A 138,293-nucleotide genomic window follows, 5' to 3' on the forward strand; every position below is an offset into this window, starting at 1 on the left:
GATAACAAGCCCTTGCATTTGTAGTATCGTGAAAATAACCAGCTGGGTGACGGTGGTGACAGCGTTCCTATATCTGGGAATAATGGCCGCTAATTGGGAAAGAGAATAAAATGGAAATCTTCAAGATCACCACTTTAATGGCAGGTAATACAAATATTATAAAGGACTTCATTTGATTTTATAATTAATAACTTGATACAAACACTTAGCCCTTGTGGTATCATTTTTTTTAACAATGTCAATATTTGGAAAATACTGAAGAAAATAATGATTGGGATATAATCCCTGGCAGAACCAAGTTGCACTGACCCCAGAAACACAGCGAAGTCGCATCGTGATCTGTCTCTTCAAAATCACAAAAATGCTTGAAAGTCATTCGCTGGTGTAATTGTGTCCCTATAGTTACCCTGCAGTTGGCAGTTAGCCTTTGAAGCAATTTTTATTCAATCAACGGATTACCAGACCTATCTTACCCAGAGTTGTGCTAGCTTATCCAGAGTTATGCAAGCTTACTTGGAGTTGCGTCTTCTTTAATATGATGCCAGGAAGCAATTTAAAATAAACAAACAATAGCAGAATAGGCTTTTCCTACAAATATAAGTACAAGGAGACGTGTTGAGGCAGTTCATCGTGTATAAATCTTATTTTTGCTCTGTGGAGATCAGTTCATGCGAATACACTCGTTTGCTGAAACATTTGTACCTGGTGAGATATACTCTTTATATTTGTGGTCAGAGGAATGTGATTTTTATAAAAAATATTTCCAAATAATTTGGTAAATTGGCTTATTTATACAGTAATATACAAGGAGGTTGTGAAACATAAGAGTATAAAGTAACATTCCTTTAAAAATGTAAATCGTCAAGAGTTGAATAGGTATAAACTTACATGCTCAACGTTTTCCTAACTCTTTCAAGTGACAACAGCACCTTTCAACGCAACTGCCCCTACATACCATGAAGTACCTTGTTGGTACCACTGGTTAGTACCACTAGCCAGGAAGTACCTGGTAGGTGGTACTAACTTAGAAGTACCTGGTTAATTCACTAGCCTAGCATTACCATGGCTCTCAGAGGGAACAAAATCCTATATTGTGACTTGTTGGAAACGCTTACTAATTAGCAACTAAGACGTATAGTATTAAACTCTTACATTAACCTACTCTTACATTTTTTCTGATTGTCAACTTTTAAAAAAGTTATTTTAACTTGTGTGTATATCCAGTTCCCTCCCCCAGTCACAAAGTACTGGAAATCCACACCAAACATCAAACTAACATCTTAGATGATTTGTCAGAGATAATTCTCAAGTGCCAAATCTTATCATAGTATCAGAGTTGTTTTGTATTTTGTCAGTGGTTGGCAACAGCCACCCGACGGATTACATACAGAATTATCTATAAATATTAAGAATGTATAAATATGACTGGTTTGGAGTGGATGGGGGATTGGCAGCGGCAACACACACAAGAACTGTATAAAAGAAAATAGATGAAACTAAAATGAAGAGGGCTGTGTCCAGAATCCCCCTGAGAGAAGTGTCAGAAAGTCCGTCCAACACCTTCTCCTCAGACGTCTTCAAACCCCACAGCTCTCACTTGCATTGCATCAGACATTTAACAGATATTCAAACAGCCGATCGTTGTGGTTCCCTCAGAGTTGAGCGATGGGAAAGTGTGGCCGGTCGTATCCTCGGCGTTCTTGAAGTAAGAAACATACTTCTTCTATTAGTAGCTATAATCCGTGAAGGGCTACTCTCCTCCAATATATGTAAAGTCAATCTTGCTATCTTTTCCCTCTGGCTGTTAATTCCTTCTCTTCCTTCGCATCAACCCCTCGATCATAAATCCCAGAAGTAATGTTGCAAAAGTCTGGTTATCCTCAGGGATAAATGATGTTGATATTCTTTCTGTAATGGGGGACGTGTATTCTTATAGAAGTTTCCATATATAGTTTGCCCAAGACAAACTTAAGTCTCTGCCTCTGACTGGCGTGGGACAAAGTGCCGGGCCCTGAAAACACAACGGGTCTACTGTATGTTCCAGGACCTGAGCAGGGTTTACAGCCATGGTCATACGCCCCCCTCCCACCCTAAGCAGGGAGAAACCACGGCTGGGCAAGGCACATCTGCTGGTACCCTTCATCACTACTCAAGACCACCTCACCCCCCTTCAGTCCCAGATCGGGGTCTCAACTCCTACGTTTAACTGGTGATTGTCGGACCAGGCCGAGACCCTCTCATTGTGTGGTCTAATGGCAAGGAACCCTTTCTATGACCTCACCTTCACAACAACGTCTTTAAAGTCATACCTCGCGTGCAAATTCTTGTTGAAACGGTGAGAATCGAGTGCTTGAACTCTATTGGTTGGTACTGCTATGAAACACTAGTGCTACAGAGTGGAGTGATAAGGCAGAAGAGGGGGTTGTCAGACCACCGGTGTGGGACCCATCAGAGCACATGAACAGAGTTGAGAGCTGTATTCTAGTTTTGTTGAAAGAGGAGGGCGGCGGCAATAGGACTCATTCGCCTTTCGGCCATCTTGGTTCTAAGTGCTGGGTGGGGGAACCGGACACTAAAGCCTGATTTCCACCGGGGACGTAAGCGCCGCGGAACGGCTGCGCCGTGGTCACCGCTGCTGCTCGTTGCCACTCTACTCTCTAACTCCACCGGGCGCGCTATGGAACGTCTCAGCAGCGTCCCAGGAGCGGCACGCCGCATCGCAGCACTATCATTCCGCAGCACTTCTATTTGATGGGAAGGGTAGAGTTCACAGCCGTTCCGCGGCGCGTACGTCCCCGGTGGAAATCAGGCGTAACGGTACGAACAAGGCAAAGGAACACAGAGAACCCCAGTTACTGCTCTTCTGGGGGCGGGGAGGAAACCAGCTCATCTTCTCTTCCTGTATAACGGTTACTAACGGACGAATGGATGCAAACAAGGACCCTAGCAACAGCCACTAGTGACCCCACCTAGCAACAGCCCATAGTGACCCCACCTAAAAACAGGGCCCCTAGTGATCGGCTTGTTGCAGCCCTGATGAGGGCCCCCTAGCAATGGGCCGCAAACAATGGGGCCCCATCAACCTTAGTGAGGGCCCCTAGCAACAGTCTCCAAGCAACGGACCCCATAGCAACGACTTGGCTCTTCAGTCCGACAGACTCTATCTCCAACGCCAGCGCAGAAAAACAGCCCGGATCCGAACGGCCAGCTCCGTGCCAATATGAGGCGCCTCCTTGTGGCAGCGAGCGATCCCCCTCAGTCAGGTCCAGCTCAGGTCCAGCTCAGGTCCAGATCTTCTGAAGACCTCAGTGAAGACCGCAGGGCCTCGGTTCACACGTCCAGCGGGACTCTGCTTCCTCCTCGTCCCCAACACCACCTCAGGCCGCCCGGCGTCTGGTCATCGTCCCTCCGCCCGGGGGAGGTGGAGCTACCGTGTCAGCATGTTCTGGAAGTCCGACACGCCGCCCGGCTGGTTCTGGGAGTGCTGCTGCTGCTGTCTCTGTTGTTGTTGTTGTTGTTGTTGCGGCTGCTGCTGAATGTATCCCAGAGTGCTTTGCTGCGGTATGTTGGTGGCTTGCAGGAAGGCTGACGTGGAGCCGCTGTGCAGCAGACCCTGGGTCTGCATCTGGAGGACGTAGGAGGAGCAGAGTCAGGACTCTGTTCACATCAGATATAGGACAGTAGAGTCACTCTGTTCACATCAGATATAGGACAGTAGAGTCACATTGTTCACATCAGATATAGGACAGTAGAGTCACATTGTTCACATCAGATATAGAACAGTAGAGTCACATTGTTCACATCAGATATAGGACAGTAGAGTCACATTGTTCACATCAGATATAGGACAGTAGAGTCACATTGTTCACATCAGATATAGGACAGTAGAGTCACTGTTCACATCAGATATAGGACAGTAGAGTCACATTGTTCACATCAGATATAGGACAGTAGAGTCACTCTATTCACATCAGATATAGGACAGTAGAGTCACTCTGTTCACATCAGATATAGGACAGTAGAGTCACTCTGTTCACATCAGATATAGGACAGTAGAGTCACATTGTTCACATCAGATATAGGACAGTAGAGTCACATTGTTCACATCAGATATAGGACAGTAGAGTCACTCTGTTCACATCAGATATAGGACAGTAGAGTCACTCTGTTCACATCAGATATAGGACAGTAGAGTCACATTGTTCACATCAGATATAGGACAGTAGAGTCACTCTGTTCACATCAGATATAGGACAGTAGAGTCACATTGTTCACATCAGATATAGGACAGTAGAGTCACATTGTTCACATCAGATATAGGACAGTAGAGTCACTCTGTTCACATCAGATATAGGACAGTAGAGTCACATTGTTCACATCAGATATAGGACAGTAGAGTCACTCTGTTCAGTGTTGGGAAAGTTCACTTTCTACGTGAACTAGTTCAAAGTTCAGTTCTCAAATTTTAAAATGAACTAGTTCAGTTAAACGTTCATAATTCAAAATGTTGAACTAAGTTCACAGTTCCAAAAAATTGAACTAGTTCATAGTTAATTTTTTCAATATGTTGCTGTGAGTGTCACGTTCTTTAAAAAAGTAGTCCAATCCGGATTGCTTTTAACTCACTTTATTTGTTATTTGTTGGCTATGTATGGTAATTACGGCTTATGTGTTCGATCCTACTTCCTAGTGGCTATGTGTGGGCAGTTTAGTTGTTCGATCCTACTTCCTAGTGACTATGTATGGTAGCCCATGTGCTTAAAATACGTAACATGAGCTATTCATTTTTTCGGGTATTTTGAACATTGATCCCCCTTTGTGGTTTGTCTAGGATGAAATAGAGTGGTTGAATCAAGTATCGTAGCGAAATACAGTTTATATCATGTTGTATTGCACATTTAGCGCACTTTGTAAATCCCATTGATTCTGTTGGAAGACTCATTGCTTGTTGGCCGGAAACGGAAAGGGGGGGGGGGGGGGGGTGTTCACGTTTGGTTGTAGTCTTTACGCTCGGTTCTAGCCCTACTGATGAGACGGGGAACCGAGCGAAAAGACTACAACCAAACGTGAACAGCCCCCCTTTCCGTTTCCGGCCAACAAGCAATGATTCTAGGAGGTATTCTAGTCCGCTAAGCTATGAGCCAGAGAGCTAACGTTATGGATTGTACATATTTATAATTCGAAATACGTCTCAGCCTCTAAGCACAGATACTATAGGGTCTATAGCATATAACCGCGTCGTCTGATTACAGTTTAATGTAACAGTAAGCTGGCAACACGGCAACTGCGCGGAGATTACCATGGCAACCGGTTAAACAACACGGCGATCTGCGCGCGCATCCGCCGTGTTGATAAACAAATAACCCCCATATTGAACGAAGTTAAACCAAGTGAGCGTGCCGTTCACAGACACCAGAATGAACGAGTTCACGGTAACGTTCATCAGGCAGTAATACAGTACGTTCAGTTCACGTTCGCCCAAAATATGAACGAATTCATGAACGATCGTTCAATGAACGCGTTCAGGCACAACACTGACTCTGTTCATATCAGATATAGGACAGTAGAGTCACTCTGTTCATATCAGATATAGGACAGTATTATCACTATTTTCATATCAGATATAGTACAGAAGAGTCACGACTCTGTTCATAAAATAACATGTCCAATAGTGAATTCCAACATCCAAAACAGTTTTGTCAGTAGCTGTAAACTACTGCTAGTCCAGCCATCCAAACAACACTGTTGTACTCTCTTCTCCGCCTCTGAGTATCTCTGACTCACCCAATCCGTGTTTGTGTCATGTTTCATATTTGTGTCGTGCTCATGTTGTGTAGTCATTCTGTATTCTTGCGTTCATTCGTGTCGTGTTCATGTTGTGCATTCGTGTTGTTTGTCTCCGTTGGGCAGCCTTTTATAGTGCTGTTTTGTAAAAAAGTATGTTACCAATAAAGTTTGATGGGACCACAGACCTGAAAGAACTGCTGGGGCTGCTGCAGCTGGAGCGGTGCATGCTGGGTAGGCTGCTGGTAGGCGGCCTGTGGCTGGTGGGTGATGAAGCTGTTGTGGGGGATGACGAAGGGCGAGGTGAAGACGGGGGAGGGGACCAGCACGGCGTTACAGTTGACCTGCTGCATGGTGAAGGACTGGCCCATCAGCTGCTGCTCCACCGTGTACCTGGAGGTCAGATGTCAGGTTAGGGTCAGAGGTCAGAGGTCAAGGTGTTCTAGGATCAGCAGCTGCTCCACATGTACCTGGAGGTCAAGAGGTCAGGTTAGGGTCAGAGGTCAAGGTTTCTTAGGATCAGCTGCGGTATAACATGGTCATTCTGGGTACAAAGATTCATCACAAGGCGATGGTCATCTGAGTTTGACTAAAGAACAAGAAGTGATGATAAGTCACTCCTTCGTAGCGATGGTTCAACGAAAGTGTTAAGAGTCAAATTTAGCAAGAGACACAAAAGTTATACAAAGAAAAAAATAGTTTAATAAAAAGTGTGAGAGAGAGAGAGAGGTACTCACTTGGTCTGAGAGAGTCCGGGGTTACACTGGGAGGTCTGGGGGGTCACACTGTTGTTGGGGACCAGAGTCTGCATGGGCTGGTTCAGCAGCATCCTGCAGAGGACATGGACATTAGAACCCCCTTTACCCAGCTCTCACAATACAGAGACAGGTCATTAAGGAACAGGTAGGGGTTAGACAGTACAGAGACAGGTCGTTAAGGAGCAGGTAGGGGTTAGACAGTACAGAGACAGGTCATTAAGGAGCAGGGAGGGGTTAGACAGTACAGAGACAGGTCATTAAGGAGCAGGTAGGGGTTAGACAGTACAGAGACAGGTCATTAAGGAACAGGTAGGGGTTAGACAGTACAGAGACAGGTCGTTAAGGAGCAGGTAGGGGTTAGACAGTACAGAGACAGGTCGTTAAGGAGCAGGGAGGGGTTAGACAGTACAGAGACAGGTCATTAAGGAGCAGGTAGGGGTTAGACAGTACAGAGACAGGTCATTAAGGAACAGGTAGGGGTTAGACAGTACAGAGACAGGTCGTTAAGGAGCAGGTAGGGGTTAGACAGTACAGAGACAGGTCATTAAGGAGCAGGGAGGGGTTAGACAGTACAGAGACAGGTCATTAAGGAGCAGGTAGGGGTTAGACAGTACAGAGACAGGTCGTTAAGGAGCAGGTAGGGGTTAGACAGTACAGAGACAGGTCATTAAGGAGCAGGTAGGGGTTAGACAGTACAGAGACAGGTCGTCAAGGAGCAGGTAGGGGTTAGACAGTACAGAGACAGGTCGTCAAGGAGCAGGTAGGGGTTAGACAGTACAGAGACAGGTCATTAAGGAGCAGGTAGGGGTTAGACAGTACAGAGACAGGTCGTTAAGGAGCAGGTAGGGGTTAGACAGTACAGAGACAGGTCATTAAGGAGCAGGGAGGGGTTAGACAGTACAGAGACAGGTCGTTAAGGAGCAGGTAGGGGTTAGACAGTACAGAGACAGGTCCAACCCTTACCTGCTCCTTAATGACCTGTCTCTGACTCACTGTGAGGAGCTCTGGATGAAGTTGGCCTCACAGTGGGTCGTATAAGATGGGGTCTGTGAAGCCCTACTCAGTAGAACCCTAGCAGTCAGGTGGTGGGGTCTCACCGTAGCTGTCCATCCTGGCTGAAGTCGGCGGGGTCCGGGTGGGCGTGGCGGGCGTCCTGCAGCGGCCGGGCGCTGGAGGAGAACATCAGGGGGTTGGTGTAGAGCGGCAGGCCCAGGCTACTGCTGCCGCCGCCCTGCACCGGGAGGCTCAGGGTCCGCACCGGGTCCCGCCGGACCAGCCTCTGGTGCACCTGCTGGGGACACAGCAGGACCAGGACCAGAGACCAGGACCAGGGTCAGAGACCAGGACCAGAGACCAGGACCAGGGGCAGAGACCAGGACCAGGGTCAGAGACCAGGACCAGGGTCAGAGACCAGGACCAGAGACCAGGACCAGGATCAGAGACCAGGACCAGGGTCAGAGACCAGGACCAGGACCAGGGTCAGAGACCAGGGTCAGAGACCAGGACCAGGGTTAGAGACCAGGGTCAGAGACCAGGGGCAGAGACCAGGACCAGAGACCAGGACCAGGGTTAGAGACCAGGGTCAGAGACCAGGATCAGAGACCAGGACCAGGGTCAGAGACCAGGACCAGAGACCAGGGGCAGAGACCAGGACCAGAGACCAGGGTCAGAGACCAGGACCAGGGTCAGAGACCAGGACCAGGACCAGGGTTAGAGACCAGGGTCAGAGACCAGGGGCAGAGACCAGGACCAGAGACCAGGACCAGGGTTAGAGACCAGGGTCAGAGACCAGGGGCAGAGACCAGGACCAGGGTCAGAGACCAGGACCAGGGTCAGAGACCAGGACCAGAGACCAGGACCAGGATCAGGGTCAGGTAGTTCTCTACCTGGTACCCTGGTGGTGGTTCTCTACCTGGTACCCTGGTGGTGGTTCTCTACCTGGTACCCTAGTGGTGGTTCCCTACCTGGTACCCTGGTGGTGGTTCTCTACCTGGTACCCTAGTGGTGGTTCTCTACCTGGTACCCTAGTGGTGGATCTCTACCTGGTACCCTAGTGGTGGTTCCCTACCTGGTACCCTGGTGGTGGTTCTCTACCTGGTACCCTAGTGGTGGTTCTCTACCTGGTACCCTAGTGGTGGTTCTCTACCTGGTACCCTAGTGGTGGTTCTCTACCTGGTACCCTAGTGGTGGTTCTCTATCTGGTACCCTGGTGGTGGTTCTCTACCTGGTACCCTGGTGGTGGTTCTCTAGCTGGTACCCTGGTGGTGGTTCTGTACCTGGTACCCTAGTGGTGGTTCTGTATCTAACTGTTCTACCTGGTACCCTAGTGAGAGGGGGTATAGGGGCTGAGGAAGTGTGGGGGTTCCCTCACCAGGGGGTGGGCCGAGGGGGCATGGCAGGCCTGCTGCTTGGCCGGCGGGCCGGAGTTCTGACGTATGACCCCTGACCCCTGGGCCAGGGGTCGCCCGGGTCGCTGCAGCTGGGGTGGCTGGACCTGGCCAAAGTCAGTGTGGATAGGTGGCTGTAAAAACATCTGCCAAGACAGGCAGAGAGGCAGACCGACAGACAGGCAGACGGAAAGGCACACAGGCAGGCAGACGAAAGGCAGGCAGACAGTCAGACAGACAGACAGGCAGACAGGAAGGAAGGCAGGCAGGCGGGCAGACAGACAGGCAGATGCACATTGAAAAGCAACCGAATATAAATTAATTTCCTTTCATAGCTGCAGTTTGTTTTGCTGCCAAAGAAAGAAACTATTCAGATGACCATAGTGCGACCATGACCCTGTCAATGACTATAGTTTGACCCTGTGTCTGTCTATGACCATAGTTTGACCTTGTCTCTGTCTATGACCATAGTTTGATCATGGTCTGTCTAAGAGCATAGTTTGACCATGACCCTGTAGATGACCAAGTATATGTAGGTCTGGGCCCAATACAGCACAATCTAGCACCAAACTATCCCTAAGGATTTAAGATACATAGTGAAACCTGGTTTGGTTTTTTCCTTATTCTGTTCAGTTTCGTATTTTTGGTGAGAAATTAGGAACTGAAGCCACAGTTGTGTCAGTATCCTAATGCAACAGGTATCCCATCATTTGTGATGGGATACCTGTTGCATTAGGATAGCAACAGACATGATCATGTGTAACTTTGCATTACATTAATGTTAGCTGATAAAGTTGTTCTTATCTAATCCTATCTCTTCATGGCATGTATCTCAACACATTCACTGCAGGCCGCTTTGATAAGGGTCAGGGTTTAGCGTCTGCTAACTGGCTAAATGGTAACAAAAGATGAATCTCTGAGCTACAGATGGCTTAAGCTGCATATTTTGGCCTCTTGGTGGTGCTGTTGGGCGGTGTATAAGATGCTCTATACTGTACTGACTTTTGGAAACATTTCAAGTAAGTCTAATCCATCTGTTGTTTTGTTACATTCTGGATTTTCTGTTATATTCTTTGACTTAAACCAGCCCTATTTGAGTTTCCCATTAACAACCCCTAGTGGCTTGAGGTGGAGCTACAACTGTCGTCTGAAAATGTTGATGCTTATGAATGACGTTATTTTAAGGAAACACAGGGAACTGAAGTAGCAGAGCACTATTCAGAGGTTAGCTAGCTTTAGTTGAGTCAGTTGGAGGTAAGCATGCTGTAGCGAGCTCTGCAGCGCTACCTCTGTGTGAGCAGGCGGTCATAGCGTGTTTCCTGGAGGTTAGCTAGCTGTAGTTGACTAAGCTGGAGGTTGACATGCTTTAGTTGAGCACCACCTCGAGGTTATCATTCTGTAGTTGAGTCAGCTGGAGGTAAGCTAGCAGTGGCGAGCCCTGCAGTGGTACCTGTGTGTGAGCATGCGGTCGTATGGTGTTACCTGGAAGTTGGCTAGCTGTAGCTTCTCCTTGATGTCGTGGAGCTCCTGCTGCTGGGTCTTGATGTCCGCCTGCAGGATCCGGGTCCTCTCCTCCAGCTGCTCCTTCAGGTGGTTCATCATGCCCAGCTGAGGCTGCGCCACCAGGGGGAGCTGCTGCTGCTGCTGCACTGGTGGTCTGGGATGCTGATGTTGTTGTGGCTGTTGTGGTTGATGATGTTGTTGTGGTGGTTGAGGTTGTTGTTGTGTTGGTTGTGGTTGTGGTTGTGGTTGTTGATGTTGTTCTTGCGGTGGTTGCTGCTGCTGTTAACAAAGAGTTAACACATGCATGATTATCAATCAATCAACTAATTAAGTCGACTTTATCAAGTGAGTGAGCTTTGAATTAAGTCTGTGATGTGCTTTACATTGTTAAAAGAAAACAAGGATATCTGAGTCATAGACATTCATTTGAGAGCCGGATTTTAACTGAAAACATAACTTGATTGGAAGGAAGCTGAACTGAAGAGTTTATAAGTAGGATTATAAACCATGACAACATCCTGTTGCATTTCTGCTGCTGCAGGAATTTGTACCGAAGCTAAATCCTTTGATTTAGTTTCCCTGCGAGCAACGCTCAAACAAGCTAATTGCTGTTAGAGCCTGTTAGCGAGGCAGAATATCAGATGCCTAACGACAGATGTTTACTGTCGGCCGGTCTGGCGTCCTGTTTGGAACAGTAAGTGGTTCCAAACTGCCGATATGTTTGCCATGGGAATAGCAGCCACAGAACTGTGTATGATCTGCCGTCTGGCATCGTCTTAACATCAAGGATTTTGTCCGGGACTGTGTATTATTATCCAGCACTTTTACACTTGGCAATGGCGGCTATTCTGTGCTAAAGAAACCTTTTTCCAAACTGATCCTATCATCCAACTCGGTGAATGGATTGGTCTTTCAATCATATTTCTCTTTTGACTTAGCAAGGGGATCATATTCTACTCCTTGACTCACTGAGAAAGTCAGGGAACACAATAGCGGCGCCTTGTTGGGACACAGAACCAAAACACACTCTGGGTAACGAGGCGTTGTGGGGACACAGGACGTAAACACACACTCTGGATAACGTCAGACATGGGGACACACAACAGTGGGAATCACTGCACTTTTTTGGGACACAGAACCTCAACAAACACACTCTGGAACCATTTCATTGTGGAGACATAGAACCTCAACAAAGACACTCTGGATATCACCACATCGCGGGGACACACTGGGGCAGGGGAAGGAGGCTGAGCTGGGGGTTGAAGGAGTTCTGTCTGAGCCAATGTCTACGAGGGCATTAAGAACAAAGCTGCGTCCCCTGAACCATAAAGCCGGCGTTGGTACAGACCTTGGAACTGCTGGGCTGCAGCCTGGCGGTGGAGTTATCCGTCCCGATGGATGTGGACTGCCACGACGGTGTGCAGGGCTCTGTGTACGAGTTGGCGGCTGCAGCAGGGACAGGTTAGCTGGTTAGACACACAAGCTGGTTCATGAAGGGTTGTGTATAGTTAAAATAAGAGTATGATTCTATTAGTCGACCGGCTTTTGAGCTAGGGCTGAACAACATCAATATCATTCCATTGTTAAACTCCGAACTTCAGTCAAGAGAAAAGGAAATAGAAATTCAGATGAGGGTTTAGAGCTGGGTGGTCCTCAGCCATGTGACCCCTGGATCAGGTGACCCCAGGATCATGTGACTCACAGGCGGAGTCGGACAGCCCCAGGTGGGAGGACTTCCTGGAGCCGCGGGAGGAGACGGACCGGGCCGCACTGGTCCGCTCCTTCGGAGGGTCCAGGGTGGAGCAGAAGTCCAGGTACAGCTCCTGGGCCTGGGGAGGAGGAGGAGGAGGAGGAGGAGCAGGAGGAGGAGAGACGATGAAAGGGAGGAGATGAGATGGAGGGGAGAGACAACAGTGGGCATGAAAGAGGAGAAATTATACAGGAGATGAGACGAAAGAATGAGGAGGAGGAGAAGATAAGAGGCAGTAGAGGAGATGATAATGAGAGGAGAAACATCAGGGGAGATGAGAGAGGAGAACATTTAGAGTTGAGGAGAGGAGAATGGAAGAGACAAAACAGGAGAAAGGGACGCGAGTGTCAGAGAGGCTAAAGGAGGAGAGATGAGAAGAAGCTTTGCAACCGGAATTCAGAACAGAGTGTGGTTCTCTCCTCCTTCAGATCTGTTCTCATGGTTCATAGGTCCCTACCTTCACAGAGGAGGGGGCCAGCTCCACGGGGGACATCTCCTCCAGACCCATGGCTCGCCTCCTCTCCGCCCGCACCTCCGCATAGCTGCCCCCACAAACACAACACACACAGCACACACAACACACACTCGTCAGCTTTGCCGCTCTGAAGAGGGACAGATGGGGAGGAGCCAGACAGATGGTTGCTCCTACGAGTGTGAAGATGACTCAGAAACCACTCCTTTGTCAACACGTTTGGTTACACACCGTTTATTTTTAATCTTTGTGATCGGTGAGCAGAGCTGCCTCTATAATGTCTGTTAGACTGCCTCTCTTAACACATATCATCAAGATGATGATATCAATCGTAGCAGGAATTTCAATGGATATTTTTGACCAGCAGTGCGCTAAGTAACAATGATAACCATTGGACGCTCGCATCCTGACCCTGATCAGCTGACTGATATGTGATTCACCCCGACGCCAATCAGCGGAAGCATGTGACGCCTGTCAGCCAATCAGCTGAGGCTCACCCGACTGAGAGGCTGGACCCTCTGTCAACGTTTGGCACTTTGTTTTTCAAGCTAGCGAGCAAGAGAGCAGGTTGACAGAATGTGTGACCCAGCTCTGCTGGGTCACACACTATGACTAAACAAATACCAGCCTCAGCACCTATGCATCAGTAGCTTTGACTGGTTATGTTGGCCTTCAGAGATATTCTACAAAGACTGTACTGGATGGTGACCAGTTAGAGGGTCGAATTTTATTATCCATCAGCTTAGCATTTTCCCCTGAAGATAATCGTAGTAACAGTTCAGCTTTGGATTTATTTATCGGATGTTTTTGTAGTCATCGATTGTAAATTTAGAAGTTGATTGGACGTATCCCTGGTTCTATTGATCCATCGCTTTCGATCATTGTCCGCTAAAAACTCAACTCAAAAACCTTAACTAATGACTAAACCCCCAAAACCAACCCCCAGAGCAAAACCACGAGCGACGCTGACCCCGACGACCTCTTGACCTCTCAAGAGCCTGAAGGACTCCCGCTGACCCCTGACCCCTCACCCCTGACTTAGCCCTGACGGAGAGCACCCACCTGACGACGGTGTGCGTGCAGACAATGAACTCGGGCTTGGAGTTCCACTGGTGGTAGGTGATGTAGTAGTGCGTCTGCAGCCAGATCCACTGCTGGCCTTTGGTCAGGAAGCGGTAGTAGCAGGACTTCCCCTTCCCCAGCTGCATGACTGAGGGAGGGAGGGGTCAGGTACAGGGGGGGAGGGTGTGTGCTTGTGTGAGAGTCAGAGTGAGAGAGTGTATGTGAGGTGTCTTTGACACGGGGCTATGAGCGTGTGTATTGTGAGTGAGTGAGTGAGTCAGTGTGTGTGTGTGTGCGTCTCACGGTGTTTTTGACACGGTGCTATGAGCGTGTGTATTGTTAGTGTGAGTGAGTGGGTGGGTGAGTGAGTGGGTGATAGAGTGAGTGAGTCTTACAGTGTTTTAGCATGTGTACTGTGAGTGAGTGAGTGAGTGAGGCTCACGGTGCTTGTGACACTGGGCTATGAGCTCTAGGTCATCCACGTGGTAGTAGTCGTAGCCGGACGTCCCCAACACCTCGAAGGGGAGGTAGCCGATGATGGGAGACGCTCTGTGAACACACACACACACATGCACAACACAACACGCGCACACCCACACGCACACACACACAGAAGTCATCAGCGGAGCATAACATGATTAAAATACTGTAAATTATTAAATAGTAATATACTCTGTAACCATTGATTTTAAATACATTGTAGAATAAGAAGCATTTCCAGAAATTATTAGAAACAGAACAACCAAAAGTATTGTTTTTAAGAAATACATCTTTTCACAATAACAGGCTACAAAATGACCAAACACAATGACTCCAATAATTATAAAGTTATGTAGTTATAGAGCACAAGCTGTATGTACTTTACATTCGGCTTTTCTCAGCCTTTTTTTTTGTGTCAGCGAGTACATTGATTAAAAAGGACTCAACAGAGGAGGAATCTTAGCGCCGTCTTCTGCTTGGCTCTGCCCTATGAACTCTGTCCTCAGGACAGAACATCTACAGATATCTGCGTATCGGCGTATCCTGGGTACCATGGCAACCGTTCTGTGCTTTGATCAGCGATGGATAAGCTGTCGAGTGGGTGTTTGTTTCTGTGCGTCCAGGAGGTCGTGACCTGGATATGAAAGCTCTCTCAGCTGTGCTTGTTGTGCAAGCAGTTGGTAGTCTGAGTCTCTATCCCCCCCCCCATGGATCTCTACGTCACCTCGTAGCCGTCTCCGTCGGTTACGTGCGCATCGTGCTTGTAATGTTAATATTATGAAGACCAGAAGATGTGTTTGATTAGTGACTACAACGTTTGTTGACTACTACTCTCAGAATCACAGACGCACCATGGACGCCACAGAGACCCAGAGGTCCAACACTCGGACGGGGTCGCTGAAGGCGAGACACCGGGGCCCAGTGTGTCACCACCTGTGCGAGGTGTGCTTCTGTATGTTCTAGTTCTACGTAAAAAGTAAACCCAGCTTGATCTCCACCTGTGATCCAGGAACAGGAACTTCCACTCCAGGCTGTGTCTGGAGGTGAACTCGTCACAGGGGTCTTGGGCGTTGCACAGGTCCTGAAAACAAAGAGACAGACTGTAACTGCAGCTGATCAGAAGCCAGCCGGTCAGGGGTCAAAGTTGAAACCTAGGAAAGAATTGAGCGGTCAAACCCAGTGACCTGAGCTGGAGAACCGGGAGCACCAATCTTCTGCTGCTCACCGTGGGAGAACTCACATTTAGAATAAAGGTTGAAAAAACTCGCCATGGATGTTTTTCAACGATTGCTATCTTAATACATTAACTAGATTAAAGGGTAAGTCATTAAACCCTGTTCCAGCCAAACTCCGCCTACAAGTTAAAAATTATCTGATGACAATCTGAGCGGTCCTGAAGGTTTTAGACAAAACGCGCAAACGTTGCATAAAACCAGCGTCACACAGCTTGAGCTACAGTGCACAGCCAATAGAAAACTTCCATTTTGGAAAAGGGGTTTCAGCCAGGAGAAGCAGACCCTTTGTAATTTCCCCCTTTAACAATGTTCCAATAACACCGAAATGTTCGCAGATTCTGTGAGACCCAGATAGATTTATTGAGTTAAGAGATATGGAGGTTCACCTCCCCTTTAATGCTAATGGAGGTGAAGATACAACAAAAAGACAGACCAGGAACTAGGAGAACTGTTGTAGGAACCAGGAGAACTGTTGTAGGAACCAGGAGACCTGTTGTAGGAACTAGGAGACCTGATGTAGGAACTAGGAGACCTGTTGTAGGAACTAGGAGACCTGTTGTAGGACCTGTTGTAGGAACTAGGAGACCTGTTGTAGGAACTAGGAGACCTGTTGTAGGAACCAGGAGACCTGTTGTAGGAACTAGGAGACCTGTTGTAGGAACTAGGAGACCTGTTGTAGGACCTGTTGTAGGAACTAGGAGACCTGTTGTAGGAACCAGGAGACCTGTTGTAGGACCTGTTGTAGGAACTAGGAGACCTGTTGTAGGACCTGTTGTAGGAACTAGGAGACCTGTTGTAGGAACTAGGAGACCTTATGTAGGAACTAGGAGACCTGATGTAGGAACTAGTAGACCTGTTGTAGGAACCAGGAGACCTGTTGTAGGACCTGTTGTAGGAACTAGGAGACCTGTTGTAGGACCTGTTGTAGGAACTAGGAGACCTGTTGTAGGAACTAGGAGACCTGATGTAGGAACTAGGAGACCTGTTGTAGGACCTGTTGTAGGAACTAGGAGACCTGTTGTAGGAACTAGGAGACCTGTTGTAGGAACCAGGAGACCTGTTGTAGGAACCAGGAGACCTGTTGTAGGAACCAGGAGACCTGTTGTAGGAACTAGGAGACCTGTTGTAGGAACTAGGAGACCTGTTGTAGGACCTGTTGTAGGAACTAGGAGACCTGTTGTAGGAACCAGGAGACCTGTTGTAGGAACCAGGAGACCTGTTGTAGGAACCAGGAGACCTGTTGTAGGAACCAGGAGCCTCACCTTGAGGAACTGAGGGGTGACCAGGCGCACCGTGGCGATGAGATACACCTGCTCCTCCAGGGAGCACTGGAGGGATCTGGGTAAGGCCACCTCCAGGCCGTTACAGGAGGACGTAGGCACTGGGGAGGACAGGACACCTTCAGGACACCTTCAGGACACCTTCAGGTGCGCACAGCACGGGGCACCGAGGCCAACACTAGACGTTCTACTGAGGTCATACTGAGGTCCTAGAAGATCCCAGGGCACTTATCGCAAAGAGTAGGGGTTTCCCCGGGGCCCTGGTTAAAACTGCCCGCCCAGGCTCATTCAATCCGGCCCCCTAATCATCCCCCTGTATGATTGGCTGACTCATTAATTCCCTCACTCTCCACCTCAAGCGGGTATGTGGTGAGCGTTCTGGCGCCGATTGGCTGCCGTGCATCACCCAAAGTGGGTGTTACGCACCCAATTGGTGGTGGTTAGTGAGGTCCCCCCCTTCACTGTAAAGCGCTTTGGGGACTTGAAAAGCACTATTTAAATTCTATTATTATTATTATTATTATTATTATTATTATTATTATTAATATTATTACTGGCAGCTTAAGCGCCTCACAGTGAAACGTTGTTAGAGGGACATTAAGATGGACATGGTAGATGGTTTCTTATAGCCGTACAGATCTTTTAGTCACATTGATATTCAAAAGTGGAGATAGGTATAATTTAATTTAGACTTATTCTGGTCCACAGGTAGAATAAATCCATTTGGCTTAGTGACACAAGGTGTACTAAGTCTGGTACTAAGCTAGGTCTTGTGATACCAGGTGTTCTAAGTCTGGTACTAAGCTAGGTCTTGTGATACCAGGTGTGCTAAGTCTGGTACTAAGCTAGGTCTTGTGATACCAGGTGTGCTAAGTCTGGTACTAAGATAGGTCTTGTGATACCAGGTGTGCTAAGTCTGGTACTAAGTTAGGTCTTGTGATACCAGGTGTTCTAAGTCTGGTACTAAGCTAGGTCTTGTGATACCAGGTGTGCTAAGTCTGGTACTAAGCTAGGTCTTGTGATACCAGGTGTTCTGCACAGTGAATAACTGGATATTTACCATTGTTGTGGAACTTGAAGTCTCCTATGAACTTGACGTACTCGTAGACCGGAGGCTCCTTCAGGTCCATGTTGCCTCTCGCCAGGTGACAGCAGAACTCCACATGAGACTCACCTGGAGGAGGAGGGGGGGAGGAGGAGGAGGAGGAGGAGAGGGGAGGAGGAGGAAAGGTGAGGAGGAGGGGAGGGGAGGATGAGAGGGGTGGAAGAGGAGGGGAGGAGGAGGAGGGGGAGGGGGGGGAGAGGAGCGGGGAGGAGGAGGAGTCGGGAGGAGGGGGGGGAAGAGGAGGAGGAGGAGGTTGTGGAAGAAGAGCAGGTGAGGGAAGGAGGAGAGGGGAGGAGGAGGAGGAGAAACAGAAGGAAGGAGGAGGTGGTGGAAGAGGAGCGGGGAGGAGAAGGAGGAAGAGGAAGAGAGGGGAAGGAGGAGGTGGAGGAGGAAGGGATGAGGAGGTGGTAGAAGAGAAGCAGGTGAGGGCATGAGGAGAGGGGAGGAAGGGGGGGAGGAGCAAGAGGAGGAGGAGGAGATAGTCATTAGAACATGGAAGCACTCCTCATCCTCTGCGCCGTGACTTAACCCTGGCGGATCGTTCCAGGATTAAGGTCAGAGTCTGGGGCCCTTTGCCCTGGGGCATCACTCAAGGTTACCGTGGCAACACGCGATGATTAGCCGCCCGTCCCCCTAACTATAGCAGCACCAGCAGGCTAGCTGCCTATTATTAGCTAAAGTGTTTCCCAACGTCGCGCGGTGAAGGGTAATCCAATAGAGTGAGATCATATTAACACAGGGAGACGTTAAAACGGTCAGAAGAGTCCGTTAGAGTAAGAGTGAGGTGAGGAGGTTAACGCGTCCACCGGGGAGACGCTGTCTCTCTGACAGAGAGCCAACGCGTGCTTTAAAGAAGTTCTGTGGCAAGCTAATTATTGAGACTGATTCATGATGTCGGTGGGGGAATACAAAGTAAAAGCTTTTAAATGAAATGCAATTAATTTATGTGAATTTGACATTTAAATTGAATGAATTTAAATGGATTTGACATTTAAATTGAATGAATAGAATGGAGTTTAACATTTAAATTGAATCAATTTTTAATGAGTTTGACATTTAAACTGAATGAATTCTTCTCTGAATGGGATGAGTAAAGCACTATCTCTGACACTACAACGATAAAGAAGTCCGGCAGAGGTAGAAAACTAAATCAAATCACTGGTTCTTGGGGACAGGGAGGGATGGAGGGGGGGGGGGGGGGGGGGGGGTGCTGTCGGCATGGCAACAGGGCAGGGCACTCACTGTCGAGGAAGTCCGAGCTGGCGGGGTCGGAGCTCAGCATGTGGGAGGACAGCAGCTTGTAGACGTCACTGTGCTCGCGCTCCGGCAGGAAGTTCAGGATGTTCTGGTCCACCATGTCAGGCTGAGACCAGCAGGAGAAACACACTGGGGTGAGGGTCTTAATGTTCTGGTCCACCATGAGGAACACACTGGGGTGAGGGTCTCAATGTTCTGAGACCACTATGTCAAACTGAGACCACCAGGAGGAACACAATGGAGTTAAGGTCTCACTGTTCTGAGACGACCAGGAGGAACACACTGGAGTTAAGGTCTCACTGTTCTGGGACCACCAGGAGGGACACACTGGAGTTAAGGTCTCACTGTTCTGAGACCACCAGGAGGAACACACTGGAGTTAAGGTCTCACTGTTCTGAGACCACCAGGAGGAACACACTGGAGTTAAGGTCTCACTGTTCTGAGACCACCAGGAGGAACCAGCTAGGGGTGAGGGTCTCAATGTTCTGAGACCACCAGGAGGAACCAGCTAGGGGTGAGGGTCTCAATGTTCTGAGACCACCAGGAGGAACTAGCTAGGGGTAAGGGTCTAAATGTTCTGAGACCACGTGTGGGAGTGTGTGTGGATGATGGCTGGCTTAAGCAGCCTCACCTCGCCCGTGTCAGGCTGATTGGACTCTGATTTGAGTTTGGGTTGGGTGCGGCTGCACACCTGTTGCACATTGAGCAATCAATGTGCAACAGGTTGAAGCAGCCATTACTGCACACACTAGAGAGAGATCTCCTGCATGGCAACATGGAGCACCAGGTCATGTATCATCTACAATAAACCGGTTTTCCAACATCACCACCCTGTGTCCTCGTCTGGAGGAGCCCACTCTCCTAGGTGGAGTGTGGCAGTCAATGTGGCGATTGTTACAGTGCGATTATATATTGTCTTTGTTGTCATGAGGACATCTTACCGGTAGGTGTCCAATCAGAGAGGAGACGCTGTCTGACACGTAGATGATATTTCCGTCCGTCGTCAAGGCAACCAGGAAGCCATCCAAAGCCTGGAACCAAACATGACCGAGGTCAGCGGCAGCGTGGTGCGAGTTCTGGGTCGTAGAACGGTCACTCCTTGTTGTTTGATGGTCGGATCGATGGTGTGCCGTGTCTGTTTGTTGTGTATCCAAATTGCCTGGCCTAGCTTTGACCAGCCTGTGGGTCTGGTCTGCAGACGGGGTCATAGGACCTGATGACATCGCTATTGATATGTGCTGGTGCATTGTAAATGGCTGTGGAGCGAGGCCTCGACAGAGGGCTGAGGGGTTTTCAGTTGGATCCTTTCAAAATCCTGCTCACTATGGCTGGTTTCTCCACATTGCTACCCAGCGTTGACAAGCCTGTGGGTCTGATACGCATACCGGGTCACAAGAGATCGTTGACATAGCTTTTGATATTTGATGGTGGGTTTTTAATGGTACGATGATGTCAAAGGTTCAAAAGTTGTCATAAAGGTCCTGTTCAAAACAGTTCCGTGCCCAATTGGCAAAATTGTAAAATATGTTGAACCAGTGACAGACCGATGCAAGCGGCTAGAGGCTAGGGTTGGGTGGCCTACAGAAGTGATCTTACATTCAGCCCTGGTTTAATAGTCTGGCTTACTGCTGAAGTATCTCACCTTTACTGTCAGATAGCAGTTGGTTTAACCTATACTGCTAACCTCAAACATAAGTTTAATATTCTGGCTTATCCTTCAAGTATCTCACCTCTACTGTCAGATAGCAGTACGTTTGAACCTCTGTTGACCTATACTGCTAACCTTCTTTTTTTAGTTCAATAGTTTGGCTTGCTCAGCATCTCACCTCTACTGTCATCAGGTAGCAGTTAGTTTGAACCTCTCTTGACCTACTCTACCACTGCTGAGCTCCAGAGTAGTTTGGCGGTGTGGACTCACCTCCAGCATGAGCTGAGTGAACTCCTCGTTGCTCAGGAAGGACGGCTTCCAGTCCTGCCTCACGTCACAGCTGTCGTTCTGGGCCGACATGTCTGGAGGAGAGACGGCCAACAGTTAGCCATTAGCATTAGCAGCCCGCGCTCGGCTCAGACTGAACCCCAGACGCTGAATCAGACAGATTAGCGGCCCAGCCGCCACACTCCCCCAGAAGACTTTGGAACGGCTCCCTGAAACCTTTGAATTAACACAAGGGTTTCTGCCAAGTGGCAGTATAGGCGTTTATCTAATAACGTAAGACTTGTACGGTTCATATAAACGCTAACTCCTCCATCTAACCCAGCAGCAGTGAACTAATTATAAACACTGATGATCAAACCTCAAAACAAACATCAACACCGTTCTCTAGGCGCTAACTATTTAGTCATGTAGCGTAGCAGACGCTTTTAACCAAAGCAACTACCACCCAGCGCAGGTAGGGGTTAGACAGTCCAGAGACAGGTCATTAAGGAGCAGGTACGGGTTAGACAGTCCAGAGACAGGTCATTAAGGAGCAGGTAGGGGTTAGACAGTACAGAGACAGGTCATTAAGGAGCAGGTAGGGGTTAGGGGACATCAAGCTCTAAAAGGCCTACAGGTAGACCGAGGACATTGGGAATTACACCAAGGACCTCTCGGCTGGGAGTCCCACACCCTAACCAGTGCGCTACCCCCCCTCCAGACTGATCCCTAGAGAGGACAAGACGGCACCTTTCTGCTTCTGCAGGAAGCCGATGGTCCTCTGCAGGATGGTGGACTTGTCCATCTTGCAGGGCAGGCCCTGGACCTGCAGCATGGTGCACAGCTCCTTGATGAGCACGTTGAACTGATCCCGCCGCTTCTTCTCTGACTTGTTCCGGGACGCCCTGTCCCCGAAAAACACAGAGAGGAACCAGAGGTCAGGTAGAGCACGGGGGGAGGTGGAGAGACAGGGGGAGGTGGAGACACAAGGGGAGGTGGAGAGACAAGGGGGGGTGGAGAGACAAGGGGGGGTGGAGAGACAAGGGGAGGTGGAGAGACAAGGGGAGGTGGAGACACAAGGGGAGGTGGGGAGACAAGGGGAGGTGGAGACACAAGGGGAGGGGGAGAGACAAGGGGAGGGGGAGACACAAGGGGAGGTGGAGACACAAGGGGAGGTGGGGAGACAAGGGGAGGTGGAGAGACAAGGGGAGGTGGAGAGACAAGGGGAGGTGGGTAGACAAGGGGAGGTGGAGAGACAAGGGGAGGTGGAGAGACAAGGGGAGGTGGAGACACAAGGGGAGGTGGAGAGACAAGGGGAGGTGGAGAGACAAGGGGAGGGGGAGAGACAAGGGGAGGTGGAGAGACAAGGGGAGGTGGAGAGACAAGGGGTGGTGGAGACACAAGGGGAGGTGGAGACACAAGGGGAGGTGGAGACACAAGGGGAGGTGGAGAGACAAGGGGAGGGGGAGAGACAAGGGGAGCTGGAGACACAAGGGGAGGTGGAGACACAAGGGGAGGTGGAGAGACAAGGGGAGGTGGAGAGACAAGGGGAGGTGGAGAGACAAGGGGAGGGGGAGAGACAAGGGGTGGTGGAGACAGAAGGGGAGGTGGGGAGACAAGGGGAGGTGGAGAGACAAGGGGAGGTGGAGAGACAAGGGGAGGTGGGTAGACAAGGGGAGGTGGAGAGACAAGGGGAGGTGGAGACACAAGGGGAGGTGGAGAGACAAGGGGAGGTGGAGAGACAAGGGGAGGTGGAGAGACAAGGGGTGGTGGAGACACAAGGGGAGGTGGAGACACAAGGGGAGGTGGAGACACAAGGGGAGGTGGAGAGACAAGGGGAGGGGGAGAGACAAGGGGAGCTGGAGACACAAGGGGAGGTGGAGACACAAGGGGAGGTGGAGAGACAAGGGGAGGTGGAGAGACAAGGGGAGGTGGAGAGACAAGGGGAGGGGGAGAGACAAGGGGAGGTGGAGACACAAGGGGAGGTGGAGAGACAAGGGGAGGTGGAGAGACAAGGGGAGGGGGAGAGACAAGGGGAGGTGGAGACACAAGGGGAGGTGGAGACACAAGGGGAGGTGGGGAGACAAGGGGAGGTGGAGAGACAAGGGGAGGTGGAGAGACAAGGGGGGGTGGAGAGACAAGGGGAGGGGGAGAGACAAGGGGAGGTGGAGAGACAAGGGGTGGTGGAGACACAAGGGGAGGTGGAGACACAAGGGGAGGTGGAGAGACAAGGGGAGGTGGAGACACAAGGGGAGGTGGGGAGACAAGGGGAGGTGGAGACACAAGGGGAGGGGGAGAGACAAGGGGAGGGGGAGACACAAGGGGAGGTGGAGACACAAGGGGAGGTGGGGAGACAAGGGGAGGGGGAGACACAAGGGGAGGTGGAGAGACAAGGGGAGGTGGAGAGACAAGGGGAGGTGGAGAGACAAGGGGAGGTGGGTAGACAAGGGGAGGTGGAGAGACAAGGGGAGGTGGAGAGACAAGGGGAGGTGGAGACACAAGGGGAGGTGGAGAGACAAGGGGAGGTGGAGAGACAAGGGGAGGGGGAGAGACAAGGGGTGGTGGAGACACAAGGGGAGGTGGGGAGACAAGGGGAGGTGGAGAGACAAGGGGAGGTGGAGAGACAAGGGGAGGTGGGAAGACAAGGGGAGGTGGAGAGACAAGGGGAGGTGGAGAGACAAGGGGAGGTGGAGACACAAGGGGAGGTGGAGAGACAAGGGGAGGTGGAGAGACAAGGGGAGGGGGAGAGACAAGGGGAGGTGGAGACACAAGGGGAGTTGGAGACACAAGGGGAGGTGGAGAGACAAGGGGAGGTGGAGAGACAAGGGGAGGTGGAGAGACAAGGGGAGGGGGAGAGACAAGGGGAGGTGGAGACACAAGGGGAGGTGGAGACACAAGGGGAGGTGGGGAGACAAGGGGAGGTGGAGAGACAAGGGGAGGTGGAGAGACAAGGGGAGGTGGAGAGACAAGGGGAGGGGGAGAGACAAGGGGAGGTGGAGAGACAAGGGGTGGTGGAGACACAAGGGGAGGTGGAGACACAACGGGAGTTGGAGAGACAAGGGGAGGTGGAGAGACAAGGGGAGGGGGAGAGACAAGGGGAGGTGGAGACACAAGGGGAGGTGGAGACACAAGGGGAGGTGGAGAGACAAGGGGAGGTGGAGACACAAGGGGAGGTGGAGACACAAGGGGAGGTGGAGAGACAAGGGGAGGTGGAGACACAAGGGGAGGTGGAGAGACAAGGGGAGGTGGAGACACAAGGGGAGGTGGGTAGACAAGGGGAGGTGGAGAGACAAGGGGAGGGGGAGAGACAAGGGGAGGTGGAGAGACAAGGGGTGGTGGAGACACAAGGGGAGGTGGAGACACAACGGGAGTTGGAGAGACAAGGGGAGGTGGAGAGACAAGGGGAGGGGGAGAGACAAGGGGAGGTGGAGACACAAGGGGAGGTGGAGACACAAGGGGAGGTGGAGAGACAAGGGGAGGTGGAGACACAAGGGGAGGTGGAGACACAAGGGGAGGTGGAGAGACAAGGGGAGGTGGAGACACAAGGGGAGGTGGAGAGACAAGGGGAGGTGGAGACACAAGGGGAGGTGGGTAGACAAGGGGAGGTGGAGAGACAAGGGGAGGGGGAGAGACAAGGGGAGGTGGAGACACAAGGGGAGGTGGAGACACAAGGGGAGGTGGGGAGACAAGGGGAGGTGGAGACACAAGGGGAGGTGGGGAGACAAGGGGAGGTGGAGACACAAGGGGAGGTGGAGAGACAAGGGGAGGTGGAGACACAAGGGGAGGTGGGTAGACAAGGGGAGGTGGAGAGACAAGGGGAGGGGGAGAGACAAGGGGAGGTGGAGACACAAGGGGAGGTGGAGACACAAGGGGAGGTGGAGAGACAAGGGGAGGGGGAGGGACAAGGGGAGGTGGAGACACAAGGGGAGGGGGAGAGACAAGGGGAGGTGGAGAGACAAGGGGAGGTGGGGAGACAAGGGGAGGTGGAGACACAAGGGGAGGGGGAAAGACAAGGGGAGGTGGAAAAACAAGGTGAGGTGGAGAGACAAGGTGAGGGGGAGAGACAAGGTGAGGGGGAGAGACAAGGTGAGGGGGAGAGACAAGATGAGGTGGAGAGACAAGGTGAGGTGGAGAGACAAGATGAGGTGGTGAGGTGGAGAGACAAGGGGAGGTGGAGAGACAAGATGAGGTGGAGAGACAAGGTGAGGTGGAGAGACAAGGTGGAGAGACAAGGTGAGGTGGGGACCAGCTTGAAGACCAACTCAAACAATGTATGAAAGGGAAAGAAGATGGAACCGCCAACAGGAACATAAATATATAAACGGTTCATGTTTTAGTCCCTTTGTGTGACTTTTCAGTACCTTTTAGCTCGGTCTTTTTCATCTTCTTCTAGTAAATCGTCGACACAGCTGCTGGTGCTGAAGGCCGGGAACAAAACAGGACAAAATGATTGCTTGAAATGAGTTCCCTCAGTGGTCATTTATAGAGGTACATGTAAACCTAAAGATCTTTAACCATGAACCCTTAGAGAAGAACATCGCCTGCGTCACAGCATGGACGTCATGGTTCGGTTACTCTTGTTAAAGCTGGGGCAGGCAATTAATTTTAGAATTTTTTCATATTTTTTTAAATTCTCTTTCATTCATCCGGGCAGCGATCAATAAATCAAATACTCGGGGTCACATGCCTGTAATAAGCCTGTCCGATCATTTAAATCGCACTACTCTAGTATCAGGTGAGTTCGACTCACTCCCATTCCCTGGTGACTTCCATGGACACTAGATGCTGAGTGTATGTTTTATTGTGTAGTATACTACAGTATATACTGCCCTTTAGATACTCTAGCTTCAGATGTGCTCTACTCACTCCCATTCCCTGCGACTGGAGGCGCAGGGTCCGCTGAAGTCTGACAGGCTGTCCATCACTCACTCCCTCCGGCCGCCCTGCTGGCCTGTGTGACCGCCGCCCATCCAGTCCGGACCTACTGCCCCTGGAAACCTGGCTGGGAAACCCTGTCACTGGTGTCTGGAGGGAGGGAAGGAAGGAAGGAAGGAAGGAAGGAAGGAAGGAGGGAGGGAGGGAGGGAAGGAAGGAAGAAGTGACAGAAGTGACAACCATTCAATTAAATTATTCTTGTGGCATTTGCCAACATGCCAACATTTAACACCTTTCACACAAATGTAAATATAGGCTGAACCAGAGTGTCGCTATAGTGTGATACAATGTGGTGAGGAAGCGGAGGAGGAGGAGGAGGAGGAGGAGGAGGAGGAGGAGGAGGCTGTGACCTAGAAACAGGGGAGCAGCACTTTGTCTGTGCAGAGCGTATGAGACGACTCTGGGCAGGGTTCCCTTCCCGTCCTGGGACACAACAGGGGAGCGCAGTCTACTGCGATGGAGGCGACGGATCGTAGCGCGTCGCTACACGCTGACGGGAGGAAAACCGCGTTTTCACGACCCACTGACGTTCTGCTGACGGGAATGAGGAACCCGCTGCACGACAAATGAGTTCCCTGCGAAGAGTAGACCAGATATGATGGGGTTGAAGGTCATGTCTCTTATCGTTCTGAGTCTCACACCTCTAATTACTATGTCATCATTATAGACACTTTCATCCAAAGCTTTTACACAGAGTGAATTCAGACCCATGTCTTTCAGGAGCAGGTAGCGGTTGGGGGGGGCATCTTGCTCTACGATGCCTACAGGTGGGCTGCGGACATCGGGCATCGAACCCAGAACCTTTCAGCAGGGAGTCAACACCCTAGACACCCACTAGACTCTCCTCTATGAGACAATGTGCATTTGGTTGTACTGTATCAAATGCGTCCCCTTTCTCTGACAGACCATTGAGGGAGACTCAAAACAATAACACCTCTTCATAATTGCGGTCATCGTCCCAGTGACCCAGAGCAATAACAGACAGATTTTATTATTAGTTTTCCTGCTCAGGTGCCTTTCCGGAGCCTGAGTTTGGTTCCTGTGCCTTCATTTCCTTTTGGCTGTCTTCATCGAGTGACGACTGAATACCGTGACACTGTCACACAGATACTTACGGACCTATCTGTAGGATCTACTACAGCTTCTTGTTTTATATTCAGTATTTGGCTCACAATACATACCCTCGAGGAATATATTGGATTGGGTTGTGTTTTTGTACACGTTTATATTTTCCTATAATTTTATTCCCTTACTCTTCTATTGTGTTTTATATTTATGTTATTTTCTATATATATGTATTTTTTTCTTTACAAATGATTGCCCCCATGATTAATCAAGTATACGCACTATACGTATAGTAACGCCAAGAAAAAGCCACAGTTAAGGAATAAGTAGAGAAGCATGTTCATTAAATAACCCAGTGAGGAGTACATCACAACATGAACTGAAAGCACAAGGGTTTGGAATAGAGAACCTGACATCATCAGATATCATTCAGATCAGAAACACCCTCAGGAACCAAGAAAACTTGGCACACATGGAGGTGCTGTATTACATCTGTCAGCCCCCGCAGTTAACACTGAATCACACTCCACTGGTTCTAGGTCAGTGATTCTGAGCACAGCCTGCCAAAAAGTCCCCAATAGACCCTGATACAGTGACGTCTGGTGATGTTTTTAATGTGAAGAAGATGAGCCGTACTAATTAACACATGAAGCTGCCTTCATGGAGGAGAGGGGTCGTAACCTAGGCGACGCCTGTGCGGTCTGCGGAGCTGGGGTCGGGCCCACCGAGGTTGAACAGCAGCCCTTGAACACAGAAGTGTAATGATAATAATCATGATGAGAATAATGTGCGATGATATCTCGCTGAACACCGGCAGCTAGCTGGGACGAGCCACTTGGCAGAGGTAGCACCATCTGCTGACCAGAAGAGCTCGAGTCCATCTGACGTCCAGAGCTTTAAATATAGACGGTCTTGTTGGTTTCATCAGCGAACATAACTCTCACCAACTTAAAGTTTAAAACTTTGAATCCTGGTTGGGAAAGCAGGCAGCGTCGTTTAGGAAAGATACAAGAACCATTGTTTCCACAAAGCGGTTATTGCTTTGAATTCGGTGGAAAAGTTGTTGTGTGAGTTCGTGACTGTAGTCAAGGACGACACAGGATGCAATTCGGACCTTCGTTAGAGATACATCCGTGCCCTTACAAAGTTTGCTTGGAGGGAAAGATTAGATCATCTTGTCGTCATAAAGTCACCAAAATGTTATTGCTAAACATCTCTTCAAGAGAACGGTCTAATGTCTAATGACAGATGTACATCATCATGGGACCCTTAAGGCTGACCTTATCTCATCCCACACATTTTACCTGAAGCCCAGCAGCAGACAGAGCTGGGCTGTTCGATACAGAGGGAGAACTCGGAGGAGGAACCGACTGTCTGATGAATGAAGGCTGCAAGCGTTGGTCTTCAGAATTCTGTGAAGACATTCTTCCGGGCCCGTAAGAGCTATTTCTTCAGAAGTTATTTTTCTAAATAATCTCAAAAGCGAAGGCTTTGGCCTCTACTTTCTCTCATGAACAAAGGCATTGGCTGCAGATCAGAGTTCCTTTGAGGGATTTAAGAACTTCCCTTGAGCGTAAACAACAGCCGTTTCTGTGAAATAACTGAATAATGGAAAGTCTCATGGCTTGATTATATATGCTGCGTGAAGAATTTTGCTTTGCATAACTGAAAGACTATCGACTGCTTTGGGAGCAACGTTTGAAGGGTCGTCTCATGCCAGATGAAATGAGGGCCGGGTACATAAATACAAAAGTCTCTTCATAGAGAGTTTGCTCTTCAAACCTCTCAGGTTGGGGAATGCAAGGTTACACAAACTCTCTCTGAACTTGTTGAACGTCTACATCGCCCTCGGCCATTTGCGTTGTGTAACACATTAACTAACAAAAAAGTACCTTTGTAGGAACATCTGTCGAATACACTTGCCCTTTGAAGCACAAGTGAGCACATATTAACCAGATATTAAGGTATGAATAGGGACCAAACCTTTCTGTCACACAGAACGTGACAGCGCTGGGATTGAGGCGAAAACCCAAAGGTTTGTTGAGGTTTGTCTTTAGATTCATACAGTCTCTCATCACGAACTCCATCACTTAATCATTTGAAAATTGGATCAATGGATCAATCTGTAACCACTGGCCACCCCCTCACACCTGGCCCTCCAACGCTGATGGACTGGGTTGGGGCTGGACAACCACCACGCCTCTCTACGTTTACACACTACGGCAGAGGGCAGTGACAGCTGCCCCCGGCCGGTCCCTTGAACTCTGGACACAGGATGCTAGCGGGTCCAAGTTCACGCGTGTGGACGCGGTCAAGTACAGAGGGGCCACGTTAATGTGTCGCTGAGCAAATAAGGGGCCAATCAGTAACCTGTTGTTTTACTGCCCCAATGGCTTTCCCGGCCGCGTGAAGTGCCTGTAATCATTCCAACCTGGAATCCTGGTTCTACCTGAACGGCAGCTCTGCTCGAGAGGTTCACGTTAACCGATTGAAATATGGAAATACTTCAGAGAAGCTTTATCTGCTGGTGCATTAATTGGCGGCACATTAATACACATAATTCATTGTGATGCCGTCACAGGTGTGTGTTTAGAGTTCTTTTATAACGGCTAAGAGCCATCAGAATCATCCTTTTTTTTTATGTTTTTCAGTTTCTTTCAAAATGACGGTATTATTTTATTAACATTGACAGCAGTTTTTATGTTAGCACCCTTCGGGTGATCCAGATAAAATCCACTCCCTCGCACCACCTAGTGGGCAGCCCAGGAACATTCACTGGTAGAGTCTATGGAAGACTGGGGACACTGGGCAGTGGAGCCCCCAGATTAACACCAGGCATTTCACACCCTGATAAAACTACGTCTTCCAGAAACTTCCCTCTGATTACTTCTAGAAAGTCAAGCAGCGCTGCCAACCATATCCTCCGACATGGGTCTGTTTTTCTTCATGTCGTACACACAGAGCCGATTATACTCAACGTATTGGAAACAAAACCTTGGTTTGCGGGTAAAAAGTGTGTCAATGATTATCTTATGACCTTCTTATCTCCTCACCACACACCTCCATTCAGCTTCATCCGTATCTCTACATATCTCTATCCTGTATCTCTACACCTGTATCTCTACATGTTTCTCTATCTTGTATCGCTACATTTGTATTTCCACATCTGTATCTCTATCCTGTATCTGTACATATCTTTCTCTATCATGAACCTCTATCCTGTATATCTACATCTCTTTAATGTATTTTCTCCTTTATCTCTACATCTGTATCTCTACATCTGTGTCTCTTTAATGTAACTGTATATTTGTACAGATTCTCTTTATTTCATGATGTCTTTGTATACATATATTTGAACAGGTAGACCAGACAGACAGGCAGGCAAACAGACAGACAGACAGGCAGGCAGACAGGCAGACAGACAGGCAGGAAGACCGGCAGACAGAATAAATGAGAGATGGTTCCTTATTTATACGCTGAAGTGTACGGCCAAGTCTTCCGAGGTTAAAGGCTAGGTGCCAGCCATCCAGACCAGCAGACTTAATGAAGCAGACGAGAGGTGACATATTTATTACATGCTCTGCCAACAGAAGACCGGCCAGGCTCTGCCGAGCCTGGGGCTGAGCTGAGGGACTTCCAAGAGCCGGAGTATTACTGCCATTCTTTGAAAATAATACTGAACAAATGATCGAAGCTGCGGAAATATATTTTTTAACAATGTTGGCTAAAGGATCAAATCCTAGTACGTAGCATAGTTATATTATTAGTTATGTTGTAAAGTTATGTCTTGTTTTAGGTTGTTGACATATTCCTACATAAATAATGATAATAATGAATAATTGTTACGCAAGTATAATAATTATCTTTGTATGGCCATTCGATTAACTCATGTCTTCATACACTATTTATTCATCCAACTTGACCACATGATCTAATGACACACACCCTGAAAGGAGACGGGGAATCTGAAACATGTTTTCTACAAACAGCCTTGTCTAATCCAATGTGGCACATATTCCGTTACACAACGGACCCAGAAATGACTCCCTGGTAGTTTTATGAAAGACATGAAACCACAGTGACGGAAAATAAGAAGAAAAGGAATATTATTTTTCATGTCTTTTTTGAGATGTTCCAATTTTTTTTTTTCCTTCCTGATAACAATTCCGATTCCTGAACTTGAGTATCGGCCGATACCTATACCGATACAGCATCTAGAACTGTAACTACTAATATTAGTGTTTGTGAAGTTCTTTGCCTATGTAGTAAAGGAGGCAGTCATCTGACGATATCGGATAGGCGCATAGACTTGCGTACTTGGCGATACAAGATGCTGCATTTTAGGCACTATCTGGGGAATTTACGATACTGGTTTCGGTACCGGAACGACTCAATACTTTTTGTAGTGAAAAGCGACTTGCAGTTCATTCGTTTTAAGACGGAAGCAGGAGTAGAGACCAGACTAAACACCTGTAGATCCGACCAGGTGTATAAGGTCTGTGAGGAGTGGATTCTACAGTCGGAACTACAGTGACATGTATGGTAGAGTTGAATCAGTATTAACTCAGAGGAATATCCTTGCAAGAAAGTGTTGCTCAGAAGTGTTCAGTCACCGGTTGAACATCTTCAGGAAACGCCTGAGGATTCAACACCTTGTTCTCATCACCTGACTGGTGATATAACTTAATATAGATAACAACATGATCATCTAGATGTTCTCACTATAAGACCTATGCACTTTAATTAACTTGGTCTCTTTAAAACGTTTTTTCTTCATTTATATGAATAAATAAAATACATATTTCCCTGAATAATTTGAAAGTAATTTTTCAGGTGGTTGTTATAGGTAAACATGTTATGACACACACACGCACGCACGCGCGCGCACACACACACACCTAAATACAGTAGTGTAAGTGTAAAGTGTAAAGACGACTTGTGACATGTGCGACCCTCTCTCAGGAATACAACGATGTACTCTGTCACCTTTACCTTTGACATGCACAGTAAAAAACACACAGAGGACATCAACACACGTTCACACACCGTTTAGTTTAGTTCACCAGCAGTTAACTCGGTCCCACAAATCCTCGCCTCAAACCCTGCCAGTCCACTCAAATAGCCTTAACCTGAGACTTCAGCCCGGAATAGTCCACGCTGCTTTGTTTTGCTCCGTTTATAACCCTGGGTAGATCTGCAGGTCACCGAGCACAAATCACGAATCTCAGACATAGGTGAGGACAACCTGTAAGAACCGGCCAGCGGTACGGTGTGGGCTCCGGCTCATGACACTGTGTCATATGACTTAAGTGCTTTCTGCATTCAGTACTACTACCTTAACACTCCTACATTAATACCACAGTAGTACAGGATCAACCCAGTCAGCCACATTGGTCCGGAACACGACTCACTTGCTCTCTAAAGGTCCGACAAGAGTCCACTCTGTCACCAGAACTTCATGTTCCCCGTCTCTAAACCCGGTGACAGCCTCATCTCCTCACCGTCAAGCCGAGTGAGGTACACAAAACACAGGCGGACCGCACGTACCTCAATAACAAGCCCTCAGCAGAACCTCCTCCATGCCGGACCCGGGCTCTCAGGCTCAACTCCGGCTGATAGTCTCCATCAGACGGGGCTCCACCATCCACCAGCACGGCGCCGTCACATTGCATAACCGGCCGTAAAACGGGTGCTTTTAGGGGTACCCGAGGAGCGGTGTCCCCGAAGCGGCTCTGTAGGGGGACAGCCCTTATGATTTAGTCTAGACAAACGAGAAGACGGGTCTCCTCCTCGCAGAGCTCCGGGTGTTTGATCGGTTGTAAACACCGGCGAGAGGCCGGGGAGAAAGTAGGTCAGCCGGCAGGAGCTCCACACGACATCCCCGGCAGAGTGCTGTGTGCGCAATAAGCACCAGCGCCTAGTGACGGGAGACCAGACTGCAGGTCTTGCACAAGTGCGTGATGCACGGTAATACGTGGTGTTAAAGAGCAGAACACGGTGCTCTATTGGCTGTATCTTGTGTTTCAGCGCCCAGGAGACGGAGGAGGGGATCTCGGCTCGACGGGGTGGACGGTCTGTGCGGCTAAATGCTCCCGTCTGCAGAGTCCTGTTTACCGGGTAACATGCACCTCGCTGTGGGGTGGGGGCTCCACGGTTACACTCACACCTGGATCCGAGTTGGACGGTTACTTTATCCGCGCCCGAAGTAAACACAAGTTATGTTGGACTATTTTCTTATTATTTACCTGACATACTTTAACTGAGTGGTCCTCAGAGATCACTTCAATGGATGTAATAGAGATTGATGTACATTGTGACTAGCTATAACGAACAACATCAGACACTAATTAATTAGTTAGTTATACTTAAATATTTAGTTATACTTATATATACTAATAATATATTAAACCGCAATTCACATGTCCTTGGTAGCCTATTTTTCGTTTTATTGATACCCCAATATCATTATAATATATTTGTAGCATCTAGAGAAGCATTCCGTGATACTCAGAAAAAAGAAACGTTTAAATATTTGTTTGTGAAACTTTTGCCTCTCAGAATCATGATGGATGAACAAGCATAACTTTTACTGCTGTATCTCTTTCTATTCTCGCTAAGAACAGGATAATTAGGATGAAGTGATCAGGTAACTTTCTCTATCTACTGTATACATAATAAATAGTTTTAGATTGGTTGGTTAGTTTCACCCTATGATGTGTTGTTGCAATAGCAATCATCAATCAAGCCTACCCACTTCCCGTGTGTGTGTGTGTGTGTGTGTGTGTGTGTGTGTGTGTGTGTGTGTGTGTGCGTTAGTGCAGTCATGCGGGTGGACGTGAGAGGGTTGAGTTGTCGGGGGGTGAAAGGGTGGGGTTGGGGGGGGGGGGGGGGGGGGGGTTAGTGTTTAGTGATCCGGATGGTGGGGTTAGGGGGGTGGGGTTAGTGGGTAGTGATCAGGAGGGTGGGGTTAGGGGGTAGTGATCAGGAGGGTGGGGTTAGGGGGTAGTGATCAGGAGGGTGGGGTTAGTGGGTAGTGATCAGGAGGGTGGGGTTAGGGGGTAGTGATCAGGAGGGTGGGGTTAGTGGGTAGTGATCAGGAGGGGGGGGTTAGGGGGTAGTGATCAGGAGGGTGGGGTTAGTGGGTAGTGATCAGGAGGGTGGGGTTAGGGGGTAGTGATCAGGAGGGTGGGGTTAGGGGGTAGTGATCAGGAGGGTGGGGTTAGGGGGTAGTGATCAGGAGGGAGGGGTTGGTTGGTAGTGATCAGGAGGGTGGGGTTAGTGGGGAGTGATCACGAGGGAGGGGTTGGTGTGAAGTCCGTCGCCCTTGTCCATTCATTGTAGGTGTTGCACCTTTCAAAACAAGGGAGGTTCTGTTTCCAGCAGACCCTGATGACGGGCTGAGTGGGTCTGAGTGTCTGAGGGGTCTCTCCTCTGAATGCTTCTTCCACGTACCCTAACACGGGGGAACGTGTTCACCTGCTCCATGCTATTTCACGTAAATTCACTAAACAGGTTTCATGGGAACGTGTCAGGAATTCCGATGCTTCTTGTTAAACTATTGGAGTGGAAATATCACCTGTCCATCAGGTTTAAAGGAGCTCACCTTGATGTAATGAGCTGGTATTAAGGGCCATCCATCACTAGCAGGTTGACAGCATGATGATACATCATGCTCACCAGCAGGTTGATGGTGATCAATTAACCTCACAAGGTTGACACCATGAACAAATCAAAGTCCTTCCTCATTTGCTCACTGAACGGACGACTTAAATTATTCTGATGTAGGGGAGACGGTAGTGAAAGGAGTGATGGTGCTGGCGTAGTTGATGGGGTTGGTGGTGGGGATGGGTTGTGGATGGTGGTGATGTTGGTGGTGTCAGGTGGTGGTGGTGGCGGCGGTGGTGTTGGTGATGGGGTTGTGGATGGTGGTGATGTTGGTGGTGTCAGGTGGTGGTGGTGGCGGCGGTGGTGTTGGTGATGGGGTTGTGGATGGTGGTGATGTTGGTGGTGTCAGGTGGTGGTGGCGGCGGCGGCGGTGTTGGTGGTGTCAGTGATGGTGATAGTGGTGATAGTGGTGAATGGTGGTGGTGGTGTTGGTGGTGTCAGTGATGGTGATAGTGGTGATAGTGGTGAATGGTGGTGGTGGGGTTGGTGATGTCAGTGATGGTGATAGTGGTGAATGGTGGTGGTGGGGTTGGTGATGTCAGTGATGGTGATAGTGGTGAATGGTGGTGGTGGGGTTGGTGATGGTGATAGTGGGAGGTGGTGGTGGGAAGGTTAGTTAAAGTAGGAACAGTGGCTGTAATTAAGCTTCTTAACATGAATGAATGATGAATTCTGGGTCGAGGAAAACGCAGAGGTGGCATACATCACCTGTTCTGACCTGGAGAAGTCAGGAAGACTCTTAGAGCCAGAGACCGATGGGAAGCAGAGAAATTTTTCTGGTCTTTTAGCTGGAAATGTTGGAGCTAAAGCTTCAGAAATGCTAATAATGTAGGTGTCTTTTCAGATCCTTATATAACAAAAACTTAACATGCGTTTATGTGTGCATGTGTCTGATGAGTCATGTTTGTCAATGGAAACAGGAAGTGATTTCTCCACCAGGGCCGTTGAGACAGGAGCTGAGATGTGTAGAACAGCCTCAGCCAGCTGTCGCCCTCGGAGATCGGTCGCTTCCGTTGGAAGTCAGCGTGTGTGCTCAACGCAAACCCAATTCACCAGACTGTGGTCCATTCATACTGAGTGCTGAATAGAGGCGCGCGTAAGAGTCTCGGTAACAGAACACGTCCGGCTCAACTCTGCCTGCAGTGGACTGAAAGACGCTTCGCCTGCCCACGCTTGAGTCCCACTTTCACTCCATCCCACATCAATCCTCAGCGCTTTCCTGCAGCGTCTAATCAATATGTACGACCGCTCAAGGCCCTGGGCATGGTTATATAGCCTCATACTCTCCAAAAACGTGACGCAAAAGCACTCTGATGCTCCGACGCTCTCCATCTCAGTCTAATTCTAAACCCTGTGGTAAAGTGCTAAACCCAGATAAACGAGTGGCCAAGCAATTGATGACCAAGTGATGACCAGGCGAGAAGCAGCATCACACACTGAACACAAACACAACAATAACAACAAGACTGTCCTGCCTTTCAGCCCAGTGGACCCCGTGAACAGAATATAAACATAAACGATCAGTAGTCAACACCAGTTCGGACTTCTGGTGATGCTGCGATCTCAGTGATCCGAGCGTTGCCATGCCAGCCGGCAACAAGTGACTCACGGCCGGCCGAGGCTGCCACGGATCGTACTGCATTATTCACTGCCTTATCTAGGTCAGCGTATCGGCGAATCACCACAGGACATGGTGTCTCCGTGCCGGTTCGAGCGCATGTTTCTACATCCTGTTCCTGTAAAGAGAGCGTTTACATTGAAATAACAAACTCACAGGCCCGTAAACAAACACACACACAAAGTGCTAGGAGGTCTGTGATTGGTCCCCGAGTTGCGGACAGCTCGCCCCCCCCGTCCCCCCCCAGCCGTCTGTAACCGTGGCCGCCGGTGATGTCATCGCTCCGCCACAGCGATGTCATTAATTAGGCCACGTTGCCGCACTGTTCTCTCGGTGTGTTTCCATGACAACGTCTGTGGTTAGAGATGTGCTGCGTGTGGTCGTCTTTCCCCCCCCCAAGCCGAAAGCCACAACTAGACACACACACAAACACACACACACACACACACACACGCACACACATACACATGCACACACACACACACACACACACACACACACACACACAGGTTGAGGACTGTAAACATAAGTGAATGTTATGCTGGCAGGTCAGGCTGTAACAACAGGCCCTTTGTTGGAGCACAGATGAGATGCTCTGGGATTCTCTTTAAGCCCTTCTGTAAAGGGACAAAGGAAACGGTTTAGTCGGGCAAAATCAAACTTGCCGCCACAAGTGCTGGCTGTAGATATATTGGTTTTGGTATTGATGTTTAACGTCCTACTTCAGGATTGGACGCATTTTCCTGTGTAAGCACAGGCAGCTGGCGTAGAGAGGCCACAAAAACCCTGAGACCAGCCTCTACTAAACCCTGAGATCTGCCTCTTTACTAAACCCTCAGATCAGCCTCTTAACTAAACCCTGAGATCAGCCTCTTTACTAAACCCTGAGATCAGCCTCTTTACTAAACCCTGAGATCAGCCTCTTTACTAAATCCTCAGACCAGCCTCTTTACTAAACCCTGAGACCAGCCTCTCTACTAAACCCTGAGATCAGCCTCTTTACTAAACCCTGAGACCAGCCTCTTTACTAAACCCTGAGACCAGCCTCTCTACTAAACCCTGAGACCAGCCTCTCTACTAAACCCTGAGACCAGCCTCTTTACTAAACCCTGAGACCAGCCGCTCCACTAAACCCTGAGATCAGCCTCTTTACTAAACCCTGAGATCAGCCTCTCCACTAAACCCTGAGACCAGCCTCTCCACTAAACCCTGAGACCAGTCTCTCTACTAAACCCTGAGATCAGCCTCTTTACTAAACCCTGAGACCAGCCTCTGCACTAAACCCTGAGTTAAAGCTAGGACATAAAGGCAGCTCTGATTGGCTCCTGACGACGACTCAAGCCCATCAAAGGACACGGCAGCGGCCTCACGCCGACGAGGCCGCGAGGAGCGAAGCCGTCTGCTTTCATCCCACAGAGACACTGTCATCTCTCTGAAGGCCTCGTTACGGCCTTCATGTCAAAAGCAGCGATGTGAAATCACCACGCCGTTCAGTTCAATCTTATTCAACAGATCCACAGACACAAACTAGTCAACCCCCCTTCGTAAAGGGAAGATATCTTTGATAAGACTTCATAAGTCTTGGTAACTGTTAAAACCCTTTCATGAGCAAAGCGAAATTCCAACCGAATCCACCGAAACCGCACCGATTCAGTCCCAGATAGAACCTGACCTGGGTTTTGCTGGAGGAAAGCAGAGCTTGTGTGTGGCCTGCACTATAATTACCGACGGACGGTCGCTCGTGAGGAGGAAATATGTGGGTCAGTGTTCTAGGGTGCGGACGGAAAGCACCAGGCAGCGAAATTCTGCTCTCCCTTTCTGCTCGGAGCTCCGCACTGCTTCCTCCCCATCTTCCTCACCGAACCCGGAAACGTCTTCCTCACTGAACGAAAAGAAAGCACAGGTTCGCTTCCTCAAAGGGGAGAAAGCACTGGGTTGTCTTTTTAAAGGGGAGGAAGCACAGGATCTTCTCCTTAAGCACAGGGTGGTCTCTTTAAAGCACAGGGTCGCCTATTTGAAGGGGAGGGGTCACCTCCTTAAAAGTGATACTCATCCGGAAATTGAAGCCAAGTTAAATCATCCACTCAAAATCTGAGCAGGTTCTCCCCTTTCAAAAACAAAAAACTATCACAATAATCATATTGTTACTGATCCTAGCATCACAATACTCATCTAAAAAAGATGAGTCAGACTCCCGGATCAGCCTGTAGTCTAATCAGACCCTAGATCAGCCTGCAGTCTAGTGTCCTTCAGAGACGTTTCCCTGGACCCCGGGGCTAGTAGGTTGTTCAGGGTGAACCAGATAACACAAAAGGAGAACATTAAAGACAGCATGTCCCTAACTGCACGTCCGTTCCTCGTCTTCTTTGGAAATGACCACAGGCATTCATCAGACCTTCATATGAGGCCAGCCGGAAATAAATACGCACTTCAGCTGCGGATAGAAGTTAGAATACTAGCCTCAACCGGTCAGAACCGCACTGCACTCACTTTGATCATCAGTAGAACATCAGATATCGATGAACACTTAACATCCACAGTCTCTTCTACTTCTAAACCAAGCTATAATACTGCAGGCCCATACATCAACCCCATCACTGAGCCACAGTATAAACAGTGTGGTAATACGGCCAATCAGCCAGCGCCCCCCAGAGAGACCCCATGCATGTAGGTCATTCATAGAGAGGTTGTTAAAGCCTCACTTCCCCCTCCTCTCAGTCACCCCCGGCCCCTCGATGAACGCTGTGCTCACGTTGAATCGGCGAGACGACAACACGGTTTGGACGAGACAGAAAGCCAAAGGGGAATTATACAGCGTGCATGACATCTGTAATCAAAAACCTTTCATGTAACCTTTGTTATAACACTGGTGAATACAAGTGAACACACCTTTAACATGAGTGATTACACCTTGCAGAATACTTTATAATGCACGTCTCATATAACAAACTTTATAACCCTGGTTAATACACCTTTATAACACTAGTGAACACACCTTTATCAAATTAGTGACTAGACCTTTACAGCGGTAGTGAACACACCTTTACATCACCAGTGAATATCAGCCTTTTTAACAGTAGTGACACTTTTATAACACTAGTAAACATATCTTTATAACACTAATGAAAACACCTTTATGACACTAGTGAACACTTTTCTATAACACTAATGAACATATCGTTTTAACACCAATGAAAAACCATGTATAACATGAGTGAAAACACCTTTATAACTGGGTGAATACCAGTAGTGAATAAACCTTTATAACAGCAGTAACTACACCTTTACAACATTAGTGAATATCAGCCAGTGTTGCAGTGCAAGGCTTTCCCCTAAACCTCATTGACCTTTTTCTATCAAAGCTCAACGCAGGTCGCCCACGGACTCCCCGTCCGTGGGTTCTCCCCCGGCCGAGTCACTTCCACTCCCGTGGCCCCGACCACGTCACGGCTCTCGGAACCCAGTCATGACTCGGGCCCCAGGAGGAGAGAGAGAGAGAGGACCCGCTGACACGCGACCGGCCGTTACCTAACCACTCTGCATCATGCTGTCACTCAGGACCACAGATCCCTCAACCCCCCCCCCCCCCCCCCCCCCCCCCCCCCCCCCCCCCCCCCCCCGCGAGAACCCAGGGCCCTCGAGGAGCGCAGCGTGGAACAGAACCAGGAGAACTTCCCCGGAGAACCCAGCCTCGTTACAGACGGCTGCTTGTCTTCTGAGCTCAAAACACAATCCTGTCTCGATGGAGTTCTTTAGACCTCCGTTCAGAAGGAACACCTGTTACTAAGACAGGTCATTAAGGAGCAGGTAGGGGTTAGACAGTACAGAGAAAGGTCGTTAAGGAGCAGGTAGGGGTTAGACAGTACAGAGACAGGTCATTAAGGAGCAGGTAGGGGTTAGACAGTACAGAGACAGGTCATTAAGGAGCAGGTAGGGGTTAGACAGTACAGAGACAGGTCATTAAGGAGCAGGTAGGGGTTAGACAGTACAGAGACAGGTCATTAAGGAGCAGGTAGGGGTTAGACAGTACAGAGACAGGTCATTAAGGAGCAGGTAGGTGTTAGACAGTACAGAGACAGGTCATTAAGGAGCAGGTAGGGGTTAGACAGTACAGAGACAGGTCATTAAGGAGCAGGTAGGGGTTAGACAGTACAGAGACAGGTCATTAAGGAGCAGGTAGGGGTTAGACAGTACAGAGAAAGGTCGTTAAGGAGCGGGACAGCTTGCTCATGGATGCCTACAGGTATACTGGGGATCATTGACCCCAGGACCTCTTAGCCGGTAGAGGTCCTAACCACATGACTAGCTTGCCCCGGCAAGGGGAATGAATCAAAGTTCAGGTTTAGTTTCTGCAAGGTTAAGGCTAAACCAGTGAAATGTCTCATGTTCGTGCGGGATGCAAAAGATGGAATAATGAATAACCCCACCATCCCCCTGGAATAGAGAAGACCCCGCCCCCTTTTCATCATTCCATTGGGTGATGACGGCACATGACGGGTCATGTGTTGTCAGCTGGACGGATCGCCTCGGGGTCATGACTCTTTTATCTTTTTAATGAATGGAGCAAACTCATTTCAGGCTGAATGAGGGCACAATCTTATATAATACTGGTACAACACTAACACGTATACAACAATAATACTAGTACTACAACTACTACAAACTAATGCTTATATTTTGTTCATTTATTTTAATATATATTTATTTGAATATCACTTGCAGATGTCAAATAAGTGAATCCGTTCGGATGTTATATATATCTGCTTTGTGCGAATAAATAAAGCCCAGTCACGTACGGGGATATACCAGTACAGACGGGTTAACGGCCTACCGCACAGCCGATATATCTCACATACAGGGTTCGAGTTAGGTGGGAGTCAGTGAGCTGAGCTATAGAGAGAGGTCTGGCTCCCATGAAAGCAGCAAACTCAAATATCTGTGAGTTTGCTGAACCCTGCAAACTCACAGATATAACTCGAACCCTGCTCACATACTATGAACGGCTTTCTCGTTTCCCCCTGTACAGAATGCAGCAATTACACTTTAGAAGACATCCTTTATTTAGATAACCGTACAGCACGCCATTGAAATGACAGTTCATAACGATATACGCAACGCTGAGCCTCTTTCGGCGGACCGACTGACGTTACGCAGTCCCGTGCGCGGACCGCTTGGGAACCTGCCGGGGCCATTTGCGCCTGGCCTGTCACCGAAAGCACCGCTCCGGTCTGAGCTTGGAGGACGTGGCCCACTGACCTACTTACCCCCACAACAAGCCCCGTAACCGCGGCGCAGAGCGTGTGGTGTAGGCTACCGTCACTTATCTAACCTCTCTCGCTCTCTCGCTCGCTCGCTCTCTCTCTCGCTCGCCCGCTCTCTCGCTCTCTCGCTTAGAACTTAATCACGCCAGCAGGGGGCAGGAATTGCAAGGAAAATGACTTGGACCGCTTTTGCTTTTGCAATCGCTCAGCATAATAACAATAACTTAATTGAATACAGAGATGAATGACGTCGCGCTGACACGCGACCAGTGGGTCCCATGGCGCATACATCTAGACTGGTTTAATAGAATAAATAACTTAACAACCATGTTAGACGAACTGTTACCGGAGAGAGCCCTGTCTCTCTTGAGATTATATATATTATGATATATAGTATAAAGCATGATTGTTCAGGTACGCAAGGTGTCAAGAGGGCTGCCCTGTTAAATCGTCTGCAAACCTGAACTTTAAAGTTCAGGTTTCACAAACAAAAGTTCACAAACAAAGATCAAAAACAAAGATCAAGAAATCACATAGATCACAACAGTCAAGTAAAACGAGACCTTCTCTTCTCTTATGGAGACGGAGACGACTTGCCCGGTCCACAAAAAGCCTACATAGTAGGCCTACTTTGACTCACTGTTTCAGTGTTAACAATAAGTGCATGTCTGGTAGGCTGTCCACTTGCAGGCAGGAGTGGAAGTCTGGTGTTAACTGAGCTCCTATCGGAAACACCTTCCTTTAAACCTACCATCCATCACTGCTTCCACTACACTGCTTCTCCGACCCCGGGCCATTCAGCCTTTAGTTCTGCACTAAAGAACATCGTGAAGCATAAACCTTCATCACTGGAGCAATGGCAATTTAAACAGACCAACATTAACGATACCACCTCAAGTCCCTTCCAATCCGGCAGCACAGATCTGACCGAGTGAGAGACTTTATTCCACTTCTCCGTCCTCCCGTTATGAAACACCGTGCCGTTTGCGTTCAATTAACATATTTAAATATTGTGTTAATTTCAATGCACTTCCGACTCAACGTAGACTTTAGTCAGAGAAATCTACCTGCGGTGGTCCTACCTCATCCAGCCAAGCAGCAGACCCCCGTAGACCCCGACAGGACCCGGTAGGAAAAGTCCCAGCTCCTGGTCCCGGAGAGCGGACTGTTACGGTCCCTCCTGATGCCGCCGGTTCTTACGCAACCCGGGACCCGATAGCAGGCGCACGGTGGCCAGCGACGTGACTCGCTTCACCGCGGAGGACCCGACTAGAGTAGACGGGGACTACATTTAAAACGTCACGGGAGTAGCCTACATGTGTTCCTTATGTGCATCACCCGGGTATCCCCGGTGTACCCGCCCTCTGCATCTATATGCATATTATAATGAGGGATTCATAAGGCACCCCGACCCCCTGGTTCGTTTCCGTAGAACCGCAGAATAAACGCGTGTCACGGATTCCTGTTTTATTCGCTGACGGCGCAGAAAGAGGTCAGCCTGTGACGTCAGAAGAGCTGAATAATAACACACGCGTGGGCCCGCCGGTCGAAGGGAATCTAAATATGACATGACATTTGGAAAACAAGCGTCTATAACGCTGTACTACCCTGTGTGTGTTCTGGTAGACATATTTCTTGGATGTGTATTATTGATATGAGACAATAAGGTGTTTGGGTGGTTTCATTGCATCCATCAGTCTGACGTATTCTATCCAGTTATGTTTAAATGCCTCCTATCATGGATGTGAGAATGGCATCAAACTCAGTCTGTCATTTTCTGTTTGTCTGCTGTTTTCTGTCGGCTGTATTTCAGGTGAATATTGAATGTTTTTGTGCTCGGGTCTTCTCTCGGGAACATTACAATAACACCAAACCTCTCAAGAGAATATCCGTTTTATGTCCATTGAGTAGAATGATTGTGTGTGTGTGCATCCATGCTCACATGTATGTGAGTGTGTGTCTGCTTGTGTGCATGCTGTTTGTGTGTGTGTGCATGCTGTGTGTGTGTGTGTGTGTAACAGGGGTGTGTGTGAGTGTGCGTTCAGCGGTGTGTGTGTGTGCGTGCATTCAGCAGTATGTGAGTGTGCGTGTGAGTCACCTGGGTCATACATGATGCTATTACATCAGTAAGTATTTCCTTGTTAGCTTCCTGCCAGCACCCACTATCAGATTATTCCGCTGTAGCGACGAAACATTGAGGAGGGAGCAGAGACGCACCAACAGGAAACTCCCTTTGTCCCCACACCTCTGACCCTAAAGATGGGCTATTTGCTTATCTCTCACCCGGGAGTAATACTATTGTCTGGTTACTTGTTTCATGAGCTCTACAGGAAGAGATTATCAGCCTTAAAGTATCAAGTCCCCTGACAAGTGACAGACAGGCAGACACAAAGACGGACAGATATATAGACAGACAGATATATAGAGACAGACAGACAGGCATATTGACAGACAGACAGATATATAGACAGACAGACGAATGGCTGATGTCACATAAAGGATTGGTTGTATTTAGATTGCTGAAGGAGTGGAGGTTATGATTGTGATGTTGAAACCACAGATCCTGACGTAATAGTTAAACCAGATCCTGATGTGAGGGTAAAACCAGATCTGATGTGAGGGTGAGACCAGATCCTGATGTGAGGGTAAAAACAGATCCTCATGTGAGGGTGAAACCAGATCTTCATGTGAGGGTGAAACCAGATCCTCATGTGATTGTGAAATCCCAGATCCTCAAGCTAAACTGGTTTGACATTTCCCATTCGCCAAGTGACTCATGCAATGGTCACTCTGGCTGCTACCTTCACCCAGATGTAGGCCTGCAACAATATTTCCATAACTTCAGCTCCGGCCAAATGGAAATATCTGGTTATGGGGTTACAGTTTCTCTCCTTGCCTTTAGGCTTCATACTTGCTTTTATAAAACCTCCCTTGAAACACAATTTTTTCTTGTGAGGTCAAACTTACTATACTTGGTGAATTTAATGTCCCAGTTGGTTGTATGGTGCAATCAATGTATTGCTCATGCGGTGAAACAACAGCCACACAATATAAATATATTTTTTGTAATATAACATTTTAACATGTTGCTAGAAATCTTTACTCTCAGACAAAAAAGAATTTCTTATCAGAAATTAATTCCCAACTATGAGCTCAACCCTCTTTATGTTTCTCAATTCCTGGAGGATCGCTTGTGTGAGGTGAGTTTTACAACAGTGTGTATGTAATGCCGCGGTCCGACCGCTGGGGGGCGCTAACACAAAGCACTAGGTGGAGATAGGAGGAGGCCAGTCACTAGCCTCCTAGCTAAACACACATAGCTAGCGCTAGCCAGTATGCTAAACTACATACACTTTGTCTAAATGTCGCCCTTCTTGTCAAGCGATGGCCAAGGAAAAGTGTTCGCAGATCGAAGCCGGTGAGTGACGGACCGACAGTAAAAATAATATTTAACTGCTTTTATCCGCTAGCTGGTGTGCTAAGGCTAACCCTCCCATAGAACCCCACTAGCGCGGCTAACAGGGCTAGCCGCGCTACGGCGATCATCCATTTATTTAATATATTTCTTTCCAGAACTTTATTACCTCATCGCCCGGTTTCTGCAGTCTGGACCCTGTAAGAAGGCAGCGCAGGTAACATGACACCCCGATGTCGCTCCGTGATCCGAAATAAAGAGGTTGTAGAGGATGCTAACAGCTAGCTGCTAAGGGATAACGGCTAACGCTGTGTGTGTGTTCCGCTCTCAGGTCCTGGTGGAGGAGCTCGAGGAGTACGAGGTGAATATAAACACTCAACACGCTGTTCCTCTATTTACTCATCATGTCACCCCGTGTATGAGTGTCGGGTCGAATCCCTCCCCGGTAACAGGTTTGCCCGGGTTGACAGCCCCGACCCGCGGTACAGACGCTACCCCTAGCCACTGAGCCGGGGGTTCGGTCGGTGTATGTTGTTAAAGTTGTGTTTTGTTGTAGTTGGTTCCTCGGCGGTGGAGTTGGGATGGGGAGGAGAAGCGGCGGAGCTTCACAGAATGGGTGAGTGGACATGTGCAACACTGCGTCTTTACTCCAAGGTTGTCTGCGACTGTTTTAATGAAAGGTCGTTGTGTGTCCTATTCGTTTGTATAGTCGGGTGAATGGTGGTTATTTTAAACATTATGGTGTATATTAGTGATACCTTTTTTATTTAGTCGCACAGTAATATGTGGATGGATGACATATCTATGCTCAGGCATTGTGTGTGGGTGTAAGACGAGGCGGGGCTTGTACGGGGCTGATATGAAGGCTATCATTGGCCTAGAGAGCGGTCAGTCTGTACGCTGAACCAATGAGGTTTCTGTTTCCACTCTGAGCCTGTGTGTGTGTGTGTGTGTGTGTGTGTGTGTGTGTGTGTGTGTGTGTGTGTGTGTGTGTGTGTGTGTGTGTGTGTGTGTGTGTGTGTGTGTGTGTGTGTGTGTGTGTGTGTGTGTGTGTGTGTGGTCCAATGGTCCAAAAATGCATGTTATATTCATATTTTATATATATATATATATGAAATTTGTATCAAAGCAATAATGCAGAAGACATATACACATTTTAAAAGAGAAATATTAATATAAAAAAATAGCAAAGTATATACAATAAACTCACTAAACTAGATCCAATTATGAGAGTTGATGGCTAGTATATAATATGCTGTGTAGGGTCTCCCTGCCTGTGTTATAATTGTTAAACCAACGCTGAATCAGAATCAGAGCCGTTTTATTGCCTGGGACAATTTCAGGTAAAAGTATGTAATAATACAGCAGTACGAGATATAAAAATATGAAAAAACATATATTAACAGAATCGAGACAGGAGTGAAAGCCTTATTTAAATGCTTTCCAAGGCGCTCAAGGCCTTCCGCCTTGAGCGAGTCCTGGTAAGGGGTCATCCCTATGTTCCCCGGGTGCAAAGGGTTAGGGTCAGGTTTAGGGTTAGGGTTAGGGTTAAGGTTAGGGTTAGGGTTAACCCTAAACCTAACCCTAACCATAACCAATCGGAGGAGAGCCATTCTAACCAATCACAGGCGAATCAGAGGCGATAAAGGCGGTAATTGCCCCTGCCATCCTACGAAAAAAAGATTTGCCCACAGGGTCCTATGTTCCCCGGTCACGTACAAAGCGGGGAACATAGGACCCGGGGAACATAGGACCCGGGGAACATAGGTACGCTCCCCCTGGTAAGATGTGGCGTTCTTCTGCAGGTGTCGGTGAACCAGCACCTGCCGGCCGACTACCTGCTGAGGGTATGTCGGAGGATCGGCCCCCTGATCGAGAAGGAGGTGCCCCCCAGCGTGCCGGGGGTCAGCACCCTGTTGGGCCTGGGGAGGCAGTCTCTGCTGCGCACCACCAAGAGTGAGTTAGCCTGTAGCATTAACTCTGTGTATCTACTGTGTCTGTTAGCTCGTAGCATTAACTCCGTGTATCTAGTGTGTCTGTTAGCTCTTAGCATTAACTCTGTATATCTACTGTGTCTTTTAGCTCGTAGCATTAACTCTGTGTATCTAGTGTGTCTGTTAGCTCGTAGCATTAATACTCTGTATGTCTAGTGTGTCTGTTAGCTCGTAGCATTAACTCTGTGTATCTATTGTGTCTGTTAGCTTGTACCATTAAAACTCTGTTTATCTACTGTCTGTGAGCCTGCGGTATTAATACTCTACTGTGTCTTTTAGCTTGTGGCATTAATACTCTACTGTGTCTCTTAGCTTGTAGTATTAATACTATGCTGTGGCTGTTAGCTTGTAGTATTAATAATCTACTGTCTCTGCTAGCTTGTAGTATTAATACTCTACTGTCTCTGCTAGCTTGCAGCCACCAGGTATGCAGGGGGTCGATAGGAGCAGCTCTCCACAGGGGGCGGCCCCCAGAACCCCCCACCATCACAGACCACTCGCCAAGCGTCGGTAGGTCCTGCTGTCTGTCTGTCTGTCTGTCTGTCTGTCTGTCTGTCTGTCTGTCTGTCTGTCTGTCTGTCTGTCTGTCTGTCTGTCTGTCTATAGAGGCAGCAAGCCATAGAGTATACTGCCAACATATTGGTAATCATCTATATAAATGATCTCAAATGGGTGTAATTATGCCAATTGTAGAAAAAACAAGTATTGTATATAGAGTGTCACAATGTTATTAGATAAGTGTATACCATTTATTACATAAGTCTATTACTCCGTGTGACAACATGCAATAACAAGGTGCACTATTCAGCCGTTCTGCACCTTGTGGTCAAAAGCCGTTGAACCTTCACCTCCAGCCTCTAATGGCCGGCCCTAGCTATCACTGCATTGTTATGTTGAGCACCACGCAGACGCTTTGACACAGTCGTGAACCTGTTTTGGTTCTGCGTTGGGTTTTAGTGAGCGGACCAATCACAGCCCCTGCTGCTGCGTCGCCTCGACGGAAGGTTACAATTTTTGGGAGGCGCACGTCAGGCCCTTGCGGTGGACGCAAGGAGGGTCCGTAACCCCCTTGCGTCGAGTGAACCTGGGACCATAATATGCCCTTAGGTACCCAAGTCCATCCCTTACTGCAGGGGTCACCAACACAGTGCCCGCGGGCACCAGGGCGCCCGTAAGGACCATATGAGGCGCCCGCAGGCCTGTTCTAAAAAATAGCACAACTCATTCTTGAACAACTCTCTCACACCTTTTTTAAGTGATTGTCGATAATTATTGTGAGAAAGCATTAACATGATCAGTGTCTTCACACAGATCAGTATCATTAATAATAATACATAGCTAAAGGCAAACTGAGCAAATTTGTTATTTCAGAAGAGTGTATCCAACTGGGCGCCCTTCGTATGACTCAGTACCCAGGAAGTAGCTCTCAGGTTCCCAAAGGTTGATGACCCCTGCCCCACTGGCTGTGTGTGTGTGCCTGTGTGCAGTGTCCATCATGGGGGCGCGCCAGGCCACGGGGGCGGCCCGCTTCGACCAGGCTGTGCCCACCCTAACCTACCAGCACATGAAGACCCACAAACGCATCCTGGGCCACCTGTCCTCCGTCTACTGCGTCGCCTTCGACCGCACCGGGCGCCGCATATTCACGGTGCGTGTCTGTGTGTGTGCCTGTCTATACGTGTGTCTCTGTTTGTATGTCGGTGTGTTTGTTTGTGCGTGTCGATAAGTGTGTGTGTGTGTGTGTTTGTGTCTGTCCATGTGTGCGTGTGTCTATGCGTCAGTGTGCATGTCTGTCTGTCTATGTGGGATTGAGTCTTTGTTTGTGTTTTTGTGCGTGTGTCTGTGTGTGCGTGTCGATACGTGTGTCTATGTTTGTATGTGTGTCTGTACATGTGTGTGTGTGCAATGCATCACAAATTAAAATCAATTACTACATTGTTCTGTAGCAATTACTCTCTTTTTCCTTGTTTCCTGTTCTTACTAGTTGTTGATTCATTTCTGATACGGTTCAATTATAACTGCTAATAGGACATGACGATTTATTACTTGGTTACGCCACTAACAAGTGAATCTGAGGACTCACAATAGTTCTCAGTCACTAACAGAATCATTTGTATTTACATATTTAAGCTCAATTAGATAAAGGGGAATCCCAAGTTAAGGCAGACAGAAGCTAGCACTTATCCAAGCTATCTTTGTTGTATACGGGAAATGGGTTACCGTAGCGATTGTTTGTCCTTGGCACTTGGTTCTATCTATCCTTACTGTACCGACAGCGATACATTATTGTTTCTCTTTCTTCTGACAAACATACTTATTGTAAGTCGCTTCGGATAAAAGCATCTGCTAAACGCCCTGAATGTAACAATGTAACGCCCCTCCTCCTGCTGACTGGTGTCTCCTGGTGCCCTCCTCCTCCCCTCCTCCTCCTGACTGGTGTCTCCTGGTGTTCTCCTCCCCTCCTCCTCCTGACTGGTGTCTCCTGGTGTTCTCCTCCCCTCCTCCTCCTGACTGGTGTCTCCTGGTGTTCTCCTCCCCTCCTCATCCTGACTGGTGTCTCCTGGTGTTCTCCTCCCCTCCTCCTCCTGACTGGTGTCTCCTGGTGTCCTCCTCCTTTCCTCCTCCTGACTGGTGTCTCCTGGTGTTCTCCTCCCCTCCTCCCCTCCTCCTCCTGACTGGTGTCTCCTGGTGTTCTCCTCCCCTCCTCCTGCTGACTCGTGTCTCCTGGTGCCCTCCTCCTCCCCTCCTCCTCCTGATTGGTGTCTCCTGGTGTCCTCCTCCTCTCCTCCTCCTGACTGGTGTCTCCTGGTGTTCTCCCCTCCTCCCCTCCTCCTCCTGACTGGTGTCTCCTGGTGTTCTCCTCCCCTCGTCCTCCTGACTGGTGTCTCCTGGTGTTCTCCTCCCCTCCTCCTCCTGACTGGTGTCTCCTGGTGTTCTCCTCCCCTCCTCCTCCTGACTGGTGTCTCCTGGTGTTCTCCTCCCCTCCTCCTCCTGACTGGTGTCTCCTGGTGTTCTCCTCCCCTCGTCCTCCTGACTGGTGTCTCCTGGTGTTCTCCTCCCCTCCTCCCCTCGTCCTCCTGACTGGTGTCTCCTGGTGCCCTCCTCCTATCCTCCTCCTGACTGGTGTCTCCTGGTGTTCTCCTTCCCTCCTCCCCTCCTCCTCCTGACTGGTGTCTCCTGGTGTTCTCCTCCTCCCCTCCTCCTGACTGGTGTCTCCCGGTGTTCTCCCCTCAGGGATCAGACGACTGCCTGGTGAAGATCTGGGCCACGGACGACGGGCGGCTGCTGTCCACGCTTCGCGGCCACGCCGCTGAGATCTCGGACATGGCCGTGAACCACGAGAACACGCTGATGGCGTCGGCCAGCTGCGACAAGGTGATCCGGGTGTGGTGCTTGAGGACCTGCGCCCCCGTCACCGTGCTGCAGGGCCACGCGGCCTCCATCACCTCCATACAGGTAACGTTCAGGCTGGAGGCGACCCGTTAAGAGAACATGTAAACACAGCTCGTTAAAACACAGCTCGTTAAAACACAGCTCCTTAACACGGCTCATTAAGACAGCTCGTTAACACAGCTCGTTCAGACAACTTGTTAACACAGCTCGTTAAGAACTTGGTTACAAAACCCGTTAACACAGCTCATTAGATAGATAGATAGATAGATAGATAGATAGATAGATAGACTTTATTTGCCATTGCACATACCTCACCTATACAACAAAATTGGATTGAGAGGTTTAAGACTGAGCGTTTACTGTTAGCGATGTAGCCTAGCTGAGAGGTTTAAGACTGAGCGTTTACTGTTAGCGATGTAGCCTAGCTGAGAGGTTGAAGAGCGTTTACTGTAAGCGATGTAGCCTAGCTGAGAGGTTTAAGACTGAGCGTTTACTGTTAGCGATGTAGCCTAGCTGAGAGGTTAAAAACTGAGTGTTTACTGTTAGCGATGTAGCCTAGCTGAGAGGTTTAAGACTGAGCGTTTACTACAGGCATCACAAGACAACATAAGACATGATGAACACACATCTCACTGTCACTGTTAGAATAAATAAGTAAATAATAATATAAATAAGATTTAAACATTATAGGTGAAAAAGGTAAAATTGCAATTGCCCATAAGTGTACAAATATTTACTGCTAAGCGGTGTGACCGAATACGTGGTGTTTAATGTCCTGACAGCCCAAGGGAAGTCACTGTTTCTCATCCTGTTTGTTCTGCTGGTAATGATGCTGAACCTTTTGCCAGAGGGCAGCAGCCTGAACAGATGATGGGCAGGACGGGACTGGTTATTTAGCATTTCTTTTGCTCTCGATAGACAGCGAGAGTTGGCGATGGTGTCGAGCGAGGGCAGGGAACAGCCAATTGTTTTTTCGGCCGTCCTGATTACCCTCTGCAGCTTCTTTCTGTCTGCAACTGTGCGGCCTGCACACCGCACTGTGACGGAGCTCGCCAGCACACTGTAACACTGTGGCCCTGTGTAGTTCTGTCCAGGCGTCCGGGGCACCAGGAGGTACCTGGCGTCCACCGGAGCCGACGGAATGGTGTGCTTCTGGCAGTGGCACTCCTGTAGCATGAAGTTCAGGTAGGGCTCGGCCTTCTCCTCACAGCTGCTTGTGGTCCGTGTGCTCTGCCGCTCTCTAACCGGCGTCTCCCTTTTAGCGACCAGCCCATCAAGTTTGTGGAGCGGTCGCGTCCCGGGGTCCAGGTCTCCACCTCCTCCTTTAGTAGTGGTGAGTTCCCCGCGAAACACTGTCTCACCCTCACGCCTGATCTCCACCGGGGACGTACGCGCCCTGCGTCAATCCCCACCGGGCGCGGAACGGCAGCGTAGCGATAATCCTAAACCTAATGTACTCACCTTCCACTCCCAAAACAACTGCAATTAGATGCCAGGCTTTGTCCTTTCTGACATTGTCCTTATAAAAAGGATGATTTATTTCATCAATTATTTTATGTTGCTCCACTTCGACAGTCAGTCTCTCGTCGTCCATGTCGCCGACCCTCTGAGACCCTTTGATTGATTGACTGCTGACCTGGTGCCGCCGGTCATGACGTAATGTTGATGTGAAGTTGTGATAGGATACATGAGCTGAGTATTGTGTTTTATTTTGAAAATTGACCGGATGCTCTATGGCTTTTACTATTTCACTTCCTGCCCGGCTCGATCTGCTCTGTGGAAATTGACGCGGTTCAGCAACGGCTCGCGTCAAAAATAGAAGTGCTGCGGAATGATAGCGCTGCGGCGCGGCGCACCGCTCCTGGGACGCTGCTGAGACGTTCCGCAGCGCGCCCGGTGGGGTTAGAGAGTAGAGTGGCAACGAGCAGCAGCCGTTCCGCGGCGCTTACGTCCCCGGTGGAAATCAGGCGTCATGTCTCCCCTCTCTCTTACTGTCTCACCCCTCACTGTTTGACCTCTTCCTTACTGTCTCACTGTCTCACCCCTCACTGTACCACCTCTCTCTTACTGTCTCACCCCTCACTGTCCCACCCCGCTCTCACTGTCTCACCCCTCTCTCATTGTCTCACCCATCTCTCACGGTCTCCCTGTCTCACCCCTCTCTCACCATCTCACCCCTCTCTCACTGTCTCAACCCTCTCTCATTGTCTCACCCATCTCTCACAGTCTCACTGTCTCACCCCTCTCTCACTGTCTCACCCCTCTCTCATTGTCTCACCCCTCTCACCACTACTAATATAAAAGACTTCTAAAGACAGTTCTGGGCCATCCCAGCTGAAACAGTTGGAGATTGAGGCTGATGAGTTAATATGAGCTGTGATGATGTCATGTCTCCGTTCCAGGGGGGATGTTCCTGGCCACCGGCAGCACTGATCATGTGATCAGGGTTTACTACCTCGGCTCTGATGCCCCAATGAAGCTCTCTGAGATGGACGCACACGGGGTAGGAACATGCACGCACGCACTCAATCACGCAAGCGCTCACCCACTCAGTCACATGCCCACTCACTCACTCACTCACTCACTTACTCACCCACTCACGTACTCACTGACTCACTTACTGACTCACATACTCACTCACTACATAATCACCTCTTATCCCCCCTCTAAAACGAGAGACTGACTGTCCGCCCTCTCCCTCCCTCAGGATAAAGTGGTTGTCGTCCAGTTCTGCAATAACAGCGACAGGTAAACATCAAGATTATTGATAGACTTCCAATGGAGAGATGTGTAGAGTCCTTTACCAGAAGAGATGACGTCTGTGTTTGTGTGTGTGTGTGCGTGCCCGTGTGTGTTCACATGTGTGCGTGCGTGTGTCCAGTCTGAGGTTTGTCAGTGGCAGTCGCGACGGCACGGCGAGGATCTGGCAGTACCAGCAGCAGGAGTGGAAGAGCATCAGTCTGGACATCGCCGCCCGCCTGCCAGGGTAACACGGCCCACAATGCATAGCAACATGTCCTCATTCAAACAACTTTATTTGTAGAGAGCTCTTCGTGCAAACCTGCTATAATAAAAATACAAATAGGGCTTTAATAATCCCAGACCCGACAGAATGTACAGGACAGTTATATGTGTCACTATATGAAAATATGTAAGTACTGTAAGTTCGAAAACAAAAAAAAAAAACTATGGAAGATGTATATTGATGACACACTTTAATAATACTTTCATATAACTTGATTAAGAACAGTTATTTACCGGTGACTGTAAGGAGTGTATGTTGATTCAATCTTCAAGAAATGTATTAGTCACACACCGGTAGTGAATGGCAGTTTGTTGGATTTCTTATTCTGTTGATTTCTTGACGACTTCTCTTTAATATGTTAGGAATCCTGTTGTCAACGGCGACGACAAGACCAAGCTGGTGGTCACCATGGTAGCGTGGGACCGTGGCGACCGCACCGTCGTCACGGCGGTCTCCAACTTCCTGCTCAAAGTGTGGAACTCCCGAACCGGACAGCTGCTGCACGTGCTGTCTGTGAGTAGGAGAGAACACACCTGGAGGCTAGCAGGTTACCATGGGAACGGAATAAACACACCTGGAGGCTAGCAGGTACCCATGGTACCAGCACACCTGTAGGCTAGCTGGTTCCCCTGGAAACAGCACACCTGTAGGCTAGCTGGTTCCCATGGGAACAGAATAAACACCTGTAGGCTAGCTGGTTCCCCTGGGAACAGCACACCTGTAGGCTAGCTGGTTCCCATGGGAACAGAATAAACACCTGTAGGCTAGCTGGTTCCCCTGGGAACAGAACACCTGTAGGCTAGCTGGTTCCCATGGGAACAGAATAACACCTGTTGGCTAGCTGGTTCCCCTGGGGACAGAATAACACCTGTAGGCTAGCTGGTTCCCCTGGGGACAGAATAACACCTGTAGGCTAGCTGGTTCCCCTGGGGACAGAATAACACCTGTAGGCTAGCTGGTTCCCCTGGGGACAGAATAACACCTGTAGGCTAGCTGGTTCCCCTGGGGACAGAATAACACCTGTTGGCTAGCTGGTTCCCATGGGAACAGAATAACACCTGTTGGCTAGCTGGTTCCCATGGGAACAGAATAACACCTGTTGGCTAGCTGGTTCCCATGGGAACAGAATAACACCTGTAGGCTAGCGGGTTCCCATGGGAACAGAATAACACCTGTAGGCTAGCTGGTTCCCATGGTAATGGAATAAAACCTGTAGACTAGCTGGTTCCCCTGGGGACAGAATAACACCTGTAGGCTAGCTGGTTCCCATGGTAATGGAATAACACCTGAAGGCTAGCTGGTTTGTTGTGTCCTGAGTGGACATTGTCCTCAACGTGTCCTGGTCCCTCTGTCTCTTAGGGTCACGATGACGAGGTGTTTGTGCTGGAGGCCCACCCCTTCGACCCCCGCGTCATGCTGTCCGCCGGCCACGACGGGAACATCTACATCTGGGACCTGAGCCGAGGAGCCCGGATCAGGAACTTCTTCAACATGGTACCTCCTCAAATCCTCCTGACTCGTTAAGCACATGGTACCTGCTCAGCTTCATCGAGCTCCTCCACTACATGGTGACATGATGATGTCACTACATGATGAGGTCACTACATGAAGACATGATGATGCCACTACATGATGATGTCACTACATGAAGACATGATGATGTCACTACATGATGACATGATGTTGTCGATACATTGTCACATGATGTCACTACAGGATGATGGCGCTACATGATGATGTCACCACATGGTGACATGATGATGTCACTACATGGTGACATGATGATGTCACTGCATGATGATGTCACGACGTGGTGACATGATGAGGTCACTGCATGATGATGTCACTACATGGTGACATGATGATGTCACTGCATGATGATGTCACGACGTGGTGACATGATGAGGTCATTGCATGATGATGTCACTACGTGGTGACATGATGCCGATGTGTGTCCAGATCGAAGGCCAGGGTCACGGCGCCATCTTCGACTGCAAGTTCTCGGCCGACGGGCAGCACTTCGCCTGCACCGACTCCCACGGCCACCTGCTACTGTTTGGCTTCGGCTGCAGCCAGCCCTACGAGAAGGTGAGCCCCTGCCCCTCCACTCCTCCTCCTCCTCCGCCCCACCAGTCGTTACCCTCAGCCCCCTCCTCATCATCCACGCCGCTCTGATCCTCGGTGTCATGGGAACTCTCCCCTCTTCTCTCATCCTCTCCTCCTCTTCTCTCCTCCATCCCCCATCTCCTCTCTCTCCCTCCATCTCCATCCTCACCCCTCCTCACCTCCTCTCCCCTCCCTCCTCCTCCATCCTCTCCTCTCCCCTATCTCCTCCCTTCTCCACTCTCATCCACATCTTGAAACGTCCCTTGATTAGTTTAGCGTCATGTGTGGCAGTCTTGGTTTAACTCGACCTGATGCAAAGCGTCTCGTGGCCCAGTGTGAAGCGCTTTGCCTTGCATTGGAAAGCGCTCTGCAAACCCAGCTGTGACCTGCTTCCAGATTCCGGACCAGATGTTCTTCCATACGGACTACCGGCCGCTGATCCGCGACACCAACAACTACGTCCTGGACGAGCAGACGCAGCAGGCCCCCCACCTGATGCCCCCCCCCTTCCTGGTGGACATAGACGGGAACCCCCATCCACCGCGCTACCAGCGGCTAGTGCCAGGCCGCGAGAGCTGCAACGAGGAGCAGCTGGTGCCGCAGCTCGGCTACATCGCTAACAGTAAACGCTCAGTCTTAAACCGCACAGCTAGGCTACATCGCTAACAGTAAACGCTCAGTCTTAAACCGCTCAGCTAGGCTACATCGCTAACAGTAAACGCTCAGTCTTAAACCTCTCAGCTCGGCTACATCGCTAACAGTAAACGCTCAGTCTTAAACCGCACAGCTAGGCTACATCGCTAACAGTAAACGCTCAGTCTTAAACCGCACAGCTAGGCTACATCGCTAACAGTAAACGCTCAGTCTTAAACCTCTCAGCTAGGCTACATCGCTAACAGTAAACGCTCAGTCTTAAACCTCTCAGCTCAGCTACATCGCTAACAGTAAACGCTCAGTCTTAAACCTCTCAGCTAGGCTACATCGCTAACAGTAAACACTCAGTTTTTAACCTCTCAGCTAGGCTACATCGCTAACAGTAAACGGTCAGTCTTAAACCGCTCAGCTAGGCTACATCGCTAACAGTAAACGCTCTTCAACCTCTCAGCTAGGCTACATCGCTAACAGTAAACGCTCAGTCTTAAACCTCTCAGCTAGGCTACATCGCTAACAGTAAACGGTCTTAAACCTCTCAGCTAGGCTACATCGCTAACAGCAAACACTCAGTTTTTAACCTTTCAGCTAGACTACATCGCTAACAGTAAACGCTCTTCAACCTCTCAGCTAGGCTACATCGCTAACAGTAAACAACAACTCTTTAACTTCTCAGCTAGGCTACATTGCCAACAGTCACACGACCTCTTTAACCTGAAGGATTCCAGTCTGCAGCAGACACTAAACTCCAGAAGACAACCATTTATCTCTCTTGTCCCAAGGCGAGATTTTATTTTATAGGTTGTTTTATCCAGTTGAATTGTTTCACAAAGAACCTCGGTGACCCTGTGTGATAACTCTAGCTATAGAGCTCAAATGGTTTTGCTTCACCGCAACTTCTTTCATTAAAAACCATTCCTGCACATAGCCCTCAACTCTTCGTTCCCCAGGTGACGGAGAGGTGGTGGAGCAGGTCCTGGGTCAGCAGACGGCGGGCAACGAGGAGAGTCCTCTGGACAACCTGATCAGACAGCTGCAGAACCAGCAGAACGCTCTGGGACAGGAGCCCAGCCCGGACCAGCCGTCCCTGGACCAAGCAGGTAGGCCTTATGGGCTCAGCCAGGGACGACCCACTGTAGGCCCCATCCTACAGTGGGGTCGTCTCCATGTCTCTGACTGCATCATGTACCGTTCCACCCTGTGTGGACCTGGAGCCACCAGCCTCTCACTCTCCACTTACATTTACATTTACATTTAGGGCATTTAGCAGACGCTTTTATCCAAAGCGACTTACAATAAGTGCATTTGTTACAATAAGTACATTTGTCATAAGAAGTGAAACAATATATCGCTGTCGGTACAGTAAAGACGTTCATAGAACCAAGTGCAAGTGTTACAATCGCTAGGCTAACCCATTCCCTGTGTAAAGCAGCGATAGCAGCTACTGTAGATGCTACACAATTAAGTACCTTGAATAAGTGCAATGTACAAGTGCCAGGACGTACAACATTCAATGGTGGCTGTGCATTGGTTTCTATGCAGAGTCGAGATGAACTCTGAACAGGTGAGTTTTGAGTCTTTTGCGGAAGCTGGTGAGCGACTCTGCGGTCCTGACATCGGTAGGGAGCTCGTTCCACCACTGAGGTCCCAAAACAGAGAAAAGTTGTGACTTTGCTGATCGACCTTTGCTTGCTCTTAGCGATGGCGGTACCAGACGTCCAGCTGAGGTAGTTGAGCGGAGGGATCGAGCTGGGGTGTGTGGCTTTACTAATGCTTGGAGGTAGGCAGGGGCAGTTCCATCGACTGCCTTGTATGCCAGTACCATCATCTTGAATCTGATGCGAGCTATTACAGGGAGCCAGTGGAGGTCTCGGAAGAGGGGGGTTACATGTGAGAACTTTGGTAGGTTAAACACGAGGCGCGCTGCCGCATTCTGGATGCGCTGCAAGGGTTTAATCGCAGAGGCAGGGAGTCCAGCCAGGAGCGAGTTGCAGTAGTCGAGGCGGGAGATGACCAGTGATTGGACTAGAAGCTGAGCTGCTTCCCTTGTGAGGAAGGGCCGGATCCTGCGGATGTTGTAAAGTGCAAATCTGCAGGACCGGGCCACCGCAGTGATGTTTGCGGTGCAGCACAACCGATTGTCCAACACTACACCAAGGTTTTTGGCAGTTGGAGAAGGAGATACAGTGATGTTCTCACTTCCTCCCCCACCAGACGGAGCAGCAGCTGGGGAGGACCCTGCCATGGAGCCGGGCCAGGCTGGTGGCCGGGTGGACGGCCAGGTGGAGGGCCCGGCTGGGGGCCAGGTGGAGGGCCAGGTGGAGGGCCAGGCTGGGGGCCAGGCAGAGGGGGAAGAGGGTCCGGGAGAGGGCCAGGCGGAGGGGGTGTGGCAGGTACAGAACAACGCCCTCCCCAGCCAGCAGGCCACGGAGAGAGACCTGTTGGCCTGGAGCCACCGAACGGTGGTCAACGAGCTGCCCCACGCCACCTTCAGGTTAGTACTAACTAGTACTGCACTAACTAGTACTGCACTACCTAGTACTGCACTAACTAGTAGCTCACTAACTAGTACTGCACTAACTAGTAGCTCACTAACTAGTACTGCACTAACTAGTACTGCACTAACTAGTACTGCACCAACTAGTACTGCACTAACTAGTACTGCACCAACTAGTACTTTACTTACTAGCACTTCACTAACTAGTAGCTCACTAACTAGTAGCTCACTAACTAGTACTGCACTAACTAGTACTTAACTAACTAGTAGCTCACTAACTAGTTCTTCGATAACTAGTACTTTACTAACTAGCACTTCACTAACTAGTAGCTCACTAAGTAATAATTCACTTACCATGTTGGTCAACGAGCTGACGCATGCTATCGTCGGGTTAGTAGACTAACTAGTAGAACACCTAACTAGTAGTTCCCCAACTATAGTGGGCAGAACCTGCTGTGAATATTGAAGTTGTACGATACGGTGAAAGTGTTCCAGAAGGCCTTACAGACCTTTGTGTATCTATCACAACGTCACAACGACAGCTGACGCTATGTTCCGGTGCTGGCTCTGTGACCTCTGACAGGGTGATGGAGGAGTGCAGGCGGGCCAAAGGGGAGGTGGAGTGTTCGCTGTACAACGCCGAGCGCCGCAAGAAACCACCCGGCGGGGTCAAGGTACGACACCCCCCCCCCCCCCATGGTCTCATCGCCATGGCAACCGTTTCCACCCATCCAAACAACCCTCGTCTCGACGTCTCTCCATCATCTCCTCTCCTCTCTCACCTCTCCTCCCCACTCTAAATCCCCTTCCTCCCTTGCCTCCTCCCTCCTTTCTCCTCCCTACCCTCTCCGTCCCCAACTCCCCTCTCCCCCTCTCTCTCTTCTCCTCCCCTCTTTCCTCTCCTACCTCTCCCCATCCCTCTTCCTCATATCTCCTCCCTACCTCACCTCTATGCTCTCCTCCCCCCTCTCCTCTCCTCGTCCTCTAACCGTTAACTCTCCCCCCTCCCCCAGGTTGACCCCCTGACCCCCAGGGTCCGCTCCCTGCGCCCCGCCAGCAGTAAGAAGAAGCAGAGCCACGCCTACCAGACCCGCTCGGCCCAGGTCCGTCGCCGCGGCAACCGCACCCGCACCTCCAGCGCCCGGCAGGGGGCCGACAGCCAGGCGGAGTCGGACAGCGACGGGGACGTGAGTCAGGGGTCAGGGGTCAGGGGTCAGGGGTCAGGGTTCAGGGGGCAGGTAGCCGGTGTAGGATGGAGCCCATGCGATTGAAAAGGAGGCCGAGCCGATGCTGAACATCATCATGGGACTTCATTCCTTGACGACTGTGGCAGACGGTCCTTCTACCCGGCCAGGGTTGAACAGAGTCTGAGATGTATCGATGTACTTTTATGGAGTACTTGTACTGTGTCCTTGGGTACTTTTGAAAGGCGCTTTTGAAATAAAAGTTGTTATTAAGAAGAAACGCGTAACAAAACTTAAACAGATTTCCCTAACATTTGTTATTTGTAGTTATTTCCTCACTAAAATAATAAGGTAATGCAGTTTAAAAATAAACTTTACATTATTGTTTTATTGTCACAACAGAAAAGTCTAAATCAAAATTTATTAAAGTTCTGATAAATAAAATTTATTAAAGTTCTGATAAAAATAAAAAAATTTGAATAAATAAAAATCCAAATTTAAGATATGAAACTCAAAGTCCTTTGAACAAAAACACAATAACCCCAAAAAAATAAATTAATAATAATAATAATAATCGGCCGATTTTTTTTTTATCGGCCGATACTTATAGTTTGAAAAATACCTAATATCGGCCGATAATATTGGCCCGCCGATATTATCGGCCGGGCTCTAATGATAATGATGTTGATGGTGGTGATGGTGATGATGATGATGATGATGTAACCTCGGCCCCCAGGCCACGGAGCCACAGGAGGTCAGCGATGGGTCGTCGGAGGGCGACGCCCAGTGGCAGAGTGACAGCAGCTCCAGGTAAACACTGAACCCGGCAATAACATGTACTCACTAACCCCAGAGATAACATGTACTCACTAACCCCAGAGATAACATGTACTCATTAACCCCCGAGATAACATGTACTCACTAACCCCAGAGATAACATGTACTCACTAACCCCAGAGATAACATGTACTCACTAACCCCAGAGATAACATGTACTCACTAACCCCAGAGATAACATGTACTCACTAACCCCAGAGATAACATGTACTCACTAACCCCAGAGACAACATGTACTCACTAACCCCCGAGATAACATGTACTCACTAACCCCAGAGATAACATGTACTCACTAACCCCAGTGATAACATGTACTCACTAACCCCAGAGATAACATGTACTCACTAACCCCAGAGATAACATGTACTCACTAACCCCAGAGATAACATGTACTCACTAACCCCAGTGATAACATGTACTCACTAACCCCAGAGATAACATGTACTCACTAACCCCAGACAGGAACTGCAGGTGTCGCAGTAGGAAGTACAAGACAGTAAACATTAGAAAATAGTTAAAATGCAACAAACAACAAAGAAGCACAGAGAGAAACGGTGTACATAACAGGAAGTGTAAAGGAAGTGAAGCCCTTATTGACGGTATATTCCAGGTGATTAAACTATTACCAGACCAGCTAACCCTCTGCCCCGCCCCCTCCCTAGCGACTCCTCCAGCGAGTATTCTGATTGGACAGCGGACGCAGGGATCAACCTGCAGCCGCCCAAGCGACCAACCAGGAGGCTGACGAGACCTCAGGGCTACAGCAGCTCAGAGGAGGAGGAGGAGCAGCAGCAGGAGGAGGAGGAGGGGGAGGACAGGGAGGAGGGGGAGAGGCCCCCGAAGAGAGACCGGACGAAGAAGAAGAAGAAGTCAAAAGAGACTAAACAGGTAAGATAAGTTAAACCTTATCTTATCTAAAGCGATAAAATGTTATTTATCCTCTAAGCAGATAGCATAAAACCTTGTCTTTTCTTTGTTATCTAATCTAAGCAGATAAGATAACATGAAAGTTGAATCAATCAAACTTTATCTCAGATGTTTCTCCTCTCCCCCTCCCCTCCAGCTCTTTCCTTCCATCTTCCTTCTCCTCCTCTCCATCACTTCTCCCCTCATCTGTCAATCTCTGGCTCCTCAATCTCTCCTCCTCATCTCAGTCACCCATCCTCATCTTATCCTCACCCCTTCTAGAGAGGTCCATTTGTCGATTTTAGAGTTTTCCTGCAAAATGCACAATAATCTTGACAAGGGAATACAAGAAGTAGAGAGATGAGGAATAAATACGTTGACAAATAAAGACATCAGAGAAGGGGGCATGATCGGCCGACCTGGGGGTCACAGCCGAACTGGCGCTCTGGACATTGTTTTCAATCTCTCCCTCAAGCTCGAATCACTGTCTCCTGAGTCACAGAAAAACAGTTACAACTGCAAGCAAGTTACTTGGGATCACACTACCGAACATAGAACACGTTTACAAAGACAGACTGGTGAAAAAGGCCAATAACATTGTTTGTGCCTATACACACCCCGTGGCATCTCATTTTAAACTACTGCTATCTGGTCATCGTTTATGCCTACCCCTTATGACCAAGAACAGATCCAAATTCTCTTTTGTACCACAAGCCATAAAAGCCTTAAATCAGTCAAAATAAGCTATGTCCAGCTGGCCTGGTCATATTCAAGGGTATAGTGTATTGTAGTGTGTGATGTATGTTCCTTATGTTATGTCTGTCGGTGTCTGATGTATGGACCATCTGTTTGTGTCATATGTCTAATGTCCTGTCATGAAGTGCGACTGTGCCGCAAACCCAACTGCCCCACGGGGACAATAAAGTTTTCTACTACTGCTACTGTTTGTCTCCTCAGAAGCCCATGTCCTCCCTGACGGGCGTGGACCCGGACGAGTGGAGACCGCCCGCCTGGATCACCGAGACCGTCCCCCGGCGATCGCCCTTCGTACCACAGATGGGAGACGAGGTACTGGGCCCAAGCTCTGCTTTAACCTGGTTCTCACTCCACCAGTGCTGGTGTGAGGGCCCAGAGACTTGGACCAAGACCACGTGTAGAGGTCTAGGCTTCACATCTGGTCTCTGACCAAGACCACTTGGAGAGGTCTAGGCTTGATGACGACGATGATGATGGTGGTGGTTATGGGGATGATGATGGTGATGTTGATGAGCGGAATGATGATGATATGATGAGGATGGTGACGACGACGACGACGATATGATGATGGTGGTTACCATGATGGTGATGATAATGATGATGGTTATCATGATGACGATGATGATGCTGACAGTGGTGTCCTCTGCCCCCCAGCTGATGTACTTCCGACAGGGCCACCAGGCGTATGTGCGGGCGGTCCGCCGAGCCAAGGCCTACAGCATCAACCCCCAGAAGCAGCCCTGGAACAAGTTGAACCTCAGGGTACCTGCCCCTAAAGGCTCTGTTCTCCCTTTAATCAGTGTTAAACGGCAGGAGGTTATGATATTCTTTGAGTGGATAATATAGTTCTTGTATTATAAATGATATATATTCGTATATTTTAAATGATCATTATCTTGATTGATCATTACAGTATGGTACAATGATAGTATTTGTAATGAAGGTGGTGTTGTGGTGTGTCTCAGGACCAGGAGTCTGTGAAGGTGGTGTAAGTGATAGTGTGTATAATGAGGTGGTGTTGTGTCTCAGGACCAGGAGTCTGTGAAGGTGGTGGGCATCAAGTACGAGGCTGGCTCCCCCACCCTGTGCTGCCTGAAGCTAGCCTTCCTGGACCTCCGATCCGGCAAGATGACGGGCGACTCCTTCTCCCTCAAGTGAGCCCAGAGCCAGCCCTGCATGGGGCTTAGATTCATACTGGTGGAAGCCCCTTCAGGAGGGGTGCCCAATCCGGGGTCCCCGGCCCTCCTGGGGCCGGCTGATTTGCATATGTGGTCCCGTGAGATCGCTGAAGATTGTAGATATTTTGTGAGAAAAGAAAAACGTATAAAGTTTTGAAGTTCTCCTAAAGGTCCAGTGTACACCATCAGACTGCCTTGGGATTCTTACCCATGAGCAAACCACAACCAGTCCCTCGGTGGGGTGCCATGCACTCCAGTCACTGGGTCATGGTGTTATGGGCAGATGGGGGCTGGGTTGAAACCATATGTGGGTTTCAAACCACAGATGCTTATATATCAGAGCTTTGGGTCAGAAGAGAGAGATTCAAGATTATTTTTTTGTCACATGCATACTTATACGTGTACATCAAGCAGTGAAATGTATTCCTGACTTCGCTCCAAGACTGCGCTGACACTCAATTTGATACTATAAGTTAAAAAGACATATAATCATAAATAGGTTTAAAAAGACATCATAATCATAACATAGTCCAAAAAAGCCTAGACTAATTAAAGTGCTTGCTTAAACTGCAGGGCCTAAAGTGCAGGGTGCAATGAACAGTTTGAATTTAAAAGAGGGCCAAGGGACGCCATGACGGGCCTGAGGAGACCGGGCCGCGGTCGGGAGGACAGGTGTTCATGTGTCTGTGCCCCCCCCCCCAGGTACCACGACATGCCCGATGTCATCGACTTCCTGGTCCTGCTGCAGTTCTACAACGAGGCTAAAGACCACAACTGGCAGCCAGGTGAGTCCCATTCCTCTACCTCACTTCCTGTGAATCGACCCGTCCTCATAGCTCGGTGTGCATCAGAGCTCACCCTCTGTAGGTTAATTCCATGCTACTGGATGCAAGAGCTGTGATTGGCTGAGGTGTGACCTGTTCAACTGTAAGTGAAGCTTTGTTGTCCTGCACTGATTGACAGTGATTAAAGGGTCGTTGACGGGGGAGCCCTGACCCAGAATGAAACAGAACTTGTTGGCGAACGTTTGATTGGGTGTCACTGTGTGTCCTGGTTGCTAACGGCGACCTCCCCTCCTCCCCGTACCGACCCGCTCTCCTCCTCTACAGGCATGAGGTTCCGCAGCATCATCGACGACGCCTGGTGGTTCGGCTCGGTGGAAGACCAGGAGCCGCTGCAGCTGGAGTACCCAGACAGCCTGTTCCAGAGCTACGCCGTCAGGTCAGTACCCAGACAGCCTGTTCCAGAGCTACGCCGTCAGGTCAGTACCCAGACAGCCTGTAACAGACAGCCTGTCAGGTCAGTAACAGACAGCCTGTTCCAGAGCTACGCCGTCAGGTCAGTAACAGACAGCCTGTCAGGTCAGTAACAGACAGCCTGTTCCAGAGCTACGCCGTCAGGTCAGTAACAGACAGCCTGTCAGGTCAGTAACAGACAGCCTGTAACAGAGCTACGCCGTAAGGTCCGTAACAGACAGCCTGTCAGGGCACTAAAAGACAGCCTGTTCCAGAGCTACGCCGTCAGGTCAGTAACAGACAGCCTGTCAGGTCAGTAACAGACAGCCTGTAACAGAGCTACGCCGTCAGGTCAGTAACAGACAGCCTGTAACAGAGCTATGCCGTCAGGTCAGTAACAGACAGCCTGTAACAGACAGCCTGTCAGGTCAGTAACAGACAGCCTGTTAGGTCAGTAACAGACAGCCTGTTCCAGAGCTACGCCGTCAGGTCAGTAACAGACAGCCTGTAACAGACAGCCTGTCAGGTCAGTAACAGACAGCCCGTCAGGTCAGTAACAGACAGCCTGTAACAGAGCTACGCAGTCAGGTCAGTAACAGACAGCCCGTCAGGTCAGTAACAGACAGAGCTACGCCGGCAGGTCAGTAACAGACAGCCCGTCAGGTCAGTAACAGACAGAGCTACGCCGGCAGGTCAGTAACAGACAGCCCGTCAGGTCAGTAACAGACAGAGCTAAGCCGGCAGGTCAGTAGCAGACAGCCTGTTCTAGAGCTACCCTGTCAGGTCAGTAACAGACAGACAGCCTGTCAGGTCAGTAACAGACTGACGGAGCAGAGCTGATGGAGTACAGACGGAATGGGTGGAGGTAACGGTAGTAGTAGTAACTCAACCCTCTCTACTCTCAGGTGGGACAACGAAGAGCAGGAGAAGATGAGTCCCTGGGACATGGAGCCCATTCCTGAAGAAGGTGGGTTCTACCTCAGACGTTCTCACCTCTCCACCTGACCTTCTCACCTCTCCACCTGACGTTCAAAACCTTCCTGACGTTCTAAACCTCCTAACGTTCTAAACCTCCTGACGTTCTAAACCTTTCTGACGTTCTAAACCTCCTGAAGTTCTAAACCTTCCTGACGTTCCAAACCTCCTGACATTCTAAACCACCTGACGTTCTAAAACTTCTGACGTTCTAAACCACCTGACGGTCTAAACCTTCTGACATTCTAAACCTTCCTGATGTTCTAAACCACCTGATGTTCTTGACCTTCCTGACGTTCTTGACCTTCCTGACGTTCTTGACCTTCCTGACGTTCTAAACCTCCTGACATTCTAAACCACCTGACGTTCTAAACCAACTGACGTTCTAAACCACCTGACGTTCTAAACCACCTGACGTTCTAAACCACCTGACGTTCTAAACCTTCCTGACGTTCTAAACCTCCTGACGTTCTAAACCACCTGACGTTCTAAACCTTCCTGACGTTCTTAACCACCTGACGTTCTAAACCTCCTGACGTTCTAAACCTTCCTGACGTTCTAACCCTCCTGACGTTCTTAACCTTCCTGACGTTCTAAAGGTTCCTGACGTTCTTAACCTTCCTGACGTTCTTAACCTTCCTGACGTTCTAAACCTTCCTGACGTTCTTAACCTTCCTGACGTTCTTAACCTTCCTGACGTTCTAAACCTCCTGACGTTCTTAACCTTCCTGACGTTCTAAACCTTCCTGACGTTCTAAACCACCTGACGTTCTAAACCTTCCTGACGTTCTAAACGTTCCTGACGTTCTGACGTTCTATCCTCTCCACCTGACGTTCTCCTTGTGTGCTCTCCCAGCGGCCCTGCCGGAGGAGGAGGGTGGAGGCGTGGAGGTGCTGGAGGAGGAGCTGGTGGCCCTGCTCTACGAGCCCCAGGAGGGCGAGTGGGGGGCCCACACCCGGGACGAGGACTGTGAGCGGGTCCTCCAAGGGATCACAGACCTCCTCACGCTAGGTACGCTAACGGCTAGGCTAGGCTAACGGCACCGCGGGTGGATGCACACGTTAGCATTGGTTTAGCGTAACATGCGTAACATGTTTTCTTATTAGTTGATATCGCTTGCTTGTTGACTTGTCTGTGTGCATGTTTGTTGACTTGTTGACGTGTTTGTGGATGTTTTGGTTGATTTGTTGACGTGTTTGTGAACTTCTTTGTTGATGTGTTTGTGGACGTGTTTGTAAACGTGTTGATGTGTTTGTTGACGTGGTGACGTGTTTGTTGACGTGGTGACGTGTTTGTCGACGTGGTGACGTGTTTGTCGACGTGGTGACGTGTTTGTCGACGTGTCGACGTGTTTGTCGACGTGGTGACGTGTTTGTTGACGTGGTGACGTGTTTGTTGACGTGGTGACGTGTTTGTCGACGTGTCGACGTGTATGTTGATGTGTTTGTCGACGTGGTGACGTGTTTGTCGACGTGGTGACGTGTTTGTCGACGTGGTGACGTGTTTGTCGACGTGGTGACGTGTTTGTCGACGTGGCGACGTGTTTGTCGACGTGGAGACGTGTTTGTCGACGTGGTGACGTGTTTGTTGACGTGGTGACGTGTGGTCCCCTCCAGACGTGGCGAAGGCCTTTGCGTTGCCGGTGGACCTGCGGGACTACCCGCTGTACTGCACCGTGGTGGCCTACCCCACCGACCTCAGCACCATCCGCCAGCGGCTGGACAACCGCTTCTACAGGTAGGCCGCCTCGGGCTCCGCCCACAGAGGAAGCCCCACCCATAGACCCCGCCCACAAAATAAGCCCCTCATATGCAGCACACCCGTTCATGCAAGGCTTTTAGGAAACCTTTTTAACCTTTTATATTGGTATTCCTTCAAAGCAATCTCTCTGTGACTCATATTCTGTGGTCCCTCCTTCTCCTCCCCCTCTCACTCCTCCCCCTCTCACTCCTCCTTCTCATCCTACCCCGGCCTGCTCTTCTTCCTCATCCTTCCCCTCCACCTCCTCTTTGACCTGCTCCTCCTCCTCCTCCTGCTCCTCCTCCTCCTCCTGCTCCCCCTCCTCCTCCTCCTCCTCCTCCTCCGCCCCCTCCTCCTCCTCCCCCTCCTCCCCCTCCTCCTGCTCCTCCTCCTCCCCCTCCCCCCCTCCTCCTCCTCCCCCTCCCCCTCCTCCTCCTCCTCCTCCTCCTGCTCCCCCTCCCCCTCCTCCTGCTCCTCCTCCTCCCCCTCCCCCTCCTCCTCCTCCTGCTCCCCCTCCTCCTCCCCCTCCTCCTGCTCCTCCCCCTCCTCCCCCTCCCCCTCCTCCTCCTCCCCCTCCTCCCCCTCCTCCTCCCCCTCCTCCCCCTCCTCCTCCCCCTCCTCCCCCTCCTCCTCCTCCTCCTCCTCCCCCTCCTCCTGCTCCTCCAGGCGTATCTCTGCTCTGATGTGGGAGGTGCGCTACATCGAGCACAACGCCCGCACCTTCAACGAGCCGCAGAGCCCCATCGTGGCCGCCGCCAAGGTGGTGACCGACATCCTGCTGCACTACATCGGGTACGCTCCCCGCCGCGCCTCCTCCTGGAGCTCCTCCCCCAGCTCCTCCTGGATTAAAGGACTAATGTCTAATTAGTTTACTAATGGACATTTTGCAGTCAGTCCAAGTCCAAGTAATGAAGTAACATTTATTTGAAGTACATTTTACTAATGAACACTTTGCATAATAAAATAACATTATATTAAAGGACGTTTTTATTAAAGGACAGTTACTAAAGAGCAGTTTATTAGAAAAGGTAATGCATAAATCAAGAACCACGGTAAACGACCTGCTCTTAAAGGGATATTGTTCACAGTACAGATAATGGATCGACCCTTCCTTTAATGGGCCCCTTGAGAATCATGTTGGATGTTAGGTCCTGCTTTGAAACATGAGATACAGCGTCAACACACGTTCAATGTATGCCCCTGATTGGCTGTGTTTGTTCTGCTCCTCCGTCAGGGATCAGAGCTGCTCGGACATCTTGGATCTGTTCCACAGGCTGAGGTCAGAGGTCAGCAGTGGAGGAGAGCTGGAGGTGAGTGATCCACTCTTCACTCTCTTCTCCTGTCGGGAGTGTTGTGCCTTGCTCTCTCACTCTCACTCTCAATCACTTTCTCACTCTCTTTCTCTCAATCTCTCGCTCTGTGTAACTGTGTCCGTCTGTCTGGGTGGTGTAACTATGTGTCCGTCTGTCTGGGTGGTGTAACTGGTTCCGTCTGTCTGGGTGGTTTAACTATGTGTCCGTCTGTCTGGGTGGTGTAACTCTGGGTCTGTCTGGGTGGTGTTACTGTGTGTCTGTCTGTCTGGGTGGTATAACTCAGGGTCTGTCTGGGTGGTGTCACTGCATGTCCGTCTGTCTGGGTGGTGTAACTGGTTCCGTCTGTCTGGGTGGTGTATCTCTGGGTCTGTCTGGGTGGTGTTACTGCGTGTCTGTCTGTCTGTCTGGGTGGTGTAACTCTGGGTCTGTCTGGGTGGTGTAACTCTGGGTCTGTCTGGGTGGTGTCACTGCATGTCCGTCTGTCTGGGTGGTGTAACTGGTTCCGTCTGTCTGGGTGGTGTAACTCTGGGTCTGTCTGGGTGGGGTAACTGTGTGTCCGTCTGTCTGCAGGTAGCTGACGTGGACGTGGACTCAGACACCCCGGGGACGTCCTCTGGGAACCGGGTAAGAGACTCATGATGAAGGGTGGACTGGTGTTTAGTACAGCCTCCATCTTCACTACAGCTGCTAGTAACCAACCAGTGTGTTGGTGTCTCCTAGTTACTAACCTAGTTACTAACAGGTGTGATGGTGTCTTTTAGTTACTTACCAGTGTGCTGATGTCTCCTAGTTACTAACCCATGCGTTGGTGTCTCCCAGTGACTAACCCGTGTGCCGGTGTCTCCTAGTGACTAACCCGTGTGCCGGTGTCTCCTAGTGACTAACCTTTGTGCTGTGTCTCCTAGTGACTAACCCGTGTGCTGGTGTCTCCCAGTGACTAACCCGTGTGCCGGTGTCTCCTAGTGACTAACCCGTGTGCCGGTGTCTCCTAGTGACTGACCCGTGTGCCGGTGTCTCCTAGTGACTAACCCGTGTGCCGGTGTCTCCTAGTGGCTAACCCGTGTGCCGGTGTCTCCTAGTGACTGACCCGTGTGCCGGTGTCTCCTAGTGACTAACCCGTGTGCTGGTGTCTCCTAGTGACTAACCCGTGCGCTGGTGTCTCCTAGTGACTAACCCGTGCGCTGGTGTCTCCTAGCGACTAACCCGTGTGCTGGTGTCTCCTAGTGACTAACCCGTGTGCTGGTGTCTCCCCAGGCCTCCTCCAGCTCTAAGAAGCGTGGCGTGGAACTGGACGTGAATGCGTGGAAGGGCCAGGTCAGAGACCTGCTGAGACACATGATCACCAGCAGAGACTCTGAGCCCTTCAGACAGCCCGTCGACCTGTTCGTCTACCCGGTGAGACTCACTCACTCACTCACTCACTCACTCACTCACTTAGTCACTCACTCACTCGCTCACTCACTCACTCTGTTCACGGGTTTGTAAACCCTGTAAATCAGTCCAAAACATAGCATATCTATAGCTATAGATCTATATACAGCATCTATAGATATCTATAGATAGATAGATGAGACTGGATGTGATGAGAACGTGTGTGTGTGTGTGTGTGTGTGTGTGTGTGTGTGTGTGTGTGTGTGTGTGTGTGTGTGTGTGTGTGTGTGTGTGTGTGTGTGTGTGTGTGTGTGTGTGTGTGTGTGCAGGACTACCGGGACATCATCGACACCCCCATGGACCTGAGCACGGTGTCGGAGACGCTGGTGGGCGGGAACTACGAGAACCCCATGGAGTTCAGCAAGGACGTGCGCCTCATCTTCACCAACTCCAAGGCCTACACCCCCAACAAGAAGTCCCAGGTAGGAGCCCCCCCCCTCGGACCGTCTGGCTGTCTGTCCTCCATGGACTGATTCAGAGAATTTAAATGATTCTATCCTCTTTCCTTTTAACTTTTAACTCACAGCTATTTAGATGTGTTTTGATGTGTTAGTTACTCTACACCAGGACTCAGATTTAGAGTGAACTGTGACTCCTGTCTCTAGAGCTACAGAGAGACTATTACAGTGAACTGTGACTCCTGTCTCTAGAGCTACAGAGAGACTCTATCAGAGTGAACTGTGACTCCTGTCTGTAGAGCTACAGAGACTATATCATAGTGAACTGTGATTCCTGTCTCTAGAGCTAGACTCTATCGGAGTGAACAGTGACTCCTCACTATAGAGCTACAGAGAGACTCTATCAGAGTGAACTGTGACTCCTGTCTCTAGAGCTACAGAGAGACTCTATCAGAGTGAACTGTGACTCCTGTCTGTAGAGCTACAGAGACTATATCACAGTGACTATATCACACTGTCTCTAGAGCTAGACTCTATCGGAGTGAACAGTGACTCCTCACTATAGAGCTACAGAGAGACTCTATCAGAGTGAACTGTGACTCCTGTCTCTAGAGCTACAGAGAGACTATTACAGTGAACTGTGACTCCAGTCTCTAGAGCTACAGAGAGACTATTACAGTGAACTGTGACTCCTGTCTCTAGAGCTACAGAGAGACTATTACAGTGAACTGTGACTCCTGTCTCTAGAGCTACAGAGAGACTCTATCAGAGTGAACTGTGCCTTCGGTCCCTCCAGATCTACACCATGACTCTGAGCCTGTCGGCCTACTTTGAGAGCCGCATCATCTCCATCATCTCGGACCACAAGTCGGCCGTCCAGAACCAGCGGCGCAGCAGCCAGAGGCAGAGCTACAGGAAGAGGCTCCACAGCCCAGGAGGAAGCTCCTCTCCTGGGAGCCCGCCCCCCAGGTACCCCCCGCCCCGCCCGCGACTGGAGACCGCCCATATGTGATGTGGGGGGGGGGGCCTCTGATAAGCCACATGTAACGCTCACCGTATAACCTTCGCCCTGTGTGTCTGTCTCTCTCTCTGTCTTTCTCTATCTCTGTCTCTCTGTCTCTCTTTTGGTCTGTCTCTCTGTCTGTCTGTCTTTCTGTCTGTCTGTCTGTCTGTCTGTCTCTCTTTCTGTGTGTCTGTCCGCCTGTCTGTCTCCAGCCCCAAAGGGAAGCACAAGTCAGGGAAGACCAAGAAGTCGAAGTCGAAGCCCAACAAGTCGAGGGCCCGGAGCGAGAGTTCCTCCAAGAAGAGCCGGTCCTCGTCTCGACGGCCGCCCCGGGGTAAGAGCAGGATGGTAGTGGTGATGAAGATGATGAGGAGGATGAGGACGATGATGAGTGATACGGAGACGGTTTGTGGCCCCCTGTGTCTCCGGGGCCGTGTCCACAAACCTTCACCCCTTCCCTTTTTTCACTCATAGTAGAGTGATTTGGTGTACAGATCTGGTGCCGTATATAGTCTAGAGCTCCACAAATTCCACACTATTACCCATGATGCATCACTCACTCACCCCCTCACTCACTCACTCACCCCCTCACTCACTCTCTCTCCCCCTCACTCACTCTCTCTCCCCCTCACTCACTCTCTCTCTCTCTCTCTCTCACTCACTCTCTCTCCCTCACTCACAGCTCCCCCCAGCGATGTGGAGGTGGATGAAGACAGCCAGCCCTCCTCTTCCTCTTCCTCCACCTCGGCCAGCCAAGCTCCGCCCCCCACCACCTCCTCACGCAGCCGGGCCAGGACCCCCGCCAAGAGAGCAGGTACCTGGGAATTAAAATTCCACCTAAATGTATTACTTTCTGTTTTTGTTCCTGTCAGCATTTAATAGAGCGACGCAGTCCTCGTTCATCGTCTGTTGTTGTTGTTGTACCAACCATCTTGTGTGTCTCAGTTCCCCAGCGGCCCGTCGCCCTTAGCAACGGCTCCAGACAGAGCCTGAGACGCCCGGCGTTGGCGGCGGCGGCGGCGGCCAGCGAGGAGGCGACCGCCGGCTCCTCGCGCTCCTCCTCCGGCTCCTCCTCCTCCTCTTCCTCCTCGTCGTCCTCCTCCTCTTCCTCCTCCTCGTCTTCGTCGGACAGCGGCTCCGACTCCGAGACGGAGAAGTTCGTGGAGGGCTGTGACCACGACTACAGCAAGGCTCCTCCCCTCCCCAAGTCCGCCCCGCCCCCTCCCACGCCGTCGCGACCTCACGCCAAGGGCGGCAACACCGTCCGGGCGGCCGCCGTCGCCAGGGGCAACAAGGCGGTTGCCACGGTGACCGCCGCCGCCAAACGGAGACGAGAGGCGGTGCCCGGCACGCCCACACAGAGACCCAAGAGGGCGAGGGTAAAGTCTGCTGGAGAGGAGGAGGAGGAGGAGGAGGAGGAGCAGCAGGAGGAGGAGGTGGAGGAAGAGGAGAACGACGAAGAGGGGGATGACGATGATGAAGAGGGAGATGAGGAGGAAGAAGATGAGGAAGCAGAGGAGGAGGTGGTGCTGCAGCCCCAGCAGGAGGAAGAAGAGGTGGAGGAGGAGGAGGAGGAAGAAGAGGAAGAAGAGGAGGAAGAGGAAGAGGCGGAGGAGGTGAAAGCCGCTGATGTAGGAAACGAAGAGGACCCTGACGACGACGAGGAGGAGGAGCCTGACGAAGAGGAGGAGCCGGACGAGGAGGAGGAGGAGGAGGAGGAGGCGTCTGAGTCGGAGCAGGGGGCCGCAGGAGGAGCGGCGGGGGGCCGCGAGGAGGCCCCGGCGCTCCAAGTCGGCCCGCGTCAACACTCGTAACCAGGGCCGCCGGACGGTCCAGTACGTGGACGAGTCGGACGACGAGGGTCAGAGGTCGAAGGACGACCCCCTGAACCTCGGGAAGTCGCGGTCGGGCCGCGTACGCAAGATGACTGAGAAGGCCCGGGTCAGCCACCTCATGGGCTGGAACCACTGACCCCTGACCTCTGGACCCCCCCGACCCCCTGACCTCAACCTCTGAACCCTGACCTCCGAACCCTGACCCCCAGACTCTGGGTTCCACTGCAGGGATAACCGTTTGTTGTGTTTTTATCTATATATATATATATATATATATATATACGGGCTGAGTCACGACTCAGCGAACGGCCGGTGCTCCAGATGAGGTCTGTTGCCAAGGAGCCGTCGTCGAGGGCGATGGGAGGGCGGGGGGACAACAAAAAACAGAGCCACCTGCCCTCCTCTCTCTCCTCCTCATCGTTTCCTCCTCATCCTCCCCCCCCTCCTTTTCCTGCTCTGTGCTACCTCCTCCTTTGCCCTACTTTTCCTCCCTCCTCCTCCTCTCTCCGTTCCCCGGACACCAAAGAAAGGCCGGAGGTGCCAAAACAAAACGGTGCTCATTCAATTTTTTGATTTTTTTTTTCTTTTTTTTGCAGTGTGTTTTGTTGTTGTTGTTCTCCTCTGGTGTGCTGCTGAGCCATAAACCTCATCACCTCGCGGGTGTCATAGCGGGGTTTCTAGGGTGCCCTCATAGCGTAGGGCATGATGTCATCTCCTCTGCCATTGGCTCCAATCCCCGGTGGGCCTTGCGGTCAACTTTACATCGTCACGACCACGGTCTCTCTAGCCTCCAGGTAAACATTACATCATCAAAACAGCGGTCTCTCCCGCAGCTAGCTCTGCCTCTGGCCGCGTCTAGGTGCTGGTGGTGGTCTTCATGGGACCGAGGGGGTCTGGCCGTCTCTTCCTCCTGAGCCAGTGAACGTTGGAACCGGTCCGTTCCACTGTGTGGAGCCCCATGTTGTCCGGGTGTCACCCCCTCTCTGTCCCCTTCCTCCTGTAGTTACCTTCGTTTGGCTGGTACGTGGGAGACCTCGTGCGCTCATTCTGAGCGGATCTGGTCTGTATCCTGCTCTCTCAACATCCCCCGGTTGAATGTTTCTTCCGAGACCCCGTCTCTCTCTCTCCGCCCTCCCTGGTGCCCCACCGTGGACCCCTCTCCACCTCTCCTCCTCTCTTCACCTCCTCTCTCCTTCTCTCCTCCTCTCCTCCTCCTCTGTCAGCGCTGTCGTGTCCTCCACGCTCAACACCTCTTCATTAACGAGAATACTAAATATTTTGTTTTTGCACACTAAATCATTCTGGCAGCTGGCTAATAAAGTTGTCGGGAGGATATCAGTTTTATAAGCCGAAGGCTGAAGTCCTTCTCCTTCATTCATACGTTCTCCATCGTCTCCAACTCTCCAGCACGCTGAGAACCAGCGCTCCACCTCCGGAACATCTGCAGCAGGTTCCTACAGAGCCTGGTGCGGACAGCGCCGTCACAAGGTCGCGATCCCCGTGATGTCACCCGGTTCAGCAACCAATCAGGTTCCTCGTTGCCCTCGGAGGTCAACCCTAGATCTCTGACCTCTGACCTCTGAGTTGCCCATCGAGCGTGACTCTGACCCTGCGACGGTGTGAGCGGTAGAAGAGAGAGGGAGAAAGGGGGGGGGGGGGTGACCTCCAACTATGAAATGTAAACTCAGTAGCGTCAGTGGGCCAGTGGTGCTCCCACACGTCGTCAGTAGAGCTTGGTTAGAGTCAGGGATGTACAGGCAACCTTTCGTTGCTCTTTGTGTGTGGTGTGAGAACAACGCCCGACTATTGCTTTGGAATTGTATTTTCATACGATGATCTAGGGGGTTTGTAGGGGTACCCTTTCAGTGACTCAATCGATTTAGGTGAATAATATTTTTCTTCTTTTTTTTACACTTTATGATTGTATATTAGTTGTTTTTTTCTGTTGTTTTTTTTTAAATAAAGAAGTTGATCTCTTGTAGGCCGGCCTCTGCGTCTCTTTTTGTGAAACACCGGTGATACCTCAACCTCTTCCTCATCTTCATCCCTGTCTCTATAGTCCTGTGACTCACACGCCAGTGCCGCTCCGGGGAGCTTTATGCCGTCGTTTACAACGAGTCCGGACCCCCACGCAGGCCGGGGGGGTCTCCGCACTCCGTACCTGATTCACTCGTTCACCCTCACTCTCTTGAGAGCACTCCTCTCTCTTCCATTTTGTGTAATGGTCGGTGACTCATCCTGCTCCCCGTGTCAGAACACACTCCGACAAATGGCCGCACAGACGTGGAGAGAAACCCAGCTGCGTGTTTTATGATACAACGCCTTTGTTTTCTAGACGTACCTCTAAACAACAAACATCTCTGCGGTGCGGACGACTGAAATGGTGCTTGGCCGGTGAAAACGTTAGCCAAATGATTTTCCTCCACTTTTTTGTCTTTATGACTACTGGGTCAATACAGCTAATGGTTTATTTCCACTGTTGCCAAATAATCTTTAATTATGTGTGAGGTAAATATGGAAATTCATAGGCCTGCACTTCCACATCGGTGGATTTCTTCTAAAAGATGACACACACACAATGTGGTCCCTTATGAGCTGTCACCCGTTAACATGTTCAGTCAAAGCCTCCCATTGAAGAGGAGTATTACTATGACCGATCATAGGTGAAGGTTCCAGCGGGAGTTTATTTAGCCCTCAGGTTGTGATAGCCTCATGACGTAGACACCCTGCCTCTGTCTGGACTTTATGGATTCAGTATTTCTGCTCGGATCCCACTGAGCGATGGATTTCCCACAGCAGAGCGTTGTGTTCGTTCCCCAGGTTTGGATCCATCCCAACAGAGTTCCTCAGCCTGGACTCTGACCTGGGCCGACCCGCTGATGGGGGTCCGGAACCAGGGCCCTTCACCCTGCAGGACCCCCCGGGGCTGAGCTGGTCTTAGTAGTGAGGGTCTGAGGTCTTCATCTGATATGAATGGCTCGTACATGACCGTACAGGAGTTTGACATTTATGGTGAAATTTAAACCCGGTTATCGGTTTCTACTTAGAATCTCTTAAACTCATCGCTACTTAGCACTTAAACTTCTCTCTACTCAGCACATAAGCTAAACTTTACATAGCACACACACTCAAATAACTTGGTTCCTAATTTAGTATTTAACAATCTAACTTTGAACCTAACTTGGAATTCAATTTTTTACTGAGCAGGCTGCCTCCCGACTTAACTTTGCACTTAAAGTAGAGCTTGACACCTTAACTTAGTGTGAGTATGATTGAGTTAGCTGGTGAGTACTGACTGACGGTGTTTATTATCCCTTTGACAACCAAACCACACCCAAACCATCCACTGGAAATCCGCACACTAAAGTTGATGAGATGGACCAATGTCTGAGTGACAAATATGAAGTACAGTTTAGATTTGAGGACCGGAAGTTCTGAGCAGAATACAGAATGCAGGACTCGGCGGGAGACGCTTGAGGCGGAAGACGAATATACCTGTAAACACCCAACGATACGTAGTCACCACTCACAACCATCGACATTAACACTGTGCTCGAACACACAAGCACAGTGAAGAACGAGAACGAACAGGAACAAAGTAAAGAAGGACCATACCTTGATATGTGTTCACATCCATTTTCCATTGACAATTTCCATAACTACTGTCAACACTTAATACACAGACGATATCTATAAAAAATGTCTAAGGTGAAAGTTGGCAAAATCGAATCTACCAAGACAACAAAGAGACTAAACCAACTTCTTTTCTGGCACGAGACAAATCTTGCAATTTTTTAACAAAGTAGGGATTATCTATTTTTCCTATACAGTAAACATACATGCTGACATATGTATATCTGATACCACTCCACTAAGATAAGTCAAGATTCTTCTTAGAGTATGCATCCATATACTCAAGTAGGCATGTATGGGCTTTAAAACCTATTTAAACATTGATTAGCTAAATTCATCTTCAATTGATACGGGACCATCTTATCAAGTATCTTACGAGAGAGTCTCCTTCAGAGGTTTTGAGGACCATTGCTCCACGCCCCACACACTAGAACCCTTCAATCAGTGGTTCTTTCAAAGCCCAGCCAAAATAGCAACCGTCTTTTCTTTGCAGTGAAACCGTCCCTCCCCTCAGACAGACAAAGAGCTGCTGGAGTAAACCTCCTGTCCCCAGCGCTCCCCAGTTCTCAGCCCGTGCAGACAGACAGGAGCCGGGTTAAAGCGTTCCACATAACTGCGCCCATGCTAGCCAGTTCCTCCTCCACCCATGAGGGCTTCAAGCACAATGCAACCGTGTGCAGCGAACATGCGAAGGGCCGTGCCGGCGCTACACCAGGCCCGAGGGCAGCTGCACGTGGAGGGGGTACGGGTGGTGGTACACCAGCTGGGGCTGGGGCTGGGGGAAGTAGTAGCTGCTGAAGATGGGCTCGGCCATGTAGGCGGCCGGCTGGTAGAAGCAGGTGACGTTGGCGGTGTTGGGGATGGCGTTCTGCTCGCCCAGCACCCGCAGCGCCAGCACGGTGATCATGTTGAGCGTCTGGCGCCGCTCGTGGCCCATCAGGCACACGGTGCTCTCGTCGATCACCCGCCGCAGCGTCATTAGGAAGTCGTAGCGGCTGGCCTCGCCGCCGCCCACAAAGTGCCGCTGCAGGTAGGCCTCGATCTTGCGCTGCTGCACGGCCACGTCGGGGAAGTCGATGAAGAAGCGGGAGCACATGTAGCGCTCCAGGGAGCGGATCTCCGCCTCGCTGGACGCGCGGAAGTTCCTCACCAGCAGGTCGCTGTACTTCAGCAGGCCCCCGCCCCGGATCTCCTCGGGGCTGTGGGTGGCGATGAGCCGGCCCCGCAGGTGGTTCATGGCCTGCTGGAAGTCGCCGTACATGCACTCCGCCGCCACGGTGACCAGGGGTTCACCTCCGACCCCCGCCCAGGAGGACCCCGCACCAGCGGCGGGCGCCACGTCCGTCGGTACGTTCTGATTGGTCGGCCCGGTCGGCGGGGCTGCAGACTGGACGCTTCGGGGGGCGGCGGAGTCCAGAGGTTCTGTCGAGGGGAGCGGGTCGGCGCTCCTGTGTTCCGCACTCTGTGGTACGACGGTCACTTCTGGTGAGGAACCCGCCTGACCGACCGCGACACGTTCCACCAGGGGTCCCGAGCCTTGGGGGTCTGGAAGGGAAGGGGACCTGGAACGGTGGTCCTCGACGCCGTCCGGCCGGGGCTGCAGGGTCTTCGGTATTTCGATGGGAGGGAACAGCTGTGTGGTCATCTCCGTCAACAGAGACCACTTCTCCTCGGGGGGGGGAGGAGGGGGGGACTTGATGAGTGTCTTGCGGGACATCTTCCTCTGGAGGATCGGAGAAGGACAGAACTTTGGCACGGCGCCCTGGGAGCTGCTGCAGGTTTTCTTGGCCGGAGGAGGGAAGGAACCTTCTAGACTTGGATCTTGTAGGATAGACTCGTTGTTAATCCTGAGGATGGACAGACCTGCTTTGGATACAGCACCTTCCTTACGTTGGACCTGGATCACATCCGGATCTAAGCTCAGAGATATTTCTGGGTGCAGGACAGTCGCTTCTATCAAAGACTCCGACTTAAACAACTCTTCGGTCTTCGGTGGTTTCCGAGAGACCTGCTTCGGCAAAGGGTCAATGACGTCTACGGACGATGGAACTAAAGAAGGCTTTCTTTGATTGGGTTCCTCCTCCACCTCCCCACCCCCCAGATCTAACTGAACATCCTCTTCCAATGGGTCATCTCTAATCGTTTCCACCATTGCTTCATTCTGAGTCCCTTGGGATCCAGCACTCTCCGGTTCTGCCATCTGCTGGACGTCAGGCGGTCCACTTACAGGCTCTGCCAACGGCTCCAGAAGATCCTTCTCAGACACAACGGCACCCGGGTTCTCCCACTGGTCTCCTCCTCCCCTCTCTATTGTTAAGTCCCTTCCCTCGGCTTCAGGTTGACCCGGAGCGTTCAGAGGTTCCGCCGCCTCTGTCTGCGGCAAGACTCGCTGATCCAGATCCGCCGACCTCTCCTCCTTCGGCTCCGTCCGGCCTTCCTGTTTTCTGTCGCTCTCCCAGTACGACTCCAGCATGCGGTCCAGAATGATCTGGAAGGAGTCGACGCTGAACTCGAACTGCCGCCGCAGGGAGCTGACGAAGCGGAGGCCCACCGTCTGGGAGCGGTTGTTGGACAGCGCAATGAGGCTCCAGCGGTCGTGCTCGTTGAAGACCTTCACCATCTTCTGCACGTACGCCTCCTTCATGGTAAGCCAGGTGATCTTTCTGCGGTTGACGCCGCACGGCAGGAGGTCCCTCAGGACGCCCAGCACCACCTCCTTGATCACCTGGAAGTCCTCCTGGCGGGGCACGTCCACGCCGAACACGATGTCCAGGTCGCGGCGGCCGAGGCCGTTGTCCCGCAGCATCACGTGGCTGGCCGAGGCGCCGTTGAGCCGCACGTCACGCACCACGATGCTCCGCTCGGCCAGGCGCTCGCGCACCCCCCGGATCATGTCCTTGGCCCGCACCTCCAGCGTGGGGAAGTTCCCCCGGCCGTAGATGGGGAGTACCTCCGTCAGCACCTGGTCCAGCGCCTGCACCTGCTCCACCGTCAGGTTGTGGAACCGCTTGTCAGCTTGGAGATCCATCTTTTCGACCTGGAGAGTAATGGCAAGGTTCAAGGCAGTTTTCGTATAAAAGTATTGCAGTGTTTCTCTAAAAGTATTGCAGTGTTTCTCTAAAAGTATTGCAGTGTTTCTCTAAAGGTATTGAAGTGCTTCTCTAAAAGTATTGCACTGTTTCTCTAAAAGTATTGAAGTGTTTCTCTAAAAGTATTGCAGTGTTTCTCTAAAAGTATTGCACTGTTTCTCTAAAGGTATTGAAGTGTTTCTCTAAAAGTATTGCAGTGTTTCTCTAAAGGTATTGAAGTGTTTCTCTAAAAGTATTGCAGTGTTTCTCTAAAGGTATTGCAGTGTTTCTCTAAAGGTATTGCAGTGTTTCCCTTAAGGTATTGCAGTGTTTCCCTTAAGGTATTGCAGTGTTTCTCTTAAGGTATTGCAGTATTTCTCTTAAGGTATTGCAGTATTTCTCTAAAAGTATTGCAGTTTTTCTACAAAGGAAATGCATTGTTTCTTTTGGGTTTCACTCTTTCCCATAGTGAAGGACCAATGAATCCCTGGCTCTTGCGTGTGTCACAGTCTATCTTCCCAGGGAGAGGAGAACTGATCTTTAGCGTATCTGCAGAACCCTGTTTCTATTAAATGCGGTGAGGATGAAATCCACTGCAACGCCTTCATGCAGTAGACACGTGGATAAACATGAGTTAATGATTAACTCCAACTCTACCTCAACTCTAATTCTAACTCACCAACTGTCTATGTAGCTTTGTTGTTTTAAGCTTAGGGAATTGTTTAATTCAGAGGTTAAAAAGAGAAATACCAACTGTCTAAAGGTAAATAAAATACATGTTTCAAATGTAATTGTAGATTTATTTGCTGCAGACTGCAGCAGAGAGGAGATAGCTATTGACATTTATTAAACTTTTCTAAATCCTCCCTCTTATCTTTATGTTGTTTCCATAAAGAACTGAATGTGATAAAGTCTGACGGACCTAATATTGTGCATCTGCCCAGCAGCCTGAGCAGCGGACTCTGGTGGCCAAGACGAGAACCGCTGCTCAGCGCAGCACGACTGTTGTGTTGTGAGTTGTTTTTAAAGATTGGACCACATGAGTCATAGAGGATCGTCACAGAGCTCCCGTCCTCGAACGCATGAAAACAGTAAAACGCACCGATGATGTGAGATAAAATAGAATGCAGAACATTTAACTCCTACATTTGGTCGTCCCCTGGACATTAATGTGAATACTTGTGACCGTGTCAGTTATTTAGTATTTTTGCTCAGTTTTCTACCCAGGTGCGTGGCAGGCTTTTAGTCTTCATTGTATTTGGTTTTCTTTATATTATTTCTGTTCTTACTGAATATATTCGCCTACAGCCAGGCTTTGCACATGTCAAGTTTAACGTCAACTTGTCTCATCGACGCAACGATTCCCAGCCGTCTCTGACTTCCCCAATGCACATAAAACACACAAAAACACACAACTCCATTCACCCTGACACACACCACACACAAACACCACCACGCCGGTTGGATTACTCACCTTTTTGTGGTCAAACAACAAAAGTGGGAAGCGACTTGTGATGACCGACGGGGTATCGAACAGGGTTCCTCTGGACGCTGTGGGAGCGACGCGCTGTCAGACGCACTGATGCCCAAGTTGAAGGTTACGCACGTTTCCCTCCGCGGAGGAGAGGGGTTTCCATGGTTATGACGCGTCACGACTCCACAGTCATCACGACATGGGATGCGCGTGTTCGCTGGGAGCGACGAGCGGTGAACTTTGAGGCGGGCGGGGGGCGGGGACTGTGTGATAACGTCTGCTTTGATGGACGGGCGACAGAGAGAGATAGGCTGGCGGTCAGTAACGTAACATCACAAGTTGTGTTGTTTCTACCGCTGAGCAACACCATATCAGAGAGTGTGAGTCATCCCCTCTCCTGCCTCCTCTCCCCTCCCTTCTCCCCCCCTCTCCCCACTCTCCTCCTCTCCTCTCCCTTCTCCCTCCATTCCTCTCCTTCTTCATTGACTCCTCTTCTCTCATCCCCCTACCTGTCATCTTCATCTCTCCTGTCTTCCACTCCTCTCCTCTCTCTCTCTCTCCCTCCTCTCCTCGCACCTCCTCTCTTCTCTCCCTCTCTCTCTCTCTCTCTCTCTCTCTCTCGCTTGTCTCTCTCTCTCTCTCTCTCTTCTCTCGCCCCCTCCTCTCTCTCTCTCTCCTCCTCTCTCTCTCCCTCCTCTCTTCTCTCTCTCTCTCTCTCTCTCTCTCTCTCTCTCTCGCCCCCTGCTCTCCTCTCTCTCCTCCTATCCTATGTCTCTCTCCTCTGTCATCAGACTGTAATCATCGATCAGACTCCCAGGCCTCTCGGATACGAGCACCGTGTAAATCGCAGCCACACTAGAAACCAATAGTAGCTTGAATAAAAAGTGTGTGTGTGTGTGTGTGTGTGTGTGTGTGCGTGCGTCTGTGTGTGTGCGCGCGTCCGTGTGTGTATGTGTGTGTCTGTGCGACTGTGTGTGTGTGTGTGTGTGTGTGTGTGTGCGCGCGCGTGTGTGTGACGTTCAACGGGAGCTCCTCGGTCTGACGTCAGTTTCGTCCACGTGACGGCGACGTCACTGATATTTTGGTCAGCGGACCCGGAAGTGAGAGCGAAGACGAGGCGAAGCTAAGTTTTGATTTCAGTTGTTGTTGTTGTACTTATTGATCGTAACGTCGCTCCGATCGCTCGTCCTCTTCTCTTTAGCTGAACTCCACCGAAACAAGTCGCCAGGATGTCGAATATGGAGAGTATCCTTTAAAACCCTGAAAACAGTCCTTTAAACAAGGATGTCGACTACTGAGACTGATCAGCGCCGAATGTCTTACGTATATATACTATCCCCATGTCTGTGGTGTATGTGCATGTCTTAAATGTGTAACTGTATCTCTTTAGTCTATTTTCGTGTATTTTAGTGTGTCTTTATCTCTTCAGTGTATGTTCATGTCTTACTGTATTTGTGTAGTCTACTTTAATGCCCTCAGTGTGTTTAACTTGAGTTCGTGTGTAGTATCCCGGGTGTGGTCACGGTGGTAAATCTTTATATCATGTCGAACTGTACTTCATATCACACTTTCAAACTTCAGTTTGACATGACCCATGAAACTTAAGGAGAACACCAGCTTCCACCCGGTTTCACTCCGCATTAGGCCTCCGACCCCCGCTGGGCTCCACCCACAGGTCGAGCCTGACGGGCGCGTCATCGGCCGCGTCGTTTAGTTCCTCTTGAACACCTGAGCGTGAACAATGAGGGTGACGTCATCTGACATGGACGGCTTAATGACGTCACTATCATTAAGGACACACACACACACACACACACAAACACAGACACACACACACACAAACTCACACACACTTTCCATTCAAGCTACTATCGCCGGGAGAGAGTAGTTGATCCTGTCCTCTATAGTCGGTGTCTTGTTTGATGGTGGTGGTGGTGGGCTGTTATTAGAGAGGTTCGGTGTCTCCGTTCAGTCTGTTTGATGGAGACCCTCTGAGCCAGAGCGGTGCTCATCCAGCCTGCGGTTGGTTCCTTCACCCGCTGCCCAGAACATCTCTTCAACCTGAAGTTCGCCGCCAAAGAGCTCCAGAGAAACTCCAAGAGGTGTGACAAGGAGGAGAAGATCGAGAAGAACAAAGTGAAGAAGGTAAGAAGCAGGGGTCCACGGCGGTGAGTGTCCCGTGACGTTGAGGTGCTTCCAGAAGGTTCCTGACCTATGACCCCCTCCCCCCCCCCCCCAGGCCATCCAGAAGGGGAACACAGAGGTGGCCCGCATCCACGCCGAGAATGCCATCCGCCAGAAGAACCAGTCGGTCAACTTCCTGAGGATGAGCGCCAGAGTGGACGCCGTCGGGTCCCGCGTGCAGACGGCCCTCACCATGAACAAGGTAGTTACTGGTTACTACTAGTACTAGTTACTAGTACTACTACTGTAATAGTACTAGTTACTACTACTAGTACTTTACACACCATGTGGGGACCTGCGTGCAGACGGCCCTCACCATGAACAAGGTAGTTACTAGTTAGTACTAGTACTAGTTACCACCACTACTAGTTACTACTAGTACTAGACACACCATCTGGGGTCCTGTGTGCCCTCACCATGAACAAGGTAGGATCTCCTCTTCTAGTTATTACTAGTACTAGTTGCAACGTCTACTAGTTACTACTAGTACTAGTTACTACCACTACTAGTTACTACTAGTACTATACCATCTGGGCTCCTGCGTGCAGACCGCCCTCACCATGAACAGGGCAGGACCTCCAATACTAGTTAATACTAGTATTAGGACTAGTACCTAACCGTAACCCCTAACTACTAGTACTAGTTACTACTACTAACCCTTTCCTGCGCTGACTGTTGCAGCGACTGTGAGACTTGACTGAGCGTTCTCCGTGCAGGTGACTAAGTCCATGGCGGGCGTGGTCAAGGGGATGGACGCTACGCTGAAGGGCATGAACCTGGAGAAGGTTGGTCCACCCTCTGCTCCGTCTGATTGGTCGTTCTGAAATGCATTTGGCCCTAGGTTGGAATAGGAGTCCCCTCAGTAATAACCTGCTCCTCAGATCTCCATACTCATGGATAAGTTTGAGCATCAGTTTGAGACGCTGGACGTGCAGACCGCGCACATGGAAGACTCCATGAGCAGCAGCACCACCCTGACCACACCCCAGGTACACACACACACACACACACACACACACACACACACACACACACACACACACACACACACCACCTCCACCCTGACTACACACACATCACCTCCACCCTGACCACACACACACACACACACACACACCCCAGGTACACACCACCCCCCCCCACACACACACACACACACACCACCTCCACACCGAAGGTACACACCGCCCACACACACACACACACGCACACACACCACCTCCACCCTGACTACACACACACCACCTCCAAGCTGACTTCACATCCACACACACATCCACACCAGCACGCAGGCACTCGCACACACGTGCGTGCCGGCCCGCCCCCTGGTGGCTGTGACGAGGTGTGACTGATGCCTTGTGTTTCAGAGCCAAGTGGAGGGACTGCTGCACGAGATGGCAGACGAAGCCGGGTAAACACTCACAATCAACCCCATTCTAAAACACCAGCGTCCTGCTCATCTATTCACCATCCTTTCTTATGAGAGATGCAGATTCTATAAATGACTTTATCCATATGTCATCTGAATGATGTAATGTGCGTGTCATTAGTGCTGTCCATGATGTACCGTATGTTTCTGATGTAACACTGTGTATGATGTAACATTGTGTGTATGATGTCATGTTGTGTGTATGATGTAACGTTGTGTGTATGGTGTAACGCCGTGTGTTCCAGGCTGGACCTGAACCTGGAGCTTCCTCAGGGACAGAGTGGGTCCGTGGGGAGCAGTGTGGCAGCCGCCGAGCAGGTAAAGAGATATATACTCAGATATATATCATACAGATGCATACTAATACATATATTATCCATGTTTATACACAGAGCAGGTAGATATACTCATATATATATATATATATATAGACAAACCGTATTCTACACAGCATGTAGAGGTTTGATTCCCACCATTCCCTCTGTTCCTACACCCAGTTGAAGGAAGCATCTCACATTTGAAATAATAAGTATAAAAGGTTCAAAAGACGTCCGAAAGAAGTCCGAACACCTCCAGGCAAAATGATAACGATGATAACGATCTCTAGCTCCGAAAGGATAACGATAAAAACAAACATGTTACCATTAAAATCGATTCCAAGGTATCAGCAAACATACTGTATATATAACGTATCCAAACACACGTGTTCCAACGGTCTCTGGTCCCGTTCTGCTCCTCATGTTTCCTGCTTCCTGTCAGCAGGACGAGTTGTCTTCACGACTGGCCAAGCTCAGAGACCAGATGTAAGACGCCAGCTCACCGCCCTTCTCTTCTCCATCATGGACTCTCCCAGGATGCATCTGTGTACCAGACGCGGCCTGTTGTATATTTAGGAGCGTAGGGTCGCTGCTGCTTCATGGCTTCCTGCATTGTATCTCTGGTAACGGTGTATTTATGATTCATGGGGATTCTCTTTTCAACATTTGGGTTTATTTGTGTTTGTTTGTATTATTTACCAGTTAAGAGTCTTTCCGGCACTCTGTGGGTTTCAGACGAGACGGAGGTGTTCTTGTTAACGTAGTTATGGTTAAACTTTCAATAACCTGAGTTAGAAATCTGTTCCTTCATGTAATGAGGAAGAGCTTTATCAAAGACCGAAAACTGATCCCAATTTCTCAAGTTCGGTCCGATGTTTATCAAATGTATATCGTCAGACCCTGTTGTCAGGACGACCGCCTATATGATGATTGCTGTACTCCTTGTGTCAGGGATCATGAGATGAGGGAGCATTTTATAACACTTTTATCCTTTTTGCCTTGGTTTTCAATAAATTCATTATAAAGCTGGTGACATTTTCTTGTGGTCTTTGGGTGTTTTAAACTTTGTATGTTGACAATACCAATTGCTATAGAATGGTCGAATTCGTTCGTAGGATGAAAGTGGATTAACTACTTTTGTCACTAAGCTTTTGCTCAGCGGTGTTGTCGTAGTTCTACAGATTCGATGTCAGCAGCGATGAACCTTATGAGTGTGTTGTGCTCGGTGTAGCTTCTGTCGCCCCCTAGTGGTCACAACGAGGAACAGGTCATGTGACAGCCATAAATAACAAAATCATGTGACTATAGCGCGTAAACAGGAAGCAGCTGATCTGGACTTCTGGCTGCCTGGACCAAGTAATGTTTATCAGGATTCCTACACATGATTTATCTCAGATTTATAACAAGTATAACGGGTAGGATTTTATCTGCCTTGCAAATTGGTCTTCGGACGTTTAAAAAACCGCTAACGGACCTGTCACCGGCTGTGTTTATGCAACTGCAGCTAGCATTAGCTTCACGGTAGCATCGAGAGGGAACGCTCGCTACGGGAGGGGGGTGTTGATGATGTGGGTCAGGTGTTTAGTGATGATCGTGTTGGATATTTTCACTCATCCACTCGTAGTGCACCGAGTAGAACGTTTAACCTTTTATATTTAGTCTCCGGGGTCCGACCCAGCCGAGCACAGCCCCCCTGGGGACGGTCACCTATGTCGGTGCACACCTGGTGATGGGTCTAAATATATAATACAGATCATTAATGTCTTATCTTATGTCTTCCCCCCCTACCGCCGTAGGACGTGTGCGGTAACACATCTGCTTCAACAACATCAAGTTTAACGGGAGGATTCAACAGTATTACGGGATGTCGAGCACGGCCATGAAGAAGAAGGTGCGTTCTGAACTTCATAGCGGTTAGGGTCACTGGCCCAGGGGTGGAGGACGGACCCATCGATCCGAACCGTCTGTGCTCTCTGATCGATCCAGGTCCTGCTGATGGGCAAGAGCGGGTCCGGGAAGACCAGCATGAGGTCCATCATCTTCGCCAACTACATCGCTCGCGACACCCGGCGTCTGGGAGCGACGAGTGAGTGTGACGACGTCACGACCTCAGTGCTTACGGGGTTCAGGGATTGAGCCCACTATTAATGTTTCCTTCTAACTCGTAGTTGATGTGGAACACTCGCATGTGAGATTCCTCGGGAACCTGGTTCTGAATCTATGGGACTGTGGAGGGTAAGTTGGAGTTCATCATTTATTGAAAACTGATAATGATATATCTGTAACATATATATATATATATATATATATATATATATATATATATATATATATATATATATATATATATATATATAATAGGGATGTCATGACACCTGGGTTGCGGACCCTAACCACTAGGCTATCGTTATCCTGTATAGTGTCATGTTCTATCAATGACTTGGATGATTTATGAGCTGGACAGCCCTGATATAGATACCACGTATATAACATATATAACATGAACATATATATATTCTACCAGCCTGGGCAGCTTCATAGGGAACTAGTTCAGTACTCATGATATAGAGGCCACATGTATAACATGTATAACATGTCTACCTCCAGCCAGGACACCTTCATGGAGAACTACTTCACCAGCCAGAGGGACAACATCTTCCGTAACGTGGAGGTGCTGATCTATGTGTTCGACGTGGAGAGCCGGGAGCTGGAGAAGGACATGCACTACTACCAGTCGTGCCTGGAGGCCATCCTGCAGAACTCCCCGGACGCCAAGGTCTTCTGCCTGGTCCACAAGATGGACCTGGTTCAGGAGGACCAGAGAGACCTGGTGAGAACGCCCCCCCCCCCACCATGTGTGTGTGTGTGTGTCACAGTGTAGCTTAGGTGTGTGTGTCGCAGTGTAGTTTAGCGGTATGTCTGTCTGTGTGTCACACTGTACTTTAGGTGTGTGTGTGTCACACTGTAGTTTAGGTGTGTGTGTATGTGTCACAGTGTAGCTTAGGTGTGTGTGTGTGTGTGTGTCACAGTGTAGTTTAGGTGTGTGTGTGTGTCGCACTGTAAGTGTGTTAAGTGTGACACACTAAGTGTGTGGTTCTGCTCCCTCTGATCCGGGTTCTGCTGTGGTTCTGCTCCCTCTGACCCGGGTTCTGCTGTGGTTCTGCTCCAGATCTTTAACGAGCGCCAGGAGGACCTGAGGAGGCTGTCCAGACCTCTGTCCTGCACCTGCTTCAGGACGTCCATCTGGGACGAGACGCTCTACAAGGTCCTCTTCATCACACCCAGAAGAATCCCATCTTCCTCATCCTCTTTATTAACTGTTACTGACTGTCCGAGGACCATTAACTGACACTTTTAGTATCACAGTTCTTCACAGGCCTCAGGCGGCTCATAGCAGAAACACAAAAACCAGTGGAGAAAGGACATTAGATCAGAGACACGGAAAAGGTGTAGGAAACTGTAGGACAAAATGTTTCTGGCAAGGCCTTTCAGAGATTTAACGATGATAGTGCCTCGGCCAGGTGGTGGACCTTCTCCCCCCCTCTGCCTGTAGCCTGATGATGATGAAGATGATGATGAAGGCGGGTCTGTCCTAACACCTCCCCCCCCCCCCCCCCCAGGCCTGGTCCAGCATCGTCTACCAGCTCATCCCTAACGTCCAGCAGCTTGAGACCAACCTGAGGAACTTCGCTCAGATCATAGAGGCGGACGAAGTGTTGCTGTTTGAGAGAGCTACGTTTCTGGTACGCCGCTAACGCCTCCGCACCACACCTTCTGAGTTCATCCAGTAGATACCTGCAGTGAAGGCTGCTGTTGATGGCTCATTTCCATCCAACCTTGTTGAGATAGAAAGTGGTTGTAATTCCAAGGGACAAGTAAAGCATTCTATGTAAATCTATGTAAATGTAAACATATGTAAACTTTACGTGTTTGTGTGTGTGTGTGTGTGTTGCAGGTGATCTCTCACTATCAGTGCAAAGAGCAGCGCGATGCCCATCGCTTCGAGAAGATCAGCAACATTATCAAACAGTTCAAACTCAGCTGCAGGTAACGCACTCCTGCCTGGCCTTACCTCAAGGTCTGTCCATTAAGGTCTCACCTTAAGGTCTGTCTCTTAAGGTCTCACCTTAAGATCTGTTCCATAAAGCCTCAACTTAAGGTCTGTCCGTTAAGGCCTCAGGTTAAGGTCTCACCTTAAGGACTCACCTTATGATCAGTTCTTGTACTCTGCTTAACGTCCAGCCCTTCTCCCATCTCTGCCTCTTTCTGTCTCTTAGTTTGAGTGCTTTCTAAATGTTATTATGAGACTATATACCTTTTTATTGATATTTGATCGCTCTTGGAATCTACGGGAGGGTTTCATCATGTGATCAGAAGTTCCCTTTAAGAAGTTCAAGCCGCCATCTTGGTACTCGTGGACCAAACATTCTACAAGAATGTGTGAAACAGCACGAACATGGCGGCTGGGAATGTTTGACATCATGTGGAACCCTTCTGCCTCTGTATAGAGCCTCTGAAGGGCTGATTATGGTCCCACGTTCACGCAACGCAAGAGGGTTACGGACCCCTTATGTCCTTGCGGACCCTCCTTGCGTCCACCGCAAGGGCCTGACGTGCTCCTCCAAAAAATGTTAACCTTCCGTCGAGTCGACGCAGCAGCAAGGGTTGTGATTGGTCCGCCTACTCAAAGCCCTCGCAGAACCATGAAGGTTCACGGCTACGTCGAAGCGTCTGCGTCGAAGCGTCTGCGTGGTCGTTGCGTTGCGTGAACGTGGGGCCATAATCAGCCCTTGAGTGTCCAGTGAAGCATCACATTCGTGTCTAATGATTAATGTGTTTTCATCTCACAGTAAGCTAGCGGCCTCCTTCCAGAGTATGGAGGTGAGGAACTCCAACTTTGCCGCCTTCATCGACGTCTTCACCTCCAACACCTACGTCATGGTCATCATGTCGGACCCCTCCATACGTAAGAACACCAACCACACCCACCTCCAACACCTACGTCATGTCATCATCTGACCCCTTTATACGTAAGAACACCACCCACATCCATGGCAGTGGTGGAATGGATGTGCAACATCTCACACCAGTCAGTTACTTTCTTACTTACATCCATAGTTGGTTAGTTGGTTACTTACATCCACTGTGAGTTAGCTACTTACATCCTTAGTTGGTTAACTACTTACATCCATAGCTGGTTAGTTACTTACTTACACCCTTAGTTAGTTGGTGAGTACCTTACTCACATCCTTAGTTATTTAGTTACTTACTTACATCCATAGTTTGTAAGTTAGTTACATTCTTGGTTATTAGTTAATCGCTGACATCCTTAACTAGTAACTTTGCTTATGAGTAGGGTCACTAGCTCGGGCCCTTAGAACTTTCCAAACCTTTTTTAAATACGATTTTAGATAAAGAATGCACAATCTTACTAATGTCTTGCGTAAGTCAGACGTCTTATAAGCCGGCCGTCTCCGCATGCACATCAGGGACCCCGCGGCTTTGGCTGAAAGGTGTCCCCGTCTCTCACCTGCCCGTGCGTGAGTACTGACGCGTTGTGTTCTTTGTGCAGCGTCCGCAGCCACCCTGATTAACATCCGGAACGCCCGCAAGCACTTCGAGAAGCTGGAGCGAGTCGACGGACCCAAACACAGTCTGCACATGCGCATGCGTTAGCCAATCGGATCCGCGCCTGCGGTTCTGATGGACCAATCGGCGTCGAGAGACTGCTGCAGGCTGTGTGAAGCCCCGCCCCTCCCCCTCCCCCTCCTGTGTCTCGTCACACTCAATCAGTCGTTGTTTTTATGATCGATTTTATCTGGAAATCCTCTTTCTACCGCCCCCCCCCCCCCCCCTGCGGATGGACTGGCATGACCTTTGACCTTGTGCTCCTGAGAAATTTGTTACATTAAAGAAGGACAAAGAAAGCCCCTGTTTGCTGTTGTTGGGATGACCTAAGATGTCATGTGTTGGGGTCAGGGGTGGGGGTTGAATGCAGGTATGTGGGGAGGTGGGGTCGGTACAACCCTGGGCGGGACATGATATTGATAACGTGAAATGGGATATTTCTCACCACAGTCCATCAATGGTGCAACGATTTTTATTTATATTCATTTTTACCTTGAAAAAAAGGAACCTTAAAGGAACACTTACCGCCTTCCTATTTGACCAGGTAGGAAGGAGTGAAGTGGACTTCGGTTTTTTTTTTTTTTTTAAGTACTAAATATTATTCAACCCGGTGTAATAATTTCCGGTTGAAACATTTTGAAAATATCCCTTAAATTAAAAGCACCGCATCTCGAGCGTTTTTTTTTTTTTTTAAATACCAGCTGTTTTTTTAAAATCCAGCCAGGCCTCTCTTCTTTCGCCCGCACCACTTAATGAGCCGACTCATTGGGTTCAGGGCCTCATGATTAGGTCCAAGGTCTCTCAGCACTGTGGGGTCTGGGTGAGGACCATGAGGTCGTTCACCAGCTGGTCCAGGGTCTCCCAGGACGGTGGGTGTAAGTGAGGACCAGGAACGGGTTCACCAGCCGGTCACAGGACGTCTTGGAGGGCTGCAGAGGACCGTGTGTAACGGTAGGTTTTGTACACAATATGTAAGAATAACGGTACTCAGATTCGCCGCAGGGGGTCGACAGCACCAAGGACAACTTCAGCCTAACGGTTATTGTTTTCCGTGTTACGTTTTAATGGTGATTCGTGTGGTAAAGCCGATAGTCGTTGGTCCGTTTTTCTTGATTCTTATTCTGTGTAGTTATTCGAATCTGCAGTTTATACTGAGATAAGGTTTATAATATTGTAGTTTTCTATTCTAAAAAAACGTTTAGGAGTTAGAGCAGGAGGACAACAAACGTCGTAAGTTCTCAAATAAGAGGTTAAGACCTAGTACTGTGGTGTGCTTCCCCAGGCTAGTTCAGACCACAGAGCTTGTTAGGACCTAGTTAAGACCACAGCTCTGGTTTAGACCGCATTAAGACCACACTTCTGGTTAACCGTTTAGATCTAGATAAGACCTATTTAAGGAGCCATGTTTTAGGTCTTCAATGTGGTTTGTTTCAAAACAGGGAACACGCTCAACGTTTGTGTTGCAGGGGTCGCTGCTGCCACCTACTGGCTGGTTTTGGATACCACGTTTGTTTGCCTGATTGGTAGAAACTGAAGAACGGTAACAACTCTTGACTATATTTCTTACACAAAGTTATACGATTTAACCATCTTGTAGAATATATAGTGTCCCACATCAGTCCATCTATGTCGGCAGTACATTCTCATGGCCAAAATAACAAGGGGCAAATTGCATATTGTAAAGTGCATTTTATTTCTTGAAATAGTTTTATGCAGAAGAAAATGTATAATTTCATTACAAAAGCTACAATTCATCGCAAAATATGTGTTTATATATCAAAAGTGTTTAGCTGTCTTGTTCAGAGAAGTATTTTATTATTTAAAGGATTTCCTTAGTTAGAGAAGCTGGGTAATAAGTGTGGCGGTTCTGCAGGCAGCGCTCATCCCTGTGATCCCTCGGAGGAGAGCTCTCCCTGGGGTAGTAGGGAAGTGGAACAGCGGGTTGTCCTGGACAACGAGATATGGTCCTGGTACCCAGGGTGTATTCCAGGTACCCAGGGTTTAAACCTGGTACTATCCTAGCCTGTCAACCTGACTCCTGTATCCTAGCTCCTCAACCTGACCCCATGTATCCTAGCCTGTCAACCTGACCCCTGTATCCTAGCTCCTCAACCTGACCCCCTGTATCCTAGCCTGTCAACCTGACCCCCTGTATCCTAGCTCCTCAACCTGACCCCTGTATCCTAGCCTGTCAACCTGACCCCTGTATCCTAGCTCCTCAACCTGAACCCCTGTATCCTAGCCTCTCAACCTGACCCACTGTATCCTAGCCTCTCAACCTGACCCCCTGTATCTTAGCTCCTCAACCTGACCCCTGTATCCTAGCTCCTCAACCTGACCCCCTGTATCCTAGCCTCTCGACCTGACTCCTGTATCCTAGCCACTCAACCTGACCTCCTGTATCCTCAACCTGACCCCCTGTATCCTAGCCTGTCAACCTGACCCCCTGTATCCTAGCCTCTCAACCTGACCCTCTGTATCCTAGCTCCTCAACCTGACCCCTGTATCCTAGCCTGTCAACCTGACCCCTGTATCCTAGCTCCTCAACCTGACCCCATGTATCCTAGCCTGTCAACCTGACCCCCTGTATCCTAGCCTCTCGACCTGACTCCTGTATCCTAGCCTCCCAACGCCCTCGCTTCCCCATGGCACGGCATCAGAACAATGGCAGCTTCATAATGTCTCATAATGTTGTAAGGCAATCTACTCATCGGCATCAATTTCATTGTGAAAGATGATCTTATCAAGGCAATGAGGAAGAACACTCTCACGCTAGGTGTTCTCGTTAGGCTGATTCCAGGCTTCAAAGTTAATGTGACCTCATCGCTATGGTTTCCCTCTAGGCACTGGCCTTGGTTTGCATATGATTACCGTGTGCAGAGGCCGCTGAGCCACGGGCCGCCAGCAGGCGGTCCGTTTCCAGGGCCGCTTCCTCTTCTAGCATGGCTAAGTCGCCGTCGGCCGCTTGGTTCAGCTGGCTCTCCAGAACGGTGATGCGCTGCTTCAGCCGCTGCTGCGTCACCGAGTACTCGTTGAGCAGCCGGGAGAAGCGCGTCTGCAGCATGTCCAGAGACGACTCCAGCCGCTCCACCTTCTCCTCCGTCTCCTCCTTGCCCAGCCCTCCCGTTCCGTCCGCGTCTTCGTCCAGAAGACCCTCCTTCATGAGGATCTCGCGACCACGCTCCTCCAGCACCTTCTTGGCGTCCGGGTACTCCGTCACCGCCTCCATCAGGTCTTCCTTGTTGAGGCAGAAGAGGTCGGAGTAGCCGATGCTGCGGATGTTCGCTGTGCGTCGGTTCCCCATCTTGCTGCCCTTGATGTTCAGGATGCTGATCTCGCCGAAGCAGCTGCCGGCGGTGAGCAGGGCGTACTGTGTAACGCCGTCGTCTGCCACCACGCCAAGCTTCCCCTCCTTGATGATGTACATCTCCTTACCGATGTCACCCTTGCGGCAGATGTAGTCTCCGGGACTGTAGACCTGGGGCCGGAGCTTCAGCACCAGCTCGACCAACAGTCCTGCCTCACAGTCTTGAAAGATCCGCACCTTTTTCAGGGTCAGCAGGTGCACGTTGATGGCGATCTCCGCCCTCAGTTTGTTGGGCAAGTTCTTAAGCACTTCCTGTTCGTCAACCGCCTTCTTATTTGTCCAAAGGTAGTCAAACCACTTGATGACACGGCCCTCCAGTTCTTTGCTCACTCTGCGGAAGTGCATGTAGTGTTTGATGGCATCAATGCGGGCCTGAAACTCGGCACGCGTGGCATTCATGTTTGCGATCATGGAGCCCACGTTTCCCACGATCGTGGCGAAGATCAGCACCCCAACAAGGAAGTCGAAGACCACGAACAGGTACTCCTCATCTCGCACGGGCGCCGGCATCTCCCCGATGGTGGTTAGGGTCAGGGTGGACCAGTACAGGCAGTAGACGTAACACCGCGTCAGGGCACCGTACACCGGGTCGGACATGTCGGGGTACACCCAGGTGTCGGAGCCGAACCCCAGGGACTTGGAGATGGCGAAGTAGATGCAGGCGTTCCAGTGGATGATGATGAGGATGTAGAGCACCAGGTTGCAGATGCGGAAGATGTTTGGGTAGTTGGTGCGGGTCTCGGTTCGGTCGAAGAACTCAAACATGCGCGGGAAGCGCAGCAGACGGTTGAAGCGGAGCTGCGGGGTGTGTATCCCCGTGGCAATGTAGCCAAGGTCTGTGGGCAGGATAGACAGCACGTCCAGCTTGAACTGGAATGTGCGGCCGTAGTTCTTTCTCAGCTTGGCCGTGTCCTTTACCAGCAGCCCCTGCTCCAGGAACCCTTGTAAGGAAGGATAGAAGGAAGTACATGGCATCGTGTTCGGCACTTCTCATCATTTCGTAATAGTGAAGTGATGTAATTTTGGGTCCAACTGGGTACAGTTGTTTGTATTACCCTCAGTAACAGCAACTGTATCAAAGCTTCACCGACCCCTTAAAGCCCCAAAGCCAGAGGGGGGACCCTTCCTCTAAACATGCTTTGATCTTGATCTACCTGTGCGAAGTCGTACACATGTGTCCATGAGATACACCAGGTCTGAGATGTAGTCCAACACCAGCCAGCATATGTACATCTCCAGCTGCAGCTTGTCGAAACAGGCCCTGGGAATGGATCATGAACCCAACAGACTTGAGCATTACAACAACGGCTAGCGTATTACACTCATAGATTCACAGCTTAAGAATATCTCTTCCATTTGTTACCTCGCCACGACAAGGACCCAGTTGTAGAGCACGGCAGCAGCGATCACAAACAGCCAGCGGTAGTAGCTGTCATCAGAGGGAGACACCACCATGTCGGCCCATGTCTTCCTGGAGGGTTGAGGAAGACAATTAATTATATCGATTAAACTGGCATGAAGTGTGACCGGGATGAGCAGGATAGTTAATGCAGATGATGAGGACGTTGCTGTTAAACAGACGGGAGGTTCATGAATACATTACTGAGTGACTGCAAACCAGACATGGTCATGGTTTAGCATTCCTTCAGCAAACATAGAGGAAGGCAGACAAATGGAAGGCAGATGGACAGGCAGACGGACAGTCCAACAGAAGTACACCAACTCAGAATGTCAGGCGGTAGGCAGATGAACCGACCGACCTACCTCGGTTTCTTCTTTGTCTCTGCCTTCCCGTTGGCGTCCGTTTGGGGGTTGGGGCTGGCCGCCACTCGGACCTCTGGGCCCCGGAAGCGCTCCAGGAAGGAATCTGGTCGCTCCTCCTCCTCCTTCAGACTCTTGTGAGCCCACTCCCTCAGCGTCACCACCAGAGTCACTAACCTGGGGACGACAGACACCCACCAGAGTCACTAACCTGGGGACGACAGACACCCACCAGAGTCACTAACCTGGGGAGGACAGACACCCACCAGAGTCACTAACCTGGGGACGACAGACACCCACCAGAGTCACTAACCTGGGGACGACAGACACCCACCAGAGTCACTAACCTGGGGACGACAGACACCCACCAGAGTCACTAACCTGGGGACGACAGACACCCACCAGAGTCACTAACCTGGGGACGACAGACACCCACCAGAGTCACTAACCTGGGGACGACAGACACCCACCAGAGTCACTAACCTGGGGACGACAGACACCCACCAGAGTCACTAACCTGGGGACGACAGACACCCACCAGAGTCACTAACCTGGGGACGACAGACACCCACCAGAGTCACTAACCTGGGGACGACAGACACCCACCAGAGTCACTAACCTGGGGAGGACAGACACCCACCAGAGTTCTTCACAGAACAAAGACTACATTTCCCAGGAGCACCTTCGCCCTCATTGGTAGGGCTGGGTAAAAAAATCGATTTAATCGATTTTTGGATCGATTTCATTAAAATTTTGCAATATCGATTCATAAGGCATAAGATCGATTTTTTTGTTTTGTTTGTTTTTTTGTTTTGTTACCATTATTATTATTTTTGCACTTTAATAAACAATGCCTTAATGCAATTTCAGTAATGGAATGTTGTAGTTCAAGTACACTTTCACTTTTTTTCACAATTCCTTTCTAATTTCAAAATTGCACTTTTGAGACTTGAGACAGTTTTTTTTACAGCTCAGGTTTAAACCGTCCAATTTACAACTTTGCGCTTAAAACCTGTTGTTTAAGATGAAGAGAAAAAATAAAGTACATTTGTATTTTGTAACACAGTTGAGCCATTTTCATTATTTAAGAGCAGATTGAATCGAATCGAATCGTGATCAATCGATTCAGAACCTTATGAATCGAAATCGAATCGATTTAGGTAATTGGCCACAATACCCAGAGACCTACTCATTGGTGCAAATGTGCAACGACGCGTTGCCGTTTACCCCGGCCTAAGGTTGTGATTGATCCTTACCTCGATAGGGCTCCGACTCGCCTGAAGGAGGGGCTTGGTTCGATGTCAGCGACCCTCTCGAGCTCCGAGGAGGTGTCGTCACCCACCGAGGACACCCTGGAAGGAGGAACACCAGGAGTCAACATGAGTCCCATCTGGGAGACTTGGGGTTGAACTTCTGCGTCAAATGTGCGTGCAACGCTACAAACCAAAGAAGTGTGGTCATGGTTATGCGTCCGGGATCCTGATACAGTTCAGTGGCACCTACTTATCTTTCTAACGTAACCTGTAATAAATGAACCGATGAATGTAGCAGGGAAGACGAAGCCGCCTTGCCGTGTAGTTCTACCATTTGGTGCCTGTAGCTTACGCCGCTGTGTCCCTGGTGTAGCCCAGAGAGGCCTAAGATAGCTATTCAATGCAAAGGTATAATCTGGCCTTACAGCAGAGGGGTGGAAAGTACAGAGACAGGTCATTAAGGAGCAGGTAGGGGTTGGACAGCACAGAGACAGGTCATTAATGAGCAGGTAGGGGTTGGACAGCACAGAGACAGGTCATTAAGGAGCAGGTAGGGGTTAGACAGTACAGAGACATGTCATTAAGGAGCAGGTAGGGGTTGGACAGCACAGAGACAGGTCATTAAGGAGCAGGTAGGGGTTGGACAGCACAGAGACAGGTCATTAAGGAGCAGGTAGGGGTTAGACAGCACAGAGACAGGTAATTTAGGAGCAGGTAGGGGTTAGACAGTACAGAGACAGGTCATTAAGGAGCAGGTAGGGGTTGGACAGCACAGAGACAGGTCATTAAGGAGCAGGTAGGGGTTGGACAGCACAGAGACAGGTCATTAAGGAGCAGGTAGGGGTTAGACAGCACAGAGACAGGTCATTAAGGAGCAGGTAGGGGTTGGACAGCACAGAGACAGGTCATTTAGGAGCAGGTAGGGGTTAGGGGCCATTTGTTCAAGGATGCATACAGGTAGCCTGTTGACCGTCGAATCGAGTAAACGAATCGAGAACCTTTCTGCTGGGAGTCCACCTACATCACCCGGCCCCCGCAACTTCAGAGAAACCCATCTTGCTCATCCAGTATTCTGAACACCTAAGAGAACCCAGCAGAGCACGTGATCTCTGACCTGCTGAGGGGCCTGTCGTCCCTCCCCGGCTCCTCCTCCAGGGTGGTCTTCACTGAGAGGTGGTGGGGGGAGATGTCCTCCCCCGCAGCCTGGCCCGTCATCTTCACCTCTCCTGGAAGAGAAGATGGCTTCAGGTTAGAGAAGCTCTTTATACATCCCCAGGGTGAGCAACCTGCTTTGACCTATCCTAGCGTGCTAGGAGCGGGAGACGTGCGGTGCCAGGAGCCAACTCCGGCGTTGCCCTCATTTTAATACTGTTCACCCTATCAGTCTTTTATGGGACGGTTTGGAGAGACTTCATGAGCAGGTAGGGGTTATGGGATATCTTTTGCTCAGGGATGCCTACAGGTTAGGCTGCTGACATCGGGGATTGAACCCAGAACCTTTCTTCTGGAACCAACTGACCTCAAGACTCTGACCCTCCTAAACACTTGGATCTGCACAGAATCCCTACCGATTTACTGGGGTACTGATTCCTTCCAGTACATTTGTTAAGTGTTGACTACTGCCTGTCCTCAATGCCCCATAATGTCATTCAAAGGAGGAAGAGAAAGTCTTTGGGAATACTGGTATGGCCTTGTTCATTTACAGAAAGCTGAGACAGCCACTCTCCCAATGTGTTGCAATGTGGCCCAGCATCATTGATAGACGCTGTTTACCGTATATAGTATTAACAGTGCAGGATATAATGCAGGCTGGTTGTTTGCTGTGTTAGCCCAGTATTATGAGTGCAGGATGTAACGCAGGCTTGATTGTTTGCGTTATTAGCTCAATATTATAAGTTCAGGATGTAAAGCAGGCTGGTTGTTTGCGGTGTCAGCTCAGTAATATGTCTTACAGCCGGGGGACCAGACTGGTCTAGAAGGGCCTAGCTCCCTCATGGGGTCCGTCACGTTGCTACGGAGACCGCTATGAGTCACTGTCAAACCGTCCAATGAGAGTTGGACCTGGGGAACCTTGTTGAGCATGTTTTTAGGAATCATAAAGTCAACATGGAGACTTATTATAGAAATACAGCATCTTTAGAACATCCTCAGATTCTGTACCTCAACCCTTTTCAGCATCACTCTTGAGCCTCTCTGGACCAAAGCTTGAACAATAAGTATTCAATATAAACAGTTAACATTGATTCACTCCTAACACTGAATCAGCTGGAGAAGATGCGCTCTCTGTCAGGAGCCGGTGGGAGACGTGATCCTCAGACAGATGAGGATGTGTTTAGACAACTGTTATCATCGTGTGGCTAATTGGCGTGTCATTAAGGAAAACACACTAACCGCCTGCCACGAACCAGCGCGCGCCGAGAGCCAATCAGGGCCTTCTCCGAGGACCGCCGTCACTACGGTAACCGGCCAGTCGAGGGAAGGCAGTGAGTGCGTGTGACGGCTAGTCGCTACGCTAAACAAATATGCAGGCTTATTATGTCATTTACTGGAGCTAAAGACAAGCACCCATCACGTATCAAAGCAGCCCAATCACACCATCCCCCAGATAGGAGACTGCTCTGAGTCACATAGGGAGTCAATGAAAGTTACTTAAACATGGTAGGTTGTCGTTTAAAACTAAAACTAAAAATGATGACGCAAAATACGTATTCTTTATTGTAAAGTTTATATGTTGCACACTTTTTTCTATGCATGATTATCAACAAATGGAGTTTACAATTATGTTGTTATCATGTGATTGATGATTGATTTGATTCAATTCAATTCCAATCAGGTCATCTTATGAGTATTAAACTTGGTGAACGGTGATTCCTGCCGCTCATGCCGTGCCGGGCTGAGAGGTAAAGCGCTTCACAGCAGACAACGATCAGAGGCAGGCTATGTAAACGAAAGATAAGGAGAGAGATTTGCGGCTCACCTGCTTCCCTCGACCTGCTCCTTTAATCCAACAAAGACCTCCCAGAGAGCCGGCCCGCCCGGCCCCACGCCCGGCCCATGGCAGCAGGGATGAAGGGAGAGGTAGACACCGGTGGAGGTAGGGGTGGAGGGATGGAGAGCCGAGGATCAGATTGAGGTACAAAAGGTAGATGGAGTGTAGAGGGTAGCGATGGAGGAATGGAGGGTAGCGATGGAGCCAGAGGTTGGAACAGAGGTTCAAAGGGTAGAAGGAGGTGGAGGTGGAGGTGGATAAAGGTGCCGAGATGGCGGTACAGAAGAGCCCTCCTCCGGTTCCGTCTCCCAGCCCGGATGAGCTCGACTGCCGGGCCTCCTAAGTGATCCGGGCTGCTCCTGCATAGGGACCAGGGCCTCCTCTGATTGGCTGAGCCGAGGCGGGGGAGGAGATGTGGAAGGTGTGGAGATCTTCCCCGGATACCGCCCGGGACCCGGGGCCACCGGGGAGAAACCCTCAGGTGCTCAGCCGAGGCAAACAGAGAGAGCACACACACACACACACACACACACACACACACATGTACATACATACATACTGTACATACATACACACACACACACACACACACACACACACACACACACACACACACACACACACACACACACACATACATACATACATACACACACACACACACACACACACACACACACACACGTATGTACATACATACATACTGTACATACATAAATACATACATACATACATACACACACACACACGTATACACACGCACACACACAAGTACAGACACAGACACACGTATACATACACACAGACACACACGTATACACACACACACACACACATAAACAGACACACACGTACACAAACACACACACAAATACACACATGCACACAAAGACATACATATACACACACATACATATACACACACAAACACACGTATACAGACACACACATAAACACACAAGCATACATACACACACAAACACACAGACCCATATACAGACACACACACACACACACGTATACACACACACACACATACAGAAACACACACACACAAACACTTTGGGAATATTTTGACATTATTAGTAAATTAATCACTGAAATACAAAATTACTTCAAAGCGTAGTGATGATTGCCGAAGTGAGGAATGTTTACCTTTCATCTTGCTGAAACAGAGAGACAGGTCTCTGACGGAGCGTGACAAACTGCTCCAAGCTTCAGGCTGCAGTCAGTTAATCACAGCCCTGTCCTGATGCCCGTGAACAGGGAACAGCAATCTGCCGGTAAATGGAGGCGGGGGTGCCAAGTGTCCAGAGACCAGCGTCTCGTTTCAGGGAAAATTTTGAATAACAGTTATGAGAATTCCTGCTGTCTAAAAATAAATAATGTCTGAAATTGAGAGTACTCTCACAGTTTCCATTGTTAAATAGCGGGCAGCATTGCAATGTTTTAACAGTTAACTGCATTCCATTTTACATCGAGTGTGCTTAAAAAGAAATCCTGAACTACTCATTGCTCAGGAGTTTTATATCAGGATAGTCTAGTGGTTAGGGTGTTTGACTCGCAGACAGGAGGTTCTGGGTTTGATCCCTTCACAGTCCACCTGTAGGCATCCCAGGTCATTAAAGACCTGTCTCTGTACTGTCTAACCCCTACCTACTCCCTAATGACCTGTCTCACCCCTACCTGCTCCTTAATGACCTGTCTCACCCCTACCTGCTCCTTAATGACCTGTCTCTGTACTGTCTAACCCCTACCTGCTCCTTAATGACCTGTCTCTGTACTGTCAGACCCCTACCTGCTCCTTAATGACCTGTCTCTGTACTGTCTGACCCCTACCTGCTCCTTAATGACCTGTCCCTCTACTGTCTGACCCCTACCTGCTCCTTAATGACCTGTCTCTGTACTGTCTGACCCCTACCTGCTCCTTAATGACCTGTCTCTACTGTCTGACCCCTACCTGCTCCTTAATGACCTGTCTCTACTGTCTGACCCCTACCTGCTCCTTAATGACCTGTCTCTGTACTGTCTAAGCCCTACCTGCTCCTTAATGACCTGTCTCTGTACTGTCTGACCCCTACCTGCTCCTTAAGGATCCGACGACTCTGTAAGTCTCTCTGGATGACTGCTGGGGCAGAGCAGTGAAGCCATCAGAGTAATGAGGCTCTGCGTTGTCTGGGTTTCATTCTGTGGCCCCAGGGGCCTCCCACTCCAGTCCAGCTGAAGAACGAGGGGATCATCTCTGGATGCTGTGATCCCATACGATTATCCTCTGAGGGGGAGGGGACCACCTGCCACGGCCCTCCAGCCTCGGTCACCGTGGTAACCAGCAGAGCGGAGGACGTGTGTGAAGGACCAGCCGCCCCCCCCCCCCCCCTGGCCTGGACGTTTCCTAGAAGGTCTGAGATGAGACAAGATGATCCTTATTAAGCCTTGGATTCAGGACCACAGTAATGGTGTTTGTCACCGACTCGGGGCTTGGCGTGCATGACAACGTTTCTCACAGCTGCTCTAGATAGACCTGGATCTAAAGGGGTTGGCAGATGTTAACGCTGCAAACAGCCATTCCGAGTGTGTCAGCAAGCTGGGAGATCTGCTGAAACGGCCTCGTCTGAAACAACCGCGTCAACCACCACCAGAGGGACTGGAGGCTGGAGTGTGGATAGCAGCTGGTGACATCATCTTGGAACTGGGAGCTACACCTGCCAGACGCATTAGAGTCTGTCCTGTAGGGATTAGGGCTCGTCCAGCTCAACAACACCTACAGGTTAGAATGAGGACATTGGGGATCGAACCCAGAACCATTTGGCTTCGAGCTGAACACCCTGACCCCTAGAGGCTATCTTGAGATGTTCCGGTACTGGAAGAAACAAAATGGAGTCATCGTTGGCTAAATAAAAGAATGGCAAACAGCAAGACAACAGCCAGTTAACTAACGGATGGGTGAATTGTATGAAGCATCTGCTCCTTAATGATAAAGGACCAGGCTGGGTTTACAGTCTCCCCCCTGCAGTAGAGGCTCCCTGGAGTCTGCTCAGAGCTCTGGGAGTGGACCGTCAGCGGGGAGCAGACCACCTCCTGCAGTTGCTGCTGAGCAGCTCAGAGCAGAGCCCTCCTCTGGGGCGTGGTCCCAGGGAGGTCCCTCTGGGGGGAGTCAGACCCCGCCCCTCAGCCCGCCTTCTGAGGTGAGGGGAAGGGTTTCATTCCCCCCATCACCCACGAGCTAGCTCCCTCGTCGTCAACATAAGGAGCGCCAGAAGTTGGTTTAATAATGTCCTGAAAAGGGACTGGGCTTGATTACAGGCTAGATTATATTTTGATTTTATATACGTCATATATATATTTTCACATTTCACAAAACTTTCCCTGATATCGTTTCAACATCATTTAAAATGGCCCCTGTTTTACCACCAGGTGTGATATTCATGTGGAAGCCATTGGAAAATCCCCTACCCTTGAGTGACATCACAAGTGAACACAGACACTTTTAACTGTTAACAGTAACACAGATACAAAATGTATTTTTTAAAGACTTATTTATTGTTTATGTATAAAGCATTTGCGTAGCAGGCGTGACCGTTAACATATCACACGGTCCATCGCACAGCGTCACAAAGTTACCTGGAATGAGACGATTTCTTTATATTTGCTAACAAGTCGAATACAAAAAATTAATAATAATGAGAGGAGACAAGACAGTTCAAAGAGCGGCTTGGGGTCGTCGTTGCGACGACAAGGCACGGCGGAAATCAAGGAAAAGCAAAAGGTCAGATCCTGTTTCCATGGTAACAGTCTGATTCGTCGTCGTCGCCAGGCCAGATGCCGAAAGGAACGACACCAGCGCACACACACGCACACACACACACACACACATCGCAATCCAAGGGATTAAACACTGGCATCCTTAAGGTTCAGGGAGTCATGACGACTGTAGGCGTGGTAACCATACAGGAGATGAGGACCAGCCGATGACGGTGGTATTTTAACCAGATACCACTTCAACCTTCACGTGCACGTCTCTAAACAACTGTGACAATCTTCTAGGAAATTAGATATATTTTTTGCCAAATCGAAATTTGAATTTCAATATGAAATTTGAAAAAACATTATTCAATATTTTTTGGCCATATTGAAATTTCCTTTGGTACGAAAATAAGGACTGCGTTACGTCTGGTGGACATCTTTAACTCAGTCGGTGAGAACAATACAATGTAAACAACCTTGCAGCTGGAAACGCATACACGATCACAAAACAACACCAACGAACAGCGTTCTTATACGTCGACGAGGCTTCCCGTTAGGCGCCAACACCATTCCCTTCATTTCTGTTTCTTTCGCAAAGCAACGCGGTAGCGCAGGCCACCTCTTCCCAGACCGCCGTACGACTTAGTTCAGCACCCGGCCTCGTCCAGGGAACACGTGGGGGAGGGGGGGGGGGGGGGGGCACCCTGACATCATCCATATCCTTCCTGGTCGTGGGGCGCTCCGTCAAAGAGAGGGGGTGGGGGCGGGGAGGGTCACCGGGTCAGGGGTCACGGCCCGACTACGCCCGCTTCATCCCGCGGCCCATCAAGCAGGCAAACACCGTCATCACCATCTTGGGCTTGACCTCCTTTAGGTCCTCAGGAAGGGCGTAGACCCTCGCGCCAATCTTCCTTGCCATGGAAACGGCATATCTATGGAAGGTAGGAGACGTTGTCAGACGTTGACGCTGTCAACGGCTTGTTTGAATCTACCTCAGACATATCTGTTCAGCTCTTTGTATTCCTGCGGTCATGCAGGAAGAGCATGTATGGATAAAGTTGGATCGACTGGTGTCTGGGAGTCTTACTTGGCGTTCTCCAGTTTATCCTCGTCTGATAGGTCGCTGGTCTTCACCAGGTCGTAGTTGATGCTGCCGGGCTGGATGGAGTCTATGAGGTCCACCACGGCCAGACTGCTGCTGATCTCCCTGTCCTGGAGGTACACGATTATCATAATGACTTATTATTACATGATCCCAATTCATCCAACATCACCCTCAGGACTGGACCTGCTGATCTCCTTGTTCTGGAGGTGATACATCAGACGTTAGTACACGTCGATCTACACAGGCGATTCATCTCATTTTAGTACACATGTCGATATAGAAGTGGATACATCCATCATGGTAGCACACGTGTAGATCTAGACAGGCGATACATCCATCATGTTAGTATAGATCTAGACCTGATTACATCCATCATTTTACTACACGTGTAGATCTAGACAGGTGATACATTTGTCGGTTATTACTTGAAGATGTAGACATGTATCAAATATAGATAACAGATTAGATAGAATAAATAAAATAACATGATCAGAGACTTGAAAAATGTAAGCTCCTTGTAAAACTTTCCATCCATTAAATTGATCAGCAAGCATCCAGACTTTAATATTGTATTACTGCAGTAGACCATGAAGTAAAGAGTATTACTGCAGTACTTTGTAGGACTGGACCCACCTTAAAGCTGTTGATCTTTGATGTCTTCCCTGCCTCGGCCAGGGTGCTGTTCACCCATCTGACGATGATGTCATCGTTGGCCTTCTGCCCGTCTCCCAGATCCTCCAGAACGTTCAAGGTGTACCTGGAGCGTGGAGGACAAGGCCTTCAGTCTGGGAAAACTAGTTCTTTACTAGCATAGTAGTAGCACAGATATCATAGGAGTGTACGGTCATGCTTACTCTGCCTTAATCAAAGACATGACCAATCAATCAGATACATTTAAAGAGAACTGCCTAAGTTCAAGAGAAAGAAAAAAATAAAGTTATCTTTTCCTGGAATTTCTCTTTCCTGGAAGGGTTTTGGTTACAGCTACAGATTTGATTAATGCAGCAGATCAAGGGACAACTATTCCTGGTAGAGTCCAAGTGGTTTTTAAGTGTTTTACTGGATAACCCAGGAGGGGTTCTTTACCTCCTCATCAGCTGCCAGACCAAGGCAAGGGTCAGGGTGGCGTTCCCATCGTTCAGGTCCTGACCTCCGATGCCCACCAGGGAGAACTTGGCAGACTTCCCCAGATCCACCGCGTAGTTACAGTTCTCCAGCTACACAAAACAACACCATGGAGATCGTAAAAAAAAACAATGCAATATTTTTATTGCATTTTATTGTGTATTGTGAAAACATGAAATGCCACAATGTAAAAAACATGTTTTGTACGTAGACGTACAAAACACAGTATTTCGTAAACATACAAAACAAAATCGGATATAGCCTACATAACAAAAAGTGTACACCTAACGTATACACTGATGTACGTCTAAACAGATACAGCAGGTCCCAACAGATAGAGCAGGTATAAACAGAGTTGATTGACTGCCGTCTACCTTCTTCATGTTGGTCCCGATCTTGGGGTACGGGGGTCTGTTGACCTTGTTGCTCCAGTCCACAGGAACCTTGATCTTCTCATACAGCTGGAGGATGACCATCGCATCCTGAAGGTCCCTACAACACACACCAACACACACAACAACTTTAGACACAAACAACAAAGCAAAAAGGATCGTGGGACGGCCAGCGTTTTGCGTCGACTTTCGGTGTGTTAAAGGGGAGGGACCTAAGTTGTAAAATGGTATCCTTTATGTGCATGAAGGCGTTGTGTTACACACATTTGGCCATGGGATCAGACAACCAATGGCAGAGCCGCAACACATTTCATTTCCTGGTTTAGAGCTCTTCCATGGACAGTGCAAGCCTCCTGCCAGGTGAATCGTGGGTTGAATCGCAGGGTGAAGCTCGGGGGGAATCGTCCGGTACGTTTGGATGGATGAATCAACCCGACAAGTTGATGGAACCGGAGAAGCTTGTTTTCTTACGTACCCGTAGAGATGATTGACGTGTGGGTTCACTCCCAGGGAATTCATCCAGTTCCGGAACGTTCTCTCCTCTCGTGTCTCACCTGTAGAGCAGGTGAACAATCAGACCGGGATTAAACCCTAAACCCCGACCCCAGAGGTGTCCAACCTCTTCTGGCCCAGGATCGAAACTTTAGATTGGAGAATGTTTGCATTCTCTGCATTTGCTCATCTTTTTGTGCATCGGTACGTTTTAATCTTTTAGTCTACTGTCATATCAATGATGAAGGTATGAGCATAGCAACACAGTAGTTAGCTTGTGGCTATCAACCTTCAGGCAGTCTGCTCAAATCGGACAAGTAAGAGCGCTAAATATCCACATTTACATTTAGGGCATTCGGCAGATGCCTTTATCCAAAGCGACCTACAAGAAGTACATTCGTCAGAAGAAAGAAAAAATATATATCGCCTTCGGTGCAGTAAGGATGTTCACTAGGTTAACCCATTTCCTGATCACAACACAGATAGCCAGGGTAAGGACTATTTTAAAATGCAACGTGGGGGCACCACCCTAGCTCCAACCCAGGCGGACTCACCCTCCAGCAGTCCCCAGTCGATGTCCTCCCCCTCAGGCTTGGTGAGCGCCGGGTATTTGTTGAAGAGGTTGGCCACGAACGCCAGGTTGAGCTTGGGGTTGCCGCTGACGACGTCGGTGGGCGTGACGAACTGACGGCAGCCGAGCAGGTCGGCCTGCTGCAGCATGATCTCCGCCCGCTTCAGGTCGTCCTTCTCCTGTGGGGAGCAGCACTGCGTTAGCTACGGCTAGGCTAACATCGCGATGTTAGCTATAGCTAGGCTAACAACATGTTTGATAGAGCCAGGCTAACAACACAACGTTAGGTAGAGCTAGGCTAACAACACGACGTTAGCTACGGCTAGGCTAACATCGCGATTTTAGCTATAGCTAGGCTAACAACATGTTTGATAGAGCCAGGCTAACAACAAAACGTAAGGTAGAGCTAGGCTAACAACACGACGTTAGCTACGGCTAGGCTAACAACGCAGCGTTAGCTACGGCTAGGCTAACAACACAGCGTTAGCTAGAGCTAGGCTAACTACATGATGTTGGATAGAGCTAGGCTAACTACGCGACGTTAGCTATGGCTAGGCTAACAACACGGCGTTAGCTAGAGCTAGGCTAACAACGGGACGTTAGCTAGAGCTAGGCTAACATCATGTTGTTGGATAGAGCTAGGCTAACAACATTATGTTAGCCTAGGCTCCACAGCATGATGTTAGGTATAGCTAGGCTAACAACAAAGGTTGAATCCAGCTCGGCTACGATACGATAAGCTAAACAAGACAAAGTTGGCTGAAACAACGCGAGGCTACCGTAGCTTCATCTACACGACTCTAAACAACACTAGTACCACCCATGTTAGCCCCCGCTAAGTTACGCTAAGTCACGCTGCATTAGCTCCAGATATGCTGCACTAAACCAAATGGCATTACATGCAGCCAAGCTACACTCGTCTACACTAAACAACACCACGCTTCCTCCAGCTACGCCAGGTTAAGCCGAGCTATCTCAGTCTGGTGGAGAAACCTTACGCTGAAGCCGGCCATGCTGATGGCGATGCGGGGCTGGTCCTCCTCCGTGCCTTTAGGGGAGATCTGGTTCAGAAGGTGGAAGTACGCCCTGGAGTCCTGGAAGACAAGAGGTCAACATTACTCCCAAATTTAGTCAAAAGGTGCCCAGATGATATGTTAAGACCGTATATTAAAGAGTGCATTCAGTGTAGGCTTTTAGTCTGCGTGCGTTCATGTGTGTATGTTTGTGCGTGGTATGCTTGTGTATATTCGCCAATAACCCTGTAAAGGAACCAATATTTTAGAAGTCAAGCATGGTAGAATGCTCCATGTCTACTGGATGCTAGCGTCATTGCTACTAGCTAACATCCTGATGATCATAACAGTGCGTCTCCCTGCCTTGATGTCTCCGCTGAAGTTGGAGATCTTCTGCCAGCCGGCGTTCTCCAGGTGGAAGTTAGCCCAGCGGAGGAGCAGCTCCTCTGGGGACAGCTTCATCAGGTCCTCCAGGGTCTCTCCGTCCCGGAGCAGAGCAGCCAGGGCTGGAGGGGGGGGGGGAGCAGGAGGAGGAGAAGGAGGTGGAGGAGGAGGAGCAAGAGGTCAGTTATACCTTGATAGTTGAAAACACCAAACCCCCACACAACGCCTGGCGTTGGAGTAGGCCTTTCACGTGTGTGATCGCACCTTCGTTCCGGCTGAGCTCGATGTCGGCGAACAGGCCGATCTTGATGATCTGCCAGAGCAGACCCAGAACCAGGTGGGGTTTGCCCTCCTTCAGGTCCAGAGCTCCGATGTTCACCACGTGACAGCCGATGGCCGAGGCCGAGTTCAGAGCCAGGTTCAGGTTCTCCTACAAAACACAACAGGGGAGTCAGGAGGAGGTGACTGTCACTTAATGTACGCACTTATTGTACGTTGTATGTCCTGGCACCTAATGTACGCACTTATTGTATGTACGTACTTGCACTTAAAAATAGTACTTGGCATCGTATAGCGTCTTATCCTAGCTATCTCTGTTGTATACGGGGAATGGGTCAACCTAGCGATTGTTAGTGCTTGGCACTTGGTTCTATGAACATCCTTACTGTACCGACAGAGATATATTGTTGTTTTTCTTTCTTCTGACAAATGTACTTATTGTAAGTCGGTCTGGATAAAAGCGTCTGCTAAATGCCCTCAATTTAAATGTAAATGTGGTCCTCAGAACCAGCAGACGAGGCAGGCTGGGGAGACAGTGGTGGGACCCACCTGCGTGGTGAACGGTGTCAGCTTCTTCTTGTTGATGGTCCTCTCATCGATGGTGTCTGGCACGGACAGGTTCACCATCTTACTGCGAGGGTAAGGGAGGGACTTTAGACTCGACACCTCATGTCCAGACCCAAAAAAGACTTTTAGGAGAGGAGCTGCAGTAAAACAGTCATTACATCCTCGGAAAACAGAGATCATTAACACGCATCTATGCGTACGCTGATCCGGGTGGGCACATGACCATGCATTTACATTTAAAGGACAGTTCCGGTATTTTGAACATTGAGCCCCCTTTCTGGTTTGTCTGGGATGAAAAAGAGTGGTTAACACCGAAATTTTGAATATTTTTCCTGTCTCCAGTATTTGGCTAATTTCAAATCGCACATGCCTGCTTCACAATGGCTGGCTATGGGCATTCACAAACCTGTCCTTAAAACACCCCTAAACGTTTTTTTTCAGAAATGTGAAACTCACCAAGTGGTAAGTGGTGTTCGTTGATGTTCCTCATCAAGTATCGTAGCAAAATACAGTTTGTCGTGTTTTATTTGGCGTTTTGTAAATCGGCATTTTGTAAATGAAACGGAAACCGGACCGGAAACGGAAAGGGGGGTGGTTGTAGTCTTTTGACTCGGTTTTCCGTATCAACAGTAGGGCTAGAACCGAGTATCATTTACAAAATGCACATAAGCATGCATTTATATTTTAAAAAGTTGATCACAAGTTAGTTGAAGCTACCCCACTTTTGGGTCGCGAGCCTCAGCCTGACCCACACTAACAGACCCGGCGGTGGAGTGGCGCGGGCAGGACTCACCAGAGCAGCACGCCGTCCCCCATGGCCCCGAACAGGGCCTCCGTGTTGGGGTCCATGGGCAGCAGGTGCTGGCAGTCAGGGTCTTTCTCCAGGGCGGAGTTGATCCAGTTCACAAACGCAAAGCGTTCCTCCTCTGCACAACACATAACAGGGAGCAGGGAGATGTGTTTGACTGTTATTGGAATCGTTAAAGGAGACGTATTATACCACCAGGTGTGAGTGTGATTCGCCTTACAAGCCGTTTCGAAAATCTGCCCTCACTAGTGGGCGTGTCCACCTAGATCTGTGCTGGATAGATGAGCAACGTTTACTTCAGTCCACTGGGTAGGCTGGTAGACTGATCTATCCAGCACAGATCTGGGTGGACACGCCCACTAGTGATGTCATATGGGGCAGATTTTCGAAAAGGCTTGTAAGGCTAATCACACCTGGTGGTATAATAAGTCTCCTTTAAGCTTTAATCCAGTGCGATGTGCAGCATATCACAGATGTCTTTGAGGAGCACGTAGGTTTTTGTGGATCAGACCCTTTGGGCTGGGAGTCTACAACCTAACGACTACACTATCCTGGCCTCTTCCCTCATCTCTAAATGCAGAGGAGAACGGCCCCAAGTCTACGGCCTTCCCCTGCTGTGGAGAAGGGGAAGGAGCATCACAACAACTGCCATGTCTGTGAGAAACCAGACCAGGGTGTCTAGATGCTACTAGACCAGGGTGTCTAGATCCTACTAGACCAGGGTCTCTAGATCCTACTAGACCAGGGTTTCTAGTCTCTAGGTCCAGCTCGAACTAGTCTCTGGTCTCTAGGACCTGCTAGACAGAGTCTCAGAGAGGTTTGTCCTACCAGACCCAGGTCTCAGTCCTTCCAAACCCAGGTCTACCAAACCCAGGTCTCAGGTCTACCAAACACAGGTCTCAGGTCTACCAAACCCAGGTCTCAGGTCTAGGTCCTACCAGAGAAGGAGTGCTGGGTTCCTTCGCTGGACTGTTCGGAGGTTCCCCCGATGGCCAGGATCCCCTCCTTCCTGTTGATGGCCTTCCTGAAGCTCTTGGCGATCTCTCCATTCTTCAGCTCCTGGAAGATCTGTTGGAGAGACGCGTCTTTTACATCGTGGTTGACTTTGTGCTCTGAGTAACTGTACGTATTCACTGCAAATTAGGCCTATGACCTTGTTTAGGGAGAGAGACAGACAGACACAGACAAAAGATGAACACATAGAGACAGACAAACAGAGACAGAGAGAGAGACCGAAAGAAGTGAACAGAGAGAGAGACAGAGAGAGAGAGACCTATAGAGAGACTGACATAGATAGACAAACAAACAGAGGCAGAAACAATGCCATCTTTGCAGTGTCTTTGTAAATACGTTGACTTTCTGCCTCACTGTGTAGTCCTGTGTTTTATCTACGTTGTTTTGGGAGCAGCTCTGGCTAACGGTGTCCTCAGCTCTGACTCACAGCTCTGACCGCTGGACTGCAGGAGGCAACAGGAATGTCTCCTCACCATGAGAGGACCGCAGGCACTGGTTGAGTTACTGCTGCTTTAATACACGACAACCCAAAACTAAAACACTTCCAAAAAGCTGAAAGCAAAGCCCTGTGTTCCAGCACTAATACTCGTTATACGACGAGGACGGACAAAGTCATGTTCCCCTAAAGTAAAGAAAGCGGTACACTTTACTTCCTTTTCAAAGCTATATTACTAATATTTCTGGTGTACCAAACAGTATATCGAAGCTTTGCTTGTTCTCACTTCTCCATCTTTATGGATCAAAGCGTCTAAATCTACATGTAAATGAGTGCTGAGGCGATAAACAAGATCCATTGTGACTCGCTGTTTTATTCTCTTCCGCAGAATGAAAGAATAGAAATGGAAGAGGAAGAGGAGAGAAATGAGGTAAGCTAGGAGATGTGAACATTCCTGTTCTACGTGAAACACTCCAAACCACCGTGGAAACGCTGGTTTCCTAGCCTCCATCTGAAGATGCTGTTCAGAAATGGTTTACCCGCACACGACCACAAACACAAACCCTGCCTGAAATAGAGAGGCCACCAGCACAATCATGACCGTGCAGAAAGAAACCCTTTTTCCTCTCATTGTGCACAGTCATCTAAATGTACCCAGACGATATTCATGTTCGGGGGGCGCCGCCTTTCCGCCAACAAGTAAGCAGCTCTTTATCTTTTCATCAAGCCATGAAAAGTTAAGAAATTCCTTCAAAGTAGCTCATAAGAATGCCACTATTTTTATCTATCTGGTTTTGTACCGCTAAACGATAACCGACATTGTTATGGAAGCGTCATGCGATAAAATAGCCGAGTATCTGGAAAAGCGCTTGTCTCATCTGAACACGCTATGAAAAGCACCTTAAATAGAAGCCAACAGCAGAGCTCTCCACATCCTGTCCGCACACAGTCAGGACTCCACATTCAGGAGCTAACCTCAACATATTTCAGGATGCCAGGCTGTGACTGTTGACTTTACCAAGAGGAACACTGTGTGTGTTGTTCACATTTCAACCTCCAACAGAAAGAGTTCAATGTGGGGTTTAAAAAACAAGCATACTACAGTACTACCATTAAGGTACAGCAACAGAGTACTACAATACTACCAACGGTATAGTACAGTACTAAGATTAGACTGTACCAGAGTACAGTATCACAGGAATAGTGCTACAGTACAGAGGCTGGCCTGTCCCTCCCATCGTCTAGCAGGAAACCAGACACTGGAACACACACCACTTGGCTGGCCTCATTTCCTCCTTCCCAAACTCTGACTGTGTGCGTGTCTGCGACAGAGTGTGTGTGTGTGACTGTATGTGAGTCTGTGTGTGAGTGAGACTGTGTCTGTCTGTGTGACTGTGTGTGTCTGACTGTGCATGTTAGGATAGCAGGGGAGTATGTTGTGTATGCGAGTCCAGTGTGTGTGGGTGTGTAGGAGTGTGTGTGTCTTTGAGGGTTGTAGGGGGTTGCCCTGCACCCAGGGACTGCTCCCCTCCCAAGTCCCTCTCTAAGTGGCCCGGGCAGGATCAGCGCCCCTCCTAGGAGAGGTGGGCTGAGTCACCCTCCTCACAACAGGGAAGCTCTATCAGCAAACCAGCCAGACCGGCTCCACCGGTCCTACCTGGGCCTGTTCCCAACAGACTGCAGGCATACCCACTGCTGCCTCCACTCATGAGGAAGGACTTGTTGTAACCTTGCCTCATAAGACACCTTCACGAACACACGTGTGATGCACTACACAAGTCTATTCATGATTTTCTTCTATTAATCAGAGAGGATCACATGCATAGTCACCTATACACACACCTAGGAGAGCATACTTAATCACGGTGTGCCAGAAATACACACATTTTACTCATTACTACTCAATGATTTTCCAACAACCTTCTAATATATCACATAACCTCGGCTTGCTTGTTTTGTGCTACCAGTATCTGTCAGCCCCATCGCCCTCCTATCGCCCCTGGGAGGAGAACCATCTCCTGGGTTCTCCTCCAGGCCTCCCCTCTGGTTTGGGAGGTTCTCCTCAAGTCTTTAGAGGGCTAAGGGTTAGGGGGTCGTATCATGAGGGCTGTGTAGCCCTTAGAGACCAGAACTAGGACTAAGGGCAGGACTAGTTAAAAACACACTGGACATACCGACACAAACTCGTCGAAGCTGATCAGGTTGTCGTTGTTGCGGTCCAGCCTCTGGATGATCTCCCGGACCCGGAACCCCGGCAGAGGCAGGTTGGCCTCCTTGAAGAGGTCATGGAGCTCGAAGGCTGAGATAGAGCCGTTGCTGTCCAGGTCTGTAGGGGCAGGAACACGGTCAGGGGCAGGGTCACACAAGGTCAGGGTCACACAGAGTCAGGGTCAGGGTCACACAGAGTCAGGGTCACTCAGGGTAAGGGTCACACAGGGTCAGGGTCACACAGGGTCAGGGACAAGGTCACACAGGGTCAAGGTCACACAGGGTCAGGGTCACAGAGGTTTAGGGTCACACAGAGTCAGGGTCAGGGTCACACAGAGTCAGGGTCACACAGGGTCAGGTTTAGGGTCACACAGAGTCAGGGTCACACAGAGTCAGGGTTAGGGTCACACAGGTTCAGGGTCACACAGAGTCAGGGTCAGGGTCACACAGAGTCAGGGTCAGGGTCACACAGAGTCAGGGTCACAAAGGGTCAGGGTTAGGGTCACACAGGGTCAGGGTAGCACAGGGACCTTGTCAGGAGGGTCAAGGTCAGTGTTAGGAGCAGGGTCACGACACAGGAGCCATAGAACACGACTTTAGTCAGACATAACTACTTATTTTACCCATGTAAATTATATTTTCTTTTCCTTTTTCTAGACCGCATTAGAAACAATACCGTGTGTGGAAGGGGCAGTTTCCACATGCAAGGTACTTTGACATTCAATGAAATGACTAGAAGTTTTAACTTGTATTAAATATGTTTTTAAAGTCTTGATTTGAGAGATACACATATTTGACTGGAGGAGTATGGACTCTTCAGACCTTTTCTGGGGATTTCATTATTAAGTGTGCCTCGCAGTCTTTGTTTGTGTTTGATGGACTATAGTACGCTTTTATCGACGAGAGGGCGTGAGTGAGTGAGTGAAGGGTAATTAAGTGTGTGAGTGGCATAGGACCACAGGTTCTATGCGGTCGCTACAAGGTGTATTACCTACATGCTCAGTTTTCTTGCATGTTGAGCTACCAATTGAACTCTAATTAAGCCAATAATTAAATATCTAAACCATTGGAATACACATAAAGCATGAATGAAAAAAGGCGTTGCATTAACACTCATACGTAGTCGTGGGTCAAACTTACCAACTCTCCCAAAGGCTTCTCTCAGGTCCTCCAGCTCCTCTTTGGGTATTTTTCCTGCCATGTCCCCTGATTGGCTTAGCTGCGTGCGGCTTGTGATTGGCTTGGATGGGTCCTGTTGACACACAACATGAGAAACCCTGAATCAGGGCCTTGGTCTGCAGACGCCAGCAGGGAGATGGAGATTAGCTGATCCTCCCAAACCACTCCCTAAATAACTCAGACACCGTTATCGCTACTGATAGCTCCCAGCCCACCAGGTACTGCTGCTAGCCATCAGCCTAGTCAGTGCTAACATTAGCACAAACCCTAGCAGGTACTCCTGCTAGATACCACTCTAGTCTGGGCTAATGTTATCATCCCCCCCTACCAGGTATTGCTGCTAGCCATCAGCCCAGCCAGCAACAACGCTAGCCACTACCTAAGTTAGAGGCCGCTGTAAGTAGCAAACAAGGCGTGTGTAGCCCAGCTAGCAAGGCTTCTGTGTGTAGTCCAGCTAGCAAAGCTCCTGCATTTAGCCCAGCTGGTCACTGCAATCGGTGATCTGACTCACCTTCCTGGCAGAAGACCTTATAATAACACCACAGGACGGACTCAGACTTACTGGACTCAGGTCTGCAGACCTGAAAACCCCCGGTTCACGCACTCTGAAGTGAGTCATAACCGCTTGGCCTAAACCAACAGCTTTGGAAAAAGAGATGATACATCAAATAACAGATTGCTCGTAAAAATACAAAACTCAATTCAGGCTCTTGGACAGAACTGTTGAACTTTATAGGGCCGCTGTTTTACCCTCCTACCCTCTACCAACTGGTAGAGGCTGACCTACCCATCGGAAATCTGTGTGGACACTCCCCCGTGTGATGTCACTAATGGGTCAATGTTGATATGGCTTTTTATGGCTAATGGTATTGTGTCCAGCAAGAAGGAATTACTAATAAAATATGTGACAAGGCATGCAGTCTACTATAGCAGCAGATAGCACGACCAACCGTTATGCTAACTATGCTCGCGGTTGAAACAATTAAACCATGGTTACAAGGACAGAGATCAGACAGACCATCTCGACAGATACGAAAGGTTGCCTCCCTTCCCCACTCAAAACAGGAACACGAAACGGGAACAAACCTCAACAGGTGCGAATGAAAACCAAAAGGAACAAACCTACACAGGTGTGAGCACCAAACAGGAACCAAAACATCTACCTGTAGGAACACCAAACAGGAACACGCACCGGCGCATGACCGCTAATCAGGAACCCACATCTACGAGTCACAACGTCCAATCAGGCCACCCGGGGCTGTATCCGAGGGAGTCAGCCGTGTTCCGGGTTTCAGAACCATCTGCGATCCCGTTCAAAAACACGACATTCCTCCGGGAACTCCTCTGAATGGGCTGCGGGAGCAGGAATGCACCCTGGGTAAACGGGGTGACCACGCTCCAGTAGTTGAGGTGGAGGGAGCAGGGAACGCTCACTTCCTGCCCCCCCCCCCCACCCCAAGTCTCTCAACTCCCAGACCCACTCCCGGAAAACATAGCATTCCTCCTGGAGAACACAAAATGTCTTCATACTCAACTGATCCGGAGGCTTGGACAACCAGCAGTTCAGGCTGGGGCTGTGGCCCACTCTGGAGGCTTCCTTCCCCGGTTTACCTGATGAACCGCCTCGTCCACACTGTCTCATTAATAAATACCAGACGCTCACCACAGGTTACCAGAGGCCAACATTTTGACTTGTTTTCTCTGACAAGAGGCCAAGAACACTGTTGTTGACATTGAACGGAAACAGAATAGCAACCAAAGGGTTCTGAGGCTTGATGCATTGTGTGGACTTCTTCACCTGATGAACCACCCATTAAACGTAATTACATCATGGTTTCATGGCCGTCAGAGGGTAAACAGACAACATGAACGCAATAGCCCGTGGCAGAGGGCCCTTCAATGTTTACACTAAATACTTTCAGTGTCATTTACGTCACGCTGCCATTTTCACCGCAACCATGTTGACTACAATATTAACGCCCGCCTTTACCGCCGCTGAAAATACAAGAATTGTTCAGAGGTCATAAATCAGGGTAAACACTGGACCGGGTCCATTGTGGGGCTGCCGAGCTATTCTACTCTCCTGGTTTCAGTCCGTGGTCCCCTGGTACCACAAGCACACATTCAGACACACAAACAATGGACAACCGCTGGGAGACCGCAAGCGCTTCCGTGAATGAAGCTATTGATGGTATTCAGGAAGGGTATGATTAGGGAGTGACCATTAGGAGTACGGGAGGTGACTCAGGTTTCAACTACAGACCGTTGGGTCGCATTTCTGATTCCTACTGAACAAACCCAGCGACGCATGCCATCACAGGCCATCACAGGCAGCTGACAGAAGAGATTTACTTTGAGTCCCTGTGAATTCCAAATGACAGCTTCCACACGGCGCTCCCAATTCGGGGCAATTACAAAAACCCTGACCAACGCAATAGGAAAATGGCGAGGCAGACTTGTCTATATTTACCCTGCCCTCATAAGGCTGTGAAAAGGAGACTTCTGGCGTGTCTGGACCATGCAATAAAGAACTACAAACATTACCTCATCTGCCAGCCCTCGTCACTGCCAGGGCAGTGAGCAGGGGGGCGGGGGGGGGGGGGGGGGGGGGGGGGGGGTGAGACCAGCTCAAGCACAGCCGCGCCCCGGGCCCAGATGGCGACTGACAACTGGGTAGGGGGGTAGTATTGGTAGAAGAAGAAGAATGGAGGGCTTGTCAGCGCCGTCGTAAACCAGGGCGACAGATCTCGTGAGGAGCAGCAAGTGAGCCCCAAGCAGCCGGCTCTGGGACAACAGTTGTCCCGGCCGTTGGACAGCTGGAGGGAGGGCGCACACACACACACACACACACACACACACACACACACACACACACACACACACACACACACACACACACACACACACTGGGCGTTGTACGGTTGTATGGTACAACGCACACGTCACTGTTGTTTAGATGTAAAGGGAGCTAGCTGATTTTCTGCATACGAACAAACAAAAGAACACAATACGATCCAATACCAAAACAAACCAGAACGACCAGAGCAAATCATGCATGCATGAACAAAACTATTTTGGTTGAACTATAGCGTCGACATGGAGGAAACTTAATGAGATCTACAGTATTATAGCCTGAATGTTAGAATAATACACATAATAATAATAATACCTACACAGGAAGCGTGGTCAATCGTTAAAACAACAAACAACCCAAGTAGCAGGGGAGCAGTGAAAAAGTACAGGCCTCAAGTGCCCCGCCCGAAAACGGTTCTCTGTGGCCTCTAATGGTGCTGCCGGTCAATTAAAAGTTTAGAGTGGTTCCCAGATGGCGGAGGAGAAGGGCACTGACTCTCTCCGCCCTCTCAGCCTTCCTTCCACTCAGAAACATGGGACATGTGGGGCGCGCACACACACACACACACACACACACACACACACACACACACACACACACACACACACACACACACACACACACACACACACACACACACACACACACACACACACACACAAATAGCCTGCGCGCCCCTCCCTAGCGTGGAGCGCTTGATGTGCACACGCCCGTCTGCAGGAACACAACAGTCCTCCAGCGGCTGCGTCACGATCACATGCAGATGTGAGGCGAAACAGGCCCGCCGAGACTGATGATGGACGCAGCGTTTCGACGCCACAACGCCCGCCCTGCCCTGCCCGTCTGGCGGGAAGTGATAAGCAGAACCGTGCTGCGCTGACAGGTATGGAAGTGGTGGCAACGAGCAAACAAACTCAGTTTACACAAAGGAACACTGAGCGCATAGTTCGCCACGGCACATTGTAAACCGGCTGATTCAAATGCAAAGGGACGCCTGTGGCCATAGCTGACCTTAACAAGGGTATCTTTTTCTTTATGAGTGCAGTACAGAAATGCATAGTTAGCCACTGGGTAAGGTGTCCCCTGGAATCTTTGAGATGCCACCAAGGAATGTAATTAGACTGGTTTCTGGGCCTGGGCGCCACTCCCACACTAACAGTTTACGAATATAATGACCTAAACTGTCCTCTGGCCTACAGGTATATCAGGTTATAGTCCTGCCTCCAAGGCAACTCACACGAATAGTAACCAACTACAATCGTCTTCTCGAGAAGAGAATTCCCCTAGCGTAGTCAGGTCAAGTCCATATCATACTTCCAGCAGCCAACTTACCAACGCAAAGCACTATGAACTGAACAATACTTCTAGAGGCCCAAGTATGAACCCAAGCCTTTGGGTCTTCTTCCAATCCAGTCTATGATATTTACCAACAAACTGTTCAGCACATGCCAACAGCAGAGATGCAAATAGCCATACAAAATAGGCTTAGAGTGAAAAAAAGCGAAGGAAGGATAGCGACGGCAGACAAGACCGGAGTGTAAATAGCGTGCCGGCTAAGCCCCGGACAAAGCGCACCTGTGCAGGGAGCCTGTTGATGAAGATGATGATGCCACGGACCTGGAGGATGGAGTGAAACGTAAGAAGCCTCCAATGTCTCTCTCAAAGGCCGCCTTTCACCATCCGCACTCGGGTTCATACCGCCAGGAGCATGGGGAGAATTAGTGACCCTCTACTTAGCACTAGAAGAACGCAAATACCGATCACCTTGAGGGGGAAGAGAGATCTGAGTCTTTACCTACAGTGACGTCATGGTTCGGAACTTTCGGGCCTTTCGATGTGACATAACTAAATTACTTAAAATGCAGTTATTGATTACTGTACAGAAAGCAATACGGGTCAATCAATATATATATTATTGTTCGACATGATGCAAACAACTCCACCTAAAATGTGTCTCAATCGCGACAACAAACATACTATGGAACTTGTGTCCCATCCAAAAAGGGTCCACCCAAACCCGCAGGTGAGGAGCGTTCACCTGTTTAAACAAAGAAGCCCTGGCCCCTGTTGTGATGAGCCGCTAGAGCAGCCGTCCAGAGTCAACAGAAGAACCACGGCTGAGCGCCCACTACGTGCACTGGGGAGGGGTAGGATTCAAAGCCGTTTAACCACCGTGTCGGCGGTAACGGACGTTATTAAATTACTGATCTCAAGTAGGCCTACCAGGCTGCAGCCATTCAATAATGTCCATAATCACTGATATAATGTCCATAATCACTTAAGTGCCAGGCTGCAACCCACCCCGTTGCAGTACTTGAGATCAGCGATTCAATAACGTCCATAATCACTGATCTCAACTACCAGGCTGCAACTTGAGATCAATGATTTAATCAAGTCAATAATCACCGCAGACTCCCGGTTATCCTGTCCGGAAAAGGTTCACGCAGGTGATGCTCTTTGAAAAAAACTTAAAATTACATCAAAGTGTGACTTGGTTACCTTTTAAATGGTTTAAATTAAGTTCACTAGTAAGAGCTGTTAATTGTCCTATTGCGTGAGATCGTCGCACCGTTTGCGTTGAGATGGTGATCACAGCACCAGTAGCAGTAATTCAAATTGAGACATTTTGTTCACCCGAGAAACCAGTTGGACCATCTCACAGCAATTTTGCGGCGAGGAAGCCACCGAACAGGACACGCATGTTTTATACCACCACCCAAGCCCTGGTTTACATCCAGCAAACAACAAAAAAGCCAATTCCGGCAGAAATGTCGGAGTAATAGCAGAAAGCAGGCAAACCATATCATACCGTGCGTTACTGCCAAACTTCAAAAAGTAAGTCGATACTTTCGCAGCTTTTTATCCAGAAAGTGTTTCTTGCTTTTATTTGCAATGCGCTGTGAGTTTCCAGACAGCTTCCAGTGTGGAGCGGAGGTCCGTCCTCCCGCTTCCACGTAGAGGTCTAGAAGAGCGGAATGTTCCCCCGCCCCGCTGCTCTGACGCGGCCCCGTGGGTCCGGGCCAACCAAATAATTGATTAAGCATGTTGCTTCTGGTGTTTACATACAATATTCTAGACAGTCAGACAAAAAATCGCATAAGACTTGAAACGTAACGGATTAATTGAATTTTATTTCAAATTATATTTGTATTGAGTTGAAAATCCTTTCTTTTGAGGGATATAGCCTACTTTGAAGTTTCTGTGGAGGAAAATATTTATCAGATGGGGAAATCGATATCTTTCCCGCCCTCTAGTGGTTTGATTCGGGGAAACAGGATACTGTTCTCCAAATGACACTAGTTCTATAAATTCCTCTATTGATTTATTTTGGCAAATTAAATATGATGAATAGGGTATTAGATCTCAGCAGAAATAAATTGAATCTATGCATGTTTACATCCAAGACAATGACAGAGTTTGAGACAAATCAAATAACCGATCTTCTTGGTGGATTTCTTTCTTGGTTAATGAGGTCCAAGTGTAAAGCTGCGTCAAGAGATTTATGACCACTAGAGGGCAGCTATGGTCAGTTAAGCAACGTCAACCTTCTACCATTTTCTAATCAAATATATATAATAATAATCCCCCAAAAAATACACACTGCACTATGCTGTCCATATTATGACTAGTTCATGGGTTTTCTGTTTGTATCCAAGCAACTTGTACCACATAATATTACAAGTTCTGTTGTTGAAAGGCAGCTTTGGTTTTCTGAGGCGATAACGTCCTACTTTCCCGTCGCCCTTTGAACGCAGCATCACGTCTCCTTGGCGCCATGTTGGCTGAGGCTCCGGTGGTCCGAGGCAGATGAATGCAGCCACTGATGAACCATTGTCACATTTTACCCCATAACACGGCTCAGAATCACCGCTCCGGATGACAACCCTGCGCGGCCACATCCACACTCGACATGTCTGCGGGGATCCCCGGGTAACTGCACGGGGTCGGGGTCTGCCTTTGGATCAGCGAGGTTAACGTGTAGCACTGCTATCACTGGAGCTATTAGGGCTAGGCTAGGTGATAGGTGGTCCGGGGCTAGGCAGTTAGAAGGGGGATATGAAGGTGTAGCCCCCTGGTCGATGCACTGTTTCGATACATGACGGGTTGGGGTCCAGCCTGACTTAAGGCTGGCTGAGGACCCTTTGTTTCATGTCGGGGATTGGTTTTAAACAACATCACTCACACACACGGTCTGTGGAGCGCTGGGCACCAGTGTGTTACACGTTACAAGGGACTTGTAGTGTAATGTGAGCTGTCAGCTTCCTGCGTCCAATGAAGGGTATGACTATGTTGGATGACTTTGACATGGAAGAGGTCTTGACAAGTAAGAACACGTTAGTTAAAACGTTGAGTAATTCTGGAAACTGACTGCAAAGTATATTGTTTGGCGGGGTTAATGCGACGTTCATAACAACATGGGACATTACAACATATATGGTTTAGGGAAGAAGTGTTTAGTTACAGCCCCGAAACATTGGTCAGAAAGTTAGCTCCTCATTATTGGAATAATATTTAAACCAGCCCTGCCAACCAACATTACTCATTGCCATTATTTTCAATTCTGCTTCTCCATGATTTATCATATTTAAGATGCTCTGCATATTAGATTTCAGGAAATTACATTTCCAGTGACGCCATGGCTCTTCCACAATTACATTTACCTTCAGATGCAATCGATGTTGACTAACGTTGAAATTAAATGCATCATAACATATGGGAGGGTCCATCCAGATGTGTATGGAAACCTGATCGGTTGATACGGAAAATGCGTCATACATCTGGCAGGACACTCACACTTGTGATGTCACCAATGTACATTTTGAATGTTTGAAATTCAGCTGGACCACATTTTAGTTGTAAAAAAGAATGTAGCCCATTTATTAAACCAGGGAGGCCCAAATTCTTCCCAGTGGAGGGCCAAAATGTAATCGTGGGGAGGCTCGTGGGCCAAAATTTTACATTTTCAGTATATTTAGTCAAATATGTGGGAGGCGGCTTAACAGGATAGGAGCTCAACAGCGCCACCCTACCATCAATGTATCACAATGTTATTCTAGGGTCAGGAATGGAAGTGCACCAACACATAATATTCAATGAGAGTGAGCGCTGATGGCGGGAAACAATAATATATACAGTGGGTAAGGCACGGGCCAAATAAAATCGGTCGCGGGACAAGTTTGGCCCGTGGGCCCCAAATTGGGTAGCCCTGTATTAAACCGATAAATTGGGTTCAAAACAGAAATAAACTGGAATTTTCCCAACGACTGTGTACTGGGCCATGAGTATTGTAATGATTATAAGATTTTATTTAAAGTTGTATTTTTCCTGATAACTGCCTCAAAGGAATACTCAGACTTTTGGCAAAATACGTTTATTTTTCAGAGCATGCAATCTTTTCTCCATCAGCCCACTACTCTATTTGACTGAGTAGCATTTGAATGAGTACAGCATTACAGATTCTCCATAGTAAAGCTATTTTAGTGGTTTCATCCATCAGTAAACCGTGAATATAGAAATTTAAAAAAAAAAAGATTTTGTAAGAGCTTCATTCAGACGTTTACTTACACTAAGCTTCGGTACCCTCTAGTGATGTCCCACAGTGATGAGTAGCACAGGGACTAAAGGTAAATGACTCCAAATGTAGCTCTAACATGTGGTTGTGCATCACCTTCTCTGTGTTGTTAGCCAACCTGCAAGCAAGCTCAATGTCCTGGTGAATAAGCTGCATGAGTTCCTGGCTCATCCTCCACTTGAAGAGGACATCCCAGAAGGTACGCAACTCAAACAAGATGGATTTACTCATACGGTTCTAACAGTTTTAATAATGAACGGAAATCAGTGAACTAGCTGATTTACTCCTATTCTTTTAACTATTAACTTAAATCTGTTAACTTGTTATTTTTTCCACAGGACTTCAAAACGGGAGCCATGGTTTTCCAAATTCAACAAGTCGGACTGCTGAGGTGATTTATACTACTTGTACTTTATTATTACTTTATTACATGATTAGCATTCAGCTCCCTCTCAGTTGCCACACAGTTTCAGGGCTAGTTCATGTTTGCCAATATTGTGATCAAGATAATGACCGTATTTATTCAGTTGAATTGATGGGCTTCTGTTTGGGGAATCTTTACAAAGATAAACTATAGTAAACATCATTAATCACAGATGGCAAATGATACAGGGCAGGAAAAGATAAAACATGTACAGCAAGAATACTCAACAGTTCAAATCCATAAAACATACATTGCCCGAATCCAAAGCAAGTAGCCCAAGATACATTGATTGTTACCAATCAATGTACTTCTATCTGCTGGAATATCCAGTCATAGTGATTAACATAATTTATATGGTGTTGAATCTCGCCTTACAGGAACCAAGACCCAAAGAATCGGCCAGATCTTCTGGATCAAAGAGGTGGGAGGGCTATTGATTAGAAACCAGATTGAGATGATAAAGTGGTTGAAAGGTGGTTCAAGTCTTTCCTCCCCTGTTACAGGAAAGCCTCTGTTGTGGTGAGGCACTCCGGACTGGACGAGTCTGGGGAGTCCACGGAGAGCGAGGAGGAAGGGGAACCTCTGTTGGTCGCTTCTAATGGACACCTGGACATCAGCAGACTTCCTAAAGGTGGGTGGTTTGGTTCCTGCACAGGTTGGAAGTCCTTTATTTGTAGTATTCCTTGGTATGTGAGTCGGAAGTCCAAATGTACCAGGAATTCTCCTTGAGGGTGTAGGTGTGGGCATTTATTCAGGGATCAAAAAGCAGTTTTAGAATGCTTAATATATAATTTTAAATATGGTTTGTAGACCGGGAAGTGGTTTCGAGGGGATCCATAAGCCATGTCACTATCGGTTCAAACCGTATCTGCTGAATGTTCTCGTAGCAACTGTAGTTGGCAATACAGAGACATTTCAGGTTTCAAGATTCCCCCGTCTGTAATATTCCCCAATGAACGCCTTGATGATGATTATGACAAGAGATTTTATTCATCCCCTTGGGGGAAGTCAGTCAACAGACGGAACAAATTGATAATCAACAAAATGGACATCAGTAAAAGTCAATCAATCCTTACGTGTGCAATGGCAAGGGAAGGTGGGATTTGTCTTCTTAAGCGGCGCTGGTGCGTCCTCTCCCCACAGGAACCGTGCTGGTCCGGCCCGAGGCCGTGGGCGGCTCCAGGGATGACTTCAGGGGCCCTGAGTTCCGCAGGTCGGGCGTCTCCCGGAAGGAGTTCACCAGGAGACGGGGAGGTCAGCTCACACCCCACAACCCGAAATGTACTTCCTTTTGTGTGTCGGTGGGCCAGAACCACACCGGCCGCGCCGTCAGACAACGAAAACCTCAGAGCCCGCCTGAATTGGTGAATTCAGGCGTTCTCAGAGTTTTCGAATTCAGTCCCGGGATCGTGACGCTTCATTCATCGGTTTGTGTTCCACAGCGGTCGGGCATTACGAGATCGTGAGCTGCACGGCGTGCGGTCGGCAGGTGAACCACTTCCAGAGGGACTCCTTCTACCGCCACCCCATCCTCAAAGTGCTCATATGCAAGGTGAGTCTTCCATGGCTTCTACTTACCCACCACGGGCATAACGGTCGCCACGCGATGACGAGCGTGCTGATTGGTTGAGTGACGACTGAAGGGGCGGTTCCGTTTTAACCTCCAACCCTCTCGTGTGTTTTTTTTTTTTCGTTCCTCAAGTCTTGCTTCAAGTATTACTCGAGTGACGACATAAGCAAGGACGGAGATGGGATGGACGAGCAGTGCAGGTACGGTGCCCCGCACACGCCAAAAAAGGGTTGGAGCCGACGTGGTGCCCCCCCCCGCCCCCCTAACGTGTGTCTCCCGGTCCCGACGTGCAGGTGGTGTGCCGAGGGCGGGAACCTGATCTGCTGCGACTACTGCAGCAACGCCTTCTGCAAGAAGTGCATCCTGCGGAACCTGGGGCGCAAGGAGCTCTCGGGGATCGTGGAGTGCAAGTGGTACTGCTACGTGTGCAACCCCGAGCCCTTGCTGGACCTGGTGGTGGCCTGCGAGAGCGTCCTGGAGAACCTGGAGAGCCTCAGCCGGCACCAGCAGCAGCGGAGACACCGGGAGGAGCCCGAGAAGGAGGCGTTTGCCGTCCTGCCCCCCCGGCCCCAGATCATCTCCTTCGAGAAGTGGGACCACAGCGGCATGGACGGCAACGTGGTGTTCAACTACAACGCCCTGGACGTCCCCAAGGAGCTGGTGAAGAGCGCCAAGCAGCTGGTGGACTCCACCAACGCCCTGAACGCCACGTTTGTGGAGTTCGTCAAGAGCGTGAGGAGCGACGAGCGCGGGCGCGGCGCGCGGCCGCTGTATCTCAAGTCCTTCCTGCTGGTGCTGAAGGGCCTCCGGCGGTCCCACGACCTGCTGGAGGAGAGCCTGAAGGAGGTGTTCTGTGACGTGGACCTGGTGGACCGCTGCGGTGCCGTCCTCCACCCACAGCCGGACACGGGAGTGGAGCCGCCGCGGGGGGACGCCGGATCGGCGACGGACCTCGCGGACCGAAGCCGCTTGACCGACCTGCAGAACCTGGCGGCCGAGCATCTGGAGAAGGACGACTCTGACGTCAAGGGGCTCTTGGGCGACGTCCAGACCTTCTACGCAGAGAAGTCAGCCTCTGAGGACGTAGCTCAGCTGCCGCAAAGACCCGCGCTCTTAGCCCCGAAGGCAAACCTGAAGCATTCCCATGGTTTGCTCAAAAAACTAGTAGTGAAACTCACACCTGTGCCTGTGGAACAACAACAACAACAACAACAACATAAACAGGAGCAGCAGCAGCAGCCAGCAGCTCCCGGTGCCGTCGGTGAGGGTGTGCAGGTCTTCGATGAGGTCAAAGAGACGCTGGGAGCGGAGGCGGAGCCTCAGGACGCTGGCGTCTGTCTGAAGAACGACGCGGCGGAGACGACGACGACGGAGGCCCCCGCCGAGGCGCTGCGGCCGGAGGAGGAGCCAGACAACCGGAGGTCTCCCAGGGTGAAGACCACGCCCCTGCGGCGTCCCAGCGACGTCAAGGCCAAGCCCTCGGTGTCCACCATCGACAGCGGCAGCGACTCGGACCCCGAGGGTGCGGCGGCGGCCGACCTGGCCTCGGACGCCTCGGCCCCGGGGAGGGACGACTCCGAGGAGTCGGACGAGGTGCCCGCCGCCCTGCTGCAGCGCGCCGCCATGACGCACAGCTCGGACGAGGACGCGGCGGCGCGGCCCACGCAGGTGGAGAAGAAGTGCCTGATCCGCATGTCCCGGGCCACGCCGCTGTCGCCCAACAGGGTCTACCGTAAGCGGAAGCTCTACTCGGAGGCCAGTGGGAGGCGGGCCAAGGCGCGGCGGGCGGGCTCGGAGTCGTCCGACGACGACCCGAAGGAGGCCGAGGGGAACGCCACCGGCGGCGCGGGTCCCCCGGGCGCTGAGGTCGCGGGGTCCCGCGGGCCCGCGCCGGAAGACCCGCCCGCCGCCGGCGCGCCCACGCCGCCCGACGACAGAACCAAACCCCCGAGGAAGAGCCGGCGCCCCTCCTCCCCTTCCTCCTCCTCCTCCTCCACCAGCGAAGGAGAAGAGGCGGGGCCGGACCCGGGCAGCGGATCGGGGAGCGACTCGGACGACCAGCGCATGAAGCCCATCACGGAGAACGTGTCCTTACTGGGAGCTTCGGCGTTCCAGCAGTCCTCCGGTAAGGGCCCTTCTACTGTTGCCATGGAGACCTGCTGTGTGTCTGAGACGGTTAGCATGTCGGCCTCTTGATGGTTCGTCATCGGTGGTCACGCATGAGAGCTTTGGTCACGTGTTGGGATCTCTGACATCAGCTCAATTCTACCAGAGAGAACCCGTTAAGAGTTGGACCACTGTTTGCGTCATCTTCAATAGTGATTGAAGATGGCAAATGCTGGTAAAACGACTTTAACCTTTCAATAGGCGATTCAACATGTGATGTGTGTGTTGTAACGTTGCATCTGTTCCCTGTGTTCTTTGATCAAGGTGATGAAGACCAGTCCCACTCTGGGCCCTCTTGGGCAGCAGAAGATGACGATGACCCAGAAAATAGGTATGGTTCGAAAGCTTTGGACATAGTGCCTCATACAAGCGCGGCTAGATGCAAGCAAAGGCCTAACCGCTCACTCTACAGGTCCAGTCCACAATCTGACCTCAAAACCGCCCTATCGCTGAGCTCCAAGCCTAAATCCGGCCACAAATGTTCCCAAACGCCCCGGCGCAAGTCCCGCCCCAAACCGTTACCAAATACGCGCTCCAGCCAGGCAAGACCCAAACGTAGCTGCAGTCAGGCCCAGGGAAAAGTGAAGTACTCACTGTGATGAGGGGCTTCACGTGTTGTCTGGAAGTCTAACCGCCTTCCTCCCTACTCAGTGACTCTGAACCCGTCCTCTGTGGTTTGATTCTCTTTTTAAAAGCGGTGGGCTTTTTAGTATTCCGAAGTGTAGCGAAGACGCGGTCACTTACCCTGAACTTCAACAAGTGTTACTTTCTCATTTGCACTCCGTATTCTATTTGTTGTTCTGTTTTCGTTTTCTTTCTGCCTTTTCAGTTTCACTGTGTTTCACTGTTACTCCCGATGCACAAGAGAGTAAAAACTAACACCGTTATGTAAAGCATAGATACTCACTGAATGCTGTGACGTACGCAGGTGAAGTATGCAAGTTTACAAGCTCCCGTCTGACATGTCATTCGGAAATACCTCCGAGATGTAAGTGAGAGCGATTTATGATACCAACCAGTATAATACTTAAGTTTCTAGAAACACTAAGATTGGACTCTTGACGATTGGAGCGAGACATGCTGCTCTTTGCACATAGAAACTTAGATGCTTCACCTCATCCTGCCGGTGCTGTACCACAGAACCGAACCCCATGCTAAAGTTCTGCTTCTCCTCCGCGGAGACCAGCTTGATATGTTTGAACTCATTTAGGAAATTACTGTTGTACAGGACCGTCTGTGAATACAACACAAATCCTGAAATAAAGGAGATTTCACACTGCCGTGATAATTGTTTGGTTTTACGTCACCTAGGTCTTCAACTCGAGGTCATGTGGTCCTGTTAGTCCCAGGCACTTTCCAGCCGTCTCTGAGAGCTAATTGCTTTCAGAGTAAAGGTGTTATTTGGGCTTGGGTTGATCTGAGTGCCCATGTCTTGTTACGTGGGTTTAATGTTTGAATAGACGATTCATTATTTTACATACCTACGCCTTTAATTAGTCAATATCTAAACAAAAGGTGATCATCTCCCACCCACGCTCCCTGGGAATAGCTCTCACTTTTTAGTGTTTTCTCCTGGAGAATGTTTAGAGAAAAGAAATGTATACCAACCAAGGGTGAGGAAACTGGATTGCAGTCGATTCCATTTCTAACCTGCCTTAATGTTACTGTGTCATGCTGTCGAAGCAACCTCGAAGCCTTGCATCATCCCCAGGTGTTCTCTGAAGCGTTGGACCATAACCGTGATTCAGCAACATACGTACAAACCACTTCCCCACTGGGACATTCAAATGCATAAATAGGTGCATTCAGACGGTCCGCTTTTGTTCTGGCATGTCATTTTAAAATGACAATAAAATTAGATTACTAATGTGGAAGATGAGATGGCTGTGGTTCCTATTTGGGGTTAAGGTCCCTGTTTATTATGATCATGATCATTCTGTCATGTGTCGCCCTGCCCTCTTCGCTCCCCCAAACGGAGCGGATAACTGGAAAGCACATTTCCACAGCTAGTACATTTTCCACAGCACTAGTATATCGACTTTGGCGGTCACCGTGATGGTGCGTCACTCCTAACAGGGCCTTCATCCACAGTATTTTAGACGGTACCCCTTTGAATAGAACGTCTGGACAGAACATGTTCTGTGGACGCTGAGGAACCAGACCTCCATTTCTTCCCTCCTCGTAGTGGGATTGGGACGTGGAGTTTTATGTTTTCAATGAGTCTGCGCACTTCTTCCATTTCATCCTAACGGCTGACCCTAAAATCTCCCCTGGGAGTCCCGGCAGAAAAGATCAATAATGCTTGTGGTTCAATTAGCTGTCAGAGGACCTAGCCTAGCCTAGCATAGGGTACCCTTTCTGTAGCTAACGCTAGCTACAGAGCTCACTGAGCACACGGTAAACAGAGTACGCTCACGTCTTCATCACGAGTGTTGATATCATACCTCTTCGCCACCTTATTTGTATAAAATTCAAATGATGACAACATGACGCCCCAGTAAAACCGGACTTTATAGACCTCCACCCTAGTTTTAGTGCTGGTGCGTTGAACTGATATAAATGCCGTAAATGAACGTCCCTTCCCTGCTCCCTGTCAAACGACAACTGGAAGTGCTTCTGCGGTCAGTAGTAGTGGGAGGAGAGTTTTGGGATTTCCAAATATGCAAAGTATTGCAAATGCTGCCGCCCTGACCTCCTCGTGCAGACCTCCCCGTGACCCCTCGGGCTGCAGACTATGTTTTACTTTCAGGTCGTTGTGGGGGATGGTTCTCGGCTGGCAGCTGATGTGGTGGTGATGATGATGGTGTTCCTTCCTGAGTAATGGGTCTCATGTCTTTCTCCTTTCTCTTCCATATGCTTTCTCTCTCTTCAAAGATGACGACCCCGCTCAGGCCTCCACTGCCTTAGATAAGCGGGAACGTGCGGGCGCATTCTAATAAGAAGTATTTAGTGTTGGCGCAGGGCTCTGGCCTGAGGCGGTATCTAGACTGACCATCCCCACTGAACTCGGTGGGGTAGAACAAAAGGCCTTATCTCAGCTGGGAGGGCCCTGTGTCTTTTGTGTGTTTCGTTGTGTAGAGACAGTGTGCGCCATGGCAAGGGGGTTTTGTGCGGCAAAAAAACAAAGACTTGAGGCGAAACGAAGCTTGCCGCCGGACAAAGGAACATTAAAACAATGTTTATGTTAAACATATTTCCAGTGCTAGACATGTAACGTGTGCATTATATCCATGTGTCCCGTGTCATGCATGTCTTGGCATCCTGTTATTGATGTTTTGTTTCAAGATTGACTGAAATGAGCTCCGCGCCGCCAAATCTTCTGTAATAAATTATTACATCTGATGTCTCTGGTCTTTTTATGCATTTTCTTTTAGATGATATTACGTTTTAAATATAAAATGATATTGTGATTGTTGTTCATTTAGATGTTTAAATGCGATGTATGTACCTTAAATCACAGATCTGCTTATTGGCATCTTAGAGCAAAAATAATGACAATGCATGACTGCCTATTTGACCCTATGGTCGCTGCCTATTTAGGTTAACGAGCAGAGGAAAGCATTCACGGACACAGTTTGAATAAACGAGAATGAATCCATGAGCATTTTCATAGATGTGATTCAACCCCCCCCATCCCCATCAACGAAACACAGCTGCAGATCTGGTCAGGAAGGGTTGCATGTAATGATGAAATGACCCTCAGGTGCTCTCTCCTTCTCTTCCCCCACTTCTGAAGAATCGCTAAGAAAATACTCTTGGCCCAAATCAAAGCCGACTACTCTTCGGGGGACGATTTTTTGTCGGACGATGACCTGCAGGAAGAGGAAGACTCCACTTCAGAGGAAGAGGATGGGGTTGAGGGCAGGAAGGAGGATGGTGATAACGGAGGTAAGTGATGAACTCAGACTTCCAACATGACTCATGGTTTTGAAAAGCTTGCAGGCGTCTCCTAAGCACAGACCCATAGCGTATTTCTTGTTTATGCCACCAACCTTAAAGACATCTAATTAAACTCGGATCATTACCCACTGGTACCTACAAGACCACCAGGGTCCAGCACTGCCCAGCCAAGCCTGTAATCATAATAATAATGTCTTTTGCCCCTCTGCGTACGTGTGGCGCTCAGAGCGGGAGTCCGCCTCCGAGGCCTCCGGCAGTGGGTCTGACGCCCCCGGCAGCAGACACCACCTCCTCCGTCACAAGCTCACCTTCGGGGACAAGGCCCCCGCCCAGAAGGAGGGCAAGAGGACCGCCAAGACCCCCCGAGAGGCCGACCAAGGTAATCCTGGGTTGGGGGCTCGGGGGGCTACAGACCCGGACGCTGGGGGGCCGAGCGGGGGCGCTGATGTGTCGTGTTGCTTGCGGTCAGACGGCGACAGCGGCGGGGAGGACACGTCCACCACGTCGGTGTTGGACCAGGACCGGGACCAGGACCTCTGTGAGGAGCTGAGTCTGTCGGAGGTGGACGAGGGAGACGACGAGGGGCGGGAGGACGACGACGACGACGACGACGAGGGCGGAGGAAGGTCCAAAAGGTGCGATCCTCGGATTGGTGGATCTCGAAGCGTCTGCTCTTCACTTCAGTGTGCAGTGTGAGGTTTGTCGTTCGGTATGAGAAGGTGAAGGGTGGACTGAAGGATTTGCTCTCCTCTCGGCAGGGGGTCTGTCGGCGGGGATAAGGAGGCCACCAGGAGCTACCTGCAGAAGACCAAGCCGTCCTACATCGTGCTGTCGGACTCTGACAGCGGGAAGGTATCTGAACACCACCTTACTGGTGTTGGCTCTCATATCCCTGGTGTTGGCTCTCATATCCCCCTCCCACACCACCCATTAACTGGACACCACCCTTAACCCTAGATAGCACCCTAACACTGGACATTTACCTTTGCACATTAAACTTCATCTGTACTTCCTTTGCCAAGGGTACTTCCTGTTCCATCCTGCTACTTCCTGTTAAGGTGGTTCTCCATGGAAACCCACTTTAGACACTTTAGTCTAATTGTGTCCAAACTGTCACTGATGTGATCCTTGCATGTTGTGTCTCCCAGGAGAAGGAGGAGGAGGAGGAGGAGGAGGACAGCAAGAACACGTTGAAGGGCAGGAGGAAGATCCGCGGCATCCTGAACGACGAGCACCTCCGGGCGGAGACGCTGGAGGCGCTCCGGGAGGAGGAGGAGCGCCGGAAGCGGCTGGCGGAGCGGGAGCAGCAGAGGGAGGAGCTCAGGGAGGTGAGCCGGCGTCTGGTCCGAGGGGAGCTCCGGTCAGAACCTCCTGGGCTCAGATCAGCCTAACCGTACTGTAGGGCTGCTCGATTATGGAAAGAATCATAATCACGATTGAAACATGATGTATTTATTCAGCATGTCCCTCCCGAAAAAAACGTTGCAACTGAGAACTTTGAAATTTGGCCTTAAAAAAAAAAACACAAAATGGGAAGATGTTCAAATCTAAAATAATGTAGAGATATGTAATAAAAAAAATCGAAAATTCGATTATGTTAGTTTTGCGATCGTTTGACGCAAAAAGCGAAATCACGATCAAAATTCGATTAATCGCCCAGCCCTACCTTACTGTACCGTCACAACAAAAGCTATAAAGTGTTACGGGCAATAAACGCCCATTGACTTTCTATTAGACATGAGCGATAAAGGATAGGAGCGATAAAATGATAGTTACGTATGTAACTACGGTTCTATGAATCCTAAATGATCGCCAGAGGCAGTGCTTCAAGCACTGAATGATCCATCTCGCGCATGCGCAGGTCGAGTGTTAATACCAACAAAGTCACCTGTGACCCCTGATGAGCTCCGGACAGCCTATATCTTCCGGCTTCCGAGGATCTGTTCCCTCAGAATCCTTGTACACAAGGATTCTGAGTGACAGAGCGCTCTGACGGTCATCCAGGATTCATAGAACCGTAGTTACATACGTGACTGTCGTTCTATTTCGTCCTTACGGACCGCCAGAGGCGTTGTTCAAGCACTGGATGACTCATACCAACAAGGTCGCGAGGAACTCCAGCATAACTCATTGAGAGGAAACAACAGAGTTGGGCAACAGGACCACTGATGGGGAGTGGCAACGGTCACCCGGTAAAACCTGGAAAAGGTGCATGGTGATGTCCATGATGCTGCATCACAGATGTCTTCCAGGGGCACGCCCCGCAGGGCAGCCCATAATGTTGAGACAGCCCTGGTAGAGGGGCACCTGACCCCAGATGGCAGGGGGTGACCACCTCCTTTATATCTATGGGTGATGACGTCCACAACCCAATGAGACAAACGCTGCTTGGAGAGAGCACAGCCCCTCCTAGGACCACCATAGCAGAGGAGGAGCTGGTCCGACCGTCTAATGCCTGCGGTCGCAGCTACATACGCTCTCAGAGCGCGCACAGGACACAGCAGTTTGAACCTGTCCTCCCCTTCCGAGGGGATAAATTGTGCCAGGCGGACAGGTCGGTTGAGGTTCGAAGATGACAGAACCTTTAGGGGAAAAGCTGGATTCGGCCACAAGGTAACCCCTGAGCCATCTGAGTTCCACCTCAGACATGAGACACTCACGGACAGAGCAGGAAGCTCTGCGTCCTTCAGAAAAAGGGACACCAATCTGTGGCCCCCCACTGTGTGAGCATGTCTTGAGGAGATGGCTGCCACGTGTACCCTCAGAGTAGCTGGGGACCGGCCGCCATCCAAGAGTGACTGGATGAACTCCAAAAACTTTGGAACTGAACAATGCACAGGGTCCTCAGCCCTGTCTGAACACCATGCCGTAAATAGCTGCCACCTATTGTCATACTGCGCCCGGGTAGAAGGCGCCCTGGCATTCAGTATGGTATTGCGGACATTGTCTGAACACTCTGTCAGCAGCGGGTTGGGCCCTGCAGCGGCCAGACCCATAGCTGCAGGCAACAAGGGTCGGGATGACAGATCTTGCCCTGTAACTGAGACAGGAGATCCTTCCTGTCGGGAAGGCGCTGTGGTGAACTGCTGCAGAGCCTGCGCAGCAGTGGAAACCATGTTCTCCCTGGCCAGCAGGGGGGCTACCAACAGCAGTCTGTGACCCTGCTGGAGGACCCTCTGTAGCGTCGGAAAAATCAGAGGGATTGGTGGAAAAGCATAGAGGAGACCCTTTGGTCAATCGTTGGCGAGAGCATCCTGGCCCAGAGGGCTGCTCTCCTTTGTCCAGCAGAACCAGAGGGGGCAATGGATCGACTCCTTTGTGGCAAAGAGATCCACCTCTGCCCTGCCGAAGACGTCAAAGATGTTGCGAACCACCTCCGGATGAAGCCGCCACTCCCCCGTCGGCGGCTTGCAACGGGAGAGTAAGTCTGCAGCCTGATTCTGTACCCCAGGTAAATACATTGCTCTCAGGCTGGCCAGGCGTGGTGCTGCCCACAACAGGAGGTCCCGGGATGCCTGCAACAGCCGTGCAGACCTGGTGCCTCCCTGGTTGCTTATGTGAGAGACGGCCGAGACATTGTCCGACCGCACAAAGCACATGCTGGCCTCCCAGGAAGGGAAGAAATAACTGCGATGCCCTGTGCACAGCCCGCAGCTCCAGAACATTGATACGCTCTGAGCGGACCTGAGCAGGCAACAGCCCCTGAGCTGTCCGGTTCTGCCACACAGCACCCCACCCCGAGAGGGAGGCATCAGCGTGGCGAGGCAAGGAGGCAAGGAGCGGCAAGGAGGCAACAGCGTGACACCTTGAGTCCCCTGTGCCGATGCCACCTGACATCCAGATGAAAGCTGTGCTGCCACCTCTGGAGGGGACGTATTGACAGCAGTCCTAGAGGAACCTAAGTAGTTCCCCTAGGAGGCGCAAAAACTCCACATAACGCAACAGCCTGCCTTCCCGAAACAGGAGAAGGAGGCGGCGGATGTCGTCCACCCGCTGTGGCGATGGATAGGCCTTCATGGCGACTGCATCGAGAGGCACACCGAGAAAGACTGTGCTCTGCGATGGCACCAGGCAACTCTTTGTGAGATTCACCCGGAGACCCAGGCGGGTCACATGGGAGAGAAGACGCGTCGTGTCCAGGGCCACCTGAGACTGGGATGGCGCACAGATGAGCCAGTCGTCCAGATATGGCAGAATCTCCATGCCCCGCGACTGCAGGGGTGAGAGGGCTGCCGCTACACACCTGGTGAACACCCGTGGGGAAAGGGAGAGGCCGAATGGGAGCACCCTGAACTGAAAACATCGCCCCTGGAAAGCAAACCGCAGAAACCGTCTGTGGTGTGGTGCAAAGTCAATGAGATGCGTTGACGGACGCATGAAGTGTGAATGTAGGGTCACACGCTTGGGCTCTGTTGAAGGGGGAAAGACAACTTTAACCCCGAATCTGGGACATGGATGACCTTCAGTGGAGCGTCGGGATAAGACAACGTTTCATGATGTACACGCAGAGACACTTCACAATATATAAACACAAGAGTAAAGAACCGTCTGATATGAGAGGTCACAGGTCAATAGCAACCTGTGCTGTGTTCCAATATCCGTACTTACTATACTTAGTTTGAGAATGTAGGGCGTTCCAATTAAGATCGGGGCGAAAATAAGTGTACTGAAAGGACCCGGATGGTGTACTCAAAACGGTCAAACCGATCGATTTTCACTTTTCGTACTCAACCGCAGCCGTCTTAGCTACGTAGCGGAAGAGGCGGAGCCAATGTCGGCGCATTTTCCACATAGCCTGCATTTATAGTCATTTTTTAGTTTTTATAGCTTTTATAGTTTTTTATAACTGCTAGGCGTAAAGAGTTCAAGGATCGCAGTCGCGATCGTAATCTCCGTTTAGCGCACCACAGAGTATTCGATTTGGACCAACACTGACATCTGAGTGTGGATAGTGTACTACGTTTAAGTGTACTCATGGAAGTATGGATGTTGGAGCTGGCCTACCTTGAACGCTACACATTTATGGGTCATCGTGTGACCTCCATCTGTTCTCCCTCCACCCCTTCTCCTCCACCCCTTCCCCTCCCCCTCGCCTCCACCTTTTCTCCCCCTCCCCCTCTCCTCCTCCTCCTCCACCCGTCCTTCACCTCCAGGTGATCGTCATCGGCGACGAGCTGTCCCAGGTGGTGGAGCCCATCACCACCAAGCTGGTGCTGGACCTGGACGAGCCCACCAAGGAGCCTCTGGTCCAGGTGCACCGCAACCTGGTCACCCGGCTCAAGCCCCACCAGGTGGACGGTAGGTCACCTCCTGCTGACCACGCCCCACTTGTGATGTCACAACATGGCGGACGATCCAAAGGGGTTGGGGCCGTGCAGGAAATGGCTATGATCCTGCTCCGTGTCACTTCCAGTCCATGAAGTGAAATCTAGTCTTCCCTGTAGTGACATCCCAAGTGGGAGTGTCCGCCCTGATGCATGATGGGATGGATCCGTTGGTACGGTCCCCGTTTGATGTCACTAGCGGTAGGCTCCTGGTTCGATGCGCCCCCCCCCCCCCTTGTGATGTCACTAGCGGTAGGCTCCTGGTTCGATGCGCCCGCCCCCCTTGTGATGTCACTAGTGGTAGGCTCCTGGTTTGATGCGGCCCCCCCCCCCCTGTGTCTCCCCAGGGGTGCAGTTCATCTGGGACTGCTGCTGTGAGTCCGTGCAGAAGGCCAACTCCTCCCTGGGATCGGGCTGCATCCTGGCCCACTGCATGGGCCTGGGCAAGACGCTGCAGGTGACCTAGGCCTCACTGCCTCCGTCACCACGTTGTTAATGGTTTATGTCCGTGCCAAAAAATTGTAGTTTTCCGTTGCAAAATTAATTCTATCTGGATATCCAACGACAATTTCCCGAAATAACATTTGATAACGAAATTCCATTGCAATATTCCAGTACAATATTCCAGTGGAAAGTCCATTAGAATGTTCCAAAATTA

The 138,293-nt window shown here is 49.8% G+C and overlaps 7 protein-coding genes across 10 annotated transcripts in view; 4 read left to right on the forward strand and 3 right to left on the reverse strand.

Annotated features, from left to right (window-relative positions):
* Nucleotides 1–3,354: 3,354 nt before the first annotated feature.
* npas2 (neuronal PAS domain protein 2) lies at nt 3,355–32,651 on the reverse strand. Its single transcript, XM_079737937.1, has 21 exons — nt 32,536–32,651; nt 25,855–26,013; nt 25,350–25,406; nt 21,739–21,893; nt 20,992–21,083; nt 20,015–20,104; nt 19,059–19,179; nt 17,772–17,885; nt 16,694–16,812; nt 15,195–15,277; nt 14,159–14,265; nt 13,717–13,864; nt 12,640–12,724; nt 12,135–12,261; nt 11,781–11,878; nt 10,412–10,711; nt 8,914–9,075; nt 7,640–7,833; nt 6,522–6,614; nt 5,973–6,177; nt 3,355–3,625 (listed from the first exon to the last, which is right to left on the reverse strand). The coding sequence occupies exons 2-21, from the start codon at nt 25,908–25,910 to the stop codon at nt 3,428–3,430; spliced, it is 2,604 nt and encodes an 867-aa protein (XP_079594063.1). The 5' UTR covers nt 25,911–26,013; nt 32,536–32,651; the 3' UTR covers nt 3,355–3,427.
* A 12,158-nt stretch (nt 32,652–44,809) lies between these two features.
* Nucleotides 44,810–75,378, forward strand: brwd3 (bromodomain and WD repeat domain containing 3). The gene is given in 41 exon segments (XM_079737925.1): nt 44,810–44,950; nt 45,106–45,164; nt 45,279–45,308; nt 45,504–45,563; nt 46,753–46,903; nt 47,353–47,451; nt 48,429–48,589; nt 50,176–50,397; nt 51,419–51,519; nt 51,597–51,667; nt 52,737–52,837; nt 53,042–53,082; nt 53,216–53,320; nt 53,722–53,872; nt 54,719–54,853; nt 55,319–55,447; nt 55,862–56,087; nt 57,067–57,216; nt 58,331–58,610; nt 59,197–59,287; nt 59,627–59,800; nt 60,534–60,607; nt 61,297–61,522; nt 62,498–62,608; nt 62,951–63,058; nt 63,326–63,450; nt 64,177–64,259; nt 64,584–64,695; nt 65,615–65,676; nt 66,541–66,696; nt 67,302–67,422; nt 68,092–68,217; nt 68,660–68,735; nt 69,309–69,362; nt 69,993–70,133; nt 70,439–70,591; nt 71,364–71,536; nt 71,783–71,904; nt 72,253–72,384; nt 72,516–73,353; nt 73,355–75,378. Coding segments are annotated over 41 exon segments (5,751 nt in total). The 5' UTR covers nt 44,810–44,916; the 3' UTR covers nt 73,542–75,378.
* Nucleotides 75,379–82,674: 7,296 nt separating this feature from the next.
* On the forward strand, nt 82,675–86,540 carry LOC307077303 (charged multivesicular body protein 1b-like). Of its 2 annotated transcripts, none has more exons than XM_079738677.1 (8): nt 82,675–82,825; nt 83,628–83,725; nt 83,820–83,966; nt 84,481–84,549; nt 84,646–84,753; nt 85,132–85,175; nt 85,439–85,511; nt 85,953–86,540. In XM_079738677.1, the coding sequence occupies exons 1-8, from the start codon at nt 82,810–82,812 to the stop codon at nt 85,998–86,000; spliced, it is 603 nt and encodes a 200-aa protein (XP_079594803.1). In that variant the 5' UTR covers nt 82,675–82,809; the 3' UTR covers nt 86,001–86,540. The 2 variants fall into 2 exon arrangements, with proteins under 2 accessions (XP_079594803.1, XP_079594804.1); XM_079738678.1 differs by having other exon boundaries at nt 85,956–86,540.
* Nucleotides 86,541–86,810: 270 nt separating this feature from the next.
* rraga (Ras-related GTP binding A) lies at nt 86,811–91,437 on the forward strand. The gene is made up of 10 exons (XM_079738800.1): nt 86,811–86,866; nt 87,307–87,401; nt 87,497–87,596; nt 87,679–87,745; nt 88,118–88,340; nt 88,680–88,775; nt 89,131–89,253; nt 89,466–89,557; nt 90,361–90,476; nt 91,083–91,437. The coding sequence occupies exons 2-10, from the start codon at nt 87,375–87,377 to the stop codon at nt 91,184–91,186; spliced, it is 948 nt and encodes a 315-aa protein (XP_079594926.1). The 5' UTR covers nt 86,811–86,866; nt 87,307–87,374; the 3' UTR covers nt 91,187–91,437.
* A 1,462-nt stretch (nt 91,438–92,899) lies between these two features.
* Nucleotides 92,900–100,912, reverse strand: LOC307077198 (cyclic nucleotide-gated cation channel-like). Its single transcript, XM_079738529.1, has 7 exons — nt 100,497–100,912; nt 98,634–98,745; nt 97,523–97,618; nt 96,270–96,443; nt 95,869–95,976; nt 95,660–95,766; nt 92,900–95,446 (listed from the first exon to the last, which is right to left on the reverse strand). The coding sequence occupies exons 2-7, from the start codon at nt 98,732–98,734 to the stop codon at nt 93,978–93,980; spliced, it is 2,055 nt and encodes a 684-aa protein (XP_079594655.1). The 5' UTR covers nt 98,735–98,745; nt 100,497–100,912; the 3' UTR covers nt 92,900–93,977.
* Nucleotides 100,913–104,037: 3,125 nt separating this feature from the next.
* On the reverse strand, nt 104,038–121,627 carry LOC307077187 (plastin-3-like). Of its 3 annotated transcripts, none has more exons than XM_079738513.1 (16): nt 121,489–121,627; nt 115,787–115,898; nt 114,613–114,764; nt 111,927–112,056; nt 110,974–111,106; nt 110,163–110,244; nt 109,599–109,764; nt 109,314–109,456; nt 108,936–109,031; nt 107,921–108,116; nt 107,350–107,428; nt 106,857–106,974; nt 106,444–106,574; nt 105,991–106,114; nt 105,340–105,464; nt 104,038–105,184 (listed from the first exon to the last, which is right to left on the reverse strand). In XM_079738513.1, the coding sequence occupies exons 2-16, from the start codon at nt 115,845–115,847 to the stop codon at nt 105,052–105,054; spliced, it is 1,869 nt and encodes a 622-aa protein (XP_079594639.1). In that variant the 5' UTR covers nt 115,848–115,898; nt 121,489–121,627; the 3' UTR covers nt 104,038–105,051. The 3 variants fall into 3 exon arrangements, with proteins under 3 accessions (XP_079594639.1, XP_079594641.1, XP_079594640.1); XM_079738515.1 differs by lacking the exon at nt 121,489–121,627 and adding an exon at nt 121,179–121,297; XM_079738514.1 differs by lacking the exon at nt 121,489–121,627 and adding an exon at nt 120,255–120,349.
* Nucleotides 121,628–122,465: 838 nt separating this feature from the next.
* LOC307077186 (transcriptional regulator ATRX-like) overlaps nt 122,466–138,293 on the forward strand; it is a 35,121-nt gene continuing 19,293 nt past the window's right edge. Inside the window, exons 1-17 of the mRNA XM_079738512.1 lie at nt 122,466–122,609; nt 124,365–124,450; nt 124,590–124,642; nt 125,053–125,096; nt 125,179–125,306; nt 125,819–125,929; nt 126,118–126,227; nt 126,378–126,445; nt 126,539–128,370; nt 128,676–128,742; nt 132,148–132,299; nt 132,538–132,690; nt 132,781–132,946; nt 133,070–133,163; nt 133,460–133,639; nt 137,465–137,609; nt 137,983–138,092. Coding sequence (XP_079594638.1) covers nt 122,590–122,609; nt 124,365–124,450; nt 124,590–124,642; nt 125,053–125,096; nt 125,179–125,306; nt 125,819–125,929; nt 126,118–126,227; nt 126,378–126,445; nt 126,539–128,370; nt 128,676–128,742; nt 132,148–132,299; nt 132,538–132,690; nt 132,781–132,946; nt 133,070–133,163; nt 133,460–133,639; nt 137,465–137,609; nt 137,983–138,092 — 3,519 coding nt within the window. The 5' untranslated portion in view covers nt 122,466–122,589. The remainder of the gene's footprint in view (nt 122,610–124,364; nt 124,451–124,589; nt 124,643–125,052; nt 125,097–125,178; nt 125,307–125,818; nt 125,930–126,117; nt 126,228–126,377; nt 126,446–126,538; nt 128,371–128,675; nt 128,743–132,147; nt 132,300–132,537; nt 132,691–132,780; nt 132,947–133,069; nt 133,164–133,459; nt 133,640–137,464; nt 137,610–137,982; nt 138,093–138,293) is intronic.

Source organism: Pollachius pollachius (genome assembly GCF_949987615.1).
Source record: "Pollachius pollachius genome assembly, chromosome: 6".
Classification (NCBI taxonomy): Eukaryota; Metazoa; Chordata; class Actinopteri; order Gadiformes; family Gadidae; genus Pollachius; species Pollachius pollachius.

Excerpts from the sequence above, each read along its gene's own strand:
- rraga (XM_079738800.1), top strand. The coding sequence starts at position 87,375 with ATGTCGAGCACGGCCATGAAGAAGAAG. Across the intron at positions 89,558-90,360 it reads CAGTTCAAACTCAGCTGCAG|TAAGCTAGCGGCCTCCTTCC; the intron begins GTAACGCACTCC and ends TTCATCTCACAG. Across the intron at positions 90,477-91,082 it reads CATGTCGGACCCCTCCATAC|CGTCCGCAGCCACCCTGATT; the intron begins GTAAGAACACCA and ends TTCTTTGTGCAG.
- npas2 (XM_079737937.1), bottom strand. The coding sequence starts at position 25,910 with ATGGACAGCCTGTCAGACTTCAGCGGACCCTGCGCCTCCAGTCGCAGG. Across the intron at positions 10,712-11,780 it reads TGCAGCCCAGCAGTTCCAAG|CAGCAGCAACCACCGCAAGA; the intron begins GTCTGTACCAAC and ends CTTTGTTAACAG. Across the intron at positions 3,626-5,972 it reads AGCCCCAGCAGTTCTTTCAG|ATGCAGACCCAGGGTCTGCT; the intron begins GTCTGTGGTCCC and ends TACGTCCTCCAG.
- LOC307077198 (XM_079738529.1), bottom strand. The coding sequence starts at position 98,734 with ATGACGGGCCAGGCTGCGGGGGAGGACATCTCCCCCCACCACCTCTCA. Across the intron at positions 96,444-97,522 it reads CGAGTCGGAGCCCTATCGAG|GTTAGTGACTCTGGTGGTGA; the intron begins GTAAGGATCAAT and ends TGTCGTCCCCAG. Across the intron at positions 95,767-95,868 it reads TGGGTCCTTGTCGTGGCGAG|GGCCTGTTTCGACAAGCTGC; the intron begins GTAACAAATGGA and ends ATCCATTCCCAG.
- LOC307077303 (XM_079738677.1), top strand. Across the intron at positions 83,726-83,819 it reads AGAAGAACAAAGTGAAGAAG|GCCATCCAGAAGGGGAACAC; the intron begins GTAAGAAGCAGG and ends CCCCCCCCCCAG. Across the intron at positions 84,550-84,645 it reads AGGGCATGAACCTGGAGAAG|ATCTCCATACTCATGGATAA; the intron begins GTTGGTCCACCC and ends CCTGCTCCTCAG.
- LOC307077187 (XM_079738513.1), bottom strand. The coding sequence starts at position 115,847 with ATGGCAGGAAAAATACCCAAAGAGGAGCTGGAGGACCTGAGAGAAGCC. Across the intron at positions 109,765-110,162 it reads TGACACCGTTCACCACGCAG|GAGAACCTGAACCTGGCTCT; the intron begins GTGGGTCCCACC and ends TGTGTTTTGTAG. Across the intron at positions 106,575-106,856 it reads TCGGGACCAACATGAAGAAG|CTGGAGAACTGTAACTACGC; the intron begins GTAGACGGCAGT and ends TGTTTTGTGTAG.